The 144,179-nt window shown below is 41.7% G+C and overlaps 3 protein-coding genes across 8 annotated transcripts; 2 read left to right on the top strand and 1 right to left on the bottom strand.

Annotated features, from left to right (window-relative positions):
- Nucleotides 1-53,464: 53,464 nt before the first annotated feature.
- On the bottom strand, nt 53,465-86,058 carry BTG4 (BTG anti-proliferation factor 4). The gene is made up of 5 exons (XM_007172996.2): nt 85,918-86,058; nt 69,862-70,060; nt 69,264-69,401; nt 55,075-55,273; nt 53,465-53,647 (listed from the first exon to the last, which is right to left on the bottom strand). Exons 2-5 carry the CDS (start codon nt 70,032-70,034, stop codon nt 53,465-53,467), a joined length of 693 nt encoding a protein of 230 aa, XP_007173058.1. The 5' UTR covers nt 70,035-70,060; nt 85,918-86,058.
- HOATZ (HOATZ cilia and flagella associated protein) lies at nt 85,832-113,822 on the top strand. Of its 4 annotated transcripts, XM_057553348.1 has the most exons (7): nt 85,832-86,086; nt 86,590-86,628; nt 87,114-87,184; nt 107,877-107,936; nt 108,538-108,590; nt 109,702-109,810; nt 110,783-110,963. In XM_057553348.1, exons 1-6 carry the CDS (start codon nt 85,861-85,863, stop codon nt 109,769-109,771), a joined length of 519 nt encoding a protein of 172 aa, XP_057409331.1. In that variant the 5' UTR covers nt 85,832-85,860; the 3' UTR covers nt 109,772-109,810; nt 110,783-110,963. The 4 variants fall into 4 exon arrangements, with proteins under 4 accessions (XP_057409331.1, XP_007173039.1, XP_007173038.1 ...); XM_007172977.2 differs by lacking the exons at nt 109,702-109,810; nt 110,783-110,963 and adding an exon at nt 113,747-113,822; XM_007172976.2 differs by lacking the exon at nt 109,702-109,810.
- Nucleotides 113,823-115,602: 1,780 nt separating this feature from the next.
- LAYN (layilin) lies at nt 115,603-138,222 on the top strand. Of its 3 annotated transcripts, none has more exons than XM_028164191.2 (7): nt 115,603-115,894; nt 118,837-119,134; nt 126,817-126,974; nt 132,706-132,738; nt 133,359-133,442; nt 135,693-135,795; nt 137,599-138,222. In XM_028164191.2, the coding sequence occupies exons 1-7, from the start codon at nt 115,810-115,812 to the stop codon at nt 137,960-137,962; spliced, it is 1,125 nt and encodes a 374-aa protein (XP_028019992.2). In that variant the 5' UTR covers nt 115,603-115,809; the 3' UTR covers nt 137,963-138,222. The 3 variants fall into 3 exon arrangements, with proteins under 3 accessions (XP_028019992.2, XP_057409364.1, XP_007173036.2); XM_007172974.2 differs by lacking the exon at nt 115,603-115,894 and adding an exon at nt 121,031-121,258 and having other exon boundaries at nt 118,999-119,134; XM_057553381.1 differs by lacking the exons at nt 115,603-115,894; nt 126,817-126,974 and adding an exon at nt 116,169-116,541.
- The last annotated feature ends 5,957 nt before the right edge of the window (nt 138,223-144,179 follow it).

Below are 144,179 nucleotides of genomic sequence, written 5' to 3'. Positions count from 1 at the left end.
ATGGAGGTTCCTTTAAAAACTAAAAATAGAGCTACCATATGATCCAGCAATCCCCACTCTTGGACGTATATCCAGAAAAAATGAAAACTCTAATTCAAAAAGATACATGCACTCCAATGTTCATAGCAGCACTACTTATAATAGCCAAGACATGGAAACAACCTGAGTGCCAATCAACAGACAATTGGCTTAAGAAGATGTGGTATACAAATACAGTGGAATATTAGCCATAAAAAAGAATGAAATAATGTCATCTGCAGCAACATGAATGGACCTAGAGAATATCATAGTAAGTGAAGTAAGTCAGATAGAGAAAGACAAATATTATATGATATTACTTATATGTAGCATCTAAAAAATAATACAAATGAATATATATACAAACAGAAATAGACTCATAGACACAGAAAACAAAATTATGGTTACCAAAGGGAAAGGGAGAGGGGAGAGGCAAATTAGGAGTATGGAATTAACAGATACAAGCTACTCTACATGAAATAGATAAGCAACAAGGATTTACTGCATAGCACAAGGAACTATATTCACTATCTTGTAATAAACTATAATGGAAAATACTCTGAAAAAATATATATATACATATACAAATATACATGTATGTGTATATATATATAACTGAATCACATGGCTGTATACCTAAAACAAACACAATATTGTAAATCAACTACACTTCAACTCAAAACAATGTGATATGTATATTAGAGTATAGAAATATTGAAATAATGATGGAATATTATTTGGTCATGAGAAAAAAAGGAAATCCTGCCATTTGTGACATGAATCAACCTAGAGGACACTAAACTAAGTGAAATAAGCAAGATAGAGAAAGACAAATACTGCATGATCTCATCTGCATGTGGAATCTAAAAACAGTCAAACTCACAGAAGCAGAGAGTATTGTGGTGATTACAAGGGGCAGGGAGGTGGGGGAAATGGGGAGATATTGGTCAAAGGGTACAAAGTTTCAGTTATGTAGGATGAATGAGTCTAGAGCGGTCCCCAACCTTTTTGGCACCAGGGACCGGTTTCATGGAAGACCATTTTTCCACGGACTGGGGTGGGGGGGGGGGATGGTTTCGGGATGATTCAAGCACATTGATTTATTATGGTCTCTGGGCAGTCAAATCTCTCTGCTAATGATACTCTGTATTTGCAACCTCTCCCCCTCGCTCGCATCACCACCTGAGCTCCACCTCAGACCATCAGACATTAGATTCTCATAAGGAGCGTGCAACCTAGATCCCTCGCATGCGCAGTTCACAGTAGGATTGGAGCTTCTATGAGAATCTAATGCCACCGCTGATCTAACAGGAGGCGGAACTCAGGTGGTAATGCAAGCGATGGGGAGCAGCTGTAAATACAGATGAAGCTTCGCTTGCCGCTCACCTCCTGCTGTGCAGCCGAGTTCCTAACAGGCCACAGGCTGGTACCTGTCTGTGGCCCGGGGGTTGGGGACCCCTGTCTACAGAGCTAATTCACAGCATGATGACTATAGTTAACGAAACTGTACTGAATACTGGAGACAAGCTAAGAGAGTAGATTTCAAGTGCCCTTATCACACAGGCAAAAAAAAAAAAAGGGTAACTAGGTCAGGAAATGACATGTTAATTAGCTTAACTGTAGTAATCATTGCACTATATATATGTGTATCGAATCATGTTGTACACCTTAATTATATATAATTTTTATTTTTAAAATATATAAATAAAAGAGAAAAATAAAATTAAAATTTTAAGTAAAAAAAGATCCCCAGATGATTGGTAGGAACAGTAAAGTTTTAAGAGCAACATAAAACATTACACAGATGTTAATCTTAATTTCCACCAAGATAATTAAGGTATTGATGCTAATTTACACACACACACACATGTGCGGGCACACACACACACACACACACACACACACACCCTCCCTTGCAACTGCATTTCTTCCACTTTCACCATCCCCACCTCCCAACACACACACATACACACACACACACACACACACACACACACACACACCATTTCCTGTGAGCTCACAGTGCCACCTTCTGGAAAGACAAGGGCAGGAGGACTGTGTCATTCAGTGAGAACAAAGCAGATGACAGAGGGATGTGCTGGGCAGGGGGGCACTCACAGGCCTAGGGGACCCTGGAGAGAAGTGGCTTTGCTGGAAGATGTCAACCTGCTCTGTTCAGTATGGTAACCACTAGTCGTCACGTGGATCTACTGAGCACTTGAACTATGGCCAGTCCAAATTGAGGTGTGCTGTAAGCGTAAAATGGATCTCAAAGACTTAGTACAAAATATATATATATAACATATTATTAGTTTTTATATTGATTACATGTTGAAGTAATAGTTTTGACACATTAGGTTAAATCAAATATATTATTAAGATTCATTTCACTTGTTATTTTTTACTCTTATAATGTGGCTACCAGAAAACTATAGATTACATATGTGACTCTCATTGTATTTCTATGGGACAGCACTGATGTAAGCTATATTGTTTCAGAATACATGTTCCTAGGAATCTTAATTTCTTCCCCCTTAAATGTGTCTGTAAAGGAGCCTTTGCTTCTGCACCCCAGTAACTCTCCTTCCAGCCCCAGCTCCACAAGCAGCATCCAACAATCCCTTGGAGTTTGCAGCACATTCTGTTAGGTACCAGCAGCCCCAGAAGAGAGCCTGGTACACAGTAAGAGCACAATAAATATCTGTGGAATGAATAATAAATAAGAGAGCAAGTAAGGTGCTCTACAGCACAGGGACACCTTGTCCTGGAGAGTAAATCTTTTTTTAGAAGCAGCCAAGTCATAAGTCATTCAGTGGAAAATCTGATGAATTATATCAGATACATGATTTACTATTTTCAAAACCAAGGCCTGATTACAAAGCCATGCAATAAGTTCTCTTAAGGCTCTCCCAACCCAGCACTATTCAAACTTGAGATCAGAGGTCTTATTTACAAATTTAAGTTATAAGGACAAGCTGGGTGGCCTCAAGGTCCCTGAGCTTCAGTTCCTTAACCCTCGAAGCCACATCTCATCTTAGCACTGACTTCCGTTAGCACTTTATGGCTTTCCAAGTGCTTCCTCGCCTGTTAGCTTGACTGATTTTCACAACTGCAATGAAGAAAGCCAAGTAGTATTATTTATTACCACTTTTTTTTACAAGTGATAAGTCAACTGACTATCTGATTTCCAAAGGTAATTAACAAGGCCAGGACAGGCCCTGTCTCTCCACCACATGCTATGCTTTATCCATTGCATCTCCTGGTTATTCCAAGGGGCTCACCTGCTGCTTTATAGTTTTCAGGTATTTCATGTATGCATATTCTTTAAGAGCATTTGACTGGTTGCATGAATTTGTTCAAACTTTCCACCTTTCTGACCTCAGTCTTCTCATCTGTAAATTGGGAGGATAGAACTTAATGATCTGTAAGGTCCTTTGTAATGCTAAAATAGTGTGAGTCTCTGAAACTTGGCTGAACGTGCCCCAAAGGCAGAAGCCTTGTTTCATTTTCTTGTCACATCTCCTGCAGGATTTTGCACATGGGGAGTGCTTAAACGAGGTTGACTAGCTTTGCCTTGCAAAAGGAGGGAGCTGGAATGTTCCTCCATCACAGAGCCCAGTTCTACACACACATACACACACACACACACACACATGCTGCTCTAGGAAGGAAAAGTGTATGGAGAGAGGAAAGAGAGGGTGGCAATATTTAAGTTGTCTGGGCCAAAACCTCCCAGAGGACCTGTATCTCAGATTTCATTTCATGAAATATTCAGTGAGTGCTTCCCACAGCTCCTGTGAGTGGCAGAGGCTGGCCTTCCGGGACATTTCCTTCTACGTACCGATCCTGGGCCCGGGTCTCTCTGTGCATCCCCCATCCTGGTGTTACTCTGTTACTGTGTCTTTGCCTTTTGCTCCCCTCTCTCTCCACCTGTGTCCCCAGAGTTCTTTCTCAGTGTCTGTCCTCCCCCACCTCATGTCTTCCTCTCTCCCTGACACTGTCGCCCCTGCCCAGAAGGTGAAGATTCTCCCCTTTAGGAGCACCCCAGGGACATGGGCCTGTGTACTTCTCTTTTGCTTTGCCCTCCAGAGCGCCATGTGCCTGAGCAGGGAGAATACTCAGGACTGTGGGGACCGGACGCCTTGTGCAGAAGAGCCAGACGGACCAGGGTGCCCAGAGGGTAGGGGCTGGGGCTGCATTTGGGCCAGAGGAGTTGGGGGTAAAGTTGAGGAGTGGGGAAAGAAAAACAGCTCTGAGGGATGCTGGCTTTGGGAGACACCTGGGTTGGGTCGGGGGTCAGAAGACCCTTAGTGGGGGAAGAGAGCAGTTGGGGGTCCACCTGGGGCTCCCGGGGGAATTACAAGGGGCCCCACAGCCCTGGAAGCTTAGTCTCGGCCTTAATTCTTGTTTGCCTATCACTCCACAGGTGGGCTCTGTCCTGACTCACCGCCTGCGCCCTGTCCCCCTGGAACTTTCTTCTCCGGAGTGAGACCCCACAATGCCTCCTCCTGCCACCTCTGCCCTCAGGGATTCTTCAACTCCTGGCCTGGCCAGGATGCCTGTTTCCCCTGTGGCTCAGAGGCCACCCAGCCGGAGGAGGGCAAGGACACATGCATATGCCCGGGACCTGGCCGAGTGTTCCAGGTATGTCCTCTGGCGGGAGGGACCCAGGGACAGGCTGCATTTCCAGGACTGTTTTGTTCTTGAGGCAAGTTCAGCTCAGGTGTAACCTGACCAGGGTTAGTTCAGGTTTCCAAGTGACTTGGGGACAGGGTTGCCAGGTAAAAGACAGGGTGCCCAGTTAAACTTGAATTTCGCATAAATTATGGATACGTTTTTAATATGTCTCAAATATTTTGTTTATTTATTTATTTATTTTTGGCTGTGTCGGGACTTGGTTGCTGCACGCGGGCTTTCTCTAGTTGCGGCGAGCAGGGGCTGCTCTTTGTTGTGGTGCGCGGGCTTCTCATTGCGGTGGCTTCTCTTGTTCCGGAGCACGGGCTCTAGGTGCACGGGCTTCAGTAGTTGTGGCACGTGGGGTCAGTAGCTGTGGCTCGCGGGCTGTAGAACACAGGCTCTGTAGTTGTGACGCACACGCTTAGTTGCTCCGCGGCATGTGGGATCTTCCCGGACAAGGGATTGAACCCGTGTCCCCTGCATCGGCAGGCAGATTCTTAACCACTATACCACCAGGGAAGTCCCTGTCTCAAATATTGTATGGGACATACTTACACTCAAAAAATATTCACTGTTTATCTGAAATTCAAGTTTAACTGAGCGCTCCATATTTTTATTTGCTAAATCTGACAACTCTACTTGGAGGATAGGGCAGACTTAATATTGTTCTTCACCATGACCACTCCCAAAATGCACCCAAGTCCAAGCCCTTCCAACTCAAACTTGTCCTATAAGCCAGCAAATATGCATCTGAATTCTTCCTTTCCTGAATTTCCCACGTCTTTTTGACAGAAAAGATAGCACCATCTGGACCCTAAGCAGCACGTGCCAGTAACGTCCCCTCTGAGCTGACTCTCCTCTGCCCTGGTGATCCCTTACTTCCCCTCCCCTGCTCTTATCCTCTGGTCCATCTCACACAGGGTCACAGCCAAAGGGTCCTGTGTGTTCACAGCAATCAAGTACTACCAGCCAACCTGAAATTGCTTTCTCTCCCCACCTAACCCGCAGCCCAGTGACGGGCAGTGCCCCTGCCTCCAGGGCTACCGAGATCTTGGACAGCCAAGGGGCTGTGTCCAACGGGAATACAAGAGCTGCAAGGACGGGGCCACCTGGAACCAAGAGGGGGTCTGTTTGACCAAGGATCAATGGAATGACCACTGTGCCCACGAGGTACACCCATATAGTGTACCTCCTGCACTCCTGGCCCTCTGCTCACCTGTTCACCTGCCCAACCTCCTAGGCACTGGAAGCTCATTCCACTAGCCCCCCTTTGGAAACATGGAGACCTGCGCTCTACACTCTGAAGCTGGGGAGATTTGGGGGCAACCTCCCCCAGGGAGGTGTCCCCAAGCAGTGTGGGTCTCCATGCAGGTGTGTGCCACACCAGAGGATGCACGTGGCTATGACCCAGGCCTGGGGCTCTGTCTGTGCTGGGGACAGCACTCAAGTGAGATGTGTGGTCCCCTGTGCCCAAAGAGACAGAGACACGTCCTGCAGCTCAGCTGTCTCGAGGGCATCACGCAGATTTCCATCACCGAAGACACCGGAAGCCAGGTACGACGCCCCAGGTCCAACCCGTGCCGAGCCGGGCCCACGGCAGAGCCATAGACCCAGGCCCTGCAGCCCCTGCCTCCTTTCTAAGAGGTAAGGTGCGTGACACGTTCATGCACGGGGTCTGCAGCCCTGCACACTGACCCACATCCCTGGCCCAACCTCTGGTGCCAGAGAAAAGATACTATTGTTGATTTAATCTCATCCTATAAAACTTCTTGAAAAAGTCATGGTGTACGTTAAAGAGGGGAAAGTGTCATGGAAATCTTCCCACATGAGCAAGGGACAATATTCAAAGTCATGACTCCAGGTTGCCCCTGCCACTCCCAGGGCTCTCAGACCTATTCCCATGATGGCTTCCCCTCCAACCTCATCAGGACACTCAGACAGGGCTTGAGAAAGCACCTGTGCTCTCCCTACCTCCCTGCCAGGGGAGGGTGTTACTCACTGTGTCTTAAGAGAAGAGCTGACACTGGACCTCCCTGTTCCCAGGAATTCTACCTTCTGGACAGGCCTTCCTCACCCCGTGCTGTGGGCCACCCCTGTCACTTGGACCAAAGGCAGAATTCTGTCCCTCTGTATGTGGTCAGCGTGGATGGTAAGAGAGCGGGACAGAAGGAGGCCCCAGGGAGGCCTGTGGCCCAGGTCCACACATGGGCAAGTCTTGTCCTTACCACGGCACACACGTGGCCCCTGTACACGGAAGCTGGGGGGCGATGGGCAACTCCTCTCCGGAAAGGGGTCCCCAAGAAATGCATGTGAATCCCGACATCCCTCCCACAGTTTTTTAGAAAGTTGAATCCTGCCAAGTGCAAGTCGGGAACGGACAGCTTCTGCTGTATCCACACACTAGGACCAACTTTCTCCCCAGCCCTGCAGGCTCAGGGAGATGCCCGTCTTGTTCTAGGGATTGGCTTCCTGGGCCTGAGCAGACCAGGCTGTGATCTCCTGCGCTCCCTCGGCCTGCCCCTCAGGGATCCCAGGCGCCCAGGCCAGGATGCAGGTGAGCATTGCGGCTGACACCTGTTGCCTCTCCTCCCCCTCCTCCAACCTCCCCAGATCCTGGCACGAATCCACCTGAAGAGTGGCTGCCTTTCCTCATGTTCTGAATCTTGCCCAGGAAAGTCCAGGGAAGCATATCTGAGCTCTCCTTCAACGCTGAGCCTCAACTCCACGCACCTTGGGAATCTGTCGCTCCCAGAGCCGAGCATACGAAACCCCACAGTCTGCCTCCAAACCAACGATACACTGGCCTTCCTGGTGACCCGTGAGCATTACCCCGAGTATGACCTGTGAGTGTCAGAGGGCACGTTCCTGCCACCACCGGAAATGTTCCTCGTGCCTACAGCCAAGAGACAACACGCCCCTTCCTTCCTCCACCCCAGGGGCCACTTCTACAACACACAGGGGGAGTTTGACTGGGGGCGCTCCCGGGCCCTGGCTGAGGAGTCCCAGCTCCAAGACCAAAGCCCTCACCTCTTTCTGCAGCAGTTTCAGCAGCCTGGGGTCTATGTCTTTCGCCTGAACAGCAACTGGCATCGGAAGATGGTTTGTCTGTGATGGCTTGCCTTTTTTAAGACATTATCCCACCATTTCCCCTCTCTTTAAAAAATACTGCCTCATAACCACCCCAGACAGCTCTCCAGGAGAGGAGGTGCCCCGAATGACCCTATCAGAGTCTCAGGGTCCCACAGTCCTAACAGATAATTCTGGGGATGCCAAGGTTCACTCCAAAGCAGCCCAACCTGTGATGTGTAAGGAAGGGATGCTTGTGAGGATGAAAATACAATGCATCTCGAAGGATATAGAATGTCTAGCCATCGCTCACAGCCCTCCACTTCGTCTCCCCCTGCCCACCCCTCTTTCATCCTGAAGGGACATAGCCCGAGCCAATCTATGCAGGCTTTCATCTACATGACCTGTGCATGATGCCACCACTGCTCCGGGTACACTGTCTTGGTCACACACAGGATTTAGTGTCTCAACCTGTCAGTCCAGTTTCCAAGAGATTGTGCTGACCTAGTCCCATAACGTGCAGGCAGCTCTCTGGATAGCTATCTGATACAGATTCATTTCCCAGGGATCCAGGTATGCGCAAAGATCCGGACTATTTGGTTAGTGTCAACAGGCCTGGTTTCCCACTCTGTCCCCTGGCCAGGCTCTGGCGGACAGTGGGACCAAGGCTGAACAGGTTTCTTTCTACCCAGTACGTCCGCACCCTCCCGCCAGGGGGCCAGTGCTTTGGGGAAGGGCCCTTTGTCCCCACAACTCCCAGGTATCTCATCCAAACTGGCATCGCCAAGATCCCCAGGCCCCTGAAGAGGTCCGACTGGCCAGGAGTCCTGGGGGAGATTGTCCTGCTCCTGGGGCTCTGCCTGCTTCTGTTGGTGAGTAAAGCTGGACACGTGACATCTTAACCACTGTGCCAGACCACCTCCCAAATGCCGTGGAAATGGGTCTTCCAGGGCCCGTCTGCACTAGGCATTATCCTAGTTGCTAAGATGTCAAAGTGACAAAGGTGCAGCCTCAGGCCTCCAGCAGTCAAAGTTTAGCAGGGAGAATATAGACAAGGAGACAAATAAATGCCAGCGAGTGTTGTGGAGCTCTGGTGAGAGTGTGCTGGGGGCCCCAGTTGCACAAAGAAGGGGGATGACTGTTCTTCCTGGGTGGTAAAGACAGACCTTCCTGAGGAGGTGATCCCTGAAAGAGGCTTGAAATATGACACGAGCAAAAATTCAGTCCCTGTACTGACAAAGGGGTTAGTGAGTTGAGGGTGGGAGGAAAATGCGCTTAGGAGGAGAGGTGGGGAGTGTTATGAGCCAAGGCACAGAGGCATGAAACAATGTTCACCTGCTCAGGGAGCCAAACCTGGTCCCTGTGACTGCAGCTTCAGGTGCAAGGGCAGGGATGAGGCTGGAACCAGGGGAGAGAACAAAGTGTGGATGGTCTCATGGACCCTGCTAAGAAGTTTGGACTTTATCCTCTAGGCAGTGGGGATCAATTAAGAATTTTGAGCAAGGGAGAAAACCTGGTAAGACTTTTATGTTTGCTCTAGCAATAAGGTGAAAGACAGAGATGGATTAGAAAGGAGAAAGTTACAGAGAGAGAAGCTGTTAGAATGGTCCAAAGAAGCAAAGATGAGGTCCTCCCTGACCACACTGAGCGGGGAATCCTCCTCCTCCGAGTGTCCTCAGAAGGGATGCTTCTCCCTCAGTTTCCCTTTCCTTCACATCACCCCTGATGTACCCTGTAGATTCAGTGTCACAGACTGAGCTGGGCCCGGAAGGCTGCTCCCCAGCCCACCTTCAGGAAGCATCAGCAGGGCTACAACTTGGATGTCTACACTTCCCCAAGAGCCAGGATAACGTCAGTGAGGAAAGGCCGACCACACCAAGACTCTGATGTCCCCGGGGTTGACAGAGGTCATGGTGAGTGACAGGCTTGGGCTGGAATCCCAGAGGTGCCCCCAAATCCAACTGGCCAACTCCTGCTTCCTTTGTTCATTGTTTCATTCCTCTCCACTCATTCATTCATTGCTCAGTAAATGTTTATTGAGTAGCCACTGTATGCCAGACACTGCCAGCTTCTAGGAGTACAGAGTGTCGGACGGGACAGAGACATCTAAATACAAACTTTCGTAATGAAATGTACAATAACCACGTACAAAGTGGCCAAGTTAGGAAATGACCAGTACTTCTAAAGGAGGCATTACGTGTCATGCTGAGGCGTTTCCCCTTCTACTCTTGCTACTCCAAGTATGGGCCTCAGAGAGCAGCAGTTCATTCTTCTCAAACTTCAAGGTGATTGGGAATTACCTGGGGATCTCCTGCTGCAATAGGTCTGGAATGGGGCCTGGAATTCTGCATTTCTAACAAGTTCTTCAGCAAAGCGAATGCTGCTCATCCAAAGACCACACTTTTGGTAGTAAGACTGTGAGGATCTGAGGAGGAAGGTACATTGAGAATCTGTAGGGAAGCTCGTACTTACGTTTCATTTCAGGGGGGTAACCCTGCTTCCCATCCGCCCGTAGGTGGGAGCTGGGGAGCCGGGGAGCAGGTAGACCTGGAGGGCTTTGACACAGAACACTTCTTCAGGGTCCTGCTCAGGCAGTCTCTGTCAGTGACGACCAAACTCAGCCAGACCAAGGAGGAGGTGAGTGGAGAAGCTGGGCCAGCAAGCGAATTTGTCTCTGGGAGCGTTAGTGATGGGACAGAGGGCCTAAAGAAATCCTCAGTGTATCCATAACGAACCAGAAAAAAAAAAAAAAATCATTCGGGGGAAGGGAAATTGAAGATTTCAGATTAAACTTAGGGCTGATTTTATGAGCCCTCAGGCTTCAGATCTCTGGTAGGGAATCTATCCAGACCACCTCTGGAGTCTCGTAAGATCCCCACTCCTGATCTGGGTAGCCCATCTAGGTGAGAAAAGGCAGGCCAGTAGGTGACAGATATTGGGAGCAAAAGGAGCACACTGGAAGTCCAAGTTTCTAAGCTGGGCCAGGGGTGCCCTAGGGGGAAGGTGTCTTGCCCTACGGCTGGGCTGGTCTTCGCCGGTTTCTTCCAGGGTTAAGGTCACTTTGTCCTCTGGAGTCCCTCCACAAACTGGCAGCAGAGGGCGCTGCGACCACAGCCGTGAAAGCTGCTGGGGCCTCTTGGAGCAAACTCTGCCCTCTCTCGCAGCTCAAACTCCTCTGCCTCAAGCTTGGGAGTGAAGCCCGGTCTCTCCAGCAGCTGTGGGGTGCTCAGCACCGCATCCCAGCTTCCAGTGGCCAGCTTCCAGAGAGCCCCCTGAGGGAGCAGCAACAGGTTGGGCTGTTTTCACGCTTCCCATCTGGTCCCTGTGCCCACATGCAACTCTGCCCCTTCACTGAGGCCGGCACCTCCTCAGCCCCTGTTCCATCTCCCAGGCCCCAGGTGTCTTAGCCCCACATCCTCCGCTCCTTTGCCACTGCCGCCACGCCCACCCTCAGGGCTCTGCGGTGCCCAGGGGGAGCGGGGTGTCCAGTCCCCGAGGCTGCTGTCTCTGGCGGCTATGGCCCTGCAGGTAAGCAGGCAGGGTGGTCTCTGACCCCAGGCTGCGGAGGCAGCTGCCAGGGCGGCGGAGGAGGAGGCCAGGCGGAGGGGGCACCTGGCAGGCGAGTATGCAGCAAGCCTCCGTCACCAACTGACGCTCCTTCGCCAAGACCTCCGTGCAAGGCAGGAGCACTGGGGCTTCTTCTGCTCCGCGCTGATGGCAGCTCAGAGGCTGCGGAAGGCGTATTCAGGCTCCAGGCCCACGAAGTCCTCCCAGGCTGGGCGGAACCCAGAAAGGTGTGTACCTGGTGAATCTGAGTCAGGCTGAGTGAGATCTGGACTAGGGAGGAGCCGTGTGGCTTCTTGGGGTCCCGGGACGGGCCACAACAAAGTGTCCTTCTTCTATCCCTAGTTTCCCCTCCCTCTGATGGGTCCTCCCTCATCCTCCTGCAGGGAAGTCCCCCAGCTGGACGCTGTGCTGGGCCGCCTGTCACAGGCCGTGCTGCAGGAGGGACACCGCCTGAAGGCCTGGGGCGTCCTGGGCACCGGCACTGGGGCGGAGCTGCTGCGGCCAGGTGAGCCCTGCTCGCCGCCTTCAGACAGGGTCCCCCCCGCCCCGCCGGAAACCTGGCCCTGTTTTCAGGCGGAAGGAAGGGAGGAGGAAGGGTAAGCCAAGTGGAAACCCCCAAGGTTGGGAGGGGCTTCCTGTGCAGCGTCCTGGGCAAAGGTCTGTGTTACAGAAGAGGGAGCCTCCAAAATGGGAACAGCAGAGGAGGAAACAAAAATACCACCACAAAGTATAGCTTTACATAAGGTAGCACTTCCTGAGAGCAAAAGCCTGATTGATGAATGCAAAAGGCCAGGTGCGGAAAATGCAGGACTTAGCTGGAAAGGAAGAGAGAGAGAAGGATCCTGCAATATGATGATGTCAGGGTCACATCCCGAATGTGGAGTCCTGCCCTGGACTCGGCACGAACACAAGATCCCCTTCCCGCGGGGAGCACCTGCTGCACCCCCGTACCAGGGTGTGGGTTGGGTAGGGTTCTCACCAACTCTTTCCAGTCACCAGCCAAGGGAGCCCCTAACCTGCCAGATGGCCTCAGACCCAGGGCTGAGCAGGAGTTTGCTTTTCTGCAGCCTCAGCAAGCCCTTCAGGGGACGCCGAAGACATCAGTGTGGATCCTGTCACCAAGTTAAGGGTCCCTGGCCCCAACTGTGTGATGCTGCCAGCCAGTGGCCGCACAGGGCCCATACCCCCTGGCTACTTCATCCACCCAGACACTGGACGGGTGCTGCCCGAGGCTGGAAATCTGGGTTATGATCTGCAGGCAGCTACCCTGGTGCCCACCACTGACTCCAGTTCTGGTGAGACTCTGCCCGCTACCTGGCCCCAACCCAGCACAGAGCCCACTGGGGCCCCCTGGAATGAACTCCCCAGGGGCACAGCATAGGAGGCAGGGCTGTCTCCTTGGACAGTGGGGCTGGGTGAGCAGCAGAGCGGTGAATGCCTTCTCCCCCCGCTTCCTCACTTTCACATTCTTGCTGAGGAGGCGCCATGCTGGAGAGAGCTGCCAGGTGAAGGAAAGCGGTGCTCTCTGCCCCTGCCCTGCAGGGCACGGCAGCGGGTGTCAACACCTCCCTCTCTCCCTGTCCAGGTGGCGTCCGAACCTCAGAAGCTGCCATCCTCCCCTATGTGCCCTACCCGACATGTCCCGCCACACACTCCCCTCCAGCCTCCTGCCTGCCTGTCCTGCAGTCAAGAAGGACATCACAGCTGGGGGCTCTCATGACGGACCCCACCACTGGCATCGAAGTGCCCGTGCTGGCTGTGACTCTGCACCCACAAACGAGGCAGTGGCTCACTCTTGGAGGGACGTACTGCAATCCCCTCACCAAGACCTTGGCCCCTCTGGAGTTGGGGGGCCCCATGGAAGATCCAGTCACAGGAGGCATCTCGCCAATCCTGGGAGTCGGATTGGATGAAAACACAGGTCTCCTGGCAGCCCTCGGTGCTATCCTTCTGCCTCTCCTCCCTACCTGGCCTGGCTTCCCAATCCTCTCCTCTCAGCCCCCCAGACCCTCCACGTTCTGGTCCGGTCTGCAAACTCCACCCCAAGCGCGTATTTCCACCCTACATCCTCCCTCTCCCTCCGACCCCCACCTTTCCTCTCCTTCCCAGTTCCCCTCACCCTTTGCCATCTTTGGTGTCCCCCAGGGGCGGAGAGAACAGAGTTGCTTCTGCAGCAAAAACATAGGGATGTTTTTCCACCAAGAAGGCCATTCCCTCCTCCTGCCCCCAGCATGTACTACACGCGCCCCCGCCCTCTCCCTCACCCCGTCCCCTGCCCTGCCCCTGCAACCTCCACGCGTGCCCTGTCACTCACTCTGTCCTGGGCCCTGGCTCTCACGTGCCTCCTCCGCCTACATCCCTTCCCCTCTGCTTCCAGGGCAGGTGCTTGCACTGGGAGGACTGCGGGACACCTCGGGGACCCTCATGCTGCCTGGTGACAGCTTTGTGGAGCCACTGAGCAGGAAGCCAGTCTGGCTCCAGGGAGCTTCCCGACAGGAGGGCCAGACTGTGCCCCATACCGGAGGGTCACAGGCCCTGCTGGATGCCAATGTGCTGGTGGCCCAGAGGCGAGTGATTGCGGTGCTCCGGAGGTCCCAGGAGAGGCCAGGGCGGCACGTACAGGGGCTTCTGGAGACTGCCATCAAGGACATGAGACAGGCGCTGGCTTTGAGTCTGCACCACCTCCTGCAGCAGGCCCAGAGACTGCAGAGACAGCGGGAGGCAGCAGAGAGCATGGAGGCCGACGGCGGCAGGATAGGTACGTGTTGACCTGGGCCAAAGGCTCCCGGGCCCTGAAATCCCAGGCCCAGAATGACCTGGTGCTTCAGTGCCCCTCAGCCAGTAAACCCAGGGACAAGACTACAGTCCCACTGGCCAGGCACACATGTGACCAAAGGAAGAGAGAAGGATTTCGATGACTTCATGCCCCAAGCTCATGAATGGCTTGGCTTTTAATCTCTGTCTTTTAATCTCTTGCCAATTCCACTGGGTCTTACACTTGATGGTTGTAAAGTGTATATTCTCATGTAACTTCATAGGATCCCCAAGCACCATAACATGTTATGACACCCATTTTACATTGCAGGATCTGAAGTCAAGGGAGCTAAGAGACTTGACCACCAGGGTCCCATAGCTAGTTAGCTGCACAGCCAGGCATAAAGCCTGAGTCTCCTGGGTCCTCAGTCCTCTTGTCACTTTCATTCCTGCAGCAGCCTTCGGCTTTCCATTAGTAAACTCAGGAAAGGAGCCCACCCAACTCCTCTACCACCCCACAGCACTAACTAACACAAGGAACGGCAGGGAAAGGAAGTAGGAGTGGCATCTTCCTGGAGCTTATCTCACTCACTCTTTCTAGAACTTTCTATCCAGGGTGTGTACAAAAAAGAACCAGGGTTTGGGATCAGAACTGACTTGAGTTTGAAGACCTGCCCCACTGTTTATTACCTCTTTGACCTTGGGCAACTTACTAAACCTCGCTCTGCCTCTGTTATAGCATCCTTAAAATGAGGATTAAAATAGTATATACTTCAGAGATTTAGTTGTAGGACCAAATAAAATATAATTTATATGGAGTTCTGAGCTCAGACTCTGGCACATGTAGGTGCTCAAGAATGTTTGTCCCCTTCTTTTCCACCTTTTCAGCCTAGCCTAGAAATTGTTCTCAGCTTCCCAAAACCCCTGCTGCCACTCAATCCTTCCTTTATGAATTCAAAATGCTAAGCTGGGCCCCAAAGGAAACAAATGCAGTCTTTGCAGGGAAGCCTCTCTGATCGGAGATGTAGCCCTTTGAGCCTGGAAAGCCCCTCAGTGTGGCACTCAGCCCTCACCTCCTCCTCCCTGTGCCCCCTCCCCCTTGTGTTAGGGATGATGTGCTATCCTGGGACAGCGCTGTGGGTCCCGGTCCTATACGGGATGGAGATTCCAGACCCTGAGGGCTCGGGGCTCATGGTACCCATCCTGGGCATGGAGATTGATGGGAATTCCAGTGATGCCACGCCCCTGGCAGGTTCAATGGAAGATGCCAACAGCAAAGGTAGGAGAGAACTTGGAGCCTCCTAAAGCCCTGGGGGATCAGGAATGTAACTGAAAACCCTGTAAAGCTCCAGAGGGGTGCCCCCCGTCCACTCACTCATGAGCCAAAGAGTGGGGTCATTCTGACACTACCACTAGGGCTGCTGAGACCCAAAATAGAGGTGCTCAGTGATTCCAGAACACTGGTACCACAGATCACTTATCCCCTACTGAGAAAACTGGGTCCTTTCAAAGATGAGCTCTTCAGAAACTCCCCACTCACCCTCACCCTCAGGGTCTGCGGCTTCCAGGAAACCATCTAATCCTGCTCAGAGCCCCTCGAAGGGTGAGCAGATTTCTCAGGCTCCTTTAGCTCCCTCCCAGCCGTGTTTCCTTCTTCCCATGACTGCCCCTGCCTTCTTTCCCCATCACGGGTTCCTGAAGCCAGTGATGGGCTTGGCATCCCACAGGTCTGGTCCCAATTGCAATTGGGGCTCAAGCCATAGACCCCTTGACTGGAGAACCTGGTCCCGTCATTGGTGCTCAGATGGACCCTTCTGCCAGGGTGGTGGTGCCCGTTGTCCAGGTGCTGGAGACCTTACCTCGGGGAGTGAGAGACCCTGGTCTGGTATGTAGGAGGCGATGACTCTATTTCTTCATTCACTCAGCAACTACATATCAAAAACCTTCTGTGTCTCAGGCACTGTGTTTGGTGCTGAATGCAGAAAGCTAGACAGGGCCCCTCTCCTCAGGGCACTGAGCAGCTGTAGGTGCCAGCCATGATCATGGATTACAAGGGTGTTAAGGGAGCACAGAGTGGGGGGCATCTAAATCACAGGGTGAGAGTTCAAGGAATGCTTCCCTAAAGAGGCGACACTTGGGATGAAACCTGAGGAAGGAGTCAGAGAAAGGCCTCAGGGACCAGCAAGTGCAAAGGTGGCAGGTGTGAGATCACGAAGGTTCCAGGAGAATGAGGAAGGCAGAGGGGCAAAGGCAGCAGGTGAAGCCAATGAAGAAGGCAGGAAACGAATCATGAACAGCCTTGTGTGCTTGGCTGAGGCCAAGAAATGTAACTTATCATGAAAGCCATGGGGAGCCACTGAAGGATTCTAAGTAGACATGTGATATGATCAGATACGAATATTTTGGAGACTGTTAAATTTGGAAAATTTAGAACAATACAAAAAGAAAATAATTACTCCAAATCCTACTACATTTTTTTTTTTTTTTTTTTTTTAATTTTATAGCTACTTTATTTATTTATTTATTTATTTTTGGCTGTGTTGAGTCTTCGGTTCGTGCGAGGGCTTTCTCCAGTTACGGCAAGCGGGGGCCACTCTTCATCGCGGTGCAGGGACCGCTCTTCATCGCGGTGCGCGGGCCTCTCACCATCGCAGCCCCCCCCGTTGCGGGGCACAGGCTCCAGACACGCAGGCTCAGCAGTTGTGGCTCACGGGCCCAGCCGCTCCGCGGCACGTGGGATCCCCCCAGACCAGGGCTCGAACCCGTGTCCCCTGCATTAGCAGGCAGATTCTCAACCACTGCGCCACCAGGGAAGCCCCCTACTACATTTTTTAAAGTATCTAAATAAAGATGTAAGAGCTCCCTCCTCCCCATTCCTCTCACTCCATCTGCCATCAACAACTACCCCATTTTGCTCCTCTATCCAGACACTACTCACCTCTCCTCCAGTCTCTCCCTCCAAATGCAGCCACTATTAACAGGTTGGCACACCTCCTCCCAGACATTTTTATGCTTGAGTATGTGTATATATAATCAGCATTCTAGAAAGTTCCCTCTGGTAGCAGTGCAGACGATGGATGGGATCAGGGCCAGACTAGAGCATGAAGACCTGTCAAGAGGTCATGGCAGTAATTCAGCCTTTGGCAGGTTCTCCACTGAAATGAAAATGATTTAGGGTCCTCCCATGCATTCTCAGCCTAGTTGCAATTTCAGAAACAAAGATAGATATGTTATAAAGGATTCTTGTTAAAAGCTAAGAAATATAAATTCTAGCCCCCCCACCCCCCACTCACAGTTTCACAGATGAGTTTGAAGGAGCAATAAGAGGATCTGAGAACTATTTCCTGCTGCCATATGCCCATCTCCCCTGGCCTCCCAGGAAGAAGGTGGGCAGGGGGCAGGTGACCCTGGAGAGTTCAGGTGTTAGGAAGAGGGAGGGAGGGCCTGGGAGCTTGCAGAAGGTGCGTGGTGATTAGTTTTCCATCTACCATCAAGTCAGCTGGCTCACCAAGCTTAGTCACGGATGCCGGGGGTCGGGGAGGCCCATATCTTGAAAGGCTTTGGGGGTCTTCAGCCAGACCCCAGACTGTGAGGAGGAAAAGTGTCTGCGCCCTGAGCAAGCTGGACATTGCAGCTGGACGCCCTGGAGAAGGAGCTGAGAGCCCGGGAGCAGTACTGGCGCCACCAGGAACGTGAAGAGGCCCGGCTGGTGGAACACCTGGGTGCCCTGAGCCAGCAGCTACTCTCCACTCCCGGTGAAGACGTGGGGCAGCAGGTGAGGCCCAGAGGCCCCGCCTCATGGCCTCACCCACCCATCTGCCCAGACCGCAGAGGCGCCTCTTGGAAGTGGGGAGCCCTTTTCTCTCCCCAACCACAGGAATGGAGTCCATCTCAGGGCAGAAAAATCCCAGGATTTCCCAGCTCCGAGCCCAAACGAAGTGTCTCAGCAGGATGGAGGGGGAGGAGGAGCTGGCCCGCCCCGAGCTCCTGCCTTCCCCTCCACGACGCACCGCTCAGTGCTCCCCGTCCCGCCCCATAGCTGAGGGCTGCTGAGGAGGCCTGCGTGGCCCTGGAGTCCTGCTGCCTGCGGGAGGCCGAGAGGAGAGGCAACCAGAGCGGCCCGGAGCGGGGCCTACTCTCTCAAGGTGGGGAAGCAGCATCCCCGGGGCCCAGATTCCCAGAGCAGAAACCTCCTGGGAGTGGTGCCACCGATCCCAGGCGCCCAGCGGCGGTCCTCCTGCCCTCTCCACGTGCTCCTCTACCTCCCAGGTTTCCAGCCGGGCCCTGGCTCTGACCTGGCACGTTCCCCTGGCTCCAATAAACCATTGTGTCTTTCCTTCTCCTCCCTAACCCCAGAGGTGGCACTGCCATGTGGTCCTTTTCTCTGCCCCTTGCAGCAGACAGGGAGGAGTGGGTACAGGAGGCGCAGGTGACTCTGGGCATGCAGAAAGTCCTGCAGAGTTTAGGACAGGCAGCAGGAAAGCTCCAGCAAGCAGTTGGCCGGCTGAGGGGCCAGGAGGAGGAGACGTGGCTACAGCAGAGTAGGAATCAGAGCCCACAGGTCTGGAACCATCCCAGGAAGGTGAGGCTCAGAGGCTGCCAAGGGGACCCACGTGAGATAGCACATTTGCCCATGTCATCAGGTGTGGCTCTTCAGGACAGTCCAAGGATGGGTGGACTCAAGGAGCAGCTGGTAGTCTGGGAGGGGAGCAGGAAGAAAGAGAAAGAATCTCCATTCTACTTGGGGCATTTTATTTTATGTGTTCTAGGTGGTTCGGCATCTCTCCCATGAATTTCAGGAGGTGGTGAGAGCGAGACAGATCTTCCTGGATAGGGCCCTCGGTCAGTTGCAGTACCAACGGGAGCTGAGCCGCCTCCAACTCCTGCACACCCAGGTACTGACCTCCGGACTTGGCCAAGGGGATCTGTATGTCCAACGTTTGTTGGGGCCTTCAGAGAGAAGCTCCCAAAGCAGCCACGTGGGACATGTAGGAACCAAGCACAGGACTAGGTTCTGACTATTTCATCCTAGATTGTTGCCTCAGGAACCCCTGTGTGTTTGGAGAATTACCCTGGAGACAGATTTTATGGAACAATCATCACTTCTCCCAGGGACCAGGCTGCTGCCTGCCCGCTGTTGATCCCCTTCCTGAAGAGCCTCACTGCAGCGCTAGTGGGAGCTCAAGGCCATGGCTTAGGATTGGAGGATGGGCGGCCAGGCACAGGTAAGGCTGGTCACGGGTCCAATGTTCCCTTCTGCTGCTAATGCTGATATGTTCTGATAAGTTATAATATGATAATCAGAGCTTCAAGCTCCATAAGAGTGTGGCCATGGTAGCTTCTTTAGGAAGAACATAAAGAAACCCAACGTATCAGTTACACACTGCCGTGTAACAAACTACCCTAAAATTTTGTGGCTTAAAGCAACAAACATTTATTATCTCACAGTTTCTGTGGGTCAAGAATCTGGGTGCAGCTTAGCTGGGAGCCTCTGGCTCAGGGTGTCATACAGGCAACAACAAGGTATCATCAGGCCAGGGCTGCCGTCATCTCAAGGTTTGACTGCAGAGTCCAAGTTCACTCTTGTGAATATTGGCAGACCTCAAGTCCTCACTGGCTTTTGTCCAGAGACATCAATTCCTTGCCACATGGACTTCACAGGGCAACTCACAACACAGCAACTGGCTTCCTTCAGAGCAAGTGAGAGAGGGCCAAAAAAAAGGAAACTACAGGTTTTTTTGTATCCTCATCTCACTACTTTTGCCATATTCCATTCATTAGAAGCAAATCAGTAGATCCAACCCACACTCAAGGGGAGGGGATTACACAAGGGCATGGATACACATGGGGGATCACAGGGGCCATTGTAGAAGCCACATATCACACCTGTTGCTACGTCTAGCTCTTTTTGTCTTTGGCCACAGTCCTGTGTCCTTACTCCCAACAACTGCTTTCTTCTCCTCTGTTCAGATGCAGATAAAGTTGATGTCACGTGGACCTCACCACTCTTCTCCACCCTGAGAAAAGTAGATATCAGGTCCCAAGCTCACAAGGACGGAGCTGAACTGCAAGGACAGGTGCATCACAAACCAGGTAATTTCCTTCCGCTGGGAACTCCTGTTTAGAATTATCACGGCGCACCGAAAGTATTCAATGGTGTAACCCCTAGGTCTAGGAGTATCAGAACCCTGCCTTGCCAATCATCCCTTTCTCCCCACACATATCCTAAGATTCCCAAGGGATTTTTCCATATGAGGAATAACAAATAGAAATCAAAGTCCCACTGTAATAATAACTTGGCCAGTTCCCCCAAAGGGAATTCCTAAAGGCCCTCTATCCCCCCACTGAACATTGAATCTAAATCTTGGGATTTTACCCCATCCACATGTTACAAGGAGTTAATGGAAAAGTGGGATACATAGGGAGATAGACAGAGGAGACAGAGAAAGACGACCTTGCCCCAGAAAGAGACTCCAAATCACTTTACCAAAACCACCTCCTTGCAATTGGAAAAAGTGGCTGGCTTGAACTGAAGACTCGGTTCTGTTTCAACTCACCTACCTCCCAAGTGGGAGAGGATTAACAGGAAATGAATGTAGGCCTTTCAGGTGACCATGATGCAGGCCACTAGTAAGCACAGTTCCAGAAACATCTTTGAATTTGACCAGGGGTCAGCCAACTATTGCCCACAGGCCAACTCCAGCTTGCTATCTATCTTTTTATGGCCCACAAGCTTCGAATGGTTTTACATTTTTAAATGATTAGGAAAAAATGTCAAAAGAACAATAACATTTCTATGGAGTGCTTTACACTATATCATGTGCTATTCTAAATCTTTGGTTATGTTAGCTCATTAAATCTTTATGACAACGCAGCGAAGTAAGTATATTAGTCATTTTATAGATAAGGAAACTGAAGCTTCTGAATAGGTCAAGTAAGCAGTGAAAAATTATATTGCTATTGAGAAGTTCAGCTGGAATTCAGTCCCAGAGAGTCTCACCCTAGAGCCTGTGCTCTTAACCTGCTTCCCCATATGAAAAATTATCCAATACTGTAAAGGCAGTGCCGAAAGGGAGATGCAGGCAACATATTCTGCTGAGTTCCCAGGAGGGCAGATCACTGTATCAGAGAAGCAAGGGAAGGCTTTGTAAGGGAGTAAAGCCACACTTCTACCCTGATGATAGGGAACACTCAATCTGAACCCCAATTTTGTCTCTTGGCTGGAAAACCTAAAATATTTACTTTTTGACCCTTTACAGAAAAAGTTTGACCATTCTTAATATTAATTCTGTCTCCCCTTGGGGTAAACTAAGAAGAATATGGGCAGAGAGGTGGGCCCTCCTTTGAGAGTTCCCACCACTACTTCAATTTTCATTGTCTTATATTTGACTTTATAATGTTGAAAGCAATCTTGTATACATTGTCTTGTTTACACCTGGTAACCCAAATTCTGATTCTGTAAGACAGTGGAATTTTTTTTATAGATGAGAGAACTGATATTCAAAGTCGTTAAGTGACTTTCCCAGGGTCTTACAGAACCTGGACCAGAACTCAGGTCCTCTGACTGCTAGCTCAGCACGCTTTCCTGAGAATTTCCTGAGTGTTCACTGTGTGCCAGTCACTGTTCTGAGTACATTACATTTAATGCTCCAAACAACCCTATGAAATAGAAGGAAGTCTGTCGCCATCTTTTCTGGACCCTCATTCTGTGGTTCTGGAACCTCTGTTCCTAATGACTGGAACTCAGTTGCTTTTCCATGACGACTGGCAGGAGAGCCTGAGCCACAATGTATATACAGCACTGGAGGATGGATGGATGGATACAAATACACCTTTTCCTAAGCTGAACTGTATTGTTGTTGTTATTATTTTTATTAATATATCATTACTGTATGCAAAAGTCAGTGAAATCTTATTGTTTTCTCTTGATCTCTGCAGCCCCCAAAACCTCTTTGCAGGATCTCCCAAAACCTCAGATAACGCAGAAGGAAGGGCTGACAACTGTGCAATCCACAGACCTCTCTGCCAGGGAGTTTGTGGTTTACCAGCATGGCCTCTCCATCCTGCACCTCCTCATCCCACAGCTTCACGTGAGTCTGGCTCTGGTCGCTCTGTGGAGCGGTCATCCCTGGAGCCAAGAAGGTCAGGGTCACCAGGAAGGAGGCTTTGAGGTGGTGGATATTCCTTAGAATGAAGCACTCAGAACAGGGAACTTTCCAAGTCTCCCCTTTAAGGGGACGGATAGGAGTCATTTTACCAATCAAAAGTCTAATCTCTCAAATGACAGAATAATAAGTAGAATGAATTAGGTACTTTGTACATGACAGAAAATGTTCTATTAGTTTGCGTGAATTAACTCATGTAATCTTCACAAAAACCCTATGGCACTGATGCTATTTTTTTTCTCATTTTAAAATTGGGGGGGTGGGGACGGGGGAGATACAGAATGGTTGAGTAAACTTATCCAAGAACACACAACCAAAAGGGGAGAGCCAGGTTAGAATCCAGGCACCATGGCCTGAGAGCCCTCATGCCTGACTGCCACTTTACCTCTGTTTAGAAAAGTAGTAAATCAATGCTTGTAGTTAGCATAAATTTCAAACACTGAGTTAAATACTCCTTCCACTATCCTGTAGTCTATACTGAATCCACTTATCCTGTTACAATTTAAATTGATGTCTCAATGCATTTACTTCCCTTTCTTGGTTGGTGCTACATAACTGAGCTACATGAGAATTTTTTAGCAAAAGGGTGGGTTTTATTTTTGTTTTTGTTTGTTTTTTATTCTTTTCAGGCTCCAGAAATCACCCTGCAGATTGCTTCTGGTCTTCCTGCCATGGAAGCCTCAGACAATGCCTTCCAAGTTTCCTTCTTCTATCAGGTGCTTCAAATTCCCAGTCTCAGATGTGGGGTTTGTAGAATTCTAGGGTCTAGTAAAGAGAGACAGAAGCAAAAAGAACAGATGTAATAGAACATTTTTCTCTCTCAAGTCCTCACATATTTTATTCCCTCTAGGTAATAAGTCATTTAGCTAAGGCATAATAAAAGTCCCCATGTAAGAGCTTTCTCTAATTAGTGAAATGACTATGTCCTGGCTTGTGCCCAGAGAATCATAATGGCTTTGTGCCCATTAATGAATCTCTGTCCTTATCGAAGCAGGTGGTTCCAGACTGGTGTTTCCCGTAAGAGTCATGGTCCCAGCTCAGGAAATCCTGCACATTCAGCATCTTTCTACAGAGAGGGATCTAAATTGTTCCTGTCCTGGTAGTTCCTCAAATATGTAGACTGGCAGTGCCTTGGTGGAACTCTCAGCTGGTGTATATCGACCTTAAACACTATGACAGCAAACAATGATTGTGAGAGGGGAACTGCTAACCAATGTTAGAGGACTAGTAAATGGCTTATACTTGACTAGTAGGTTGTTAGGGGATTTAATAAAACCAAAAATTTCTCATATATGATATTCTCCAGGCATTAATTCACTTGATCCTCAGGGCAATCTATGAAGTAAGCAAGAATTTAATCCTTTCTTACTGATGGGGAAACAAACTCAGGATTCATTGAGTGCTACGTGCCAGGCACTTGGCCATATGCCTTACATGCATTATCTCATTTATAACTTACAGCACCCTAACCCCAAGGTAGGGGGTGTCGTTTCCATTTTATGAATTAGGAAATTGAGACCCAGGGAGGCCAAGCAACTTGCCGGAGATCACAGTGTGGCAAGAGTTGAAACTCAAGTCTGGGTGTATCTGACATCAAACTTTTTAAATCACTAGTCTATGCTGCCATCCACAGCTAATTCCAGAAACTGACCTCAGACAGTCTGATTCCAAATCATCTAAGGCTTTTCCATGCCAGCCTATTGCCTCTTAAGAGAATGAACAAGGAGTTATTTCAAACCAATTAGGCAAGACAGGAGATTTGAGAACTTGATTACAATAATGGCAAAAAAACAAAGAAAGCCTGAGAGCCCTGAGGAGGCAATGCTTCTCAAACTCTGGTCCTTGGATCTCCTGCATCAACCACCTGGGGAGTTTGGTAAAAATGGAAATGGTGAGCCCACAGAACCAGAAATTCTGGGATGGGCCCCCAAAATACAATCACTCCTAGGTGATTCTTATTCACACTAAAGTTTGAGAACCACTGAGTAAAGAAACAGTAATTGGAGGACATTGATAAAAAAACAGAGATATATGAATAATTTTTCTCTGAATTTCCAAGTTTGTTTTCTATAAGCTAGGGGTAGCAAAAAAATTGGGAGACAGATTTATTGGGAAAATGATTTATTCAGAGAGTTGAGCTAAAACGATAATTTTTCCCTTGACCTTTGAATCTTCCCTTCAGTAAATTTCCATTAAGCCCAGGGAGTCCATGAGTTTATGATTCCCAAAGTTGTTTTAGATCATATAAAACTAAAAAAAAGAAGGAGGCAGTAGAAATGTTCCCCGAGGCTGACCTCTCTGTGTTTGGGCATTTTCTCCACTCAGAGTGCTGAAAACACACTGTTTGTTAGGAGAGAGTGTTTGGCATCAGTGGGAAGTTTCGTTCTGCTGTTGACCCACTGCCTGGCCCACATCGCTGTCGATGACCTCCACCAGGACTCCAACCCCGCCTTCCTGAGGTCATTTTACAAGGTATTTATAACATGCACAGGCGTTTTGCTTCTCTTTCTCTGTGACTCACGCCCCATTCCCCAGGACAGTAAGTGCTATGAGCTTTGCAACATTTCAAATCTACTTAAGTCCCACTGGTGGCCTTTGGTTCCTACTGCCTGGCCAAGAAGATTTTCCCAATCAAATTTCCTGTGGCTCAAAATGGATTAAAGACCTAAGTGTAAGGGCAGACACTATCAAACTCTTAGAGGAAAACATAGGCAGAACACTCTATGACATACATCACAGCAAGATTCTTTTTGACCCAGCTCCCAGAGAAATGGAAATAAGAACACAAATAAACAAATGGGACCTAATGAAACTGAAAAGCTTTTGCACAGCAAAGGAAACCATAAACAAGACCAAAAGACAACCCTCAGAATGGGAGAAAATATTTGCAAATGAAGCAACTGACAAAGGATTAATCTCCAAGATTTACAAGCAGCTCATGCAGCTCAATAACAAAAAAACGAACAACCCAATCCAAAAATGGGCAGAAGATCTAAATAGACATTTCTCCAAAGAAGATATACAGATGGCCTACAGACACATGAAAGAATGCTCAACATCATTAATCATTAGAGAAATGCAAATCAAAACTACAATGAGATATCATCTCACACCGGTCAGAATGGCCATCATCAAAAAATCTAGAAACAATAAATGCTGGAGAGGGTGTGGAGGAAAGGGAACACTCTTGCACTGTTGGTGGGAATGTAAATTGATACAGCCACTATGGAGAACAGTATGGAGGTTCCTTAAAAAACTACAAATAGAACTACCATACGACCCAGCAATCCCACTACTGGGCATATACCCTGAGAAAACCATAGGTCAAAAAGAGTCATGTACCAAAATGTTCATTGCAGCTCTATTTACAATAGCCAGGACATGGAAGCAACCTAAATGTCCATCGACAGATGAATGGATAAAGAAGATGTGGCACATATCTACAATGGAATATTACTCAGCCATAAAAAGAAATGAAATGGAGGTATTTGTAATGAGGTGGATGGAGTTAGAGTCTGTCATACAGAGTGAAGTAAGTCAGAAAGAGAAAAACAAATACAGTATGCTAACACATATATATGGAATCTAAGGGAAAAAAAAAAAAAAAGGCCATGAAGAACCTAGTGGCAAGACGGGAATAAAGACACAGACCTACTAGAGAATGGACTTGAGGATATGGGGAGGGGGTGGGGTGAGATGTGACAGGGTAAGAGAGTGTCATGGACATATATACACTACCAAATGTAAAATAGATAGCTAGTGGGAAGCAGCTGCATAGCACAGGGAGATCAGCTCGGTGCTTTGTGACCACCTAGAGGGGTGGGATGGGGAGGGTGGGAGGGAGGGAGATGCAGGAGGGAAGAGAAATGGGAACATATTGTATAACAGATTCACTTTGTTATAAAGCAGATGCTAACACACTATTGTAAGGCAATTATACTTCAATAAAGATGTTTGAAAAAAAAAAAATTTCCTGTGGCAGCATATGACAGAATGCATGCACCACTCTAAGAATTCTGGAGAGAAGTGGTCTTCCTATGAGAACAGCATCGCAGCTTTCTGTGGATGTTTCATTGTCAACACTTGAGCCTCAGCAGAATTACAAATGATAAAAGTAACCCGTGGTGGGGGCAAGTAAAGATGATAAATCTCAAGCCCCATTTTTCTTTCAGCTATTACTTTAAAGCTTTAATAGCAGTTGCCTGGAAGCCGAACTGATCTGCCCACCTCACCTTTTCCTTGACCAGGGGTTGATGGCCTATTTCAGGGAAGCATTCTCTATCACTCTGCAATTGTCAGCAGTTTCCCAGGACAGTAAGCTTGGCCAAAGCTTAAGTGCTATTCTGCTGGGAGAGCAACCCATCTCTGAAAGAGGAAGAGATCTTCTCTCTAAACTCATTGAAAGGAAACATGAGTCTCACTTGCAGCCAGAGTCATCAGAGGAGGTAACTAGCTTTAACTTGTGTAGCACATGGTTTTAAAATTGACTCCTTCACAGAGTAAATGCCTCAGTGTATGACCTATTCAGATATTTCTGGCCTCCCTAGGTGGTACACTGCCTTGACACTCAGGCTGCTTCTCAAACCACGTATGACAATATTTCTTAAATCCTATATTCTGCAGGGCACACAGTGGGGACCTGGCTCGTGGGGATTGCAAACACGACTCCACAGTTAATTCATGTCCCACTAACATATTATCAATAAGTAAGCAGAATTCCATCTATAAAACTCACTGTGACTTAGAGATTAAATTCAGATGCCCAAGTGGTAGCCTATTTACCCAGACTTACTGTGTGCTGTTTTCTGTGCAAGCTTGACAATGGTATTCTTAATACTTATTAAGCACTTTTCGAAGGATATTATCTCAGCTTTTTAACTATTAAAATATAAAATTTAAATCTATGAACTTCCACTAAAAGACCATCTTCCACTAAAGGTCAATTCATTCTTGAGTTATAAACAAGAACATATTCTTTTTTCATTATGTATATAAGACCATAAATTTCAAGGTATATATATATATATATATATATATGTATGTCTCATTTGAGCCACGCAGCAATCCTGCAAAATAGGTACCATACATATTTTTACTCACATTTTGTATTTAAGGGGAAATTAAGCAATTTGCCCTAAACCATACAGCTATTTGTAGTGGTGGATCTGAGACTAGATTCTAGATCACCTGACACCTAAGGAAATATTCCATATACATCTCCCTGTAATCAAACCTCCATTAGCTACTAGGTCAGATTTATTTGTGGTTGTTGGAGGTGATGGTGATGTTGGTCAATTCTCTACCCTCACCTAACAGCAGCATTTGACAATATGATTCCTTTCTCCTCCTCCATCTACCTTCTTTACTTGGGTCCCAGGACACCGGCCTCCTCTGGTTTTCCCCCTGCCTCGATGACTGTTCTTTGTCAGTCTCCTTTGCTGGTCGCTCCTCTTCTCCCTGGCCTCTTAACGTTGGAGGGACAGGATTCAGTCCTGTCCTCGTCCCTTCTATATTCACTCCCCTCAGGGATCTCCTCTAGTGTTCTAGCTTTAAATCCCACCTATATGTCAACAACTCTCAAATTTTTATCTCCAGCCCTGACCCAACTCTCTAACTCAACTCATATATCCAACTGCTTACTAACCATCTCCACTGGGATGCCTAGTAAGTATCTCAGACTCAACATGCCCCAAACCAATCTTCTTTCCAAACCTGCTCCACTCGAAACCTTCCCCATCTCTGTTGATGGCAACTGTGTTCTTTTGATTTTTCAGGCCAAAGTCTTCTCTTCAGGCCAAACCTGTCTCTCTGTTACATACACCCCCAACAAATCCAAGATATTAAGTATATTATCATTTATCTTCCACACCCTCTACAGGATATTTTTCAGAAACTCTTCCTTCACAAACTCCACCTTCAAGTATATCCATAATCTGACCACTTCTCATCACCTGTGCTGCTACCAGCCTGGTGCAAGGCATCTCCTGCCTGGACTGCCATCAGACTTACTAACCGACCTCCCTGAGTCCAAGCTTGCCTCTCTACAGTCTATTCTCGGCATAGTCCTGATAGTCATCCTTTGAAAGTGAAAGTTGGGGCTGCTCAAAGTCCTGCTGTGGTCCCCATTTCACTAGGGTAAAAGCCAAAGAAGCCAAGTCCCCCTTGTGTCTCACCCCCTCACCTACTACTCTTCCCCTCATTCATTCAACTCCAACCACATTTCCCTCCTTGCAGTTCTTCAGACACACCAGGGACACTCCCCTCTTAAGGGTCCCCTCTGCCTGCAATGTTCCTTCCTCTAAGGCAGTAGCTCCCAACCAGGAACAATTTTATCCCTGGCTGGACATTTGGCAACGTCTGGAGACACTTTGGATTGTCTGACTCAGAGGAGGTGTGTGCTACTCTTAACTAGTGGGTAGAGGCCAGGGATGCTTCTAAACATCCTACAGTGCATTGGACAGCCCCACAACAAAAAAATCATCTATCCCCAAGCGTCACTAGTGCTCAGGTTGAGAAACCCTGGTCTAGGCCTGACTCCCTTGCCTCCTTCATGTCTTTGTTCAAGTGCCACCTTCTTAATGACTACCGTGACAACCCTGTCTTAATCTGCAACCCTCTTTACCCTGTTCATCAGCTTTTCCTTACTCTGCTCTACTTTTCTTTATCCTATATCATGTCCTAATGTACTACATAATTTACTTACATTTGGTTTTTGCTTTTCTTCCCGTGCTAGGATGTCAGCTCCATGAGGGCAGAGTTGTTTGCTTTGCTTTTTCTGCTATAGCCCATGTGCCACTCTAAGAACAGGCTTTTAGTATATTTACTGTGCTAATGAATAGATTTATATGGACCCTGATGCTATGCAGTAAAACATTTCAATCTACTGGAGCTAACTAGGAGGCAGATAATAGCAAACATTACACACTTGCCACGTGTCAGATGTTCTGCTGGGAGTTTTACATGCATTATCTCATTTAATCTTCCCCACGCCCTTATAGGGTAGATGTTACTTTTATTCCTAACTTACAGATGAGAAATCTTCTGAGGCTTAGAAGTATTAAAAACAACTTTTCCAAGACAGAGATAGTTGTGGAGCTGGGATGTTAGTATTCTGCCAACCACCATCTATGAAGAGGTCTCATTTTATTTTAATAACAGAACTGTATATATTACACTCAGGTACTGGTTAAGAAGATTCAAGAGTACTTAAAAGAAATGAGAGCCAAGATATTAAGTATATTATCATTTATCTTCCACACCCTCTACAGTATATTAGGAAAAACAAAGATCTTCTCCTTTTTACCAACATGGAACACTTCCTGAAAAGCATCCTCGCTGCAGAGCAACAAATCCCAAGAAAACCAAGAGATCAGCCTGGGGATGAAGATAAGGTAAGATGCCCATATGATCTACAGCATTGAGACTGTACTTTACTTTGCTATATACTTTGGAACTTTTTATTGCATGTTTAGGGCCATATTTATCATTGAGCATGTCAGCAGAACAAAGGATTGGAAATTAATGGCGTTATGAACAGGTAACATCATCATTCACTTATTAAAAACTTTACCAACAGATGGTGGATCTTAGATCTCAGAGTTAATCCCTCTGCCTTCAGGCAGGTCAGGTATTGCAGGAACTGAGACTCAGACTTGCCCCGGTTCACCCAGCTAGAAAAGGACAAACAGCAACTAGGTCCACTGCCTTCTCATTCAGGGTTTCTCCCACTGTACAGTAATGATACCTACTGCTGTTTTATAAAAGGTTGTTTTCAATCTTAAGCACTTAAAATGTTGTTATACTCTTAAAAACCAACAAATATTTTGGTTCCAAGTGAACGGAATTAATATTTTGTAATGTATAATTAGCAAAGAGAAAACCCCAAGCATCCTCATTTTTCTCATGCAGAGCACTGATCTGAACACGTTGAGATCAAGATCAGAAACAAGCACCCTAGAGACGTAACTGAAAACTGACTCCAGCCCTGGGCCCCCGTCCACTTTAAAGTTATCACCAGAGTCTGGGGTGAAAACTACTTTTAAAACTTTATTAAAATATAATACAACTTTTTAAAGTGCACATATCATAAATGTACACCTCTTGAACTAGCCAAATGAACATTCCCATGGAAGCATCCAGACCAAGATATAGAATGTTACCAGCTCCCCAGAAGCACCCCATGTCTCCCCTCCCAGTCACCTGAGAGTGGCCACTATCCTGACACCAAACATCATAAATTGTTTTTGCTTATTCATGAATTTTATATCAATAGAATCATAAACTATGAGTTACTTTATTGCTCAAATTTGTGAGATTTATCCATATTGTTGCAGGTAGTTATAGCTTGTTGATCCTCTTTGTTGTAAAGTATTCCGTTGTACAGATATATCACAATTTATTCACTCTATACTGATGCACAGGTGGGTATTTTCCAGCTTAGGGTTAATACAAATAGTTGTGTACCTTTTGATGACTATACCTAGTCAGGTATTTACTTAGGACTAGAACTTCTGGGTCTGAGGGTATGGATATGCTCAATGTTAGTATCTGCTATCAACCAGAGTCCCACCAGCCGTGGATCAGAGTTTTGTTTGTTCTCCATCTTTATCAGAACTAGCATTTTCCATCTTTTTTATTTTATCCATTCTTCTGGGTGTGTGGTTTTAATTTGCATTTTCCTAATGGCCAATGGAACTGAACATCTTTCATGTATTTATACAACATTTGAATGTCCTCTCGAGAGAGATGCCTATTCAAGCCTTTTGCCAATTTGTCATTGGATTGCCTATTTTTAATTGATTTGCAGGAATTCTTTATTCTGCAACTATTTTTCCTCATTCTGTGGATTGTCTTTTTTTTTTTTTTTTTTGGTATACTCACCATGATCCTGATTTTTTTTTTTTAATTTTATAGCTACTTTATTTATTTATTTCTTTATTTTTGGCTGTGTTGGGTCTTCAGTTCGTGCGAGGGCTTTCTCTAGTTACGGCAAGTGGGGGCCACTCTTCATCGCGGTGCGCGGGCCTCTCACTATCGCGGCCCCTCCCGTTGCGGGGCACAGGCTCCAGACGCGCAGGCTCAGTAGTTGTGGCTCACGGGCCCAGCTGCTCCGTGGCATGTGGGATCTTCCCAGACCAGGGCTCGAACCCGTGTCCCCTGCATTAGCAGGCAGATTCTCAACCACTGCGCCACCAGGGAAGCCCGGATTGTCTTTTTATAGAAATAACTGCATGTTTCTTTTTCTGTTTTATTTTTAGATCTAGAAAGAAAATGATGGCCTCATTTCAAGTCTGCATTATTGAAAGGTGTTAAATATATCAGTATAACATCCAATGAAGCTGATAAGAGAACATTCATATATAAATCACATAAATGTATATTATAATTTGGGGTAGATACATAACATAAAGGGCTAATTCTTGACACAAAAGAAAAACAAGCTGACATTTTCACTGTGGCTAAAAGATTAGACCACATATATTATTGTAATATTCATTTAAAGATATTGACTGAACCTCTTTATAAAAATGTAAAATTTGTATATATCATCATTTATCAGGCTAACTTATCTAAAATTGTTTGTTACCAAGTCACACAATAGGAGATGGATATATTTACAAAATATTTGGTGATCTGGAATGAGAATACATAAAATATAGGCCATGTGGCATATGCAAAATTCACGTTGGAGGCCCTGATTGATTGGAAAATTTCAAAGAGATAAGCAGTTACCTAAAACTGAAGCTTCAGGGTGGATTTGAATATTAATTAGGACAGATACAACCATCACGTGAATTCAGTGTAAGCCAAAATAAAATTTTTAATACAAACTCCAAACCTCAGATTACAATCCAAAGTCTGCAATTCAAGCTGTTTCTCACATGGATAAATTTCTTACTGTGTTTCAAGATAGCAGAAGGGTTCTTTTTTTAATATATAAACTGTTATTGAGTCTCCCAAGCAATGCAAGGAAAGCAGACGAGTTAAGAATTAAAACTCTAATTTAAACAAACATTATATGGATGGATAATGAATAATAGCTAATCATTTAATTCAGTGACCATCTCATAGTCAACATTTTTAGTCCTGCAGGTCTTTGTCCTAATTAAAACATGTTCAGATAATGGCTGAGGATTTAGCTTTAAATCCAACCAATCAAAATACTAACAGTAAATTACTTTAGAGAAAAATTAAAACACCGAGACAACATGACAAGAAGATTTACAATTAAGGTTTAACAAAGAGTTTTAAATCAAGCCCTAAGGAAGATCTGCTCAGAATCAACTCACTACATCTAACCCCTCCATTTCTCCAATTTTACACTGACATTGGGTTTTCATTTTTTTGTTGCTAGAGATTGGTCACTTAGTCATCTTAAACATTCATTCAGTTTAAATCATTAGATTAGCCATCAGGCAAAGCAAGTACAAAATTTGTCAGCCTTAAAGCTGTTTCATTAGTGGGAATTCCCTGGCAGTCCAGTGGTTAGGACTCTGTACTTCCACTGCCAGGGGCCTGGGTTCAACCCCTGGTTGAGGAACTAAGATCCCACAAGCCATGCAGAGCAGCCAAAAAAAATTTTTTTAATTTTTAAAAAACTGTTTCATTAGTTACTATCTCAGTTAAAATTACCTGCTGCCTTCATAGAATAGATACCAATAAAATGATAATTGCCCTTAATAATGGGCTATGTGGCAGCTGTTCTGTCTGTTCCATGAACTGGGAATTCTTAAATAAAGCATACCTCCGAAATCATTGCATAATAACTTCATAAGATTAAAGCCTTCTCCAATACTCTGAGAAGGTAAATCTTATTTTGATATGATAAATATTGAGTGTGTATCAAGAACATTATTTAACTATTCACATAAATTATGAAACGTATTTCCTAGAAAGCATAGTGAACATTAACTAAGCCAGACACACAAGACTATTTAGAATAGTTAGACTAAAAATCCAGATCCTCAGAGAGGTGGCAAAGAAAAAGTCGTGCAAAAACTAAAGTTTTTTTTTTATATTCCTCATTCTTTGCTGAACAAGACACCTAAACATGATTCTATTAACCTCTTGGCTGAATTCTTGGGCCCTCCATTTGATTCTATTAATACACTAACAACTACAGGCTTTTACTAAGTGCATGATTTTTAATGGAAATACCATAGATTATAAGGCAAAGATCATGTTCTTCTTCCTGCTGCATTATGCGTGTTTATTGCTAAATCAAATCAATAGTAAGTTTTTAAAGTTTTGAGACTCTAGTATCTTTAAGGAATTAGCTTGTGTGCACACACATATACATACATGCACAACTCACTGATCAAAAAGAAGAATCAGAAAACCTCAATAGATACAGAAGCCGTATTTTACCAACTACCAGCAATAAGAACGCTTTCCCAAAACTACAATGCTTAAAATAATTCTTCTTAAAACAATTTTTATTTCAAAAGTGGTACATAGACTTCTGCTTCCAGAAGGATGAATCAGACATACTTTTCCCTATTCCTCCCACTGAGAACAACTAAGCCTCTGGACATTACATACAAAAACAAACAAGAAGATTTTGAAATGCATAGAGAAGAAACTAGACCAGCTAGGGACCTCAGAACCCAAAGTAGGATATGGTGGTGAACTCCACAGAGTCCCTTTTTCCCTTAATATTCCAGACTTGGATATAAAGAAGCCAGTAATCCATAAATACCAACGAGCACAGACCAAAAAAGCCCCCCAAAAGCCTGCTCTCTCTAGCCAAAGGACTAAGAAAGGGGCAGCCTAGCAAGACAGAAAACTTTGAGACAATAACTGCTTTACTCTAGTCAAATATCAGAAAAAAGCTGCCTCCACCCATGCCAGCAAAGGTTGAGTGGGGAATCTAGACTTTCACCCTTGCCGGGCTGCAACAAGACACCACAACCTCCTTCGGGGGTGGTGTCAGAGAAAAGAACCAAGCAGAGAACTAGGAGTTTTTACCTTTCCATCCTCTCAGGGCAGTAACAAACCCCTCTACACCCCATGGTATCAGTGGAGACCACATGGAGAATCTACCAACATATGGCAGTAATGCGCTACCTTACCACCACCCCCCTGCTGTAGTAGCATCAGTGGAGGCCAAGTGGTGAGTCAGAACTTTTACCATTGCCCACTGGTAATTATACCACCCTCATTAAAGCATTCATGGGTACCACATGGGGAGGTGGAATTCCCATACCTGCCCAACAGTTATGAGAAACCCCTTCCCTGCATGTCAGTGGAGGCCAAGTGGGGAACCTGGACTTTTATCTCCCATCAGGCAGTAACAAGGCAGCATCCTCTCCCCTCCCGCCCAAAGTGGGTGGAATAGTGTCAAAGGAAATCAGCTAAAACAAAGTTTAAATAAGATCCCAAGCCTTATAATATCAAAAATATACAGGTTTCAGTCAGAGAACCAGAAAGATATAAAACTGAGTGGAAAAAAAGACAATAGATGCCAACACCAAAATGACAAAGATATTAGAATTATATTTCAAAGAGTTTAAAAGAACCATCATAAAAATACTTCAACAAGCAATTATGAACATGCTTGAAACAAATGAAAAAATGGAAGTCTCAGCAAGGAACTATAAATTCACAAAAAAGAAATCGAAGAAAAAGAAGAATCAAATGAAAAATTTAGAACTGAAAAATATAAAAACCAAAATAAAAAGCTCAGTGGATGGGCTCAACAGTAAAATGGAAAGAATAGAGGGAGGAAAAAAGTGAATTTTTAGATAGAACAATAGAAATTACCCAATATGAACAACAGAGAGAAAAAAAGACTGAACAAATGAATGTATCAGTGCCTCAGGGAACTATGGTACTATAATAAATGATCTGGCATTCAGGTCATCAAAGTCTCAGAAGGAGAAGAGAAAGATGGCAGGCTATAAAAGTACTCAAAGAAATAATGGCTGAAACTCCTCAAATTTGGAAAGAGACATAAACCTACAGATTCAAGGAGCTGAGTGAATATGAGACAAGATAAATCCAAATAAATCCACACCAAGATGCACCATAATTAGACTTCTGAAAACTAAAAGCAGAGGAAAATTTTGAAAGCAACCAGAGAAAAATGACACCTCACCTATAGAAGAAAAACATTTTTATGACAGCAGATTTCTCATTAGAAACCATAGAAGCCAGGAAGAAGTAGCACACTTTTCTAGTGCTGAAATAAAAGAATCATCAATCCAGAATTCTATATCTGGTGAACATATTCTTTAGAAATGAAGAGAAAAATCAATACATTCACAGATGAAGAAAAACTAACCCAGACTACCCTAAAAAAAGGCTAAAGGAAATTCTCTAAAAAGAAAAGAAACAAAAGAAAACACCTTGGAACACCAGGAAGGAAGAACACAGTAAGAAAAATAAGGATAAAAACAATATTTTTCTTTCCTTCTCCTTTGAGTTTTCCAAATTATGTTTGAAAGTTAAAGTAAAAATTACAATGCTGTCAGATGTGACTCTAAAATCTATGTAGAAAAAATATTTAATACAATTATAAATGGAGGAGGATAATGAGAAATGAAGGGGGTTCAGGTTTCTACACTTCATTTGAACTGATAAAATAACAATGGTAGATCATGACAAGTTATGTACTTATAATGCAATACCTAAAGCAACCACTAAACACACACACACAGAAAGGCAAGAAGACAAATGAAAAGCAGAGAGAACAAATGGAAAACAAAAATTAAATAGCAGACTTAAGAACTAACATATCTATAATTATAATAATGTAAATAGTCTAAATACACCAATTAAAAGACAGAAATTGGCAGAAAATATGACTCAACTATACAAACATCATCAACTATAAGCAGGTTCACAGCAGGTTGAAAGTAAAAAGATGGGAAAAGATATACCATGCATACATTAATCAAAAGAAAGCAGGAGTGGCTACATTAATATCAGATAAAGAATATCAGGGCAAAATAAATTACTAGAGACAGAAAGGAACATTATATAATGATAAAAATGTCAGTCTATCAAGAAGACACAGCAGTTCTAAATGTATAAAACAACTGAGCTGTACCATATAAAACAACAACAGAGTTGTACCATATGTAAAACAGAAACTGACAGAACTGAAAGGAGAAATAGACAAATTGCAATTATAATTGGAGACTCCAACATCCCCTCTCAACAATTTATAAGACATCTAGACAGAAAATCAGCAAGGATATAGAAGAACTCAACACTTAATCAATAGTACTACTTAACATTAGTGGAACATTCCCCCAAACAACAGTAGAATAAATTATTTTCAAGGGCCCAGTGAAGATTTATCAAGATAAACCACATCCTGGAGTATAGGACAAATCTCAACTAATTTAAAAGAATTAAAAACATACGAAGCATATTCTCTAACCAGAATATAATCAAATTAGAAACCAGTAACAGAAAAATAACAGGTAAATCTCCAAATACTTAGAAACTAAACAACATACTTCTAAATAATCCAAGGATCAAAGAAGTTGTCTCAAGGAAAAATTTTAAAATACATTGAACTGGATGACAATGAAAAGTCAACATATAAAAGCTTGTGGGAACAGCTGAGCAGTGTTGAGAGGGAAATTTATAGCCCTGAGTACCTATATTAGAAAAGAGGAAAAGTCTCGAATCAAAAATCTAAGGTTGGGGAAATCCTTCAAGATGGAGGAGGAGTAAGATGTGGAGATCACCTTCCTCCCCACAAATACATCAAAAATACATCTACATGTGCAACAGCTTCTACAGAACACCTACTGAACGCTGGCAGAAGGCCTCAGACTTCCAGAAAGGCAAGAAAATCTCCACATAACTGGGTAGGGCAAAAGAAAAAAGAAAAATGAGACAAAGGAATAGGGATGGGACCTGCACCTCTGCGAGGGAGCTGTGAAGGAGGAAAAATTTATGCACACTAGGAAGCCCTCTCACTCGCAGGGGTGGAGGGGGGAGCTTCGGAGACTCAGAGAAGAGCACAGCAACAGGGGTGCGGAGGGCAAAGCGGAGAGAATCCCGCACAGAGGAGCGGCGCCGACCAGCACTCACCAGCCTGAGAGGCTTGTCTGCTCGCCTTCTGGGGCGGGTGGGGGCTGGGAGCTGAGGCTCAGGCCTTGGAGCTCAGACCCCAGGGAGAGGACTGGGGTTGGCTGTGTGAAGACAGCCTGAGGAGGCCAGTGCACCACAGCTAGCCAGGAGGGGGTCCAGGAAGAAGCCTGGGCCTGCCAGAGAGGCAAGAGGCCATTGCTGCAGGGTGCGCGAGGAGAGGGGTGGGCCCAACATAGGCCCTTCTTGCTCCGTGCGCTCACAAATGGCGGGGCACCGCCTACAAGCTCCAGGGGCGGGCGCAAGCCACAGCTGTTATCTTGGACACCAGAGGCGGGCAAGATGGCTACCGCTGCCACCGCGGGTCCTGTGAGCAAGTGCAGGTCCCTGCCCACACCTTCCCGGGAGCCTGTGCAGCCCACCACTGCCGAGGGTCCCACGGCAGCCTGAAGCATGCCATGCGCTCTTCTGGGGCCAGCTTCTCCAGGAGAGCGCACAGTGCACCGCAGGCTGTTGCAACTTCCTGCCGCCTTCTGCCGCTGCAGGCACACCCTGCACATCCCAACTGTGACTGCCTTATCCCTCCCTCCCCCTGGCCTGAGTGAGCAAGTGAGCACTAATCAGCCACTGCATTCGCCCCTCTTGCCTGGGCGGGGAGCAGACGCCTGAGGGTGGCCCACATGCAGAGGCGGGGCCAAAACCAAAGCTGAACTCCAGGGGCAGTGGGACCAGAGAAGAGGAAGGGATCTCTCCCTGCAGCCACGGGAGCAGCAGATTACGTCCCTGCGAATGGTTGGTGAACCCTGCATCTGTGGAATATCTGAATTAACGAGTGTTCCCACAATTGAGGCTATGGACTTTGGCGGCAACTGTGGACTTTGGGAGCAAGTACACGCAGGAGTAAGGCCAGATCAGACAGAGTCTGAGCTGGCCACAGAGTGCCCACAGCAGGTCCAGAGGCCTACCTAGAAGTATTGGAGGACTTCCTAGGAAGGCAGGGATTGGCTGTGGCTCACTGTGGGGGCAGGGACACTGACAGCTGAGGCCACAGGAAAATATTATTATTATTACTGTTGCTTTTTTTGTTTTGTTTTGTTGTTGTTCTTTTTTATTATTCTTTTAATTTTATTTTTTATTTACTTTTTCATTTCTTTTTTATGCTTTTATTATTTTTTTTACTTGTTTTTTTTTTATTGGAGTATGATTGCTTTACAATGTTGTGTTAGTTTCTACTGTACAATAAACTGAATCAACTATATGTATACCTATATCCCCTTCCTCTTGGACCTCCCTCCCACCCCACCCATTCCACTCATCTACGTCATCACAGAGCACCAAGCTCAGCTTCCTGTGCTTTATAGCATGTTCCCTCAAGCTATCTATTTTACGCATGGTACTGTATATATGTCAATCCTAATCTCCCAATTGGTCCCACCCTCCCCTTCCCCCCATGTGTCCACATGTCCATTCTCTACACCTATGTCTCTATTCCTGCCCTGCAAAAAGGTTCATCTATACCATTTTTCTAGATTCCACATATATGCGTTAGTATACAATATTTGTTTTTCTCTTTCTGGCTTATTTCACTCTGTATAACAGACTCCACGTCCATCCACATGTCTACAAATGACCCAGTTTTGTTCCTTTTTATGGCGGAGTAATATTCCATTGTATATATGTACCACAATCTTCTTTATCCATTCATCTATCATTGGACATTTACATTATTTCCATTTCCTGGCTATTGTAAATAGTGCTGCAATGAATATTGGGGTACATGTGTCCTTCTGAATTATGGTTTTCTCAGGGTATATGCCCAGTAGTGGGATTGCTGGGTCGTATGGTAGTTCTATTTTTTGTTTTTTAAGGAACCTCCATACTGTTCTCCATAGTGGCTGTATCAATTTACATTCCCACCAGCAGTGCACAAGGGTTCCATTTTCTCCACACCCTCTGCAGCATTTATTGTTTGTAGATTTTTTGATGATGGCCATTCTGACTGGTGTGAGGTGATACCTCATTGTAGTTTTGATTTGCATTTCTCTGATAATTAGTGATGTTGAGCATCTTTCCATGTGCCACTTGGCCACCTGTATGTCTCCTTTGGTGAAATGTCTATTTAGGTCTTCCAACCATTTTTTAATTGGGTTGTTTGTTTTTTTGATATTGAGCTCCATGAGCTGTTTGTATATTTTAGAGATTAATCCTTTGTCTGTTGCTTCATTTGCAAATTTTCTCCCATTCTGAGGGTTGTCTTTTCATCTTGTTTATAGTTTTCTTTGCTGTGCAAAAGCCTTTGCTTCATTAGATTCCATTTGTTTATTTTTGTTTTTATTTTCATTACTCTTGGAGGTGGGTCAAAAAAGATCTTGCCGTGGTTGATGGCAAGAGTGTTTTTCCTATGTTTTCCTCTAAGAGTTTTATAGTGTTCAGTATTACATTTAGGTCTTTAATCCATTTTGAGTTTATTTTTGTGTATGGCATTAGGGAGTGTTCTAATATCATTCTTTAACATGTAGCTGTCCAGTTTTAACAACACCACTTATTGAAGAGGCTGTCTTTTCTCCATTATATGTTCTTGCCTGCTTGGTCATAAATTAGGTGGCCATATGTGTGTGGGTTTATCTCTGGGCTTTGTATCCTGTTCCACTGATCTATGTTTCTGTTTTTGTGCCAGTACCATACTGTCTTTTTTCTTTTTTTAATTTATTTATTTTGGGCTGCATTGGGTCTTTGTTGCTGTGCACAGGCTTTCTCTAGTTGTGGCAAGTGGAGGCTACTCTTCGCTGCGGTGCGCAGGCTTCTCATTGTGGTGGCTTCTCTTGTTGCGGAGCATGGGCTCTAAGCACACGGGCTTCAGTAGTTCTGGCACGCAGGCTCAGTAGTTGTGGCTCACAGGCTTAGTTGCTCTGTAGCATGTAGGATCTTCCTGGACCAGGGCTCGAACCCATGTCGCCTGCATTGGCAGGCAGATTCTTAACCACTGTGCCACCAGGGAAGCCCCCATACTGTCTTGATTACTGTAGCCTTGTAGTATAGTCTGAAGACAAGGGAGCCTGATTCCTCCAGCTCCGTTTTTCTTTGTCAAGATTGCTTTGGCTATTCGGGGTCTTTTGTGTGTCCATACAAAAGAAAAATTGTAAAATTTTTTGTTCTAATTCTGTGAAGAACGCCATTAGTAATTTGGTAGGGATTGCACTGAATCTGTAGACTGCTTTGGGTAGTATAGTCATTTTCACAATGTTGATTCTTCCAACTCAAGAACGTGGTATATTTCTCCCTTTGTTGTTTATGTCATCTTTGATTTCTTTCATCAGTGTTTTATAGTTTTCTGAGTACGGGTCTTTTGCATCCTTAGATAGGTTTATTCCTAGGTATTTTATTCTTTTTGTTGCTATGGTAAATGGGATTGTATCCTTAATTTCTGCTTCTGAATTATCTTAGCTTTTGCTTGTCTGTAAAGGTTTTAAATATGGCAGTGTGTACATGTCGATCCCAAACTGCCTAACTATCCCTTCCCCCACCCTTCCCCCCAGTAACCATAAGTTCGTTCTCTAAGTCCATGAGTCTGTTTCTGTTTTGTAAATAAGTTCATTTGTATCATTTCTTTTTAGATTCTGCATATAAGGGATATCATACAATATTCCTCTTTCTCTGTCTGACTTACTTTACTCAGTATGACAATCTCTAGGTCCATCCACATGTCTACAAATGACCCAATTTTGTTCCTTTTATCGCTGAGTAATATTCCATTGTATATATGTACCACATCTTCTTTATCCATTCCTCTGTTGATGGACATTTAGATTGTTTCCATGTCTTTGCTATCATAAACAATGCTACAATGAACATTGGGGTGCGTGTATCCTTTCAGACCATGTTTTCCTCCAGATATATACCCAGGAGTGGGATTGCAGGGTCATATGGTAGCTCTATTTTTAGTTTTTTAAGGAACCTCCATACTGTTCTCCATAGGGGCTGTACCAATTTACATTCCCACCAACAGTGTAAGAGGGGTCCCTTCTCTCCACACTCTTTCCAACATTTATTGTTTGTGGATTTTTTGATGATTTTTTTGACTGATGTGAGGTGATAGCTCATTGTAGTTTTGATTTGCATTTCTCTAATAGTTAGTGATGGTGAACATCTTTTCACGTGCCTCTTGGCCATCTGTGTGTCTTCTTTGGAGAAATGTCTATTCATGTCTTCTGCCCATTTTTTGATTGGGTTGTTTGTTTTGATGATATTAAGCCTCATGAGCTGTTTGTAAATTTTAGAGACTAATCCCTTGTCAGTGACATCATTTGCAAATATTTTCTCCCAATCTGTGGGTTATTTTTTTGTTTTGTTTATGGTTTCCTTTGTTGTGCAAAAGGTTTTGAGTTTAATTAGGTCTCATTTGTTTATTTTTGTTTTTATTTCCATTATTCTGGGAGATGGATTAAAAAAGATACTTCTGCAATTTATGTCACAGAGTGTTCTGCCTATGTTTTCCTCTAAGAGTTTTATAGTGTCTGGTCTCACATTTAGGTCTTTAATCCATTTTGAGATTATTTTTGTATATGGTGTTAAAGAATGATCTAATTTCATTTTTTACATGTAGCTGTCCAGTTTTCCCAGCACAATTTGTTGAAGACACTGGCTTCCCACCATTGTGTAGTCTTGCCTCCTTTGTCATAGATTAATTGACCATAGATATATGGGTTTATTTCTGAGTTTTCTATCTTGTTCCATTGATCTATATTTCTATTTTTGTGCCAGTACCATAATGTTTTGATGACTATAGCTTTGTAGTATAGTCTGAAGTCAGGAAGCCTGATTCTTCCAGCTCCGTTATTCTTTCTCAAGATTGCTTTGGTTATTCAGAGACTTTTGTGTCTCCATACAAATTTTAAGATTTTTTTTGTTCTAGTTCTTTGAAAAATGCCATTGGTAATTTGATAGGGATTGCATTGAATCTGTAGATTGCTTTGGGTAGTATAGTCATTTTCACAATATTGATTCTTCCAATCCACGAACATGGTATATCTTTCCATCTGTTTGTGTCTTCTTCGATTTCTTTCATCAGCATCTTATAGTTTCTAGAGTACAGGTTTGTGTCTCCTTAGGTAGGTTTATTCCTAGGTAATTTTTTTTTTGATGCGATGGTAAATGGGATTGTTTCTTGAATTTCTCTTTCTGATCTTTCATTGTTTTTATATAGGAATGCAAGAGATTTCTGTGCATTAATTTTGTATCCTTCAACTTTACCAAATTCATTGATGAGCTCTAGTAGTTTTCTGGTGGCATCTTTAGGATTTTCTATATATAGTATCATGTCATCTGCAAACAGTGACAGTTCAACTTCTTTTCCAACTTGGATTCCTTTTATCTCTTTTTCTTCTCTGATTGCTGTAGCTAGGACTTCCAAAACTATGTTGAATAAAAGTGGCGAGAGTGGACATCCTTTTCTTGTTCCTGATCTTAGAGGAAATGTTTTCAGCTTTTCACCATTGAGTATTTTAGCTATAGGTTTGTCAATAAGGCCTTTATTGTGTTGAGGTAGGTTCCCTCTATGACCACTTTCTGGAGAATTTTTATCATAAATGGGTGCTGAATTTTGTCAAAAGCTTTTTCTGCATCTACTGAGATGATCGTATGGTTTTTACTCTTCATTTGTTGATGTGGTATATCACACTGACTGATTTGCAGATATTAAAGAATCTTTGCACCCCTGGGATATATCCCACTTGATCATGGTGTATGATCCTTTTAATGTATGGTTGGATTCAGATTGCTACTATTTTTTGAGGATTTTTGTATCTATGTTCATCAGTGATATTGGCCTGTATTTTTGTGTGTGTGTGTGGTATCTTTGTCTGGTTTTGGTATCAGGGTGATGGTGGCTTCATAGAATGAGTTTGGGAGTGTTCCTTCCTCTGCAGTTTTTTGGAATGGTTTCAGAAGGATAGGTGTTAGCTCTTCTCTAAATGTTTGATAGAATTTGCCTGTGAAGCCATCAGGTCCTGGACTTTTTGTTTGTTAGGAATTTTTTAATCACAGTTTCAATTTCAGTGCTTGTGATAAGTCTGTTTATATTTTCTATTTCTTCCTGGTTCAGTCTCGGGAGACTGTACTTTTCTAAGCATTTGTCCATTTCTTCCAGGTTGTCCATTTTATTGGCATACAGTTGCTTATAGTAGTCTCTTATGATCCTTTGTATTTCTGTGATGTCACTTGTGATTTCTCCTTTTCATTTCTAATTTTATTGACTTCCATCCTCTTCCTTTTTCTCTTCATGAGTCTGACTAAAGGTTTATCAATTTTGTTTAGCTTTTCAAAGAACGAGCTTTTAGTTTCATTGATCTTTGCTATTGTTTTCTTTGTTTCTATTTCATTTATTTCTACTCTGATCTTTATGATTTCTTTCCTTCTACTAAAGTTGGGTTTTGTTTGTTCTTCTTTCTCTAGTTCCTTTAGGGGTAAGGTTAGATTGTTTATTTGAGATTTTTCTTGTTTCTTGAGGTAGGATTGTATTGGTATAAACTTCTCTCTTAGAACTGCTTTTGCTGCGTCCCATGGGTTTTGGGTCATCGTGTTTTTGTTGTCATTTCTCTCTAGGTATTTTTTGATTTCCTCTTTGGTTTCTTCAGAGTTCTCTTGTTTACTTAGTAGTTCACTGTTTACCCTCCATGTATTTGTGGTTTTTACAGTTTTTTTTTCCTGTAATTGATTTTTAATCTCATACGTAGTGGTCAGAAAAGAAGTTTGATACGATTTCAATTTTCTTCCATTTGGCAAGGCTTGACTTGTGACCCAAGATGTGATCTATCCTGGAGAATGTTCATGTGTACTTAGGAAGAAAGCATATTCTGCCACTTTCAAGTGGAATGTCCTATAAATATCAATTAAATCTATCTGGTCTATGTGTCATTTAAAGCTGTGTTTCCTTATTAATTTTCTGTTTGGATGATCTGTCCATTGGTGTAAGTGAGGTTTTAAAGTCCCCTACTCTCATTGTGTTACTGTCGATTTCCTCTTTTATAGCTGTTAGCATTTGCATTATGTATTGAGTTGCTCCTCTGTTGGATGCACATATATTTATAATTGTTATATCTTCTTCTTGGATTGATCCCTTGATCATTCTGTAGTGTCTTTCCTCATTTCTTGTAACAGTCTTTATTTTAAAGTCTATTTTATCTGATATGAGTATTTCTACTCCAGCTTTCTTTTGATTTCCATTTGCATGGAATATCTTTTTCCATCCCTTCACTTTCAGTCTGTATGTGTCCCTAGGTCTGAGGTGGGTCTCTTATAGACAGCATATATACGGGTCTTGTTTTTGAATCCACTCAGTCAATGTCTTTTGTCTGGCACATTTAATCCATTTACATTTAAGGTAATTATTGATAAGTGTATGCCTATTGCCATTTTTTAATTGTTTTGGGTTTGTTTTGGTAGGGCTTTTTTTCTTCCCTTCCTCTTTTGTTCTCTTCTCTTGTGGTTTGATGACCATCTTTAGTGTTGTGTTTGGGTTGCTTTTTCTTTTTCGTGTGTGTATCTACTGTACTTTGGGGGTTTGCTGTTCCAATGTGGTTTTGATATAGCAGTCTATATATGTGCAAGGGTTTTTTGTGTATGTTTTTTTTTTAAGTTGTTAGTCTCTTTCCCACCTAGAGGGGTTCCTTTAACATTTGTTGCAAAGCTGGTCTGGTGGTGCTGAATTCTCTTAGCTTTTGCTTGTGTGTAAAGCTTTTGGTTTCTCTGTCAAATCTGAATGAGAGTGTTGCTGGGTAGAGTATTCTTGGTTGTAGGTTCTTCCCTTTCATCACTTTAAATATATTGTGCCACTCCCTTCTGTCTTGCAGGGTTTCTGCTGAGAGATCAGCTGATAATCTTATGGGAGTTCCCTTGTATGTTATTTGTCATTTTTCCCTCGTTGCTTTTAATATTTTTTCTTTGTCTTTAATTTTTGTCAATTTGATTACTATGTGTCTCAGTGTTTTCCTCCTTGGGTTTATCCTGTCTGGGACTCTCTTCACATCCTGGACTTGTATATTGACTACTTTTAATCACAGCAAAAAATACATAGTTCCTTATATTTTCCCCTTATATAGTTCCTTATATTTTTCATGTTGCTTCAGGGCAACATGAGAAGCTCTAAAGAATTTTACAGGGCTGTAACGCTCACGGATGGCTCCATCTGTGCCAAGTTCTAGAACAGTGATGGAATTGATTTCTTCTTGAGTACAATTTGGAAGAATTCATTTTAATGGCTCTCTCTAGTACTATGTTGCATAGAATTGTGAGACAATCTCTGCACCCAAATAAGAACATTGTGATTTATTAGCACATCCATCATGGGGTACAGGAGTAGTAATACATGTGCTACAGATTTACCATCTGTTTTCTGGAAGAAGTTCTTTCAAGCCAACCTCACAAATTTCAAGAAGCACTTTTTGTTAATAAAACCCTCTGTGCAAAAGTTCTTAGAAACCCATTCTTCTGTCACAGTCAAGTATTACATTATATTTTAGATATAGTAACTTTTATACACTTCTCTTTCATTTTTCAGTCCAACAAATTTGAGATGTGAATAAAACGTACAGAGAAAATCATTAATTGAAATCGAAAGTAACATCATTATGGAATATATAAGGTAAAAACAAGAAAGACTAAACAGGACCGAGAATCAAACTGGCAGTAGGAAAGCTTAAACTACTCATGGTTTAAAAAAGGAGAAAGATATGAAAGCAATCAAATAATAGTTATGACAAAGAAAATTTTCCAACATAAAGAGACTTGGTATCCCCTAAATTGACAAGGAACGCATTCAAATATAATATTACATAAGATAGCTTTAGAAAAATTAAATCTTCAGATCAGAAGGAGGCACAATGTTTCAGGAAAAGAATGATACAGAATGACTGAGACATAGACTTAAAGTATAAAGAAAGAATTTTTCAGACTGTCAGGCAAAGGGAGTCACCTAAAAATGTAAACATACATGTTTCTGTGAGTGTCAGAAAGCTGGGAAAATGAAACTGGTCTCAGGTTTCTCTACAGCAATGTACAATGCCAGAAACATTAGATTAGAGTGATGGCTATGAAGCTATAAGTGAAAGAAAACATGACCTAAGATTTTAATACTCAAACAAGTTGTTCTTCAAGTATAAAAGAATAAAGAGCCTCAAGCACAAATGAACTCACAGGATAGAACACCTATGAGCTATTTGTGAAAAGGCTGCTTAACAATAAAATCCACCTAATCAAAGGTGAATCAAGGTGCGGGAGCTCAGCATCGAGGGGCCAGCCTAGCTGGGGCCCGTGGCCTTGCGTCTTCTGGCTGTGACGCCGGTCCTGCTCAGGCTGCAGGGCTGTAGCCGCTAGGCTGTGGGCACCCAAGGGGCCAGGAGATGAGCCGTGGCCCCCAGGCAGGTGTGGGCATCGTGTCCGCAGTGAGTGTCCGCAAGGCCATGCTCAGGCCACGATCACTCAGTGAAGCTGCACCGTGACAGCACGGCCAACATCTTCTCATGCTGTGAGGACCAGTGCAGGCTGCAGTACTCGGTTCCTCTGCCTACCGTGCATGCTTCCCTGCGGGAGAGCCTGCTGGACTTCAACACCCACCACCTCCAAGGGGTGGACTGGGTGCTTCTCCTGAGCACCGTCCACCCCTGATCTGTATCCAGACCTTCTTACAGCCATGGCTTGGTGAGACAGAGCAGACAGCAGAAGCAAGAAGAACTACAATGCTGCAGCCTGTGGAACAAAAACCACATGCACAGAAAGAGAGACAAAATGAAAAGGCAGAGGGCTATGTACCAGATGAAGGAACAAGATAAAACCCCAGAAAAACAACTCAATTAAGTGGAGATAGGCAACCTTCCAGAAAAAGAATTCAGAACAATGATAGTGAAGATGATCCAGGACCTCGGAAAAACAATGGAGGCAAAGATCAAGAAGATGCAAGAAATATTTAACAAAGACCTAGAAGAATTAAAGAACAAACAGAGATGAACAATACAATAACTGAAATGACAACTACACTAGAAGGAATCAATAACAGAATAACTGAGGCAGAGGAACGGATAAATGACCTGGAAGACAGAATGGTGGAATTCACTGCTGCAGAACAGAATAAAGAAAAAAGAATGAAAAGAAATGAAGACAGCCTAAAAGACTTCTGGGACAACATTAAACACAACAACATTCACATTATAGGGGTCCCAGAAGGAGAAGAGAGAGAGAAAAACCAGAGAAAATATTTGAAGAGATTATAGTTGAAAATATCCCTAACATGGGAAAGTAAAGAGCCACCCAAGTCCAGGAAGCACAGAGAGTCCCACACAAGATAAACCCAAGGAGAAACATGCCAAGACACATAGTAATCAAATTGGCAAAAATTAAAGACAAAGAAAAATTATCGAAATCAGCAAGGGAAAAAGGACAAATAACAAACAAGGGAACTCCCATAAGGTTAACAGCTGATTTCTCAGCAGAAACTCTACAAGCCAGAAGGGAGTGGCATGATACACTTAAAGTGATGAAAGGGAGGAACCTACAACCAAGATTACTCTATCCAGCAAGGATCTCATTCAGATTCGATGGAGAAATCAAAAGCTTTACAGACAAGCAAAAGCTAAGAGAATTCAGCACCACCAAACCAACTCTACAACAAATGCTAAAGGAACTTCTCTAAGTGGGAAACACAAGAGAAGAAAAGGAACTACAAAAACAAACACAAGACAATTAAGAAAATGGTCATAGGAACATACATATCGATAATTACCTTAAACTTGAATGGATTAAATGCTCCAACCAAAAGAAACAGGCTTGCTGAATGGGTACAAAAACAAGACCCATATATATGTTGTCTACAAGAGACCCACATCAGACCTAGGGACACATAGAGACTGAAAGTGAGGGGATGGAAAAAGATATTCCATGCAAATGGAAATCAAAAGAAAGCTAAGTAGCAATACTCATATCAGATAAAATAGACTTTAAAATAAAGAATGTTACAACAGACAAGGAAGGACACTACATAATGATCAAGGGATCAATCCAAGAAGAAGATATAACAATTATAAATATATATGCACCCAACATAGGAGCACCTCAATACATAAGGCAACTGCTAACAGCTCTAAAAGAGGAAATCGACAGTAACACAATAACAGTGGGGGACTTTAACACCTCACTTACACCAATGGACAGATCATCCAAACAGAAAATTAATAAGGAAACACAAGCTTTAAATGACACAATAGACCAGATAGATTTAATTGATATTTATAGGACATTCCATCCAAAAACAGCAGATTACACTTTCTTCTCAAGTGCGCACAGAACATTCTCCAGGATAGATCACATCCTGGGTCACAAATCAAGCCTCAGTATATTTAAGAAAATTGAAATCATATCAAGCATCTTTTCTGATCACAACGCTATGAGATTAGAAATCAATTACAGGGAAAAAAGCATAAAACACACACACACGGAGGCTAAACACTACGTTACTAAATAGCCAAGAGATCACTGAAGAAATCAAAGATGAAATCAAAAAATACCTAGAGACAAATGACAGTGAAAACACGATAATCCAAAACCTATGGGATGCAGTAAAAGCAATTCTAAGAGGGAAGTTTATAGCAATACAATTCTACCTCAAGAAACAACAAACATCTCAAATACACAATCTAACGATACACCTAAAGGAACTAAGAAAAGGAGAAACTAAGGAAAGAAGAACAAAATACCTAAAGTTAGTAGAAGGAAAGAAATCATAAATATCAGAGCAGAAAAAAACGAAAAAGAGACAAAGAAAACAATAGCAAAGATCAATAAAACTAAAAGCTGGTTCTTTGAGAAGATAAACAAGATTGATAAACCATTAACCAGACTCATCAAGAAAAAGAGGGAGAGGACTCAAATCAATAAAATTAGAAATGAAATAGGAGAAGTTACAACAGACACTGCAGAAATACAAAGCATCCTAAGAGACTACTACAAGCAACTCTATGCCAATAAAATGGACAACCTGGAAGAAATGGACAAATTCTTACAAAGGTATAACCTTCCAAGACTGAACCAGGAAGAAATAGAAAATATGAACACACCAATCACAAGTAATGAAATTGAAACTGTGATTAAAATCTTCCAACAAACATAAGTCCAGGACCAGATGGCTTTACAGGTGAATTCTACCAAACATTTACAGAAGAGCTAACACCCATCCTTCTGACACTCTTCCAAAAAATTGCAGAGGAAGGAACACTCCCAAACTCATTCTGTGAGGCCACCATCACCCTGATACCAAAACCAGACAAAGATACTACAAAAAAAGAAAGTTACAGACCAATATCACTGATGAATATAGATGCAAAAATCCTCAACAAAATACTAGCAAACAGAATCCAACAACACATTAAAAGGATCATACACAATGATCAAGTGGGATTTATCCCAGGGATGCAAGGATTCTTCAATATATGCAAATCAATCAATGTGATACACCATATTAACAAATTGAAGAATAAAAACCATATGATCATCTCAATAGAGGCAGAAAAAGCTTTTGACAAAATTCAACACCCATTAATGATAAATACTCTCCATAAAGTGGGCATAGAGGGAACCTACCTCAACATAATAAAAGCCATATATGACAAACCCACAGCAAACATCATTCTCAATGGTGAAAAACTGAAAGCTTTTCCTCTAAGATCAGGAAGAAGACAAGGATGTCCACTCTCACCACTATTATTCAACTTAGTTTTGGAAGTCCTAGCCACGGCAATCAGAGAAGAAAAAGAAATAAAAGGAATACAAATTGGAAAAGAAGTAAAACAGTCACTGTTTGCAGATGACATGATACTATACATAGAGAATCCTAAAGATGCCACCAGAAAACTACTAGAGCTAATCAATGAATTTGGTGAAGCTGAAGGATACAAAATTAATGCACAGAAATCTCTTGCATTCCTATACACTAATGATGAAAAATCTGAAAGAGAAATTAAGGAAACACTCCTATTTACCATTGCAACAAAAAGAATAAAATACCTAGGAATAAACCTACCTAGGGAGACAAAAGAACTGTATGCCGAAAACTATGACACTGATGAAAGAAATTAAAGATGATACCAACAGATAGAGAGATATACCATGTTCTTGGATTGATAGAATCAATATTGTGAAAATGACTATACTACCCAAAGCAATCTACAGATTCAATGCAATCTCTATCAAATTACCAATGGCATATTTTACAGAACTAGAACAAAAAAATCTTAAAATTTGTATGGAGACACAAAAGACCCCGAATAGCCAAAGCAGTCTTGAGGGAAAAAAACGGAGCTGGAGGAACCACACTCCCTGACTTCAGACTATACTAGAAAGATACAGTAATCAAGACAATATGGTACTGGCACAAAAACAGAAACATAGATCAATGGAACAAGATAGAAAGCCCAGAGATAAACCCACACACCTCTGGTCAACTAATCTATGACAAAGGAGGCAAGGATATGCAATGGAGAAAAGACAGTCTCTTCAATAAGTGGTGCTGGGAAAACTGGACAGCTACATGTAAAAAATGAAATTAGAACACCCCTTAACACCATATACAAAAATAAACTCAAAATGGATTCGAGACATAAGTGTAAGACTGGACACTATAAAACTCTTAGAGGAAAACATAGGAAGAACACTCTTTGACATAAATCACAGCAAGATCTTTTTTGATCCATCTCCTAGAGTAATGGAAATAAAAACAAAAATACACAAATGGGACCTAATGAAACTTCAAAGCTTTTGCACAGCAAAGGAAACTACAAACAAGACAAAAAGACAACCCTCAGAATGGGAGAAAATATTTGCAAATGAATCAACAGACAAAGGATTAATCTCCAAAATATATAAACAGCTCATGCAGCTCAATATTAAAGAAACAAACACCCAATCCAAAAATGGGCAGAAGACCTAAATAGACATTTCTCCAAAGAAGACATACAGATGGCCAAGAAGCACATGAAAAGCTGCTCAACATCACTAATTATTAGAGAAATGCAAATCAAAACTACAATGAGGTATCACCTCACACCAGTTATAATGGGCATCATCAGAAAATCTACAAACAACAAATGTTGGCGAGGGTGTGGAGAAAAGGGAACCCTCTTGCACTGTTGGTGGGAATGTAAATGATACAACCACTATGGAAAACAGTATGGAGATTCCATAAAAAACTAAAAATAGAATTACCATATGGCCCAGCAATCCCACTACTGGGCATATACCAAGAGAAAACCATAATTCAAAAAGACACATGCACCCCAATGTTCATTGCAGCACTATTTACAATAGCCAGGTCATGGAAGCAACCTAAATGCCCATCAACAGATGAATGGATAAAGAAGATGTGGTACATATATACAATAGAATATTACTCAGCCATTAAAAGGAACAAAATTGAGTCATTTGTTGAGACGTGGATGGATCTAGAGACTGTCATACAGACTGAAGTAAGTCAGAAAGAGAAAAACAAATATCGTATATTAATGCATATATGTGGAACCTAGAAAAATGGTACAGATGAACCAGTTTGCAGGGCAGAAATTGAGACACAGATGTAGAGAGCAAACATATGGACACCACGGGGGGACAGTGGTTGGGGGTGGTGGGGGGTGGTGGGGGGGGTGATGAATTGGGAGATTGGGATTGACATATATACACTGATGTGTATAAAATTGATGACTAATAAGAACCTCCTGTATAAAAAAATGAATAAAATAAAATTTAAAAAAAAGAAACGTGAATCAAAATAGATTTCACATATAGAAAATATTGATGAGCATTCATTGAATCAGTTGAAATATAGAACTAAGCAAAAACAAGTATTAAGAATAATTATTTCAGGAGAGAACTTAAATGTTAAACCTTGACATTAAAAACGTTGCATATTTGAAAGTTACCAAAAGAGTAAAAACAGTTCTCATTCCCCCCCAAAAAAAGTAACTATTTATGCTGACAGACGTTAACTAGACTTATTGTTGTAATCATTTCACAATGTATACAAATATTAGATCATGCTGTGCACCTGAAACTAATGTTATATGTCAATTATACCTCATTTTGTAAAGTGACATGGAAAATAAGTGCAAAGAGAAAAATGAAGAATGTTAATTTCTGCAGCTTTCATAGTAACAAATAAGCAATACTGTACTTTTTTTTAAGTTTTAAAGACTGTTCTGGCCTCCTAGTGTTCCTTTTTTTAAACCATAAAAGAAATATTTCAAAAAATAAAATACTCTGTGGTAGAAAATCTTATGACTATTTCAATAACTTTCAGTTTCACTTTAGGTTTTTTTTTCTAAGGTCAAGTAAAATTAAATCTAAATATCTATCAAGTAGCTCCCGTAGTATGGTTTTCTTATTAAATTGTCTATATGTCAATTCTTAGATTTGTATGTATATAAAGGATCACTGGAAAGATGGTCACCATTTAATGTTAATAATAGTAATTTCTGGTTGGATGGGAGGGATTTTTATTTCCTTGGTACTATGCTTTTTTCTGCTTCACTTGAATTCTTCATAATGAGATATATCATCCACAAAATGTCATAATTAAGGCTATTATGAGGTTTAGAAATAAGCCAAATTTTTTAAGGGAATGATGTCTTAAAAAGTGGTTTTCAAACAAGCGCTTACTGACCTTATAAAATAGAACAGTAATGGCAGGTAATAAAGTAGAACCTGAATACTATGAGGATCACTCTTCCCTAAATGAAGGTCTACTTTTTTTTTTTTTTTAATGGCTAATGAAAAACAAGAACTTTTAAAACTTTCTTGCAACAAACTCAACTAAGAAGGTATTAAAAACACAGCACGTTTATTTAAACTGTTACTCTTCATAATGCATTGAATCTTATCACAGGTCAATATCTTCATTCTATTACCTTATTGGGTACATTCATTAGTGTTATATAAACCTTCATATAAAATTAAAGAATTAAAAGTACAGCTAAGAACACAGTCATGATCTGCATGAGAGGATTCACCATGCACTCTAGTCCCTAATGTGGTTATTTTTTCTGTTTCCTGGGCCTCTTGAGCTTAGACTTGTTTTCATTTCAGAGAAAATAAAGTGGCTCTGCTGAGCTCTACCCCGCGAGGGCCCAGCCGCCGCTGCACTATCGGTGTGTGTTGACCCAGTGGTACCTGTCCACTCGGTGCCCAGCAGCAGGCCTGTGACCCTTAGGGATCTTATGCAATGCATGATAAACATTTCCTAGGAGGCCCATTCGGCCATCACCCATATTCTTTTTGCGGGGGTTATGGAACCAAGATTGAAAGGGCTGTTTCAAGTTTTCAACCTGGGGAGAAAAAAAGAAGAAAAAGGGAGCATGATGATTTTCTGTAAACTAATAAGCCACTTCTAAGGATTAAATATAAACCCATAACTCACAGGTTCAACCTTTCAAAAGCATAGGAAATACAAATGAATAGAAATCAAAGTAGATCATTATCTTTGGAAAGCTGAGTTGCATTGGAGAGTATGAAGTAAGTCACTTCATATCTTTTAACAAAATTCTTTAGTCCAACCAAGAATTTTAAAAACAAAAAATTTAAAAATTTATTCAAATTAGTATATATTCCTGTGTTCTCTCCTACCTGATCCCCACCTCGCTCAACCCAAAACTATCTAATCACAATCTCTGGGGTTGAGGTCTAGAAACACCCATCTTAAACATCTCAGATGACCAATATAAATGTTTTGCAGACCACACTTTCAAAGGACATTGTTCTAAAAGAATATAGCTGACTACAGATCTGATCCTTAGATTAAGAAGATCTCTCTAAGCATAAAAATAGAATTAAGGGCAAACATTTTACTACATAATTTTAAACTTTACATATAGAACTAAATATGAACTACATATATAGTTTAGAAAACTAAACAAGCTAGGGGAAAAAAGTTTGCCAGTAATATGACAAGGGGTTAAAATATTTCTAACCTTTGAAAAGCCTTTAATAACACAGTAGGACCTCAAATGATAAATGGGTGAAGGAGAAAAAATTCATAAGAGAGTAAGTACCTACAACATTTAGGTACATGGAGTTTTTGTTTTACTGTTTAATTTAATTAATAAAAATGATATTTTTCAATGAGAATACCCAATTTTAGGGAAAATGATAAACACTTTCACATAGAGCTGGTAAGACTACAAACAAAGACATCTTTCTAGAAGGTACTTTGTCCTGTGGTAAGAACTCATAAAATATCCATACCCAATGACCCAGTAATTACATGTCTGAGAATCAGATCTCTAGAAATAACTTAGAATTCTGACATCTCTGTAAAAATTAGTTTTTTTTTTTTCTTTTGTTTTTTTTTTTAGTTTTTTTAATATCACAACAATGTGAAAACAACCTAGATGTCTTCCAATAATACATTAGCTAAATAAATTATAAGGGAAGCAAATGATTTAAAATGTAAAATATTTAAATTGCCTTAACGTGTCAATACATAAGTGATTAAGAAAACAAATTTACATACATACAAATGGTCAGAGATTCTCCCTAAATCAGTGAGCACTCAGCCAAGTAGAGGGTATAAAGAGAGAGAAGGAAGAAAAAAAGACAGAAAAGGTTTTGCCAGAATATTATTATTGTGATTTTAATCTTTATAATCTTTCCATGTTTTCCAATTATTTGTTTCTTTGCTTTTACAGTGAGCATACTCTTTTTAGAATTAGAGTAGGAAAAAAAATGTACAGAGAAGAAATGGAGAACACTTTACCTGATAAATACTCTTTGGATTGCTGACTTTAGGAATTATCTGAGGTTCTTTGTTACAACTTTCTTCATCAGAGGAAGTGCCAGAGGAGTAGTCTAACGTGGCTCTATTAACAGCATCACTGATTTGTTGGGATAATTCCCATTCCTCCCATCTGTCTTTGAAAGAAGCAATTGTAAATGGATGATTTTTCTCACCATACCTAAGTAGGAAAGGAAAATAAAGCATTCATTAGGGATTCAAATTCTCACAGGTTTTATCTCTAATCTTTTCTGGAAACAACTCAGTAATTTACAAGAAGAGTTACTTTAAAAAAAAGAAAACAAATTCTGAGAGCTTGGCCAAGATAGTGGAGTAGGAAGACACTGAGCCTACCTCCTCTCATGGGCACACCAAGATTACAACTATTTAGAGAGCAAGTATTGATGAGAGACCGGAATCTAGCAGAAAAGATCTTCTACAACTAAAGTTATAGAGAAGGAACCACAATGAGACCGGTAAGAGGGGCAGAGTCATGGTATAGGTCAGACCCATACCCCTGGGTGGGCAACACACAAGTGGGGGGCTAATTACAGTTGTAGAGGTTCTCTCGAAGAAGCAATGGGTCTGAGCCCCACATGGAGCTTTCCAGACCAGGGATCCTGTACCAGGAAGATAAGCCCCCAGAATGCTTGGCTTTGAAGGCCAGTGGGGCTGACTTTAGGAAAGTCAGAGGGCTGTGGGAAATAGAGATGCCACTCGTAAAGGGCCCACACAAAATCTCCAGGACCCAGGGCAGAAGCAGTAATTTGAAAGAAGCCTGGGTCAGACCCACCAGCTGATCTTGGAGAGCCTCCTGGAGAGGCAGGGGGCAACTTGAGCTCATCCTGGGGACACAGACACTGGCAGCAACCATTTTGGGGAGCTTGTTCTACCACGTGGACATTCGTGCTGGCAAGCGCCATTTTGAAATCCTCCCTCTAGCTTATTAGCACCAGGACCCAGACCCGCCCATCAGCACATCAGCCCATCAGCACCAGTGCTGAGATGCCTCAGGCCAAGCAACTAGCCAGGTGGGAAAACAGCCCCACCTACTAGCAGGCACATGGCCTTAAGACCCCCTGAACCCACAGCTGCCCCAGGAAGCAGCACTGTCCAACAGAGGGCCCAGGGCCTGACCCCACACACTAGTGCACCAGCACTAGCCCCAGGACCCACAGGGCCCTGCAGGCAGAGACCCCAGGACCCAGCTCTGCCTACCAGTGGGAAGTAATCGGCCCTAGGATGCCCTGGACCCTGTCCCCACCACCAATGAGCCAGCACTAGCCTAGGGAGGAACCTCACCTACCAGTGGACATCCTCAAGACCCCTGGGCCCTGGCCTCACCCACAAGTGGGCAGGCACCAGCCCCAGGACCACCATAACCCCACAGCCTGCCATGGCAAGACCCAGCCCACCCACCAGCAGGCTAACATAAGCGCCAAGATCACCTAGGCCCAGGCCCCATCTACCAACAGGCCAACACTAGCTCTGAGACACCTTGGGTCCCTCAGCCAGCCATTCAGGGGTCCAGCCCCACCTACCAGCAAGCCAAAACAACCTTTGGGACACCCCAGACCCTGTAGCCAGCTATGTCAGGGAGCTGCCCCACCCCCCAGCAGGCCTACACCAGCTAACTCTAGGACCCAAAGGCCCTGCAGCCAGAAATCTCAGGACTCAGCCCTAGTGAGCCAGTGAGCCAACACTAGCCCCAGCACCCTCTCAACCACAGTCTGACCCCCTGGCAGGCCAACACCAGCTCCAGGAAACCATGAACCCCCTCAGCCAGCCACATTGGGATCCAGCCCCATTCACCAATGGGCCAGCACCAACTCTGAGACACTCCAGAATGCACAACCAGTTGTATCAGGAACCAACCCTGCCCACCAGCAGGCTGACAGTAGAACTGGAAACCTCAGCCCCACAACCACCAAGGCCAGAACCCAGCTCTGCCCATCAGTGAGCCAGCACTAGCCCCAGGACCCCCTTCCCCATGGTTCCGCAGTCAGCTGCCTCATGACCCAACCCCACAACCAGCAGCTGGCAGCCTCCATACAAGGCAGGGCCTGGCAACCAATCAGATCAGGGACCAGCCCCACCTACTAGACCACCAACAGTAGTCAGTCCACCACAACATAAGGACCCACACAGCCCACATAGGGGGCACCCCTAGAGCATATAGCTCTGGTGACCGGAGGGGAGTGCACTGCTGGGATGCACAGGATGTCTCCTACAAAAGGCTACTTCTCCAAAGCCAGGAAATGTTATCAACCAACCAGATACATAGAAATAAAAACAAATTAGGCAAAATGAGGAAACAGAGGAACATGTTCCAAATGAAGGAAGAGGATAAAACCCCAGAAGAAGAATTAAGTGGAGAAAGGCAATCTACCCAATAAAGAGTTGAAGGTAATGATCATAAAGATGAACAAAGAACTTGGGAGAAGAATGGAGGGAAATAGTGAGAAGTTAAACAAAGAGTTAGAAGATAGAGAAGAACAAAGCAGAACTGGAGATTACAGTAAATGAAGTGAAAATACACGAGAAGGAATCAACAGTAGATTAGATGATACAGAGGAACAGATCAGTGAGCTGGAAGACAGAGTAATAGAAGTCACTGAAGCTGAAACAGAAAAAAAGAATAAAAAGAAATTAGAATATTTTAAGAGATCTCTGGAACACCACCAAGCATGCTAACATTCACATTATAGGGATCCTAGAAGGAGAAGAGAAAAAGGGTCAGAGAATATATTTGAAGACATAATAGCTGAAAACTTCCCTACCTGGCAGAGGAAAGAGATATCCAGGTCCAGGAAACACAGAGAGCCTCAAACAGGATCAACCCAAGGAGGACCACAGCAAGATACATTGTAATTAAAATGGCAAAAATTAAAGATAAAGAAAAGATATTAAAAGCCAGGGAAAAGCAACAAGTTGCATATAAGGGGACTCCCCATAAAGCTATCAGCTGACTTTTCAGCAGAAACTCTGCAGGTCAGAAGGGTGTGTTGCAGTATATTTAAAGTGATGAAATGAAAAACCTATAGCCAAGAATATTCTACTTGGCAAGGCTTACCCTCAGATTTGAAAGAGAGATCAAAAGTTTTACAGATAAGCAAAAGCTAAAAGAGTCCAGCATCACCAAAGCAGCTTTACAAGAAATGTTAAAAGGGGCTTTGCTAAGCAAAAAAGAAAAACCACAACTAGAAACATGAAAATTATGAAAGGTAAGCTCATTGGTAAAGGCAAAATATACAATAAAGGCAGTAAGATCAACCACATACAAAGCTAATAGGAAGGTTAAAAGACAAAAGTAGTAAAATTGCCTAGATCTGCAATAAGTAGTTAAGGGATACACAAAACAATTAGATGGAAACTATGATGTCAAAAAACAGTAATCATGAGGGGGGAGGAGTAAAAATGCAGGGTTGTTAAAATGCATTTGAAATTAAGAGATCAGCAACTTAAATAATCACATATGTAGATTGCTATATATAAACCTCATGGTAACCAAAAATTAAAATCCATAATAGATACACAAAAAACAGAAAGAAATTTGAACATAACACTAAAGATAGTCATCAAATAACAAGGGAAGAGAGAAAAGAAGAAAGGAACAAAATAACTACAAAAACAACACCAAAACAATTAATAAACTGGCTATAAGTACATATCAATCAATAATTACGTTAAATGTAACTGGAATAAACGTTCTAATCAAAAGACATAGAGTGAGTGAAGATACAAAAACAATACTCATATATTTGCTGTCTACAAGAAACTCACTTCATATCTAAAGACACACATACACTGAAAGTGAGAGGACAGAAAAAGGTATACCATGGAAATAAGAAATGAAAAGAAAGCCAGGGTAGCAATACTTACACCAGACAAAGTAGACTCTAAGACAAAGTAGACTTTAAAACAAAAACTGTAACAAGAAACAAAGAAGGACATTACATAATGATCAAGGGATCAATCCAAGAAGAAGGTATAACAGTTGTAAATATATATGTACCCAACATAGGAGCACCTAAATATGTAAAGTTAATATTAACAGAGATAAAGGGACAACTTAACAGTAACACAATAATAGTAGGGGACTTTAACTCCCCACTTATATCAATGGACAGATCATCCAGACAGAAAATCAGGAAGGAAACACTAGCCTTAAATGACACAGTAGACCAAATGGACCTAACAGATATCTACAGGGCATTCCATCCAAAAGCAGCAGAATACACATTCTTTTCAAGTGTACATGGAACATTCTCCAGGACAAATCACATGCTAGGCCACAAATCAATTCTCAGTACATTTAAGTAGACTAAAATCATATTGAGCATCTTTTCTGACCACAATGCTGCAAAACTAGAAATCACTATAAGAAAACTGTAAAAAAAAACCCCACAAACATGTAAAGGCTAAACAATATAAACTAAACAACCAATGGATCATTGAAGAAATCAAAGAGCAAATCGAAAAATACCTGGAGACAAATGAAAACAAAAACACAATGATCCAAAAATCTATGGGATGCAGCAAAAGTAGTTCTAAGAGGGAAGTTTATAGTGATACAAGCCTACCTTGGGAAACAAAAGTCTCAAACAGACTAACCTTACACCTAAAGAAACTAGAAGAAGACAAATAAAGTCCAAAGTTGGTAGAAGGAAAGAAATTATAAATATCAGAGCAGAAATGAAATAGAGACAAAAAACAAACAAACCAAAAAAGATCAATGTAACTAAGAGGTGGTTCTTGAAAAGATAAACAAAATTGATAAACCTTTAGCCAGACTCATCAAGAGAAAAAGAGAGGGCCCAAATCAATAAAATCAGAAATAAAAAAGAAGTTACAAACAAAAAAAAATCACAAGATATTACTATGAATAACCATATGCAAATAAAATGGACAACCTAGAAGAAATGGACAAATTCCTAGAACTGTACAATCTCCCAAGACTGAACCAGGCTGAAATAGAAAACATGAACAGACCAATTATCAGTAAAGAAATTGAATTAATAATGGAAAAAAAAAAAAACTCCCAACAAACAAAATTCCAGGACCAGACAGCTTTACAGGTGAGTTCTAGCAAACATTCAGAGAAGAGTGAACACCTATCCTCCTCAAACTCTTCCAAAAAATTGCAAAGGAACACTTCCAAACTCATTCTATGAGGCCACAACACCCTGATACCAAAACCAGACAAAGATATCACAGAAAAAAATTACAGGTCAGTATCGTTGATGAACATAGATGCAAAAATCCTCAACAAAATATTAGCGAATCAAATCCAACAATACATTAAAAGGATCATACACCATGTCAAGTGGGATTTATCCCAGGAATGCAAGGATGGTTCAATAACTGCAAATCAATGCAATACATCACATTAACAAGTTGAAAAAAAGATCCTATTATCATCTCAATAGATGCACAAAAATCTTTTGACACTATTCAACATTCATTTATAATAAAAACTCTCCACAAAGTGGGTATAGAGAGAACATCTCTCAACATAACAAAGGCCATATATGGTAAGTCCACAGCTAACATCATACTCATGATAAAAAGCTGACAGCATTTCCTCTAAGATCAGAACAAGACAAAGATACCGACTCTCACCTCTTTTATTCAACATAGTATTCAAAACTCTAGACACAGCAATCCGACAAGAAAAGAAAAAGAAAAAGAAAAGGAATCCAAATTGGAAAGGAAGAAGTAAAACTGTCACTGTTTGGAGGTGACATGATAGTATACATAGAAAATCCTAAAGACACCACCAGAAAACAATTTGGTAAAATTGCAGAATACAAAATTAGTATACAGAAATTTGTTGCAGAAATCTGTTACATTTCTACACACTAACAATGAACTATCAGAAAGAAATTAAGAAAACAATCTCATTTACCATCACATCAAAAAGAATAAAATACCTAAGAATAAATCTAACTAAGGAGGTAAAAAGACCTGTACTCAGAAATTTATAAAACACTGATGAAAGAAACTGAAGACAAAAAGAGATGGAAAGACATACCATGTTCATGGATTGGAAGAATTAATATTGTTAAAATAACCATACTACCCAAGGCAATCTACAGATTCAGTGCTATCCCTATCAAAATACTAATGGCATTTTTCACAGAACTATAGCAAATAATTCTAAGATTTGTATGAAAACACAAAAGACCACAAATAGCCAAAGCAATCTTGAGAAAGAACAGAGCTGGAGGTATCAAGCTCCCGCACTTCAGCCTATACTACAAAACTCTGGTAATCAAAACAGTATGATACTGGCACAAAAATAGACACATATATCAGTGGAAGAGATAGAGAGCCCAGAAATAAACCCATGCACCTATGGTTAATTAATCTATAACAGAGAGGCAAGAATATACAATGGGGAAAAGACATTCTCTTCAATAAGTGGTGCTGGGACAACAGGGCAGCTACAAGTAGAGAAAGAAATTAGAACAGTTTCTTACACCATATAAAGAATAAACTCAAAATGGATTAAAGACCTATATGTTAGACTGCAAATGATATAAACTCCTAGAGGAAAACATAGGCAGAACCCTGATATAAATTGTAGTAATTTTTTTTTTTTGGATCTGTCTCCTAAGGCAAAGAAAACAAAAACGAAAATAAACAAATGGGACCTAATGAAACTTCAAAGCTTTTGCACAACAAAGGAAACCATCAAGAAAGCAAAAAGATAACCTACTGAATGGAAGAAAATATTTACAAGTAACATAACTGACAAGGGATTAATATCCACAATATATAGACGGCTCATACAACTCAACATGAAAAAAAAAACAACAAACAAACAACCCAGTCAAAAAATGGACAGATCGGATTGGTTCAAGATGGCGGAGTAGAAGGACGTGCTCTCACTCCCTCTTGCGAGAGCACCGGAATCACAACTAACTGCTGAACAATCATCAAAAGGAAGACACTGGAACTCACCAAAAAAGATACCCCACATCCAAAGACAAAGGAGGAGCCACAATGATATGGTAGAAGGGGCGCAATCACAATAAAATTAAATCCCATAACTACTGGGTGGGTGACTCACAAACTGAAGAACACTTATACTACAGAATTCCACCTACTAGAGTGAAGGCTGTGAGCCTAACGTCAGGCTTCCCAACCTGGGCGTCCAGCAACGGGAGGAGGAATTCCTAGAGAATCAGATTTTGAAGGCTAGCGGGATTTCATTGCAGGACTTCGACAGGACTGGGGGAAACAGAGACTTCACTCTTGGAGGGCACACAGAAAGTAGTGTGTGCATCGGGACCCAGGAGAAGGAGCAGTGACCCCATAGGAGACTGAACAAGACCTACCTGCTAGTGTTGGAGGGTCTCCTGCAGAGGCGGGGGGTGGCTGTGTCTCACTGTGAGGACAAGGACATTGGCAGCAGAAGTTCTAGGAATTACTCCTTGTTGTGAGCCCTCCCAGAGTCTTCCATTAGCCTCACCAAAGAGCCCAGGTAGGCTCCAGTGCTGAGTCACCTCAGGCCAAACACCCAACAGGGAGGAAACCCAGCCCCACCCATCAGCAGACAAGCAGATTAAAGTTTTACTGAGCTCTGCCCACCAGAGCAACAGCCAGCTCTACCCACCACCAGTCCCTCCCATCAGGAAACTTGCACAAGCCTCTTAGATAGCCTCATCCACCAGAGGGCAGACAGCAGAAGCAAGAAGAACTACAATCCTGCAGCCTGTGGAACAAAAACCACATTCACAGAAAGATAGACAAGATGAAAAGCCAGAGGGCTATGTACCAGATGAAGGAACAAGATAAAACCCCAGAAAAACAACTCAATGAAGTGGAGATAGGCAACATTCCAGAAAAAGAATTCAGAATAATGATAGTGAAGATGATCCAGGACCTTGGGAAAAGAGTGGAGGCAAAGATTGAGAAGATGCAAGAAATGTTTAACAAAGACCTAGAAGAATTAAAGAACACACACACACAGAGGACCAATACAATAAGTGAAAAGAAAAATACACTAGAAGGAATCAATAGGAGAATAACTGAGGCAGAAGAACAGATAAGTGACCTGGAAGACAGAATGGTGAAATTCACTGCTGCAGAACAAAATAAAGAAAAAAGAATGAAAAGAAATGAAGACAGACTAAGAGACCTCTGGGACAACATTAAACACAAAACATTTGCATTATAGGGATCCCAGAAGGAGAAGAGACAGAGAGAAAGGATCCTAGAAAATATTTGAAGAGATTATAGTCGAAAACTTCCCTAACATGGGAAAGGAAATAGCCACCCAAGTCCAGGAAGCGCAGAGACTCCCATACAGGATAAACCCAAGGAGAAACACACTGAGATACAACATAACCAAATTGGCAAAAATTAAAGACAAAGAAAAATTATTGAAAGCAGCAAGGGAAAAAGGACAAATAACATACAAGGGAACTCCCATAAAGTTAACAGCTGATTTCTCAGCAGAAACCCTGCAAGACAGAAGGGAGTGGCACAATATATTTAAAGTGATGAAAGGGAAGAACCTACAACCAAGATTACTCTACCCAGCAAAGATCTCATTCAGATTTGATGGAGAAATCAAAAGCTTTACAGACAAGCAAAAGCTAAGAGAATTCAGCACAACCAAACCAACTCTACAACAAATGCTAAAGGAACTTCTCTAAGTGGGAAACACAAGAGAAGAAAAGGAACTACAAAAACAAACACAAAACAATTAAGAAAATGGTCATAGGAACATACATATCGATAATTACCTTAAATGTGAATGGATTAAATGCTCCAACCAAAAGAAACAGGACCACTGAATGGATACAAAAACAAGACCCATATATATGCTGTCTACAAGAGACCCACTTCAGACCTAGGGACACATAGAGACTGAAAGTAAGGGGATGGAAAAAGATATTCCATGCAAATGGAAATCAAAAGAAAGCTGGAGTAGCTATACTCATATCAGATAAAATAGACTTTAAAATAAAGAATGTTACAAGAGACAAGGAAGGACACTACAAATGATCAAGGGATCAATCCAAAAAGAGGATATAGTAATTATAAATATATGTTCACCCAACATAGGAGCACCTCAATACATAAGGCAACTGCTAACAGCTCTAAAAGAGGAAATCGACAGTAACACAATAACAGTGGGGGACTTTAACACCTCACTTACACCAACGGACAGATCATCCAAACAGAAAATTAATAAGGAAACACAAGCTTTAAAAGACACAATAGACCAGATAGATTTAATTGATATTTATAGGACATTCCATCCAAAAAACAGCAGATTACACTTTCTTCTCAAGTGTACATGGAACATTCTCCAGGATAGATCACATCTTGGGTCACAGATCAAGCCTCAGTATATTTAAGAAAATTGAAATCATATCAAGCATCTTTTCTGATCACAACGCTATGAGATTAGAAATCAATTACAGGGAAAAAACATAAAACACACACACACAGAGGCTAAACACTACGTTACTAAATAGCCAAGAGATCACTGAAGAAATCAAAGATGAAATAAAAGACTACCTAGAGACAAATGACAGTGAAAACACGATAATCCAAAACCTATGGGATGCAGTAAAAGCAATTCTAAGAGGGAAGTTTATAGCAATACAATTCTACCTCAAGAAACAACAAACATCTCAAATACACAATCTAACGATACACCTAAAGGAACTAAGAAAAGGAGAAACTAAGGAAAGAAGAACAAAATACCTAAAGTTAGTTGAAGGAAAGAAATCATAAATATCAGAGCAGAAAAAAACAAAAAAGAGACAAAGAAAACAATAGCAAAGATCAATAAAACTAAAAGCTGTTTCTTTGAGAAGACATAAAAGATTGATAAACCATTAGCCAGACTCATCAAGAAAAAGAGGGAGAGGACTCAAATCAATAAAATTAGAAATGAAATAGGAGAAGTTACAACAGACACCGCAGAAATACAAAGCATCCTAAGAGACTACTACAAGCAACTCTATGCCAATAAAATGGACAACCTGGAAGAAATGGACAAATTCTTACAAAGGTATAACCATCCAAGACTGAACCAGGAAGAAATAGAAAATATGAACACACCAATCACAAGTAATGAAATTGAAACTGTGATTAAAAATCTCCCAACAAACAAAAGTACACGACCAGATGGCTTTACAGGTGAATTCTATCAAACATTTACAGAAGAGTTAACACCCATCCTTCTCAAACTCTTCCAAAAATTGCAGAGGAAGGAACACTCCCAAACTCATTCTGTGAGGCCACCATCACCCTGATACCAAAACCAGACAGGGATACTACAAAAAAAGAAAGTTACAGACTAATATCACTGATGAATATAGCTGCAAAAATCCTCAACAAAATACTAGCAAACAGAATCCAACAACACATTAAAAGGATCATACACCATGATTAAGTGGGATTTATCCCAGGGATGCAAGGATTCTTCAATATATGCAAATCAATCAATGTGATACACCATATTAACAAACTGAAGAAGAAAAACCATATGATCATCTCTATAGATGCAGAAAAGGCTTTTGACAAAATTCAACACCCATTTATGATAAAATCTATCCAGAAAGTGGGCATAGAGGGAACCTACCTCAACATAATAAAAGCCATATATGACAAACCCACAGCAAACATCATTCTCAATGGTGAAAAACTGAAAGCATTTCTTCTAAAATCAGGAACAAGACAAGGATGTCCACTCTCACCACTATTATTCAATATAAAGTCCTAGCCACGGCAATCAGAGAAGAAAAAGAAATAAAAGGAATACAAATTGGAAAAGAAGTAAAACTGTCACTGTTTGCAGATGACATAATACTATACATAGAGAATCCTAAAGATGCCACCAGAAAACTACTAGAGCTAATCAATGAATTTGGTGAAGTTGAAGGATACAAAATTAATGCACAGAAATCTCTTGCATTCCTATACACTAATGATGAAAAATCTGAAAGAGAAATTAAGGAAACACTCCTATGTACCATTGCAACAAAAAGAATAAAATACCTAGGAATAAACCTACCTAGGGAGACAAAAGACCTGTATGCAGAAAACTATGACACTGATGAAAGAAATTAAAGATGATACTAACAGATGGAGAGATATACCATGTTCTTGGATTGGAAGAATCAATATTGTGGAAATGACTATACTACCCAAAGCAATCTACAGATTCAATGCAATCCCTATCAAATTACCAATGACATTTTTTATAGAACCAGAACAAAAAAATCTTAAAATTTGTATGGAGACACAAAAGACCCCGAATAGCCAAAGCAGTCTTGAGGGAAAAAAACGGAGCTGGAGGAATCAGACTCCCTGACTTCAGACTATACTAGAAGTTACAGTAATCAAGACAATATGGTACTGGCACAAAAACAGAAACATAGATCAATGGAACAGGATAGAAAGCCCAGAGATAAACCCACGCACTTATGGTCAACTAATATATGACAAAGGAGGCAAGGATATACAATGCAGAAAAGACAGACTTTTCAATAAGTGGTGCTGGGAAAACTGGACAGCTACATGTAAAAGAATGAAATTAGAACAGTCCCTAACACCAAACACAAAAATAAACTCAAGATGGATTAGAGACCTAAATGTAAGATGGGATACTATAAAACTCTTAGAGGAAAACATAGGAAGAACACTCTTTGACATAAATCACAGCAAGATCTTTTTTGATCCACCTCCTAGAGTAATGGAAATAAAAACAAAAATAAACAAATGGGACCTAATGAAACTTCAAAGCTTTTGCACAGCAAAGGAAACCACAAACAAGGCGAAAAGACAGCCCTCAGAATGGGAGAAAATATTTGCAAACGAATCAATGGACAAAGGATTAATCTCCAAAATATATAAACAGCTCATGCAGCTCAATATTAAAGAAACAAACAACCCAATCCAAAAATGGGCAGAAGACCTAAATAGACATTTCTCCAAAGAAGACATACAGATGGCCAAGAAGCACATGAAAAGCTGCTCAACATCACTAATCATTAGAGAAATGCAAATCAAAACTACAATGAGGTGTCATCTCACACTGGTCAGAATGGCCATCATCAGAAAATCTACAAACTACAAATGCTGGAAAGGGTGTGGAGAAAAGGGAACCCTCTTGCACTGTGGGTGGGAATGTAAATTGATACAGTCACTATGGAGAACAGTATAGAGGTTCCTTAAAAAACTAAAAATAGAATTACCAAATGACCCAGCAATCCCACTACTGGGCATATACCCAGAGAAAACCATAATTCAAAATGACACATGCACCCCAATATTCATTGCAGCACTATTTACAATAACCAGGACATGGAAGCAACCTATATGTCCATCAACATATGAATGGATAAAGAAGTCGTGGTACATATATACAGTGAAATATTACTCAGCCATAAAAAGGAACGAAATTGAGTCATTTGCAGAGACGTGGATGGATCTAGAGACTGTCATACAGAGTGAAGTAAGTCAGAAAGAGAAAAACAAATATCGTATATTAACGCATATATGTGGAACCTAGAAAAATGGTACAGATGAACCAGTTTGCAGGGCAGAAAGTGAGACACAGATGTAGAGAACAAACATACGGACACCAAGGGGGGAAAGTGGTGGGGGGGGGGGTGGTGGTGTGATGAATTGGGAGATTGGGATTGACATATATACACTAATAAGTATAAAATGGGTAACTAATAAGAACCTGCTGTACAAAAAAATAAATTAAATAAAATTCAAAAAACAATGTGCAGAAAACCTGAATAGACATTTTTCCAAAGAAATGGACATACAAATGGCTAACAGGCACATAAAGAGATGCTTAACATCTTACATTATTAGAGAAATGCAAATCAAAACAATGAGACATCACCTCACACCTGTCAGAATGGCTATCATCAAAATGTCTACAAATAACAAATGTTGGCAAGAACATGGAGAAAATGGAACCCTTGTACACTATCGGTGGGAATGTAAATTGGTGCAGCCACTATGGAAAACAGTATGGAGGTTCCTCAAACTAAAAGTAGGATTACCATATGATCCAGCAATATATATCCTGGGTATATATCCAGAAAAAAAACACTCCTGGGTACATATCCAGAAAATTCAAAACATTGCATGCACCCCAATATTCAGAGCAGCACTATTTACAATAGCCAAGACATGGTAGCAACCCAAGTGTCCATCAACAGATGAATGGATAAAGAAGATGTGGCATATATATATACAACTGAGTACTACTCAGCCATAGAAAAGAATGAAATTCTGCCATTTGCAGCAACATGAATGGACCTAGAGAATATTATGCTTAGTGAACTAAGTCAGACAGAGAAAGTCAAATACTGTATGATATCATTTATATGTGGGATCCAAAAAATAAAACATATGTATATAGCAAAACAGAAACAGACTCAGCAGACATAGAGAACAAACTAGTGGTTACCAGCAGGGCAAAGGGAAGTGGGGAGGGGAAAGATAGGGGTAGGTACAAACTACTATGTATAAAATAAATAAGCTACAAGGATACAGTACTGCACAGGGAATATAGCCAATGTTTTATAATAAATTTAAATGGGGTATAATCTGTAAAAACTTTGAATTACTATGTTGTATATCTGAAACTAATATAATTTTGTAAATCAACTATACTTCAATTTAAAAAAAAACAAATTGAAATGGTTTGACAGCAAAGCACATTGAGAGACATTATGACCTTCAGCTACTAATATTGTCATAATTGGCAGGGGTCAAGGAGTCTATAAAAGCTTTCTAGGAATTAACTAAGATAAAGTCAGACTACTTTCTTTTGATTCAACTGATGGACTGAATTGCTGATGGTAAATAACTCCTCTTCCCCCTTGATACTGCCTATAATACTTGGACATTATAATCTACAGTTGGCAATATGATGCAGTGATTAAAGTCAAATTTCAAATACTATGCAAAAATCTTTGTGCTTCCCACTCCATCCACCCTAATTGGGAAGTCTGTTTTGTCTGATATAGTTTGCATCTAGTCTTAGTCACCCTGTGCCCTCCCTGCTAATCCAGGGCTTTGGAGTATCACCTTTCACAAAGGTGCATAGAGCTGACTAAATATCCTAAGGTTTCCAAGGGTCACAGAGCACACAAACTAACTCCAATGAGATTACTCACCTACAGCACACTTCAAAGGGATCTACCCATATGGTCATCTCCTTTGGAAGTCCCAGGTGAGAAAAATCCACATTACTTTCAGCACAAGCCCTTTCTAGAATAGGATCTTTATTCTGATTATTGTTTATCCTGATACACCTTTAAAAACAAGGAAAGGGAAACAAAGACGTGGTGACAGGTACTTTAGCTGGAGAATCATGTTGTAGGCAAGAAACTCCAATACACACAGCTCCCACCTCACTCTCATCTTTCCTCAACTCCTCGGCAACCCTCCAGTTTTACAGCAAGAGTAAAATACCGACTTTTTACACAGCAACTCAGAACATGGATTCCATTACTAAGTCACACCAAAGGTTCACTGTATAGCCTTCAGGGTAAACACAAGTTAGAAATTGTTTAATCCACCTCACATAAAGAGGTTTGCCCTATAGTTTTTGACTTGTACTGTCATCTATCACATCTCCTTTTTTCAAGTCCAAGTTCAAACAAATAAATTTGAGCCCATAAAATTTTAATTACTTAAAGGTTGCCAACAAAATTATTGCAGGTGGTCACTGCTGACTTATTACTTCCCTTTGCCATGCATATCAACTCTCACCTGAAGGCTTGCCCTTTAGAAGGGTGATCAGCGTGCCAGTGACTTTTGTATGTTTCAAACAAGATCATCATCAACTTTTCTGCAAAGTCTTCTATCTGTTGTTTACTCAATTTATCATGGTTTTTTGCTAATCTTGTGACAAAGAAGACTGTTGTTGCTATTTCATCTCTCATGATTCAAGAAGAGTCGACGAGTAGGTCTGCAGCCATTAAAAGGAGGCAAGAAGAAATAAAACAGAAACAAGGGTCTAACTTATTATCAACATGTAATTGCCATTTGGAAACTTTATATACCTTAAATTTAAAACAGAAGTCACTTGTTAGTCCTTAATGAACTAAAAAAAAGCACATCAATACTATCAATCAACAAAACAGCCAAGAACACCAATTCCTCAACTAACCTTTAATGATTTTCAAATCATTTGAATGATTTTCAAAGAAAAAAAATCTTTTAAATACTGTGATACACTTAAACAAATGAATCACTCTGCAAATTAAATGCTTTTAAAAGTCTGGACATGGGACAGTAAATTACACCACGTACCAGTGTTGAAAACCTATTTACAGAGAGCAAAAACATTTCAGGATACAGTAGTTCCTAAAATGCGGCTCTCAGGTTGCACACTTTAAGTAAAAGTTAAGATTAATCAAATATATATTAAACTTGCCAGCAAAAGCTCTTTAGCCCAACAGAAAGTGGGCCAGAGTTAGAAGACACTCTCACCACACTTGTTTTGTCAGTTTTAGGCTGCAGTTTATATAAACCTGGGCCCCAAAACCTGATAGGTGTTAGCCTTACACAGGTGCTGTCCTTTAGGATAATTGACAGCTTTTTCCAGGTCCCCATCAGATTGCTCCTTGGCATATGCAGAGTGCGTTCCTTACTTAAAGTGTTTAAAGATCTTCAAACTGGATTTCTATCTTCTATCTTGCTCTTAAAGTCTTATCTTTTATGACACTGATTAAGAATCAACCCTTCTCCTTCCATATCCTAAGAGCCTACATTCCAATATTTTTGTCTCTCATAACCATCAACATATTAAAGAAGTTTGTCTTGGATCTATTCTGAAACTAAAGACAACTCTCTTTGAATAGTCATTATATCGACTACACACATTTTTCACTAAAATGCTTATTTGTAAAATAAATGAACAAGGCCTCAAAGTTTATCTAGTCTCACTAGCTCTCACAGCGTAGGTCGCTGATCACCTGATTTGGACCCACTGAGCTGCTTGTTAAAAATGCAGATTCCAGGACCTTATCCCAGATCCACTGAATCAATACTTCTGAAGGCAAACCTGGAAATCATTATTTAACAAGTTCCCTCTGGTGATTCTTATGCTTACTAAATTTAAGAACCACTACACCTGGCATATGTCTTTAACACCCATCATAAGTGGTCATTCAGGTTCTCTGTCACTGAAAAAGAATTCATTCTCTTACAAGGAAGCCCATTTCTTTTCTAAAAAGTTCCAAATGCCAGGAGGTCCTTCCTCCCCTTGAGAAACTACATCCAACTCTTTGATTCTCTATATTTGCAGCCTAATTTTTTCCCTCTGGAACCATACAGATTGTATCTAATCCTCCACCACATGAAGACGCTTCAAATACTAGCTATTGAGACTCCTCTTTGGGGGCAGTAGCTAACTATTCTTAGCTTTTCGACAGTTCTTCCCATAAACATGTTACTCAGACATTTCGCCATGCTCAGCGCTCACATCTGGATGAGTTTCAGGTGCATCAGTAATCTTCTTTCAAAGTGTAAAGCCCAGAAGCCCAATGTTCCAGGTGTGCTCTGCCATGACAGAATAGAATGGGACTGTTAACCTCCCTTGCTCTGAATACTGTATTTCTAGAATACAGCCTCAGGTGGCATTCGCCTTGGTGGTAGTGGCATCATACCTCTGCTTCACGCTGAACTAGCACTTAGTCTTTTTCGCTAATGCTACTGTTTTGTCACATCTTTCCTTCCTGCACAACATAATGCTTAAGAATATGGGCTTTGAGAAGACCTGAATAGACATTTTTCCAAAGAGGGAACGCAGATGGCCAACAGGCACATGAGAAGATACTCAGCATCACTAATCATCAGGGAAATGCAAACCAAAACCACAATGAGATATCACCTCACACCTGTCAGAATGGCTATCATCAAAAAGAACACAGGTAACAAATGTTGGTGAGGATATAGAGAAAAGGCAATCCTTGTACACTGTTGGTGGGAATGTAAATTGGTGCAGCCACTGTGGAAAATTGTATGGACGTTCCTCAAAAAACTAAAAATAGAACTACCATATGACCCAGCAATTCCACTCCTTCTGGGTATACACCAAAAAATACCAAAAACATTAATTTGAAAAGAAAACATGCACCCCAGTGTTCATAGCAGCATTATTTACAATTGCCAAGATATGGAAGTAACCTACGTGTCCATCAGCAGATGAATGGATAAAGAAGATGTGGCATACACACACACACACACACACACACACACACACACACACACACAATGGAATACTACTCAGCCATAAAAAAGAACAAAATTTTGCCATTTGCAGCAACATGGATAGACTTGGAGGGCATTATGCTAAGTGAAACAAATCAGAGAAAGTCAAATACTGTCTGATATCACTTATATGTGGAATCTAAAAAAATACAAAAACTAGTGAATATAAACAAAAAAAGAAGCAGACTCACAGATACAGAGAACAAACTAGTGATTATCAGTGAGGTGGGGGGAAGGGGCAATATAGGGGTTTGAGGAGTGGGGGGCACAAACTATTGGGTGTAAAATACAGACAATACTTTGTAACAACTGTAAGTGGAAAGTAACCTTTAAAAATGTATAAAAATTTTTTAAATTTTTTAAAAATAAATTAAACATTTTTTAAATATATGGGCTTTGGAGTCAGACAGGACTACGTATAAATGGCAACTTTACAACTCACTATCCATGTAACCTTGGGCAACTTGCTTAACTTCTTGAACTTTCATTTGCCTGTCTGTGAAATTGGGAGGGATGACCTCATAGGGTTGTTAGCGAGCTACAATCAATAATGTTTTGTATTAAAGCACCTAGTGGAGGGTATGTAGCAGTTGTTACAGGAAGGCAGTACAGCAGAGTAGTAAACAAATCAGCTATAAGATCAAGCGTCATGGGATTGACTCCCAGTCCTCTAGCTTACTAGAAACTTGGAGAGGTTTCTCAACTGCTCTAATCTTCAAAATATCATCTGTAAAAAGGTGGATAAGACGTGTACTTAAGGTCTTGGAATCAGACTGCCAGATTTGGATCCTAACTGAATTTACTGGATATACTAAGTACTCAAAAGTACCTTTCTTATTAATATACGTTAGTTTATATTTATCATTTTATTATGTCTTTTCTAATGCTTTTGTGGATTAAATGGAGTAAAAGATAACTACATATTCAGCTGTACCTGTCATATGTCATTGTGTTAAATTTAGACCATTAGGGAATTGAGATTATTTGTCACTCTGATTTTGTCATCCACTAAATTCTCTATCTTTTTGGCTACATGTTATCTGTAAATTTGACAAGAATATGTCCTACTACAAGTAATAAATAAACAAGCTGAATAGTATTAAGATCAAGAAGAGTGATTTGACAGAATCCTAGGAGATCCCGCTTCAAAATGGTGTTCCTTCACTAGTCATTTTCACTTCAACCAATTAATTCTATCGTAAAATGAATTTCACTCAAAACTTCAAAATGAATGGAAAGTAAAATTAATTTTAGGATCTACTATGCTTATATTTTACTAGCAAGACAAAAATTATATCTAGTGACAACTACACAAAGAAAAGAAATATTTCAAGTGATTCTAGAACACATTGGAATATATTCTAGAGAAAACTATGAAGATATGTTTTTAAAATGTCATTCTGTACCATGTTTACAGTAATATTAGTATTACAATTTGAAGCTATATATAGATATATACATATATAAAGAGAGAATAGAATAGGGTAATATACATATTTACTTCCATGTTGTCATGTACTAAGATTTTCAATGTAAGGAAAAAAGAATAAAAGTACAAACTCAAAGAAATTAAGTAAAAATCCTATAATGTTAAATTTGAAATGGCAATATTAATATGAACTTGTGATTTTTTTAACATACTAAAATATGTATTTTAGTTCTGTCCACTAAAAAGGCCTAGAATCAATAAATAATGCTAACACTCATTTTGTGGTCTCTAATTACAATTTCGCACTTTAAAAAAAAATTCTTGGAGAAATGGTCGATTCCAGTTCTCATTCAGGTAATATATTAGGTGAGCCTACAATGTATTACACCAGAAAGCAAGAAAGCTATAAAAAACCAATGGGTCATGTCAAAAGATACAAAAGCCTACATGAAGAGCTCCCATTGGCCAACGATAAGTCATTCCCCTCTTCAGCGTCAATACAATCATCCCCCAACTACTGGAACTATCAGATGATGATGGCTCAAAGCTCTATCTCTCATTGGGAATTACTCTCAGAAACTACCTCATGGTATAGTTATCCCTTGCCCAAGGGGTGGCCCGCAACCATTGACTGTCTAGTGTAGGGGTACAAAAGCCTGGCCCCCAAGTTCAATTTGCAACAACTCTGAAGGGCCATCCCATCTCCAGAGCTCCCCATAAGATAGGCAGAGGCCTCTACTACAACCAAATCACTGGTCCACCTCTCCCTCTGCCCGATCCTATCTTTCTCACTCCCTTATGCGTGTATTTCTCAAGAAAACTCCCCAATAAACTTTCTGCATGCAACTCCCCATCTCAGAGGCTGTTCCTAAGGAGCCTAGTCTAAGACAGTTTGTAACAGGAATGTGTAAGGAAGCAGAGTCTAAAATGGGATTTGGGAAGTGGATTACGCACCTGCTGGCTGAAATAAAAACCTCATGGCTGGTGGTACTAGAATATGGATATAGATGGCTCCTGGCATGCCGGAGTGCTGTGATTGTTACAAACTTCATCAGTGATGAACTGAGATGGAACACATATTAGGAGGTGCACTGGCTAGTGTAATATCTTTGATGATTAAGATGCATGAGAAATGGTAATATAAGGACCGTAGAAACAGATGGGTGAGCACCTTCATGTCTAGTAATGGCACGATTTAATAAGGCTAGTTCAATTCAATTCAGTAAGTATTTAAGTGTCTACTATAAGTGCAGAACACATAAGATAATGGTGAGACTAGGACCTTAATGCCCTTTTACTTCAACAGTATCTTACTTATTTCAGCTTCCCATGATATATTTCTCATTCTCCTCACTCAGTGGCAGGAGTTCCCAAACTGCTGTACTTGGAACCACCTTAATATCTTTTTTAAATGCCTGGCTCCTACCCCCTGGACATTCTGATTTAATTGGGATGGAGTGCAACATGGGCATCAGGATTTTTTAAAGATCTCCAAGTGATTCTAATGAGCAGCAAAGGTGGAATATCGTTAAGATAGATATCTCCTAGCTATCAAGGAGATTTTAATTTTATTTTACACTTTTGATTGCTTAGTAATGCCTTAAGCTTAAGAAAAATTGTTATGACAAATTTGCATCATTTATTCTCATCTTTTCTAGACTTTGCTGAGATAACTTTTCCAAAGATTTTTTTTTTAACTTATGTTAGCGGTGACAAAATTGAAAATCAGGACAACTACTTGTATATTGCTGAAATAAAATCTGCTTCAGAACCAAAGGCAACATATGTTATTAGCACATACTCAAATATTTCCTTTTCAAATGGTTTGTGTTTGCATTTACAACATTAAAATGGTGTTTAATAATTCTTTCACTATTTCACCTTCCCGATGACATGCCATTCTATTGCACTCTGAGTTGGTGAAACACATTAGTTGATGAGGCTTTGAACCCTTTCCTAGCATTATTTTCTGCAGCAGGTCCAGACAGGCCTTGGAAATTGTGAATAGAACAGTAGAATAACAGTGTACTTAGACTTCAGGAAAGAACAATCAAACAGAAACTATACGTCATGCAAGACTTCCTTCAGTTACTTGTTTATAATGATCTTAAACACCTTATTAAAATCATCTCCTAAACATTAATGACAATTATACCTTCTGTTATAATTAACATTTACTCAGTGTATTCGGTGACTATCTACTACATATTAGACACTACTACGTGCTGTGGGCTTAAAAAAATTTTCAACTTTCCTTTCAAGAGGTTTATGATCTAGAGAAAGAGCTCAGATACGTACACAAGACCATTTGGATACAGAGCTTGAGAAATGGGATACTCCAACATTACCTCAAGTTTCAAGCATTAGTAACCAAGACAATAATGTTATCATTGAAATAACTGAGCTCAGCAGAAGAACCCGTATAAAGAGAACAATGGTTGGTTCAGATTGAGGTCTACTGGGTTTTTTATGGCAATTTAATACCCATATAGTAATGTCCACTGAAAGGAAACTAGAATTTAGCAGATGGTTCAGCCTGGGCGAGCCTAATCCAACTTCATATTTAAGTAGAACAGAAAATGGGTGTTGAGTTTTAAAGACAAAAAAATCAGCTCTCCCACTGTTTTTAAGTAATGTCCAGAATTCCCACTATCAGACATTTATTCCCTGATTAAGACATTGTCTCTCCAGGATTTCCTTTTGGAAAATGTCAGATGGGTTATCCATAGTAGAACAAAAGAATTGTGTTCTGGCTGGAGAGGTTTGGAAGAGTAGAGAAAGCCTGGGGGAGGCACCACACAAAATGGGGGATACATGAGATTTCTGGTCACTCAGAATGAGGATGAAGAACAACAGGAAACAGAGCATCACAGACATACTTTACCTTCTCATTAAGCCTGAAACAGAGATTCAAATGGTTTAAAACATGAAAATAACCAAAATGACCTTGTAGAAGTAGCAGTTTCCAGAATCACATTTCTTCATTTTAACATGAGGGAATTCAACTTGATCACTAAGGTATCTTCAAGCCTCAAGGTTCTCCAATAAAGATTTACCTTGAAAATTTGACACTACATTTGTCTTCTTAATTTTAGCTAACCTTCAGCTATAAAATGAAACTATTTATGATAGAAGTTTTCAAATAGGCAAGATAATTTTAAAATATCATCTAAATTGAACATTAAATTGACTGGACTTTTGATGTCATAGCCAGCCTTAAAAATCAGACCTATTTGATTTCATTAGCTTCCCTTCCTTAAATTGCAAATTACATCCACCCGTTTGCAAATGCACATCATTGCTAGTGAGGGGGAAAAGATAGCTGTTTTAGCAAAAATCCCACTTCTGACAGAAAGTATATATTTTTTGATAACAGCAACTAAGCAGCATCATTTTATAAAGCAATGAACTAGTCTAAAACCCACACATGAATTCATTCCCATTATATTCAAAACACATACAAAGGAAGTCACATTAATTGTTGAAACAAAATTGCATATGCCAAAATATTACCTAATAAAATTCTGTAGTCATGTAATATTAATTTGAACCCAAAAGAAATTAAGTTTAGAGCTGCCTAATCTACTAAGTGAAACTCATTTACTGATAAACCAAATGAATCAAACTATATAATGCTTCTTTTTGATGAGGTTACCTACAAGTGTTTTATTTACCACAAGCCTTTTTCCTACTTTATTTGTATTTTCCATGTGCATTATTGAGCACACACAATGGTTAAGTGGCATTGTCCTAGAGGGCACAAAAATGTATGTATCATGCATCAAGTTGGAAACAAAGTTAGCCCACTAAAAATAATTCAGGGTGTAAGAAAATGTATATACAACATTCTGTGCTAATATAATAAATGCGTGTTATATATACCTAATAGTATATATAGTATAATAGTATACTATAGTATACTATATATAATATATATAATATACTATTATATATATAGTATACTAATATACTAATATATTATATACTAATTTAATATATTAGTATACTAATACTATTAGTATACTAATATACTAATATATTATATACTAATTAATATATAATTATATACTAATTATATACTATAATATACTAATATATACATATATATATAGTATACTAATATACTATTATATATATAATAGTATACTATAGTATACTATAGTACACTATAACAGTTATTCTACTGTTCTATTCACAATTTCCAAGGCCTGCCTGGACCTGTTGCAGTATAGTATTAGAATACTATAGTATTCTAATAGTATAATAAAATGCTGATTTCAAAATGCAATTTAGGTATTAAATAATAATATTATCTTACTAATGGAAGACATAAATTGTAGAGTGAATATATTAAGTGCAAAGAGAAAAGGGAAATATCAAAATGAACTAAGGTCACCAAGGAAGATTTTACCCAGGAAGTAGGATTTTAAACAAGCAGTAGATGAGCTAAGAGGGGAAGGACAATATGAACCTTACTAAATGTAAGCATGATGAAATCCTTGAGATATATTCTATGTTTGTAGAGGAAATAAAGGTAACAAATGAGAGTTATGTAATTATTAAAAACTAAAGAATATAAATTCTGCCTAGAAAAAAGACTTAAGTACCAAACGGGGAGATTAGAAACAAAAACAAGAATAAGTAGTCATAGAGTGATGCTTAAGAGAATCACACTTTAAAGTATTTTCGTTCCTGTAAACGAATTAACAAGATAGTCAATTTCCTCCTTTTGGTTTCATAGAGTTCTTAAGGAGAGTAGACTTTCTTCAACTGTGTACTCAGTCTACTTGTTGGCCATACTGAATCCCTAGAGTTGTCGAATTATCTCTATAAACCTTGAAAATCTACCTGAGATTTTTCAGAGAGGCGACAGAGGTTAATCAGTGGTGAGAAGCAGCCAGGAAAGTTAACCTGTTTAGTAATAGCCTAGAGAAGTTCATTGCCCCTCGACTGTCTCACTGAATCAAGCCCTAAAGCAAACCTTCGGAGGAGCCAGTGCGGTCATCCTCTGCCCTCTGGCTAATTCCACTGACCAAACTTTACGATGTGGTGGTGCGGAGGCAGCAGTTTCCCTTGAATTCATACGTGTCTATGACCCTGTTTAAAACAACTTGGATTCCGTGAGTCCTCTCTTCTGCTTCTCCTTGTGGATTAACCCTTCTCAAGGTTTACTTCCGTCTGCCAGCCCCTAAATAGGAAATGGATGCTCTCAAAGTTGGTCCTGAGCGTTCCGCTTTCCTTGTTCTATTCTCTATTCAAGAAAAATACATTGCTGATAATCACCTACTCTGTCCTGAGTGAATCACAGCACGTGCTAGAGGCTCAACGAAAAATAAGAAAATGTACCTCTCTTGGAGATCTCATTTATCTTTGTAACTTCAACTATTACAACTATTACAGCTTCAGAAAACTATTAAAACTCTCCTTTCAGTTCTGGTCTCTTTCCAGAGTTCCAGCTCCAAATATCTAACTCCACCACAATGTCCTTCCATTACCTAAACACACCTAAACCTAAATACATCATAATTCTCCTCTCACTATATTTGCCTGCCAACATCTCTACTTGTCACTGAAACCTGGAGGTTAATCTTGTTCTCTTCTTCACTCTAACCAGTCACCAGGTCCTGTGAAGTTCCCTTCACAAAGTCTCTTTCATTCAGACCATACTTTCTGCGTGACTCCATACTGGGCTATTAAAATAATCTCCTAAATGGCCTCTAAGCCTCCTCTGTCTCTCCCTCTTCTAACCTATGCCACTCTATTAATCTCCATAAAACAACATGTCATATGAGTCACAGCCCCTCAGACAGAAGAATGAGATTAAAATTCCCTGGCCTAACACCTAAAGTGCTCCAGGATCTATCTCCTACTTACTTGACTCTCTAATCTTATTTCCCCAGTGGGGACACATTCATTGCTCTCCTATTAGCCACGTGTATTACAATGTCCATGAATTTGCTTGTGTTTTTTCTTCATAAGTTGCTCCTGCTACCAAGAGCACCCTCTCTATCTTTTCCCTTTATCTATGTCCTACTTTTCCTTCCAGAGCTGGCTCGAGCCCACAGTTTCCACATAACCTTCTCTGTGTCCCAATCCTTGGTGTTTTCCTTTTTTCTTTTTCCTAAATGTTGGCAATAATGAAGCTCACATTAGTATTCAGGAGTCTTGAAGCACCTATTAATCTAACCATCTTGGTACTTAAAATAATTATATAAGTATATAAATAATATACAACTTATATTGATATAGTAATAAAATTAATATACTCTAACTATCTTAATTATCTATGTATAGAAATTGTCTTCCTCTTTAACTAGACCATAGATCCCTAGACTATGTTCTCTAAAGATGACAAATATGCAATAACTTTGCTCCTGCTGCTAGGTCATAACTAAGTGCTCAAGCAACTCTAATTATAAAGCTTATTTTTCAGATTGTTCCTGATTTACAAAAAGATAAATTAATTTAACATTTTCATATGGAAAGCAACAGTATTGATTAATCAATAAGTAGAAACGAAGCTAATTAAGTATCTGGTGCACTCTTACTAATGAGAGTACAATGAAATGGAATCAGAAGTAAAATTAGAAAAATTGCTGGCAGCTCATTTTAGCTTGAAAGAAAATCTCCTCTCATAATTAAACAGATTTGTTGATTTTTAGTTCTTCAAAGGCACCAAGTTGACCTCAATCTAGTCTTGCTTCAACAAATAAATTAGTTCCTATTTATAGTATCATGAATGTTAATAAGGTAATCTGACATTAATTGATCTACATAAAAATCAAAACATGGTTTTATATTTCCTAAGAAAAAATATACACTTGAAAAACAGGTTTAAAAAGAAGCTTCTAAACTCCAATAATTTCTCCTCAGTCTGATTCTTCACTTCTTCCTCCCTGACAAAAGCTGTGGAAGTTAGAAAATGTTCAGGGGGTATGTTTGTGTGTGCTGTTAGCAGAGAATAAGTTGTCTCCACCTTTTGTAATTCCCAACTCGCATCACTCTAGTTCTTTTTAGGAGTGATAAATTTAGCCAATATAAATTTGCCAAAGCTAAAGCAGAACATATTTGTTTTCTACATTCTTCTTGGTTTCCTCCTAACAACCAATCTCACCTCCTTCCCTTAGTGCACCTTCCCCATCTTCCTAATCACCAAATGCCCAGAAATTAAATACAACAGTAAACAAGTCCCCTGAAAGGTACCTTCCTGGTGTTGTCTAAAACAAATGCACTCTTCTGTTTGGGCATTTAAAACACCACAAGCATTCTTACTTAGATTAAATCATGGGTCTCCCTGGTCTCCAGGCATGTCTAGACATGAACCATAAAGGGAATGAGATCCTTGGAGTTTCTCTAGTAACTGCAGGCCAAATCAACAGCAACCCTAAGAACAAGCATTCTTTTTTTTTTTAAACAGAATTAGGCCACACACATTTCATCTCGTTATTTTAATTTTTTAGTTGTGCTACCTACAAAATAAACTGCATTTTAAAAATCTTATTTCAGTAGGCATCGCATATTGATGACTTTTATATAAGTTTTCTTTATTTTTTATCACCTTTGAAGATAAGTTTTAAAAATCTAAATTTCAAGGCATCTACTGCAACCATTGCCTTGGATGGCAGCAATTCAGCTCAGGTAAGACATGTAAGACGCAACTAATAATCATAAAACATCAATCAAAAAAGAGGTATTAAATACTGTATTGGGTAAAAATGACTAACAATTTGAAAGAACAGAATTGCTTTTGTAACTATGTCCTAACCAAGGCTTGTAAGTCTGCATATTGTTAATGGAATGGAGGCTATTTTGCTCCTGATTTTATTTATATATGTATATTTAACTAGAAAATACAAAATTGGTTCTCAGTTATCTCTAGAGAGCTCAGAGGTTAATTAGCTCTGATTACAGCATGTTGCCTGATATGGCTTCGTATATTATACATGTTAAAGGCATGTGAGGGGTTTACATAATGTATTCAACAACATTGTGCCTCTCCCAATGATACAATGAATACAAATTACAGTTAGCTGTAAATGACCTGCCTTTTGCAATTTAACTTTACAAGTTAATTTTTACAATTAACGTTTTCTGTACTGTACATTTTATACTTCACTTTGGTTTCTTACTCTTCTCTTTGGTGTACACAGAAGAAATGATTCATTTAACAAACAATGGGCTGTCTTTCATATTCAAAGATAATGCTAAAACTCACTCAAATTCATCCTTGAGAAGTTCTTCTGGTGTTTTAACAGTGTGAGCTTAGAATATGTGTTGAATGATCTAGATCACCTGGGCCTATCCACGTTGAGTGGCGTCTATGAGACCACTTGCTGGGTTTAGGGAACCAATCTATAACTGGGGAGTTTTACTTTGTGGGCAATAATTTAGAACTAAGGTTTTGGGGTCAACAACAAGTAATCCATCCTGGGTGCATGAAGACCAAAGGGCAGTCAGGGGGCTACTTCCAATTGAGTTCTACAAATTGGGTAATCAGAGAATATTCTTTATTCTCTCCTGATTCATGCACTGAAGGAAACAAGGGGAAAGAGTAACTAAAGGAAAGAATTATTAGTAGACGTCTCCCAGAAATCCTAATTATCCTCTTTGCCCAATCTACTCCAAATGCACACATAAACACACCTACATCATCCAATGTGGAATTGTGAGAATAAGAAAATGTAACCGGTCACAAGACATTGTTTCTCTCTCCTCCACAGCCCTCACCCTGAATGTCCAAATTTAGTCTTGCTTCAAGGACCTACTCTAGTGCCACCTCCTCCATGAAACTTCCCTGACCAATTACAGTTCTCCTACATGCCCCACCCTGCCCCCTTTATTTCTACCCACCTTAGTAATTTACTATATACTGTCTTGAATGGCAAATAATGTACGTTCACCTTGTGTTACCATCCAGATTGTACATAGGGAGGGTGGAATGAATGACCTTAGGTCCTGAACATATAGCAGGTATTTAAATAATTATATGCTGGAAGTAGGACTCATTTTTGCCTAAAGCTGGCCTACAGAGTACAAAACTGTGGCCTTGATCTCAAGTGGTCCAAACTCTGATCTAACTAATGAGCTGGCTGTCTCACTCTTTTACTAGAAGATACAGATCCCACCCTATTGCATGGCCCTCCGAGAGTGTAAGAGAGAACCCACGGGGAACACAAGGGTACAGATGGGACCTCAAAGGCTGTCCTCCTGCACTTCACAGGCTACCCAGGCCAACCGCCCATTAGAAAATTCTAGCCTACAATTTGGTACTCAGCAAGGTGTTTTCCCTGACGCGGATGGGTTTGAAAACTGGGAGGGCCTGTGGGACTTCTTGGAGAGGGGGGAGGGGAGGAGCTCAGGGAACTTCTCAAGACCAGTGTCTGCCTCCGGGGCCTCTTCCCCACAGGGGCCCGCCCTCCGCCCCTTCTCGCTGCTTCCTCCCCTCCCCCATGCAGCCCCTCCCCCATCCCACCCCGTCTCGCGCCCGCCCCGCCCCTTCCACCCGCGGGGTTCCAAGGGCGGTTAGCCCGCCACGGCCACGGTTACTCGGCCACTCGGAGCGGCGGGGCGCACGGGGTTGAGAGAGCCGGCTCTAGAGTTGGGCCCAGAACTGAAGAGAAGTTTTCTGGGGCTGGCCGGACCCGGGTGAGGGAGGTGGGAGCCGGCCCGAGAAAACGAAGGGGCGGGGAAGGGAAGGGAACCTGAGCGGGAGGGCCATGGGAGGTGCGGGAGACGGCGGCAGGGAAGGCGGGGCGCAGGGATTCGGTGGCCCCGGTGAAGCCAGCTGGCTGGGCGCTCCCGGGAGTCACCTGGGCCTGGGGGGCCCGAACCTGGGGGTGCAGGTCCCCGCTGGAGCGCCGCCCGCTGGCAGTGCCAAGGGTGCGCGGCGAGTCCGGCGGGGGCCAGCGCAGCCAGCGGGCCGGGCGAGAGTGCCCGGGAGCCTTCGGAGGCGTCCTCCGAGGACCCGCGTCCTGGGCCTCGCGCCTAGGCACTGTCGGGCGTCGCCCCCGGTGAAATGCGGGGTCGCGGCGGGCCCGATCCCGCGGCCCGCCCGCTCGGGGATACCGCGTCGGCGCTGCGAACCGTCCGGGAGCTGCAGCGCGCGGGCGCCCGGTGCTCGGTTTGTAGGCAGTGTAATTAGCTGATTGTACTCTGATGCTTACAATCACTAATTCCACTGCCATCAAAACAAGACACAGCATCACCCGCCGCCCCGCCAGGAGGAAGACGCCACCCTCGGCGGCAAACCGCCGACCCCAAGCATTTGAGAAGAGCCCGCTGAGCTTCGAGATTTGATGCGTCAGCGTTTAGCGCTGCTGACGGAGCACGTTGTCAACATGCTAGTAACCCCTGCAGACTCCTGCGAGCTGCTGCTTCTAGATATGGTTAAACTGTTAGCAACCTCTAGGAGTAAAAGTAAGATTGTACAATACCATGTAAGCAAAGCGAAATCCGTGATGTTGAATGGCTTTAAGACATTTAAACTGCTGGGTGGGGCCCCCTATGTAACGCTTAATGCTGTTTGTTGTGATTCATTGTGCCTATTTTTCATTATTTAGTAGGGTATTCACCAACCCCCCAGGTAAAGTGAGCTACAACTGAAACAATGATTTGCCTGTCGCAACGTATGGGGCACCAACCTGAGACGCAGTTTATGATGAAAGCCTTTTTTTTTTCTGTGAGTCTAGTTACTAGGCAGTGTAGTTAGCTGATTGCTAATAGTACCAATCACTAACCACACGGCCAGGTAAAAAGATTTGGGAATTCATCTAAATGAGCTGCCTGTGCATATCAGTGTTCTGGGGGTTGGGGGGGATTTGGGGGATTGGAATTTGCTAACAGTACCCATTGCCTATTTTTCAATAGGTCAGCCAAGAAAGATATCAACATTTTGGCTGCTAAATATACAACATATGTAATATATGTATATCTTTATATACAATTTTTCAATATTGCTTCAGGCTCTGAACCAAAAAATTTTCGGATATGTTGGGGAATAGTTTTCTCCTTAGCTGACTGTCATTGTATAGATTTGTAATTATCAATTTTTGAGCTATCTTTCTGTGAGACTGTATTAATATCTTGAAAGTATAAAGTGCCATAGGTCACTATGGAAACCATAAGGCCATAAGGAAACTAAATTGTGATTATTACCAATGTGTCCATTTCCTTTCCTAAATTGGTTTTATGATGTCCATTTCAATTCCTGCCACAGTAATTACAACTTTCCTATCGCTGAAACGGTTAAATTGTTCCTAGATTAACCAGATCTCCCGGGAAAGCTATGCACATACACTTATTAATATTTTTATAAGAATTCATTAACCAAAATTTTTATAGTGTTTTTCATGAAGGGACTGGGTCCACTCATCCGATATATTTACAACTGTTGCAGTCTAAGCAGCTTTTAGTGGGACTGATGTTACAATCTAAATCGACCTTCTTTCCGTAAGATTGGTCTTAAAGGATGCAGGGGAGAAAGTGTATCAAACATTATATACAGAGGTGCCTATCAGCCCAGTTCACACCTCTAGCTTCCATAGGCTAGATTGTTAGCTGCCTTATTGAATTCACCAACCACTGCAGGCCCAGAACTTCCCCATAGAGGGTGCTGAGCTACAGCAATCTGGTGTGGAAAGGGGATTGGGACGGTGGAGCTAAGGGAAGCTTTATTTAGATATAGTTGGGGGGAAAGGAAGCTGGTCGCGGGGTGGGGGGAGGGGCGGGGGGTGGAGGTGGTGGGTTGGAGGCTAACTCAGAATAAAAGAGAGCTGAAGTGCTCCCCCACTGACTCCAACAGGACAAGACGCCCCAAAGTTGATGTTTTGACTCTCCTATCTCGACACGAAGGCTTGGACTTGTCCCGAAGTCTGCGATCACTGCAGAAGTGGGATTCAGGTGGCGCACAAGCGCGCGCGCTAGACCCCAGCTTCTATCGAGGAAACTAAGGGCTTCCGGCCGTGGTTGTGGCCAACTTAGCGGGTTTCCGGTGGAGGGGGGGCGGGCGGGCGGGGGGGGGGTCTGGGAGAAGGGCAAGGGAGCTTGGAGAAGCGTCCTGAGTTGCCATGGAAACGAGGCCCAGCAACGGTCTTAGCAGCCGAAGGGAGTCGTGTGACACTCACCCGCAGGGATTACTGGTGTTCACCGGCTCTTCGGATCACGATGCCAACTTGGCCAAGCAGTTCTGGATCGGGGCGTCAATGTATCCCCCTAACGAATCTCAGTTGGTGCTGTCCAGAGGTAGCAGTCAGCGTCTGCCGGTGGCGCGGCCCTCGAGGAGCAGTGCACTTGGTGAGTAGCTGCCTCCTGTCAGCGATTTCTGCCTCCTCCCTAACCACGGGGCAGACACCAGAGCCCCTCCCAGGAGAAACTGCCGAACCTAATTCTAAAATAAGAATCTTTCATTCAGATGTCTAAAACCCTGAAAAAACAGTTCTAAAATCTTCCCAGCAATCCTTCCACCCCAAAATGATCAGTGGTATCTTTGTTACATCTAAAAGTCCATCTGAAAATATCCTTTGGTTATGACATCTATTTGCCTAAACGGTGTAGAATAATCTCGGCAAATGTTATATGTTGGCTGAAAGGATATGAAGGATGGTTTTTCACATAATAGAGTTCAAAAGTGAAAGCCCTAGAGAAGGTTGAAGGCAGAGTCAACATTAGGAACCAAGTTCCCTGACCTGTAAGGCCTAAGATGGGAAACTATTATGCAATTTTTACAGGTATAAAAAAATTAAATACCTTTAATGCTATGGTTTTTCTAATGACTACTTCCCTTTTGTATTTTTTAGAGAAAAGTTACTTCCAGCCTTTTTTCCTTGAGAAAAGCAGTAAGTACCAAGTTTTACGCCTTTCAATATCCTGATTCCTAGACTCTTAAAAAAAAAAAATAGGTAATAAGTGTAAAGATACAACTTCTTCCTTTGGCATAACTTTCTGAATTGCATACCAAGACCCTGCCTCAGGGACCACCCCATTTATCCAGAGGAAAATGCCTAAATTCCTATAACACATTGAATAGGAATGTAGAAATTGTAATCTATGATACTGCAAGTAAGTTCTGTTTAGAGACCTTTTCTTGTCTCTGGACTTGGGCTACTCCTCTTCTAAAGAGATTAGAGGTTCCCTGCAGCCAGAGCTGATTAATTCAGTCTCCAGTTATTTATGAATCTGGTTCATAAAGTTTCAAGACAGTACGTATTTGTGTTTACCTTCCTACTTTATGTATTACCTTTTAAACTTTAATTTTTTATCAACATTATTGTAAAATCATGATAAAATTATTTCAGATTGTATTTGATTCTATTTTCTTTAGAGAGAAGAGATGTCACTGCTGAAACCCTAAAGATTCAGGAATCTGAGGAGAAAAAAAAGTATCTCCAAAAGGTAGGCCAATATTTCAGAAAGTCATCTGATTTGCATTAAAATTTCATTATTATTTTCTAAATCATCCCAATTATTCTTTTTTTAACATATGTATATAAAAATTTTCTGCTTCTAGTATATCAGCTTGAGCAATAGGAAGACCTTTATTAGAATTTTAATTTAAGATTAAGAAATTCTATTAAACTTTGGCTATTCTCAGTCTCTGCAAAAGCCCAAGGATGTGTAAGAACAGTGAAATCAGAGGGAAGTGGGGAAAGACGGATTCACACACTTTCCACCCAATAAGGCCCCAAACCATATACAGTGTTGTAAGAACAGAAATATTGTAAGAACAGGAAAAACTGAATAGAATTGACTATCTTAATAGGTCAAAATTAAGTGATCAGAGGAATGAGTCCGTCATCTAGAACCATTTTGCCTAAAGGCTGCAATTAAACACATTGGTGTTGTCAAATCAACTGAACATGTCTCTTCTTGGCAACATCCCTTGTTTGCTTTTCTTTTGCAGACACAGCCTCTAACTCAATAATTAGTACCGTGATTTATAGAAACATTTTATTTGGTTAATGGATAAATTCCATTCCTCTAACTGTTCCTGTACTTTAAAAGCAGATAGAGGATTCGTCTGGCCTAATGTCTTTAATCAACAGATGTATTGGCAAAGTCCAAAAGACTTATCGGGAATTCTACATAAATTACACAACAATGCATTTGAGTTTGCTGATCACATTAGTTTCCTTTGTGGACTCTTGGTGATTCCTCCAAACAAATTAAGTGATTAGAAATAGTCAGCATTTTATTCTCTCTTGAGGATATTAGATAATGTATATTTATACCAGGACTTAATAGTGGGAAGGGAACCTAATTTTCAGTGAAGCAAAGATCATTAAAAGTTGACTTCTTCAGCGTGTTTTAATTTCATTTTTGGAAGGGATTAGAAATAAAAGATTAAAGACAAACTATTATCAACTTCTTTCATCTTTTGTCAAACAATTAAGACAATATGATGAGTTACAAGTAGATGTTCTGCTAATGGTAGTCTTAGAACTGATTTCCTTGCCTCAGGTTCTTCTATTATTAATTACTTAATTAATTCCCAGATATCTATTGAGATCCTGCCATGTGCCAAGTACTGTACTAGATGCTGGGAATACAAAGACAAGATGTGTTCCCTGATCTCAAGGAGTTTATAATCTGGTGGGGGAGAATGCCAATTAAAGGCAGGAATTATGATACATTTTCATGATAGATGTATGCACTTAATACTATGGGAACACATTGAAGGACATCAAAGTCAAGCTTAAGGAATCAAGAAATCTTCCCAAAGGAACTGAGCTTCAAAGAATGTATAGAGTTGACCAAACAAAGAATATCCTCCATGCTGCACTAGTTATCTCCCTAAAACCCAAATCCTATTATGCTGCTTTCTTACTGTATTAGTCTGCTAGGGCTGCCATAACAAAATACCACAGACCACGTGGCTTAAATAACAGAATTTTATTCTCTCACAGTTCTGGAGGCTGGAAGTCTGAGATCAAGGTGCCTCCAGAGTTGGTTTCTGATGAAGCCTCCTTTCCGGGCTTCTAGATGGCCACCTTCTCACTGTGTCCTCACATGGCAGAGGGAGAAAGCTGTAGTGTCTCTTCCCCATCTTGTAAGGACACCAGTCTTATTGTATTAGGGCCCCTAATGACCTCATTTAACTTTACCTCCCTAAAGGATCTGTTTCCAAATAGAGTTACACGGAGGGTTAGGGCTTCAACATAGGAATTGCAGGAGTGGGGGTGGAAATGACACAATTCAGTCCATACACCTACTTTTGTTTTTTTTCCCCTGGCTCTCCATTTCTGCAGGATGGAGACCAGACTCTCCAGCATGGTATTCAAGTTCTTTTCCAGTCTGACTATAACCTGACTGGCTTCTACCACTCTCCTGCCTCCTTCCCCTATACCCCACCCTACCCCCAATGCAGCCTACTCTGTACAGTTGGTTCTCACCACTAGGCTTGGGGACACTGTGTACCCCTCCCCATATGTGCTACCGAAGTGGTAAATGGGTAAAATATATTTTTTCTAAACCTAAACATGCACATTATACTGTGATATCTGCCAAATTGTACATTAAGTCAAGTGGGTCCTGCAATGCGGTATAAAGAAGATTCTATGATGTTGAGAGTACAAGATAAGAGGCCTAACCAAGCAGCAAGCCAGCAGGATAGAAAGAGAATATTACTGAAATTGTGCCTTGCGAGTATATAGGAGAGCTGAATCAGTTTGGTACGATACAGTTCTAGTCAAACAATGCCATGGTGAAAAAAGCAAGAGAATTGTGTAATAACTGAAGGCTCTTACAGATATCCTCAGATACTGTTGTGATGTGGTACTCATAACACCCAATTTAGTGAGTGTCTACCATGTGCTATATATATTAAACTAAACACTGTACATGCATCAACTCATACTCTCCTTAAAATAGCCTCATGAGGATTATTCCCATTTAATCAAACAAGGCTTAAATGATTTTCCAAAGTTCCCACAACTGGTAAGTGGCCGAGCCTAGATTCAAAGCCTGTCTCCTAACTCCAAAGCCTGTGAGACTCATTGTGTTGTAATGATTGCTGGCCAGGGCATTGTTCAGCTATGCTGCCAAATATTCTAAAATTCAAAACTGTGGTATGAATACAAGTGTGAGAAACAGTGACTATACGCTGTTTCTTCAACCTACAATGCACTTTCGTGTCTCTACCTGAAATGCTCTCCCCCATTTACCTTCAAGGCCCAGCTCAAATGCAACTTCTCTGTGAAGCTTTCCCAGAGGTGACTTAGAGACAACAGAATGAATAGCTCCCTTCTCTGTGCTCTCAGACCAAGTCACGATCTGTGTTATAGGTAATTGTGTTATAGGTATGTTTCTGTCCTTCCTGCTAAATTCCAGGCACCACAGGGTTTGGAAGTCTGACTCGGCCACTTACTGTATGAGTGACCTTGAGCAGCCTATTTAACCCCTGTGGGCTCAGCTTCCTCAGGTAGAGAAGGAGGAATGATAAAAATATTCCCCTCATCGAGTTGGTATAAGATATGTAAAGCGCCGGGCCATTGTTTTCTCTCAACAAATGTTAACTCTCTTTTCCTCCATGAGGGCAGAGGTCATTTCTTATTTACTTAACTCTCGTGCTTTTCCGGCTATTGAAACTCAGTAAATATCGATATTTGTTGACTGAATAAATAAATTCATAACTGAATTAATCAGTGAACATACGCTGTATACAGTGATAACACCATTTTGGTTAGCCTTTTGTACATATACACATCTGGCAAATTTTTTTAGGCTGACAATTTTTGCAAGAATATGCCCCAAAGCTAGTCTGTTTGCAAGTCTGCTTTAGGACCAATTTAGCATATCCCCTCGCATCTCGGTTTTGCTTTTACCTCGTGGGTCTATATATGATGGGAGGAAATGTGACTCCCTGTAATCACTAAAACATAGAATCTATTTTTGGATACTGCTGTTTTTCTAAGTCTGTAGTGCTCTCTCTGCATTGCTGCCACCACCATTCTAGAATTCTTACCTTAATGGCACAACATAAATGGGGAGGTGGGAGGTTCTAGGTAACTAATAAAACATTTACAATGATCTATTCAATTGGAGAATCTTCTACATATTTTGAACATATACATTTGTATAAGTAAATGCCTGGTATAATTTTCATTATAAAAAGGAAAAAAATATTTCCCATCAAGTCTCTTAAAGGTTTTTTCTTCCACTTTCTCCTTAAAATTAATGAAAATCTAAAAATTTATCTCTGTCTCTCCTAAAACTACTTTTATAGCTTTTTCTCCCCAACTGATATTGATTTTTCAGTTGCTAAACTTTTAAAACTTTAATGTTATCCTCCATTTTGGAATATTTTCCAGGTATACCTTATAAATGCTTTTGGTTAGTGGACAAAATGCTATTAATCACAAGTACTATTTCTGCAATGGATATCCATGGCAGAAAATCAAGAACAATTTGAGTCTGTCAAGATTAAATGGCTTACTCTGTCCATAAAGGAAACCGTATAGCACTCAACTGGACCATTATTCTTCCTTTGAGAGTTCTAAAGTAGTTTGAAAACATTATAAGAAATGAATGTCAGCTAATTCTTTGAAATCATAAAATTAATTTGCTTTTTAGTTTTGCCACCTTTAAGAAAGCTCTTTAGCTGATTATCTCTTTATGAAAAGAATTATAAATAATTCATTTGCTGGGAGGAGGAAGAAAAGATCAGAGCAGTACTTTAAGGCATGTATATAGATGACGTATTTAGAAATGTCCATCTGGAATCAGAGTTTTAACGTGAGTGAATATAAACTAAAGGTTTTCACAAGGAAAATATGCAATCTGCAGAACAACAATAAATATATACTCTTTATTGGGAATGGGGTTTTAATCTGTTCAGTCACACAACCTTTACAACCAATACTGACCATAGTGTAAGTCTTCCTCAAAAGTCAATTTGCTATATGGTGCTTCAGTGAACCAGAAACAAATCATGCTATGATGAGAACATTCTTAGAAAAAGAGTCTAAGAAATTTCACAAAGGTGTATTTTTAGACACCGAATCATGAAGTGGAAAACTTTAACATTATCCTCCATTATCTTACACTTTCAAAGGGATACTCAGAATCATTATAAGTCAATTTTGTAGAGTCAAACCAAAGACACAATAAACTTCCTCAGTGTCATTGCTCAGGATGCTCAGATAAAAGAAAATCCTCTTTGTTGTCAAATTGCCCAGGAATGGCTTCCCAGACAAACCAAATTTTTCTCAGTCACAGTGTTATCTGGCTTTGTTTTAATTTTGCTTTCCTGCCCTCATGTAATAATAACAAAGTTCCTTTTCTTCCATAAAATAAATACCATTAGGAAGTGGTGGATTTCTCCTTCACCAACAAAAGATACTTATTTAAATTCTTGTTGTTCCTAATTTGTCAAAGAATTTAAGAGGCAGAATCATAAAAACAGACTGGGCATTCACAGTAACAAGCAAATATTTTGGTAGTAAATGATAATTAAAAGATTGCATAAATATGAATCACTCTTTTTTTTTTTTTTTTTGAAATTCACGTTCTTTTATTTATTTATTTATGACTGTGTTGGGTCTTCGTTTCTGTGCGAGGGCTTTCTCCAGTTGCGGCGAGTGGGGACCACTCTTCATCGCGGTGCGCGGGCCTCTCACTGTCGCGGCCTCTCTTGTTGCGGAGCACAGGCTCCAGACGCGCAGGCTCAGTAATTGTGGCTTACGGGCCCAGTTGCTCCGTGGCATGTGGGATCTTCCCAGACCGGGGCTCGAACCCGTGTCCCCTGCATTGGCAGGCAGATTCTCAACCACTGCGCCACCAGGGAAGCCCCCTGAATCACTCTTTTAAACCCTCTATTGTACCACTTTGTTTTCAAACGTTATTCAATCTGGGGAAACATTTTCAGTTGACAGATGAGGGTCCCCTCTTAATCTTCTTTAGCAACATCTACGAAAAGATACTTGGGGTAAGAAATGAGATTTGAGATCAAATAGCTGAATTCATTGCCCCAGGCAGACCCAGCCCCAGAGTTGGATAGGGTCATGCCCCAAATGCATCGCATCCTCTTTTTTCCAAAGATCTGTATACTTTCTCTTCTGTATACATTCACCCTAAGAACAAAATAAAAGCATTTTAAGCCCTGCGGTACAATTAGGCAAGGACCCATACTATCTATCTCCTGATAAAACATGATTAAATGAAACTACTGAACACAGAATTAAGCAAAAAAGGATGGTGTATTTTTTTTTTTTTTTAAATGCATGTTGCCTGCCCTGGAAAATCAGCTTTTTTTTTTTTTTTTTAAGGATTTTCTTATTTATTTATTTATTTATTTTTATTTTTGGCTGTGTTGGGTCTTCGGTTCGTGCGAGGGCTTTCTCCAGTTGCGGCAAGCGGGGGCCACTCTTCATCGCGGTGCGGGGACCGCTCTTCATCGCGGTGCGCGGGCCTTTCTCTATCGCGGCCCCTCCCGTCGCGGGGCACAGGCTCCAGACGCGCAGGCTCAGCAATTGTGGCTCACGGGCCCAGCTGCTCCGCGGCATGTGGGATCTTCCCAGACCAGGGCTCGAACCCGTGTCCCCTGCATTAGCAGGCAGATTCTCAACCACTGCGCCACCAGGGAAGCCCAGGATGGTGTATTTTTTAAAATAAAGGCAGAACTATCAATTTGATTCCAGCTACATGAAGCCTTATTGTTCAAATTTTTAAACACCTTATAAGCAGTAGGGTGAATCAAATAGAATTTATTGAAGAACTGGGTAATTCTGTGGATCAGGTAACTCAGAAAATACAACATACCTGAAATCAAATCCATAATCTGCCTTTTCCCTTTGCCTCTATCAACGGCAAGATGAAAAGATATATAGGTAAGCTATATTGGAGCCAGATAAGAAAATTTAAAATTTTCTGTATCTATATTTACTTCACCATTTAATCACTTTCTATGCTAAGGTATTTTAGTCACAATAGGTGTGGTCAAGCATACCCTCAGAGCCTGAGGTGATACAGCCGTTTGTCTATTTGGTTCCTGAGATTTTGCAGTTCCCCAAGCCACTGTGTTGGAAATATAGTCAATCCTCATTATTCACAATTCCATATATGCAAATTAACTTACTAGCAACAGTTTATTTGTAACCCCAAAATCAATACCTGTAGCAATTTCATGGTCATTGGAGGACATTCACAGAGCAGAGAAAAATTTGATTTGCCCAACACACATGTTCCTAGCTGAGGCTGAACAAGGCAATGTTCTGCCTTCTTGTTTCAGCTCATACTGTGAACAGGTTTCCTTTTTGCAGTTTATTAAGTGCCACGTTTTTTGCTTTTTTTTTTTTTTTTTTTTTTTTGATGATTTCACTGTTTTAAATAGCCTCCAAGTGCTGAAGTACTGTCTCGTGTTCTTACGTGCAAGAAGGTTGTGATATGCCTTATGGAGAAAATACATGCATTAGATAAGCTTTATTCAGACATGAGTTATAAGTGCTGTTGGCTATGAGTTCAATGTAGATGAATCAACAAGGTATTTTAAATAAGGTGTCTATAAAGAGAAATATACATAAAACAAGGCTATATATTGATCCATTGGTGAAATGTTGTGATCAAAGACAGGCAGGAACCTAGGAGACATGATCACCTCAGTGACATTGAGTCTACAGTTTCTTCCACTTGGAAATGCTTTTCTCCCGTTTCTCCCTTTAGCTAATGCCTACTTGTATTTAAAAACAATTCAAAAATAGTCACATTCAAGTCTTTCCTCACCCTTATATATTCCCCAGGCTGATAACAAATGCCCCTTCTTTTGTGCTTCCCTAGTACCCTGTGCATTCCCCAGTCGTAATCACTGACATATCGTACTGTAGTGTAGTTGAGGTATGTACTGTGGTGTAGTTGAGGTATTTCTCCTGCAGGCTCTAAATTTCTTAAGGAAAAGGATCATGACTTCTTCGACTTTATAATCACAGGACCTGACAAATATCAGATGATCTCCTAACCTACCAAATAAATGCTTATGAGTGAATAAATAGATGATGTAACTTGTCTGGACCAGAATCCTGCATGATAGTCCAGTTCCTTGAGCTGGATGGCATATGAGGTACTCATTAATAGGAGGACGGTCCAAAATAGGATTCACCAAGACTCAGAGGCCTCACAGACTCAGAGGGAATGAACAGACATGTAGTCACTTGTGAAAAGGATGTGCAAGCAACAGACAAGAGTGGAAATACAGTCTGTAGGCCACAGAAGAAAGCCACAGTCAATGAGCATTATCAGTTCTCTGAAGGAAGCGATACCAGGAAAAGGCAATAAATGGAAATTTAAGATCATGGTGCCAAGGTTCAACAGCATATAAAAGAAATCTTGACGTGGGAATTAGAATTCAGCATCAGGAGTAGAAAATAAGTCAAGGCCACTCTCCCAGAGTGTCGGGGATGCTAGACAAAGAAACAAGACATGGACTTGAACACATGGGACAAGACAATATTCTATATAGTAGAACTTTGGTACAGAGATAGGCTTGGTTTTAAAATTAAAAAAAAAAAAAATTCCTAGAAGCATGTACCTTTCCTCCAAACTCCAATCACATTCCTAAACATTTGTGTCATTCCCTACTGCCATACCCAGAAAACTACTTTAGAGCCATCAATATATGAGACAATTCACCTAACCATAGTAATTTTTTCTTGGCCAAGCCAAAAGATACTGTTCAAAAATCAATTTACCAATAATTGATTCTATTGTTGAGATAAACTCTGTTAAATGACTATTTAAGGAAGAAAAAGGCATATTTTCATTGTAACACTAATTCGGTAATTTATTTGAAAAAACTTAGAAGTTATTTAAGATATTTTATCTGAACTTTGAAACTTTTATTTTAAAGGATAAATTTTTAGAGCACTGAATAAGTAAAAACAGAAAGAAAAAAGATAGTTCTTAATTGTGGTTATAAAGTTTTATATATTACCTTTGCATTCTCTGGGGTTTATGGCCACAAATGTTCCCAATAGATATAATGTAGATGTTGGAGTAGGTATAGACATTAGTCTCTATGTGTGAAGTTGAATTGGACATTGTATGGGTCTCAATGCATACAGGTGAGGGCCCTGCACTGAAGTGTAGGGTCACAAGGCCAAACTGAACTTTACAGAATGTTTGCCCAAAGCAGTTGAAAAGTTTGTAGCCTTAAAAAATGAAGAGATGTAGGCAAGGAAAGGACCAAAGCTGAAGAGGCAATGTCAAGCTCAGGCAAGAAGAGCCAAGCAAAGACATCAACAGTAGGATAAGACCCTAAGCCAAAAGTTAGGAGAATCTGATTTGGGAAAATTGTGCAAGATTCACTCAACAAATATTTATTGAGTGAACATTAAAATTCAAATCTCACTTATTGCTTTTTTAAAGAATAAGTGCCTTTTAAAGCAACATTAAAGCAGTTTTTCACTTTGCTGTACACCTGGCATTGTGCTGGGCACTGGAGAACAATGATGAACAACAACAAAAAACAAGATACAAACTCTGTCCTTATCTGAAACTTGCAATTTAATTAAGGAGAGAGATATTTATGAAGAATTTTACATGATATTAGAGGAACATTTAATAGGGCAGTATTGATCCAATCAAAAGAGTCAGGGAGAATTTCTGCAAAGATTAAGCTGAGATTCAAAGGAAGAGTGGGCATTAATTAGGCCAGAAGGAGGGGTGGAGGGAGCATTACGAGAGCATTCCGGACAGTAGAAACAGCATAGCGCGTGTCCGAAGCTGAATGGCCAGTGTGGTGATGGGAAGGTTAGGCCATAGTACATAAACAATAAGAAACCATTGAAGGGTTTTAAGCTGGGGGATGATAATATCAGATTTGTTTGAAAAAATTCAAGAGAATGAATTAAAAGTGGCTGGAGCAGAAGTAGGGAAACCAGAGTGAAGGCCATTGCAATCATCCAGTTGGGAGGTGATGGTAGTTTGGATTAGGAAAAAGTAGATAGATTTAAGAGATATTTAGGAAGTAAAATAAGTAGGACTTCAGTTGTGTATTGGATATGGATGGTGAGTCATAGCAAGGTATCAAAGATAACTCATAGTTTTCTGGCTTGCACAACAGGATGGATGGTGCCCTTCTCTGAAACAAGGAACGTTAAATAAAGGTCAGGTGTTGGGGGTTTTGGGGGAAGTGGGAAGGGGTTAGAAGTTCAGTTTTAGACTCATGGAGTGTGAGGTGCCTTTGAGATAAGCAATGATAAGCCTATTCGAGCTGTCAAATAGGCCTGTGGGCTAAATATATGGGCTAGAGAAGTATGGGCCAGAGATGAGATAGAGTCATCTGGATGGAGAATCCCCCACCCTCTCCTCCTTACAACCTAATGGGCAGGACAGGAGAGACATACCTGAAAGATGAGGTCAGTCCCATTCACCCATTCATCATATCTGTGTAACCATCAACATGATGAAAACATTAAAGACTCAGCAGTTACTTGTTTGCTAAGGCCAAGTCTTGGTAATTATTGTAGACCGAATCATCAATAGTATATAATTCAATCATACATAGAAGTATCTTTAGTATATCTATACTTTATTGAATTTAAAGATGTAATAATTCATTTTATGCTCATATTGTTCTCAACATTAAAAGTCAAATCTCACTTATTGCTTTTTTTAAAAAATAAGTGCCTTTTAAAGCAACATTAAAGTAGTTTTTCACTTTGCTCTACACCTAAAACTAACACAACATTGTAAATCAACTATACTCCAATAAAAATTTTAAAAAATTAAAAACAAGCTGGGGAAATTTAAAAAATAAATAAGTAAAGCAGTTTTTAAAAATCATTTATGCTTATACTTTCATGCATTTGTTTTGTGTGACTTTTAAAATAAGAGCTATGCGGGACTTCCCTGGTGGTCCAGTGGTTAAGAATACACCTTCCAATGCAGGGGACGCGGGTTCCATCCCTGGTCAGAGAACTAAGATCCCACATGCCACGGGGCAACTAAGCCTGTGTGCCACAACTACAGAGCCCACGCACTGTGGAGCCCACACGCCACAGCTACAGAGTTCATGCACCGCAACTACTGAGCCTGCACGCTCTGGAGCCCGTGCGCCATGACTGGAGACAAGCCGGCGTGCCACAATGAAGACCCGACGCAGCCAAACATAAATAAATAAATAAATAAATATTAAAAAAGAGTATTAAAAAAATAAGAGCTATGCTCTTCAGGTAATTACTATTGGTTTTCCATTAAAATATATGTAACAGAATTAAGAAAAAATATGTAACAGAACCAAGAAAATACACATTTTTTTCTTCAAAACAGATAAATTCATATTTTATCAAAACCTACATTTAAGAAAAATTGTTGACTCCCTTTTATGTAATGACTGATATGTTTCTCTCATTTTAGTAAGCCACTATTTTTCAAATGAAAATTATATATGCCCAAGCTGGGAATTGAGCCAGGATCAGGCAGTTTTCAGGAGGTATGAAAATGTGCTTAGACAAGCATTTTTTTCTGCAAGTCAGCATTCTTCCTCCCTCCGATTAATAATCCTCTAACATCTTCCATCCACTCCCATAGATGACTGCCTTTAGATCTACCTTCTAAATATCAGAATTGAGCTGGAGAAAGCCTTTTCGCTAATTAGTCAGGCTTTTTTTTTTTTTTTGGCTTTTAATTTATTTATTTATTTATTTACTTATGGGTGTGTTGGGTCTTCGTTTCTGTGCAAGGGCTTTCTCTAGTTGCGGCGAGCGGGGGCCACTCTTCGTCGCGGTGCGCGGGCCTCTCACTGTCGCGGCCTCTCTTGTTGCAGAGCACAGGCTCCAGACGCGCAGGCTCAGTAGTTGTGGCTCACGGGCCCAGTTGCTCCGCGGCATGTGGGATCCTCCCAGACCAGGGCTCGAACCCGTGTCCCCTGCGTTGGCAGGCAGATTCTCAACCACTGCGCCACCAGGGAAGCCCAGTCAGGCTATCTTTTAAAGTACATGGTAGATCATTTGCGGGCCAACAGTTCTGTATCTTATTATTAGAGTAGATATAAATTTACTATATGGAAGTTGTAGAATCTACATAGCAGATTTCAATTAATAGACACGGAATGGTAGTAAATTCATAGAGTAAATTCACAGTTGAAGCATTCTGCTTTCAAAATCAACAGGCCAAGAGGCACATACTGCCTTTCGGAATCAAGCCCAAATGTGAGACATAGTTTTACCTTAAGCCAATAGTAATGCTAACCTTCCTCAACTGCATTTTGTAACAGAACAGGAATAGAAGCTACTGAAGATTAAGACTGTGTAGAATAAGAACTAAGACTCCCTTGTGATTCCATCGGGCATTTAACTTGCAATTATTGGCATAGAGATAAAAATTAGATTCTGGAGCCTCAAGAAAAACATCAGGTAATGTTCTCTAATTTCTGTAAAACCACAGAACCTTGGTTCTGCTTAGGTAATATTCTAAAATTGGAATGTACTGTAATTCTCATTTTATACTTAACTTGTAATCAAAAGTCATCATAAATATTTAGCGTACATTAAATAAGATCTTAGAAAGTTCATCAGTTTATAGGTACCACTATAGTTTAACTATTCTTTACCCTTTAACCACTTTTTGCAAAGTGCTACATGATCCCATAAAATAAGTAAATTAACTTTGATCAAGCAGACTTCACTCTGGATTAGCTCCCCCTGCTGTGTGTTCCCATAGCACACATTTTCCACTAGAATATAAATTTTTCTGTGAGAGCAGAGACTGTCTTCTTCACCATGGTTAATCCTAATTAATTCTTCATTTCCAGAATCAAGATTGAATAAAGAAACCATTCTGTTACTGTGTGTGTATGTGTGTGTAAGTGTGCCACAATCTCTAGTATGTGTTTTAAGTAGTGTAGCAAAAGAAGCATGGAGTCAAACAGAACTGAGAATGAGTTTGAATCCTTGGCTCTGCCAGTTACTAGTTACCTAATTAATGTTAAGTGACCCTGAGAAAAGTTGTTAATTTTTATGTTGGTTGAGTTCCTTCTATTTGTAAAGAGACAATAATATCATCTACCTCAGGATTAAAGGAATTACACAAAGCCTGACATCCAGCAGGTACCCAATGAAAGTTTGTTTTTAACTTCTCTGCTTTCCCTCTTTTTTTAACCCATAATTGAAAAATAAAATTTTAGGAAGTACAAAATAAGCTTTAGTATTAAATGAAATGGTTTGACCAAAGTGGTAAATCTCAAAGGATGATGAGTAGATTATGAAAGACATGGTCACCCAGGTATCGACATCCTGATTAAAAGACACAATCAAGATTGGCTTGCTCATACTGTAAAGAGACTCTCACATATTTTTCTTAACCCTATCTTCATCACCTGCAAAAAGAAAAATTACCACTGAAGATATATTTTGAAATTTCAACTATGGAGCAAAATGTGTAGGCAGTTAATTTAACCACTGCAGTTAAATAAAATATAATTAAATTTTATCATAATGCCTCTCTCTACAAATATAGATTAAGAGGTAAATGTCATGATAATTCTGCAGGTCTGGATCAGTGGTTCTCAATTAGAACCCTGTCAAAAATCAAGGGAGAAAAGAATATTACTATATTCCACTATATAGACACCCTTTGCAACAGTTCTTGGAAACCTAGAAAAAGACGCTGGTATAGAAGCTAACTTAGAAGCCAAGGTTATTAGAAGTGGTGGATAGTACAGCAAGTAGACCCAATTCAATCCAAGGCAAGCCCAACCCATGAGCTAAATATTGACTAAAATTAGTTGAAATGAAAAATATGGCGCTAATCTGCATAAGTACTGTAGGTTTGGTTTGTTTGTTTATTTTGTTTTCGTGTTTGAATAAATAGGGGTTTTTTTCCCTTGCAATAGTTGGTAAGTTACTAGGAAATCGTCCATTTCATCTACATTTTCAAATTTATTCGTGTAAAGGATTCATAGTGTTTTTAATCATCTTCGTACTCTCTGCTGAGCTCTAGTTATTACCCCTTTTCATTTCTAATCATTTGCATCCTTTTTTCTTAAGTAATTATATCAAAGGATTATCTATTTTAACAGTCTTTTCAAAAAACCGACATTTGTTTTTATTATCCTCTGTCATTATTTTTGTTTCCTATGTTATCAGTTCTTGATTTTTATTACTTCTCCCTTCAATTCTGGGTTCTTATTTTCATTCTAACTTCCTTCCCTTCTCACTTTGTTTCTTAATTTTCCACTTTATCTCTTTTCTAATATAAGTATTTATAGTTATAACTAGCCCTCAAAGTACTATTTTAGCTGCAACTCACAAGCTATATAATGTTTTCATTATTATTCCACTTTAAGTATTTTTAAATTTCTATTTTGATTTATAATTTGTCCCATGAAGTATTTAGAAGTATGCTTTTTAATTACCAAATCTATGAAGTCTTCTTATCTCTTTTTTTTTTTTAAAGATTTATTGATTGATTGATTGATTGATTGATTGCTATGTTGGGTCTTCGTCTCTGTGCTAGGGCTTTCCCCAGTCGCGGCAAGTGGGGGCCACTCCTCATCGCGGTGCGCGGGCCTCTCACCGTCGCGGCCTCTCTTGTTGCGGAGCACAGGCTCCAGACGCGCAGGCTCAGTAGTTGTGGCCCACGGGCCCAGCCGCTCCACGGCATGCGGGATCCTCCCAGACCAGGGCTCGAACCCGCGTCCCCTGAATTAGCAGGCAGAATCCCAACCACTGCGCCACCAGGGAAGCCCCTTCTTATCTCTTTTTTATTTCTAACTTATTAATATTGAGGTCAGAAATATAGTTCCTATCTTCTACTAAATCAAGTATAAACAAAGCTGTCTTTATGTCAAGGTCCTCAGCATGATGCCATTCAGCTATCCTACCCTATATACCTCTATTCCCCAAAACAAACATCTTGTCCCAGTCAAGCCAGACTTATCACCATCTTTCAGCAACTTTAAGTTTGTTCCTGCCTCTACATCTCCATTTATTTTTAATTGGATGAACTGCTCTCTTCTTTTCATCACTGAGCATGCTTTTTGTGTCATGATCATTAAGCTGCTCCCCTAGCTGCCTTTCTCCCTTTGATGTATTATCTTTAAATCCTTAGATTATTTATTTTGGAGGTCCTTTAGGGTTCTTCTAAAATTTTTACATGTTTTAAAATCTTAAACTTATATTAAGATTTTAGATTCAGCAATGAATTTGTGTAAATATTTTTCTTTATGTGCTTTTTTTCACATGTTTTAATGTTTGTGTCATGAGCATGTATTGCATTGATAGTCAATGGAAAGAATAAATATTCTTTAAATTTCTATTTGAGTTAATGTATTTCCCCCGGTGCTTCCTAGTCTATTTTCTTCAAGTTTTTTTCCTTTTCCAACCATCTGCTCCTCTCACTAGAGAATAGTAATATTTTTGAGAACTAACTACACAGCATATATACTCTAAGTCCTTTGCTCATATTCTTATTTAATCATCAGAACAGCTTTGTCTGAGAAGCTTTATAATTACCCCTATTACCGATGAGGAAGCTGAAGCAGAAACATGTAAGTGACTTTTTCAAGGTCACACAGCTAAAATATAGTAAAGACAGTTTGAACCTGGGTCCATCTGACAATGGAGCCAATGTGCTTAACTACTATACCACACTGGTTTCAAGAGTTTCTAGATTCTCTAGGTATCGGGATGGTTGCCAGGTAACTAAGCAAAGAGCTTATTGAATTGGAACCAGTTCAATACTCTTCTAAGATATTCTTAAGATTAAATTCAGTAATTAATGTCCTATACTGTGGTGGTCAAGAGAAAATTTCTTTTGGTAATGTAGATAGGTAATCAGATAAATAAACACTACCATGTGCTATCTTTGATGAATGTTTCAGTCAAAAATTTTTAATCAGGGGCTTCCCTGGTTGGCACAGTGGTTGAGAATCTGCCTGCCGGTGCAGGGGACACGGGTTCGAGCCCTGGTCTGGGAAGATCCCACATGCCACGGAGCGGCTGGGCCCGTGAGCCACAACTACTGAGCCTGCGCGTCTGGAGCCTGTGCTCCGCAACAAGAGAGGCTGCGACAGTGAGGGGCACGCGCACTGTGATGAGGAGTGGCCCCCGCTCGCCGCAACTAGAGAAAGCCCTCGCACAGAAACGAAGACCCAACACAGCCAAAATTAATAAATAAATAAATAAATAAATAAATTTTTTTAATCATAATACAAGGAAGAAATGCATTTTTCATATGAGAACCAGGTCTTGAGAAGAAAGGACCTTTCTTTTACAGTCTAGTGCTTATTAAGAGTTTTTTTATAACTGAAATTTAACTGAGGAAAAAGTTTATAATACACTGGAGAATTTGTAGAGGAATTTCTACTGCATAAAGGGCAAGTAATATCTTAGATATCCCTCCTTGTTTCTCCTTTCTTCCTTCCAACTCTATTCACTAACTCACCTGTAGGTAAGAGGTTGAATCATCGAAAATCCTCCATGCCTGTACACAGAAGGTGGGTAATCCATCCTTTCCTCCTTTTTCCCACTCTTTCACATTTTGAAAGCATTGAAAAAATTTTTTTCTATAATAATAATAGCTACCATTTATTGAATATCCACCATATGCCATGCATTGTTAAGCAATGTTTGTATTATCTCCAATTTTCACAACCTTCCTTATAGATGAGAAATCAATACTCAGAGAAGTGGTTCTTTGATTTACCCAAGGTCACAAACCTCTAGCCAATGGGATAGTGATTACATTGGAAGGAGGAAAGGAGGAACCAGGAGGAATAGTTAAGATATTACTTGCCATTAATCACACAGCAGAATTGGGATTCAGACCAAAATGTATTTGACTCCACTAATCTATGTTGCCACCCAAATTGTTTGGCTCTGAAAAGCCAAAAACAGAGAACTCAGCAGCTTAATCCTTGAAGTGGCACTAAAATTCCATTAACCTTCTATGAGATATTAAATGTATAAATGATCATATCCTAACTTACTAAAATCACTTTTTATTCTGTAATTTATTTTTTCGGGAGTAGGATATAACTATAAGTAATATAACTAAAATGTATTATATAAGAAAATATCCAGCATTAAAATATTATAAATATATTATTATACATAAGTCTTGGGGATATAATATACAACATTATGACTATAATAAAAAATACTGTACTGGTATATTTGAAAGTTGCTAAGAGAGTAGATCCTAAAAGTTTTCATCAAAAGCAAAAAAAAAAAATTTGTAATTATATAAGATGATGGATGGTAACTAAACTCAAGTACTAGTCATTTCACAATATATATGTATGTCAAGTCATTATGCTGTACCCCTTGAACTTACACAGTGTTGTATGTCAGTTATATCACAACAAAAACTGAAAAAAAGAATTATAAGTATAAATTCTGACCCCCTTATGCTATTATTTTAAGAACTAATAAATGATTTAAATGTCTTATAAATTCCATTAATGAACACAACCGAAACACCATGGTTAGAAATGAGAATTCTTTTGTCATTATGAAATTAACAAGTAAATTATTTATCCCTACTAATAAGGTAAATTGTAAGAATTTTCTCTTACCACTGAATGTATTTAGTTATCCTGGCAGAGATTTCTTAGAATAGTTGGCACTGTTTTTGTTCTGATGACACAGTTGCCTTCAGTAGTTTTGTTATGCAGTCCCAGGAAACATGTCCAGGAAGCAGAAATCAAATCATATTTGAAAACTTTGTTTCTGGTGCGTTATATTATATTACAAAACTGATTAAGTTTTGTAATATAATATAATCCATTATAATAAAAAAGCACCTGAAATCAAAATTTAAATGAATGATTTTTTTACCCTACTATTATTTAGAGTCTTATAACTAAATATTTGTTCATTTATATTAGAAGCATTATGACAATATAACTTGCCTGTGACTACCCAATAGTTACACAGAAAATAATCATATAGTTTTGTTCATAGGGGATTTTAAGAACTAAACTTACTTACTGTTTAATTTCACTTTCTAAAACTTTTTTTTTTTTGCTTAGACTAATGATTGTGCATTAGACAGTGTAATGGGTTCATTCATATATCATGACAAATCAATTCAACAAAAATTCATTGAGTATCATTTACAAGGCACTGTTAAGCTCTAAGGAAGGATAAAAGGATGAGTAACACTGAAAGAGACATGGTAGCAACTATGAGATAAAGCAGGGAAAGTAAGATCAATACTGTAATAAGGGTATAAAGTGCTGTGTAATCACAGTATGGGAGCATTTAATTCCCACTGAGTACATGTGTAATGGAAAGTTGGAAAAGAAACTAACATTGATTATCTACACTGAAAATATCCCAGGTCTTTTTCTATAGACATTATTTTATTCAATCCATAGCAAATTGACAGGTATTTTTAAATTAGCTTGGTTTTTCAGAAACAGACTCACAGAAAACAAACTTAAGCTTACCAAAGGGGAAAGGTGCGGGGTAGGGATAAGTTGGGAGTTTGGGAATGACATATACACACTACTATACTTTAAAAATAGATAACCAACAAGGACCTATTTTATAGCACAGGGAACTCTGCTCAATATTCTGTAATAACCTAAATGGGAAAAAAATTTGAAAAAGAATAGATACATGTATATGTATAACTGGAAAAAAAATAAGCTTAGTTTTTAAAAGACCCTGAATTTTTTTTTCTTTCAGTATCTGTGATACATGATGCCTTAAATTCAAGTAGAAAGAAGAAATCTTGTCCCAAAATAAATAAAATTAAAACTCTGTAGGCTCTTAAAAGGCAAGATTAATATGATTAATTAATTAATCATTAATATGATTAATTAACTTGAACGGAATGAAGCAAAGCCAAAGCAGCAGTGTACTCTGCTGGTTGCTCGTGCACCAGCACGGCTCCTCCCCGCACGTCTTGGTGGAGCGTGCCTGAGCTTTGCAGCTTCTCTTGCAGCCATCAGGACTAAAGACTCATCCTCCCTCCAACCCTCCCTATCCCACCCCTCTAGGTGGTCACAAAGCACCGAGCTGATCTCCCTGTGCTATGCGGCTGCTTCCCACTAGCTATCTATTTTACGTTTGGTAGTGTATAGGGAGGGAGATGCAAGAGGGAAGAGATATGGGAACATATGTATATGTATAACTGATTCACTTTGTTATAAAGCAGAAACTAACACACCATTGTAAAGCAATTATACTCCAATAAAGATGTTAAAAAAAATGAAGCCTAATGGAGAAACTTTCTATTAGAATTAAGAAGAGATGGTATGAAACAGACAAAAGAAATAAACATTTAGTGATCTCTAAAAAAAAAAAAAAAGACTCATCCTGAGGAATTACTTAGTAATATGCAGCCTCCAGGGCTTTGCACACCCTGTTTCCTCTGCCTCGAAAGCTTTCTTCCCCATCCCATCTGTACTGTTATCTGGTGACTACGCTTTCAGGCCTAATCTTAGACATCACCTCCACTGGGATATCTTCCCTGAATTTCCCCCACAGATACATACACACCTTCATCTGAATTCAGGGTCCCTCCTCAGTTCTCTAATTTCATCCTCTTCTAACCCCATTGTAGTATATGTGAGGTGAGACTCTTGTCTTTTTCTCCACAAGTCTGCCATCACCTGGCAGGCAGGAATGGTATTTTGTTCAGCCCCTAGCACAGTAATGTTACATCATAGGCGCTCATTACAGATTGAAATGTGTGACACCAAAAAAAGAGATATGTTGGAAGTCCTAACCCCCAGTACCATGAAAAGTGACCTCATTTGGAAATAGAATCATTGTGGATAAAATTAGTTAAGAAGTTAATACTAGAGTAGGGTGGGCCCCTAATTCAATATGACTGGTGTCCTCATAGGACAGCCAGGTGAAGACAGGGAGAAAGCAACATGCCACCGAAAGCAGAGATTAGAGCTACCCAGCTGCAAGCCAGAGAAAGCCCCAGATTGCCAGCAAATGACCAGAAGCTAGGAAGAGGCAAGGAAGGATGCCCTTACAGGTTTCAGAGGGCGCATGGCCCTGCCGACACCTTGTTTTGGAGTTCTAGCCTCCAGAACCGTGTGACAATAAATATCTGTTGTTTTAAGCGTCTAGATTTTGATACTTTGTTACTGCAGCCCTAGGAAAATAATGCAGTGCTCAATAAATTTGAATGGATGGACGCATGACAGAATTTTTACCTAGATATGACAAATCTATGTCCATTCTCAGTTGTATCTTCCTGCTAGCCTTGAACTAAGCAGAGCTTCTTTCATTTTATTTGGCCATTTGAACCCACAAGTTTGATTTGTCAGATTCTCAGATTTCTTTCTCCTCTTGTTCTCAAACAGTCCAGATGCAATTTTCTGCCTGTCTATCTCCAATACTGAACATAACTGTATTCTATGAAAAAAATTTTGTACCCATATTTGCCTCTTTGTATACAGTCTATATCTTGATAAATCTTTGTGCCTGCACTAAATTAGTGGGGGGTTTTTGTTTTGTTTATTTTATACTCTTAAGAAAACTAACCTGAGGATGTGCATGTCGCAATATCTAAGACAGAGGAGCAATGGAGTGTGAGATTCTGTTCTGTATGTAAGCTACTTAGAAGAGCCCTCTTGCCATGGATGTACGTGGTGGCATGCTGTTTGAGCTGGCTGATTTTGTGTCTTGCTACCATTTAGTGGCAATTTAGTGCGGTGGCCAATAGCTTGGGCTTTGTTTTCAAGTAGAGCTGGTATCAAATCCAGTTCTGCCACGTAAAACCTTGAGTAAGATATTTAACCTTAGTATTCTGTACATTCCTCATATGTAAAATGGGATGATAGTGATGTCAAAATTCTGAGTTATTATAAGAAAATAATGATATAACGTATCAAGTTCTTAGTATGGTTCATGTAGTAGAGTCAATAAAAGTTATTATTATATGGGCAAGAAAAATTCTCTCCATTTAGAATCAAAATCAAATTATTTTGTAAAGCAGCATCCTCTGGAATAAAAACTGAATTGTGTTATAAATGAAAAGTATAAATCTATCATGGAAAAACTTTTTAATTCTGCCCCAAAATACAAGAAGGAAAATGGAAAAAATCCTACCCCCCCCAATAGACACATAGCTTTATTATTGAGTCAAAAGACTCATCCGCTCTTTTTTTTTTTTTTCCTTTAAACAGGCTAAAAAGAGAGATGATATTATCCAACTCTTAAGAAAACAAAGAGAAGAAAGGATCTCGGTGAGACTGATAGTGAGGCATTCAGATAAGCCTCAGGGCGGGGCAGGGTGGGTGTGAACTATGGCAAATGCTGAGAGGTTTTATAGCTTTACTGCTTAAATCTAGGTGCCCATGGTCCAGAGCTTTTTATATGCTGGAGGGGGCAAGGCATAGACATCAGATAATCTGACAATCCTTGATAAACCAAAGATATCTCCACAATGTGCAACTCTGCTGGCACAGAAATGGTGCTCTTGTCTCTGGGCTTATTGTCACATGTTGTAAAGCCGTAGGATATTAACATGGGCTACTTCATTGCTAGTATTTGTTTTACAATGATTGATCTTGCTTAGATCCTACAAAAACAAATGCTAAATGAAGAGGAAAAAACAATAAAAGCAATAGCACCCCATACACTTCTGGATGTACAAACGCACTCTCCTGAATGAACCCCAAATGCCCTAATCTGGACCATTTCTAACCCCACAGTCTCCAAATTTAAGAAGCTAGTCATTATAAACTCTGTGATAATTTTACCTCAGATTTTTTTCAAGTAAGTAAATTTCAGTCAATGCAAGAACTAAAAATTTTCCTTTTTTATTTTTATTTTGTTTTGTTTTAGAAAGAACTGGTTTCCCTTCCTTATAAACCAAAAGCCAAAGTACACAAAGCAAAGTAAGTTTACTTCTGTCAAAGAAGTGCTTCTTTTTTTTTTTTAATCAGTTTGCTCCCTACCTTCAAATCTTCTAAAAACCCACCCACTGTTTTAGAGATTTCTTGCCTTGAGAAAACTTTCTTCTGCTCATCTACATTAAAGCCTGTGCCCACTTACATGTCTGTGCAACATGCAATTATAAACTGGTGCAAACAGGAGAGTAGATCAACCTCGAGTCTGTACACATTCTCTTCCCCTCCTTTCTCATCCTGGGTGATTGTATTCACCTGCCATCACTCCCCTTCAGCACCCTTATCCCCTACCCACACCTAGCCCTGCCATCTTTGGCAGATCAGCAGGTCTTCTAGATTATCGACTCTGATACCACCAAAGGCATACCTAAGCTTGCTAAATCTAAGTTCATGTAGCAAGGGCTGTAGCTTCACAGTGATGGGTTAATAGCCTTATCCGCAGAATAATGTTAGAGCAGCACCAGGCACATGGTCCCGAAGAGTTTAAAGGAAACCGGCTATCACTGGTTAATCACGAAAGAATCCCTAATAAAAAATGTAAATGTCTTCATTTTTGTATTCTGATTGAAACCCAATGTGGCTAACTCGACATTAATTTGACAGATATTTATTTGCATACTACATTCAGGGAAAAACAAACAGTAATAGAATTTTTATTCTTATCTCATTGGTATTGAGGCCAACTTCCTTGAATGTTATCAGATGTTATTAATGAAAAATTAATGTCTATGCTGATTTTTAAAACTTCTAAAAAAATGGAAAGATCACTTAATCACCTGGCTATATTGTCTCCACAATGTTCAACAACTTAATTTCTTGCTTTTCAGCTAGATGATTTGACTTAGCTTCTAAAGGTGAAGCAGAACTAGTCCAGTCAAAAGTTCACTTATCTGATTCAAATAATGAAGATTGCTACTTGAATTGTATCAACAGATCTGTCTGGGTACCTTAGATTTCTGTGCATATTTTTATAGGAATGATCAGAACAGTCCTGTTACTACCCATGTAGACTCACCTAAGAGTAAAACATTATTTCACAACTTGAACAGATCATTCCCTTAATGATTTAAGCGCTTACCTAATTCCTTTTGTACACCAGGTTGGCCTCCCTCCTCTGTCCTGAAGCCTTGAATTCCATTCCATTTCGCTGTGACATCTTCTTCCCCTGAGCTTCTTACACAGCTACTGTCTGCACCATTCTTTTGGCAGTTAGTCATGCACTACTTTGTGCCCATATTTTATAATTATTCAACTCTTATTATCTCTTAAGTTGTTATTTAACTTTTCACATATTTTTTACTCGTCTATGACTATATTGTAAGTTCCATGAGAAACTGGGTCACCCAAAGTGCCTAGCACACTGCCTCCATGTAGGAATTCAGAAAATATTTGTAACCCCCCTCCAAAATTTTTTTTTTGGCCATGCCAAGTGGCTTCCAGGATCTTAGTTCCCCAACAGGGATTGAACCTGGGCCCGATGGCGAAAGCGCCAAGTCCTAACCACTGGAGAACCAGGGAGTTCCCTGTAACAAAAAATTTTAGCTAAAAAATGTCATGTAGTTCAGCAGTAGCTAATTTAGAAAGTGGTGTTTCTATACTGTACATTAATTTGTAAACATTTTTTAATTTGTGAAATATCTTAAACACGATTTTATTTTAATTTTGCCCTCTTTTTCCTCCCTCCATCCTTTCCTGTCTACCCAAACCTTCCTCACATATACAGATACGCCCTTACCATCACCCCTTCATCAGATCTTAGGATACTCCAGGTCCCCTTCTGTCAGAAAGAAAGAACTAGAAAGTGTGTACATAGTAATGTTTCAGTGGCACTATGTTTTTTTATCCAATATTTGCATTGTAAAAGAGGGCTGACAAGAAGGAACAATGGGTCATCCAAAGAAATCAATCACCAATGATGAAATTCAGAAGTTTGACTCAGGTGAGCACAATACATTTAAGTTTAGGAAGTCTGCTCCCGTGTCCTTCAAGTCACACTTCACAGTGCAATGACCACTCCTCCCACACAGAAGTTTACACTTGATTGCAAAATCTAAGGCATAGTTAGAATGCAAGACAGTAAATCTTTACTGGAGAAACTTTCAAAAGTTTTTTTCATGCCATGTTGTGTTCACAACTACAGAGTTCTGTGTATTGGAACTGATTCATGTTACTGCCAACAGGAAAGTGATTTCAGAGTCAGATAAAGAAGACCAAGAAGAAGTCAAAGCCTTGGACTAATTTGATTGACACATGGGAGAGGATGGCTCACTTAGATCTTCACTTTTGAAACAACCTGCTCTTACATCAGGATCATTGGAATCAGTTAAATTAGACAAAGAAATAAAAGTTAAATATGCAACACTTCTAGGAATTTTACCAGTTATTGAATACTTGTGTCTATTTTACTTAGTGAATATCACTGTATTTGGTACCACACAGTAATTGTCTCTCTCATCTTATACATTCACAAACTCCTATTTATCTTGTTTTCATTTGAAGGGTATTTCCAAAATTGCTATATTTTATCTATGTTATGAATATCAGATAAACAAGAAACGGGCTTTATGTGCTTCAACTTGTAGACCACCAGTAAAAACAATTAATAAGGAAATAGAGATGAAAGGTCAGTCCTGAAAACTTTAAAGTCTTCTTGCAGTAAAAAAAAAAAAAAATCCGTTTCCCAAAATTTGGTTTATTCAGTTTCTGGAACATGTCTGAAGTCAGAAGTGAATTGCTTCTAGTTCTATGAATAGCTGGCTCAACATTCCTTTGTCTTTTTTTTTTTTTTTTTTAAACAGCAGGTTCTTATTAGTCATCAGTTTTATGCACATCAGTGTATACATGTCAATCCCAATCGCCCAATTCATCACACCACCACCACCACCCCCCGCCGCTTTCCCCCCTTGGTGTCCATACGTTTGTTCTCTACATCTGTGTCTCACTTTCTGCCCTGCAAACCGGTTCATCTGTACCATTTTTCTAGGTTCCACATATATGCATTAATATACGATATTTGTTTTTCTCTTTCTGACTTACTTCACTCTGTATGACAGTCTCTAGATCCATCCACGTCTCTACAAATGACCCAATTTCGTTCCATTTTATGGCTCAGTAGTATTCCATTGTATATATGTACCACATCTTCTTTATCCATTCATCTGTCGATGGGCATTTAGGTTGCTTCCATGACCTGGCTATTGTAAATAGTGCTGCAATGAATATTGGGGTGCATGTGTCTTTTTGAATTATGGTTTTCTCTGGGTATATGCCCAGTAGTGGGATTGCTGGGTCATATGGTAGTTCTATTTTTAGTTTTTTAAGGAACCTCCATACTGTTCTCCATAGTGGCTGTATCAATTTACATTCCCACCCACAGTGCAAGAGGGTTCCCTTTTCTCCACACCCTCTCCAGCATTTGTTGTTTGCAGATTTTCTGATGATGCCCATTCTAACTGGTGTGAGGTGATACCTCATTGTAGGTTTCTTTGTTTGTTTGTTTGTTTTTAATATTTATTTATTTATTTATTTTTGGCTGTGTTGGGTCTTCGTTTCTGTGCGAGGGCTTTCTCTAGTTGTGGCGAGCGGGGGCCATTCTTCATCGCGGTGCGCGGGCCTCTCACTGTCGCGGCCTCTCTTGTTGCGGAGCACAAGCTCCAGACGCGCAGGCTCAGTAGTTGTGGCTCACAGGCCTAGTTGCTCCGCAGCATGTGGGATCCCCCCAGACCAGGGCTCAAACCCGTGTCCCCTGCATTGGCAGGCAGATTCTCAACCACTGCACCACAAGGGAAGCCCCTCACTGTAGTTTTGATTTGCATTTCTCTAATAATTAGTGATGTTGAGCAGCTTTTCATGTGCTTCTTGGCCATCTGTATGTTTTCTTTGGAGAAATGTCTATTTAGGTCTTCTGCCCATTTTTGGATTGGGTTGTTTGTTTTTTTAATATTGAGCTGCATGAGCTGTTTATATATTTTGGAGATTAATCCTTTGTCCATTGATTCGTTTGCAAATATTTTCTCCCATTCTGAGGGCTGTCTTTTTGTCTTGTTTATGGTTTCCTTTGCTGTGCAAAAGCTTTGAAGTTTCATTAGGTCCCATTTGTTTATTTTTGTTTTTATTTCCATTGCTCTAGGAGGAGGATCAAAAAAGATCTTGCGGTTCAACATTCCTTTGTCTTATACACATGGATATAATCCCAGTGCCAATCTCGCTCACTTTCAAAGATCATTCCCTTTGGTATATATTGGAAAAGAGAAGGTTAAGACTTTGTCCCTTCTGCATTGTCCAACTGGCAGACCTACTCAGGGTTGTACACGCAGCTCCAGGGCTCCAGCTCTATTTAGGACCACCGTGCACTTCACTCCTGGCCTCCACCTGCAAGTCCTGGATGTAACCTCCGTACGATGCAGCTCCCATTCACAGTGCCAGCAGCGGAGCCAGTGACCCACTGGTCAGAACTTAATCATTAGGGACACACCAAACTGCAAGGGAGGCTGGGAAATAGTCTTTAATGGGGGTGGACACGGGGACATCTGCCTAGTTAGAATTCAAGGACTCTATCACTAAAAGAAATGTTTCTGCCACAATACTATTTGGGGAAAAAATGTTTTGAACAGAAGGAAGGTAATCAGGCTTAGAGAAGGGAAATTTAGAAAGTTACAAAATTAGTAATCTCATCTCAGCATTATCAAGAATAAAAGTTACCCTGTCAGGGTGATGTTTTTCACTGCCAGACAGATAGCTCTCTCGTGAAGACGGACATAGCAGGCTATCAAAGCCTAAACTTTCAAACCATATAGCTAACTCCCTTTGTTCTGATTGCATGCTCACTGAGAAATCTTCTTTCGCCCAGAGGGAGAGTATGTGCTCAACAGGCCAAGGCAAACATCAGTTTACCTGATGATTCTATTTCTCAACAGGTAAATATATTAGTCTCTTAGACTGGGTTTGAGCTTGTCAAACTAAGGATTGGACCCTGGACCAAGACAATTTTACCAAGAAAAATTCTATGTTATGAGCCTTCTCAGCAACCAGTGTTCCCCCAATGACACCTCTCTGCATTACCAAGTGTAATGGTCAGGTATTGCTGCAACAGTACTGAATAACAAAGTGATCTAAAACATTTATTATTGCTCACATATCTGTAGGTCAACGGAGGATTTGACTGATCTAAGTATGGCCAGATAGCTCCGCTTCAGGCTGCAGGGCAGGTCTGCTTCTCGCTACATGTCTGTTGATTGACAGAGGCAGCTCTTCCCCACGTATCTTCTTCGGGATGTACCTGGACCAGTGGGATATCTGAGCTATGTTCCTCTCAGCGAGTGGCAGAGAAGCAAGAGAACAACAAAAACACGTGAGGCCATTACCAGTCTAGGCTCAGAAACTTCTGGCTCATTCTGTTGGCCAAACAAGTCACACGGTCAAACACAAGGACAATGGATGGGGAAATATACTCTGCCCCTTTAGTAAGAAGAACTTCAAAGTCACACAGTAAAGGGTGTGGTTACAGGGTGGGGTGAAGATTTGGGGTCACTGTTGTAATCTGCATTAGGTTAACTGCATACCTTAACCAAGTCTATCTGGACCAAGTGCCAGGGTGTCAGAGGGAGAACTCAGGGCACAATTTAATTATTTGGGCCAAGGTAACAGCTTCTCTAAGTTATAGCAGATGTTATAATTTTGGAAATAAATCCTTTGCAATTGACATTAAGTGCTCAGCTATCTGCACACTTACATATCTAGTTGCCTTATCAAACCTGCACAAGTTAAGGTAACTTTTATTGTTGCCAAGAGTTAATTGATTTAGGCAAAGAAACTTGCATCTGATGCCAACTCAGGTGCTTCTATTCACCATATCGGCTCTCTCTTTGGTTGTTTTGATAATCAGGAATTTCTAAAAAGAATGTATTTTGGATGTGAAATGTTCTAATTCAGACATAAAGACGGGCTGTAAATGAACCTGCCATAAACGTCAGCCCTCTTCCTGCCAATGCTGCTGCTTTCTGCAGTAGCAGAGCTTCCCAGTATTACCAGCTGATACTGAAACAGATCCCCAGCCTGTGATCAGTCAGGCCTGTTTGTCTAAAATTGCAGTGGCTCAATCTGAGACCAAAACTCAGAAGTCAGTGGCCCAGACGGGGCTTTTGCCATGCTTCACAAGAGCATGGTACAGGGGAAAAGGCAAATCAGACCCACCTTCCAGCACTTAGTACTTTAGTTTTTGGACAGGAGGCTCACTTTATTATTTGAATATATTTGAAAACATTTTGTTTACAACAAGAAGTAAATGTAAAACACGACTATTGTGGGAGTTTAGAAAAAGGAGCACACATTGAGGGCTAGGTTGGTGAGGAAAGCTTTTCCAAAGGAAATGAGGTCACTCTTTCCTGGGGGAAAAGTGAGGGGGTCATCTCCTTTCTACCACAAGGCTGAACAATCACCTACACCCATGTGCCCTGCAAAAAGTACTATTATTTCCTTGCTGGGCTCAAGGACACCCTTTGGCTTCTGGGAAGTCCACTCTCCTCTCGCCCAGAACTCCAACTTAGCCTCCTCTGGACGCTATCCACGCTGTCCCAAAATTTGCCTGGCCAGTGGTCACCCTGCCTACTTGAGCATCTGTTCTCTTCATCCGCCATTCCTTTCTCAGGTGTAGCCCTGAGTGCCTGGACGGCGGCCTACCGAGCCCTGGAAGGTCTCAGAGTTTGCCTCTCCCAACTGCGGAGCCTAGGACGCTGGGAAATTGGCTGTGCTTCTGAGGAGTGGGGGCAAGATGCGGTCCTGTTTTTAGCCACAGTTTGGTCTTCATCGGATTTCGGAGAAGCCAGTCTTGGATTTCCTCGTCCCCGCGCCCTGGGCAAACGCAGGATTTCCGTGGGAAGCGCCAATTGGGGTGGGGAGCTGACTCCCCCCCCCCCCCCCGTGCTCGCTCCCCTCGGGCGGGCGGGGCGTCTGGCGCCGAGCGCGCTGGAGGAGGCCCTGGCGGGGGCGGGTCAGCCGGTGGGGCTGCCCTCCCCGCAGTGACGTCCCAGAGGGCGGAGGGGCGACGGACTGGCTCCGCGCCCATCCCGCCTCCTCCGGGCGCCGGGTCCGTCGGTCCTCTGGAGATGCTGCTGCCGCCCGCCGTTGAAGTTGCGGAGCACGCCGCTGCCGTTCTTCCCGCTCCACCGCCGTAGGGCCCCGGCGTCCGAAGGCGCACCCGAGCCGGGCCATGCAGCCGGGAGCGGCGCCGCAGGCCGTGCTGGTGGCCGTGCTGCTGGCGGGGCTCCGGGGCGCGACGGGTCGCCTGCTAAGCGGTGAGTGCGCGCGCGCTGGGGCGGGGGCTGGTTCCGGGCAGCTGGGCTGCAGCACCCACTGCACCCCACCTAAGGCTGACCGTCCTCACGGCCACGGTGCCTCTTATCTGGCCCTCCGCGGAGTGGGTGGAGGGGTGGCGCCCCTGCCCCACCAGTGGACTTAGCCCTGCGGCGCCCCCTACTTGTAGAGGAGCAATCGCCCGGCTGCTGAGCCTAGCGCCGGTTCCCTGCGTGTCCTGGCCCGCTCGAAGTCCGTTCCCCGCCCAGGGCTGCCAGAATACCGAGAGACGAAGGCTAGATGGGGCAGTGAGCAAACTGCCCCAGTAGGCGCCCCCTCGGCCCGCTCCACTGAGAGCGGCGCCGTGGTCCCCAGGACCCCCACGCAGGGCTTGTCCTCCTGTCCCGGGAGACGGTGCGTACAGTAGGGATTCTGGATCGGCTGTGCCGTGGGAACCGCAGCCCGTTACTCCTGGTCTCTTCTGGGGGGAGAGGATGGCAGGATCCAGCGCCTGGAATAAGAGCGCTTAGAGATCGGGAAAGAAGCCTAGTTAGCGCGGGGCAAGCCCCGCCTGACTCAGGGGAATGACTCTCTCTGCTTCCTTCCTCCTGTCGTGTCACTGCAGCCTCGGACTTGGACCTCAGAGGAGGTACAGTGCTCTGGCTCCTTGCCTCTTCCATTTGTTCTGCATGTCGAGGCGGGGGCGGTGCGGGGAGGGCGGCGGCGGAGGGGATGTCCGTTCCCCTTTCTCAGGTTTCCTTGGCAGGCAACAGATTGGCCAAGAGGGATGGAGGACAATGAAAACCTCCGCTCCGTTATCGGTGCTTCCGAAGCTGATTGAAGGGATCTAAAGTTGGTTTCAGGCTGGGGTGGGGTGCAGGGTGGCAAAATGGGAGGGTAACCGAATTCAGCTGTTTGGGTGACGGCTGCACGGGCTCTGTCCTCCGTGGCCGCCCTTCCCCTTCCTGCAAATGAGAGGAGAGAAACACTTCCTGAAGGCAGGGGGACCAGCTGCACCCTGGGCCTTCTTCCAGCTCTGGCTCCCTCTGGCACTCACTGGCTGACTTGGGATGTGTGGCCAGGCTGGGCCATACAGGAAACTCATTTAAGGTGTTATGTTTTCCCTTGATAATCCAACGATGGAAAAGTGGGGACTGCCAGTAAATTCAACTCCACCTTGGGGGTGCCTGGGGCTCATTTGCTTTTCCTCTGCTGCCTCATTTGGAGCCACCTTTAAGGACTCATAAAGCTGAGCTGGCCCAGCCTTCTCCCCAGGGAGCATCCCAGCCCTGGCCTCTCTGGCCAGTGGTCCCTAGTCTCTCTGGAACACCTCCTTAGTGAGAATGTCCCGCTTCTGAGGCCTCCTAATTTGCTGATGGAGCAGTCCCGTTAGAGTTTCCCTATTCAGCAATAGGAGAAAAGTGACAGAGAAAGGGAGAAGACGCAAAACTTTTACAATTTGTTTATTGAAAATTTCTTTACAAAAGCGATGAAAGAAGAAACTGAAAATAAGAATTCACAGGAGCTTTCCAGATTATCTGTATGTGCTCTGTTCCCATTTAAGCACTGAAAATGCAGTTAACTGCCTGTGGCCTTTCGCTCTGTATTCTGGACAATTTGGGGAATAACTAATGCTATCTGGCTCTGTGCACAGTTGCAAAACAAATTAGGAAAATGAGAACTATGAGAGCTGGGAAGAGGTTCCCAAACCAAAATCCTCTACTTCTAGCTCTGTGGCAATAATTCATACCCACAGCCCACAGACTGGCTCTTCATTGCAAGGGATTCCCCTTGTTGAAATCTGGTTTTCACTGTACATCTGGATCCAGAAACATGCTGTGTGTTCCTGTGGGTTAGGAAGCGGCAAGTGTTTCTGTATTCCCGGCACCTAGCACAGCGCCAGGCACGAGCGCACATGCGATACATACTGACTTAACGAAGGAGCAATGAGGCTAATGTTTTGGGTGCAGCACGGCTTTAGGCACCCAGACACAAGCCAGGGTGGTGCGTACTGGTGAACGATTTTTTATCCGTCCTCAGTAGAATCCCATCCATTTGTCCTTGATCGTCTTCAGCCCTTCAGGTGTCAGTCAGATGAGACATATTACATGGGCTCCCAGTGCAACCTGAGCCTGGGGTGGCGTGGGGAGCAGAGTTCAGTGGTTATGGCTGTGACTTTGTAATTAGATCTGGGTTCTGACTCAACTCATGCTACTGATAGCTTATGTGGCCTTAGCCGGACTAATTTCTCTGAGCCTCAGTTTTCTCATCTGTAAAATGGGGCATAAACAATATCTACAACAGTGGATTACTATGAGTGTTCAATGAGATAAGGTGTGTATGTAAATGCAAAAGCCCTTAGCATAGTACATGACACATCGTAAGAGTTCACTGAATCTTAGCTGTTGACTTTAGGCAAGACCAGTAGCAGAAAACCCCATGGATCTGATGCTTTTATCTTCTGCTTATACCATAGACTGGGTGAATGTTCAGTCCTGCTACTGACACATACGCAGAGGGTTCCAGGGTAGAGGAGCCCACGCCTGACTTCAGAACGCCTCTCTTACCTGAAGGAACCCCCAAACAGAGATAACTCACTTTAAGCCACACCGTCTCCTGAGACTCCCTAATGGCATGAAAGTGTTATTTGTTTGCCTTTAAGTGAAACAATAAATCTTCATCTACCTCTCTTTTAAAGATTAATTTTAAATGTCTGCTTTTCAATAATCTGTAATGGAACAAACAAAACATGGAGTCTTAGTCACTGTATCTCCATGCTGGAAGGGGTATTAATTTGCTCTGAGAGCTTAATGACACTACAACAAACCACTGTTGAGTAATCAGAACTCCTGCTGAGGGACAGCTTCATTCAGATGCCTCCAGGCATCCCTGCTCTGGTATATGTCGGGGGCACTAACATAGGGAGGCTTCTTTTTTTCTCTAGGTCAGCCAGTCTGCCGGGGAGGAACACAGAAGCCTTGCTATGAAGTCATTTACTTCCATGATGCTTCTCGAAGACTGAACTTCGAGGAGGCCAGAGCAGCCTGCAGGAGAGCTGGGGGCCAGCTAGTCAGCATCGAGTCTGAAGATGAACAGAGACTGATACAAAAGTTCATTGAAAACCTCCTGGCTTCTGATGGTGATTTCTGGATTGGGCTTAGGAGGCGTGAAGAGAAACAAAGCAATGGCACAGCCTGCCAGGACCTTTATGCCTGGATCGATGGCAGCCCAGCAACATTTAGGTAAGTGTGTGGAACTCACAGCAGCTAACTCACTTGATGTAGCTCCAGAAAGAGGCAGGCTGGATCCACGGTGCCAGTCAGTGGGGAAGAGAAGGCCCAGCCAGGCAGAGCCCTGAGGGGATAGCAGTACTGGCAGAGCCACTGACCAAAGCAGTGGGGCGAAGGTGGTAAATCAGCCTTAACCTAGGCCCAGAGAGCTCTGTCCAGGAGGGTGGCCCAGAAGCATTGCTTCAGTGGCACACAATGCTTGAAGTCAGTGGTTCTGGCTACCTGGTCTTTTGGACTAGAACCCCAGTGAGAGATTTTTTGTAAATTTTTATTGGAGTGTAGTTGATTTACAATGTTGTGTTAGTTTCGGGTGTACAGCAAAGTGAATCAGTTATACATACACATATATCCACGCTTTTTTAGATTCTTTTCCCATATAGGCCATTACAGAGTATTGAGTAGAGTTCCCTGTGCTATACAGTAGGTCTTTATCAGTTATTTATTTTATATATACTAGTGTGTATATGTCAACCCCAATCTCCCAATTTATCCCTCCCCCTGCCCCCTTACACCCCGGTAACCATAAGTTTGTTTTCTACATCTGTGACTCTATTTCTGTTTTGTAAATAAGTTCATTTGTACCCTTTTTTTAGATTCCACATATAAACAATACCATATATTTGTCTTTCTCTGTCTGACTTATTTCACTCAGTATGACAATCTCTAGGTCCATCCATGTTGCTGCAAATGGCATTATTTTGTTCTTTTTAATGGCTGAGTAATATTCCAGTGTATATATGTACCACATCTTTTATCCCTTCCTCTGTTGACGGACATTTAGGTTGCTGCCATGTCTTGGCTATTGTAAATAGTACTGCAGTGAACATTGGGGTGCATGTGTCTTTTTGAATTATGGTTTTCTCTGGGTGTATGCCCAGGAGTGGGATTGCTGACCCAGTGAGAGATTGAAGGCCTGTGAGGCTGAAGGGCTCCAGACTGCAGGAAATTATGATGACAGGCAAGAAATTAGAGCCAAGATCTAATTCTCTGTATTGACCAAGAGGGGACTTAAGGAAGCCTGCAGTTTGTGGGGCCCTTCTAAACCCACAGCACTGGACTCACTTCACACACCTGCCCCCCAAAACCATGGCATTGCCATCGTCCCTCCTTAAGAAAAGCAGTGACGTGGAAGAACGTCAAAAAATATCAAAATTAAAAGGCAGACATAAGACTGGAAAAATGTTGTAAGAAATTTAACAGTTATGATCTTTTTACAATAAAGAGTTTGTATAAGTCAAAAAGTACTAAAAGTTTATATAAGTCAGTAAAACCCCAAAAGATAAAGGGGCAAAAGACCTGAGCAAACAGTTCACAAAATAGAAAATCTAACTGGTAAACAGTAATATGGGGAAAACATTTAAACTCATTTTCAATCAAAAGAATGAAGATTAGACTATATCTTTTTTACCTATTCCATTCAAGACAGCGTGAAGTTCACCCATTATGCTGTTCAGATCCACACCTTCATCTAAGTTCCAGGAGTCGTTCCTCCAAGATTCTCGTGGGCCTCTCTCCTGGGAGAAACTTTAGAAAGGAAGCTTAGGAGGAACTACACTCCCCACCACTGCAGCTGGTCCCAGCGCCACAACTGATATTTATTGACCCCCCTCCTCCTCTGTCCAGTCTAGATTCCCCTCACCCTCTGTTCGGGGAACCTCAATGGCTCTCTTACCTTGTGGCAGGACCCAGACCCTCATCCCTGAAGAGTGTGAGGCCTAGTCAACTTGCACTGCTTAGGCTGGAGTGATTTCACTTTTCTATTTACCATCAAAATTGGGCACATGAGTACCAACAGGTACCCAAGTAGATAACCTGGGTGTCAAACATATCTCTCCCTGCCTGTAACAGCTGAGATACCTTCGCCTCATGATTAGGGTCCTGCAAAGAGAATGACTCCTCTTCTTGCCTGCTGGTCCCTGGACACAAGAATCCCCGGATGTCCAAGTGGCAGCCATTGTTCATAGTTCAATAACACTCTTGCTGTATCTTCTGGTGGAAGGATTCCCCCAGAAGATACCAGGACCTCTAAACCCACAGAGCTCACCATTGCAGAGACAAGAAACACAAATTCCCCAAGTAAGTACTACCAGCGAAGGTAAGCAGGGCTACTCCTCCTTTCATAAGCTATGGCTTTACGAAATGTATTTCCTAAAGAATAAGACCTGAAAGTCAAAATTACTTCTTTATCCATGGGCTGCAGAATGGATGTTGTGGTACCAGGCATGAAAACGACACTAATCTCCTTGTACATCTCCATCAGAGCTCTTGGGTGACCAGATGCATTGTCAAGGAGCAGTAATATTTGGAAAGGAAGCTTTTCTCTGACAGTAAGTCTCAACAGTGGCTTAAAATGTTCAGTAAATCATATTGTAAACAGTTGTGCAGTCATCCAGGCTTTGGTTTTCCATTTATAGAGCAAAGGCAGAGTAGATTTAGCATAATTCTTAAGGGTCCTAGGATTTTTGGAAGGATCAACGAGAACTGGCTTCAACTTAAAGTCACCAGCTGCATTAGTTTCTAACACAAGAGTCATCCCGCTCTTTGAAGCTTTGAAGCCAAGCATTGACTTCTCCTCTCTAGCTACGGAAGTCCTAGGTGGTATCTTCCATTATAAGGCTGTTTCGTCTACACTGAAAATCTGTTGTTTAGTTTAGCCACCTTCATGAATTATCTTAGCTAGATCTTCTGGATAACTTGCTTCAGCTTCTACATCAGCATTTACTGCTTCACCTTGCATTTTTCTGTTACAGAGAGGCCTTTTTTCCTTAACCTCATGAACCAACCTCTGTTAGCTTCAAACTTTTCTTCTACATCCCTTGGCTCCCAGACCCCAGAATACTCTTGGATGACAAAGGATGATACAAAGGTCAATGATTCAAAATGTGCACTGCATCTTGGAGGGTGATGCCTTATCCTCACAGAGTATTGCCTCTAAGCTAGTGCTTCAGCTGTGTGTTCAACAAGTTCATCCATCACTCTGTCAAACTGGCAGCTTCAGGATGGGTGAATATGTGATGTGACTAGTAAATCCCCTGCCTACTCCCACATCTCCTTTGCTATAAACTAGGTTTTTTGGTCTGATGAGATCTTATTTGGAATTCTGTGCTGGTAGATCAAAGACTGTGTAAGCATTTGGATAGTGACGCTAAGGCCTTGAGGCAAGAAAGGCAAACCCCTACCCAGATTATATGTCTATAACTATCAACATGAATCATTGCCCCTTTCAGGATGGAAGGAGTCCAATGTAGTCAACTTGCTACCAAATTCTAGGCTGGTCTCTGTTCCCAGCAGATTGGATGTTGGGCAGTAGCTAGATCAGCCTTGGTGAGTGGGAACGGCTACTGTTGAGCCCACGCATGGCCTCCATCCCTGCCACCATGGCTACCCTAGTATGTATCTGTTATACCAGCACTGGGGCAGCTGATAACAGGCTGGCTGACATCGACTGGCTAAGTCATTTTGTCTCCCTGGTTGTTTAGTGCCTCTTCCATGCTAGAGGCTTTTCGGTGGGCTTTAACATATGACAGATTTTCATACTTTACACCTACTCCCATATGTCTATTCACATCACTCTATCCAAGAGCTCCTTGTCCCCAGTCTTCCACCCTTTATCCTTTTAGACTCCTAATCAACTGGCCAAGCTCTTTGCCTTTACCCCTGAGTTTTTATATAGTCTAATCTCTAATAACTTCTCTTTCTATACTAAGTGGTTAACTAGGTATATCAACTAAGCTATGGCCATTGGGAGGATGTTTCCCTATCACTTGATCTTTCAGAACCACCTCTGAGTGGGACTGTAGTACAGCTGCTGCCCATTTGGAGTTGTACCCCCGTGTTTGGCTGACCTATCCATGAACCAAGCTTAGGCTGCCTTTATCAGCTAGTCGTAAGGGATTCCTTTATGCAGCTATAGGTGTAAGCTGAGGGACAGGCTCTGGTACAACAGTGGTAGATGTCATGGCAGTCTGCTCTACCTGTTCATACAGTGCCATCTGGTCCTAAATATACCTCTTGCATCTTGTAATGAGTTGATTCCAGGCCTGCCTAATCTTTTGACTGGGTATGTCTGACAGTGTCTCTCTTACATTGAGCAAGTTGGATTGCATGTTCTCTTGGTGCTCCTTGCCTAGTAGCAAGCCAGGAGTTGCTTTGCAAAAGGTGATTTTTTTCTCATCTATAGATGATATGTCCTTGCTGTAGAATCTTAAGGGTTTGCACTGTGATTCTCTCATTGGAGCTTGTACAGATTCTATATGGCATTATTTTTCTCACCACTGATACCTCTAATAATAGGGTCTGATGGATCATATGGCCCAAGTGGGAAGTCTGCTTACATCACAGCCTAGAACTACTTCAGTCCTTTTCTACTCTGGACCCCACTCAGAGACACCTGTCTTTCATGTCAACTGGTATATAGGCCAGAGCAGTATTCCCAGGTGTGAAATATGCCACCTCTAGAACCCAAAGAGACCTACCTCATGCTATGCTTCCTTCTTAAAATTATTGCAAGACGCTTCAAATTATCGTGAGATGAAATAATTTGACCTTTAATTTGAAAGGGGTGTTCTGGCATTCTCTAGATCACTAGACACCTACACAGTTTCATGAAGTAGCAGGCCCCTGAATCTTCATAGCGTTTACCTACAACCCTTGGAGCACTTGAGTCTTACTAAGGCCTCCAGTCCTTGCTCATCTGGTTCAATTAGCATGATGTCAGCAATATGGTGGACCAGTGTGATTTTTTGCAAGATATCCAGGCAGTCTCTCTTCACATCATATTATGACAGAGGGTAGGAAAATTAGTATAGTCCTGAGGAAAGACCATAAATGTATACTGATGTCCATTCCAAATAAATGCAGACTGTTTTCTGATTCTCTTTCTGATACAGGTGAAAAAGAATGTACTCACCAAATCTGCATATTAGGTACCCAAGGACATGTTAAGCAGCTCTAGCAAAGATACCGCAAATGGCATAGTAGGTGCAATTGAGACTTCTACTTGGTTGAATTTGTGCTACTCCAGTGTCATCCTTCAGGATCTGTCTGGTTTTTGCAGGAGCCAGACTAGTGAATTATATAGAGATATGACAGGGAATACCATCCTTGCATTCTCTAGGTCTTTAGGAGTGGCACTACTTTCTGTCATCTTTGCCTGGATAAGATAATTGTTTTCTATTTACTATCTTGGAGAGGATAGGGAAGAATGCAGTTTCAGAGGCTTCCACCTGACCTTCTCCACTATTATAGCTCTTACCCCATAAGTTTTCAATTCATATATTTTAGGACTGGGGAATGACCACTGGATGGGTCCACTGTGAGCTGGTCCTGATGTCAGAGAGAAAGCAGTGAGTGGTCCTGAAGAGAGATCTTAGTCATCTGCCCAGGATTTGAACCTGGGTAGCCTGGATGAAAACCAGGAATCCTAGCCGCTAGTCCTCCAGGGATTAGAGGCTAGAAGCAAAATTCCCCTAGCTCTTACCCCCACTGGAAAATGCATTTCTCAAGGAGGCAAAAACTATAAAAGCAGGTACAAAGTTTATTATTAGAGACACAGCATAACATGTGGCAGAGCACACAGAGAAGCAGTTTGTTTATTTAAGACAGAAGCAAGGCAGAAATACACACCCAGAGAGAAAGGGTTCGGGCATCCTCTCTAATGAGGATGAGTGCGGTAAAGAGGTGATTTAAATCACTAATATAGGACAGTCCTTCTGGATCTTTGTTTGCCTTTGGCCAATTATCTTCTTCTTTCACACCTGACCAGTCCTAGGACCCTCCCTAATACGCATGTGCAACTTTTTGCTAAGATGGATTCCACCACAGAGGCCTGTGGGGATATGTCCACACTTATTATGGGGTGGCGCCCCCTCCCGTTTTGACCCTCAAGGAGCCTTTCTGTGCATGTGCAGACAAAGAAGTTTTCCTTGACCTCGGGAGTGGTCATCTTATCTCTTTATTCCTGCAGAGCTCAGCTTCTGCCACTAGCTTTGTCCTTGGAGTGTCTGGGTGAGAACAAAGCTTCAATTTTATTCCACTTGACAAACACCAGCTGTCCAGCCCAGGGGCCCATCTATCTCCTACTTCAGTCCTGGGCCAGAACTCCATTTAATACTTGGCCTCAATATGCTCCCACTCAAAAGGGTAGTCTTAATGACACTTCAAGTCTTTGGGTATCAGTGTTAACTTGCACCCTGTGTCCAGCAGTCTTTGTAATATTTGGGTATTCCTCTTTCCCCAGTGTATGGTTACTTGAGTAAATGGCCATAGGTCCCTTTGGGAGAATAGAGGAAATCACCATGTGCACCTACTGTGGTGTTGCAGAGTCCTTCCTCCTTCTAGCAGTGAGTTCCAAGCCTGAAAGCTGGCTCAAGTCCAGAAACTAGATGCCAGGCATAATATTCCAACCATTCCATCATCTGTGAAATAAAATAACCTAAAGCCATAGGGCCAGTGGGGAGGAGAACAGACAAGCAGGAGGTCTACCAACAGGGTTGGAAAATTGCCTGGAGGTGACTAATCCTCCTGGACTAAATTGCCTGGAGGTGAAAATTGCCTGGAGGTGCAGAGCCCAGCCCCAGTCAGGATCTCCAGCTCTCCAGGCAGTGTCCAAGCAGCCTCGCAATCTCAGCTATCATCCAGGCAAATTCAACCCAGTGGATTCAGCAGAGGATTTTCCTTTCAGTGAACTGCAGCACAAGACTCAAGCAGAGCCATATGAGGGTGCTACACAGAGAGCTGTCTCCTAAGGAGGGGCTCTGACACGAGCTAGGCAGAGCAGCAGGGCTCATCTAAATAGCCTGAGCATCAGGGCAGATCTGGGCCCCCGAAGGAAACTGCTTAGGTGAGTAACCAGGCGAACTACAAAGCCCAGCCCTGAGTCAGCACATGGGGTGGGTGCTCGCAGCATTTAAACTATCGATGGAATCTCAGACTTTAACCTGGCACCCACATATCCAACTGGGTGGCAGCATCATTTAATTTCAAGTACCATTGGGGCTGCTAGTGCACCCCGCCCAGGAGCTAGGGAGACAAAGACAAGAAATCAGGCGTCAGAGGCTGACAGAAGGGCTCATCAGCCTGATGAAGTAGAAACAACTTAAAACCTGAAGAAGACTACTTGGGCCTCCTGCTTTTGCCCCCACCCCATCTCTTGCTTTGAAGCCTCTCCATGTTGGAAAGTCTTGCTCAGATGCTTGAATTTTCTATCCGTTCCTCAGAGCTAGGAAGGCAGCTATGGCTGTTGAAAAGCATGGGGAGATGGAAACAGGGCAAGCTCTGGATGAGATAAGCCATGCCTCTCTCAGTGCATCTGATTTCTAAAAAAAGAGAAACAAAACCCAGTTAGCCAAAAGCAAAAAAGAAATAAGATCATCCAGACTGGCCCTGCTGGCTGCTTTTTCTCATAATTCCTTTGCAGACCTTATATGGTAATATATTCCTCCCTGCAAAGGCAAATGTCAGATGATTGATTGTGATGTCCGTATTAGAAAGCGTGGTTCTACTTACTGGAAGCACTTCAGTTCCTCCCTGTCTCTTAAGCTCCTGGCTCAGTGGAACTTGATAGGAAAACAAAGGCTTTGAAGTCTTGTGGTATCCTTCTCCAGTTGCCTCCACTGTTGACCCTTTTCCTACAGGAACTGGTATGTGGATGAGCCTTCGTGCGGCAGCGAGGTCTGCGTGGTCATGTACCATCAGCCATCAGCACCCGCCGGAATCGGGGGCCCCTACATGTTCCAGTGGAACGACGACCGATGCACCATGAAGAACAATTTCATCTGCAAATATTCCGCTGGTAATGAATCCTCTCCCAAGTTATATGGCTGAATTCTCAACCTCCTCTCTCATTTCATAAGCAGCTGCTGGTTCCAAGAATTTGTCACGTGGTCTCTGAGAAAGCTTGTTGCAAATGCCAGCAGTGTTAAACATTGGGAGTTCTTGTGAAGGGAGATGTAGTGACACTTCCTCACTGAGGAGTAATTCTAGCACAGGAGAGGGGTGTTAGATGCTAAGAGAAAGGATGAAGAAATGAAAGGGTCTAATTTATGTATGATAAGGCAAGAATTATGAGAACTTCAAGAAACAAAAAGCCCTCCAAGTGGACAGTTATAATTCTTATTCTTTCCGGATATGAGGTTGTATGCTGTAGGAGCTTGGAATACAGTAAGTCCCTACATACGAACCTTCAAGCTGCAAACTTTCAAAGATGCCAACCTACGTTTGCATGTCCAGTCCCGTAAGTTAGTTCACGTGTCTGGCGTACATTGTCACATGCGCGCATCCTCTACAAGTGCTTGTGCTTTCGTGTACTTTACTGTACAGTACTGTATAGAGTATAGTGGTACAGTATCTTTATTTCAAGCCCAGGATGTCCTGAGGCAAGTGTAAAAGCAATGGTGATGTAGCTGGTACTGTACTGTACTGTAAGATTTAAAATGTACTGTACTGTAAGATTTAAAATGTTTTCGTTACATTTTCTGTTTGTTTTTTATGTATTATTTGTCTGAAAAGTATTATAAGCCTATTACAGTACAGTACTATATAGCCGATTGTGTTAGTTGGGTACCTAGGCTAACGTCGTTGGACTTACAAATGTGCTCTCCGAACAGAACTCGTTCGTATGTAGTGGACTTACTGTAAAGAAGAAATATGAAAGGAAGCTGGCCATTGTTCCTGCAAGTCTTCTACCAGCCATGTGACATTATTTTCTGGGGCTTGAAGGAAACAGAATAATGACCAGAGGAGGTAGATGATAAAATATATCAATTTTACTGACACTGGGCAGATAGAAGTCAATTTGATTAGCAGGCTTAAACTCCTTAGGGCACCCTCTAAATGCACGCCTTGCAAATTTAATTGGCGTTTGCTTCTAAATCTGTGAAGGGTTTTGAATTGGCTACAAGCCTGTAGTCTCACTGTGCTGAGGTTTCCCAAACTCCTCCATTATGTTGGACTTCGATCTAAACGTGAAGTGATTTTTGATCTGTTACTGAAGTTTCTCACCTCCCTGAAGCCAACTGCTTGACCCCAATTCTGCATCCTTTCCTGACACAAGTAGAATGACTTGTTAGTTACATCTATTGAGGGACTAAACAATCCTGTCATTTTTAAATTGTCGGAATTTGACTGTGCTTTTGCTGCTAAAGTTGTTTTTCCTCCCTCTTCACCCCTTCGGATAAATTCTCTCCAAAGACCTGGCCTTCCCCACCATACAGAGTTGTCTCAGGCAGGGAGGTTGCAAGGACTGAGGCTGGCTTAGCAGGGCACATTTTTAGAGCAATTAAAGCAAGGCACTTGTTACAAACTGGCTGCCCCATCACTTTTGTTCCTTATATCCTATTATCTCCATGATTTAAAATGTTGTACTTCTTAAATATTTTTTGAAATGTGAGATTTTGACATTTGTTTCCATAGCCTTTTATTTTTGGACTTTGAACCTAGTTAGGTTTTTTTTTTAATCATAATCTTTATTAATTTTGCTACTGCCTGATTTAGACTGAGTCCTGGCAGGAAAAAGATGGCCCACTCAAAGGGTTTAATGAGAAGAGTAAAGTAAAATGATATTTGCCAACGTGTGGGCACAGAGCATGAGATGGTGAAGTGCCCAGGATTTAGCTACAATGGGAAGTTGTTACTACCCCTAGGTTTCAAGGAGCAAGGGGAGGGACTCCAGAGAAAGCTTGGAGTCATGGAAGAGGAGCCACCCAACAGGAGCTGTAACCAGAGAACACAGCTACTGTCAAACCACAGTGACGTGGGAAGGGGGCCTGGGGAATAACTACCAGGACCCCTCTCTTCTCCTACCCTCTAATCTCCTGCTTCTGCCTCCTACTGGTTAAGTCTAATCAAGAACCAAAGGACAGACTTCCCTGGTGGCGCAGTGGTTAAGAATCCACCTGCCAGTGCAGGGGACATGGGTTTGAGAAGGTCCGGGAAGGTCTTTCCTGGTCCGGGAAGATCCCACATGCTGCGGAGCAACTAAGCCCGCATGCCGCAACTACTGAGCCCGCGTGCTGCAACTACTGAAGCCTGCATACCTAGAGCCCATACTCCGCAACAAGAGAAGCCACCGCAGTGAGAAGCCCACGCACTGCAATGAAGAATAGCCCCCGCTATCCCACTCTCTGCAACTAGAGAAAGCCCGCGCGCAGCAGCGAAGACCCAACACAGCCAAAAAAAAAAAAAAAAAAGAGCCAAAGGACAAGGGAGCCACAAGACACAGTCCATAGACGTCAGCCTCCCAGGACACAGAGAAGGACCAGGAATAGATCCAGCAGAGAGAAGTGGGCACACGGAGAAAGACTAACACATTGCCTTTACGTGGCCCCCCTCCTCAAGATAAGTTCACACACCTCAGCACGCCATAAAAAATTGGCTTGATCAGACCCTTGCCTGTCTCCAGCCCCAGTTCTTACCACTCTTATTCCTCCCCCATCCCATTCCCCTCTGCCCTCTGTGAAGTTCCCCAAGAGCTCTTAACTGCTGTTTCCAGTGCTTGGAACACCCTTCCCTCTTTCCCGGTCAGCTCATTCTCAGCCTTCAGGTTCAGGTTAAACATCACCTTCTCTCATCACAACCCAGTGCAGTAGGTGATCCTTGATGATAATGATGATGATGATAATGGTGATTTTCTATAAGGGGCGTTATTAGGACAATCTGCAGAATTTGAATAAGATCTGTAGATTGGTTAATACTATATATATCAATGTTGATTTCTTGGTTTTGATAATTGTACTATGGTTATGTTAGAGTATTGCCCCCCCCCCATCTTAAATACACACTGAAGTATTTAGGGAGTAAAGGGTAACTATGGCCACAACTTATTCTCAGGAAAAAAGTTATGGATGTGTCTGTATGTGAATATATATATGTGTATGTGTGTGTGTGTATAGATTTAGATATAGACTTGTAGATATAAATATATAAGATATATATAAAGAGAGAGACAGAGAATAATTATATAAATGAAATGTGATAAAATGATAACATTTTGGTGAAGGATACATGGGAATTCTTTGTACTAATCTTGCAAATTTCCATAAATCTGAAATTATTTCCAAATAAGTTTTAAAAAGTCACTTCCGGGGCTTCCCTGGTGGCGCAGTGGTTGAGAGTCTGCCTGCTAATGCAGGGGGCACGGGTTCGAGCCCTGGCCTGGGAAGATCCCACATGCCGCGGAGCGGCTGGGCCCGTGAGCCACAACTGCTGAGCCTGCGCGTCTGGAGCCTGTGCTCCGCAACGAGAGAGGCCCGCGCATCGCGATGAAGAGTGGCCCCCGCTTGCCACAACTGGAGAGAGCCCTCGCACAGAAACGAAGACCCAACACAGCCAAAATCAATCAATCAATCAATCAATCAAACATACACATCTGATTCAAGATCCTCATTAAAAAAAAAAAAAAAAAAAAAAAGTCACTTCCTCTGGGAAGCATCCAGGGCCCCTCAAAACTAGCTTAAGTGTTCCTCCTATGAGGATCATAACACCTCACACACACAGTACTTTAACTGCCTGTTTACAGGTTTGTCCCCTTCACTATATGGTTGGCATGAGGTCTGGAAATATACATGTTTGACCAGTTAATCCCTGCACTTGACGGGCTAGGGGAAGGTCACCCAGTATGGTTGCAACAGGATAGCACAACATCCCATTATACCAGAGGGCAAGGGACAGGTTGAAAGATAGCATCTAAAACTAGATTTGACAACATGACCACATAGAGTAGGTGGCATGCTAGCCAGATCTGATCACTTGATTCCTCCTGGGGTGTGCTAAAGGCATAGACGCATTCAGTGGAAATCAGAGACAAATCATCTGAGGCCATGTGTCACAGACCATTGCAGCAATTGATGGAAGTGCTGCGTTAATTTGCCATGTTCACTGCAGTTTTGCCCAGTGGATTGAACTATGGAGGGACAAGAAAATGACTATATCGTGTAATGTCTTTGAATATATGATGTATTGCAATATATCACAAAATTAATGTGTTAATATTCTCCTGTACTTCCATATTTTATTGCCACCCTGTAGAATATAAGTTCCTTAGAGGGCTGGGACTACTTTTCACTTGCTATTGTATCTCTAATACCTAGCACAGAGTTTGTCTCCTTGTGATTTTAATTTTTCATTTGAATTTTTTAAATTAAAATCCCAGTTCAGCTACTTATTAGCTGTGAGATTTGAGCAAGGTGTTTAATCTCCCTGTACCTGAGTCTCCTTGTGTGCAAATTCAGAACAGCACTTACCTCACAAGGCTATTATCAGGATAAATTGTGTTTGTTTTTAATAAAACATTTAGAGCATGATGCTGTTTCTATCATATAGCAGACATTTTTAATAAATAAATGGATTTGCATCATCTCTACACACACGCACAAACACACACACGATTAAAAGTTTCCTTTCTGAATAAAACTTCAGAATAGCTTTGACATCCTGGCCTTAGGACTGTGAATTCTAAAATTTTGACCTTATGGACCCTGACGCTATGATCCCAGAGCATCTGATCAGCATAGAGTCACCGCCAGGACAAAAGGCTGACACACTTTCAGCCAAAAATAAAAACATTGATGTAGGTTGTCTGTGCAGCCTGACTCTCCTGAGGTTCTTAGAAATATTTTAAATGATCTTTTTTTTTTTTTTTTTTTTTAATGAGGATCTTGAATCAGATGCGTATGTTTGATTGATTGATTGATTGATTGATTTTGGCTGTGTTGGGTCTTCGTTTCTGTGCGAGGGCTTTCTCCAGTTGTGGCAAGCGGGGGCCACTCTTCATCGCGATGCGCGGGCCTCTCTCGTTGCGGAGCACAGGCTCCAGACGCGCAGGCTCAGCAGTTGTGGCTCACGGGCCCAGCCGCTCTGCGGCATGTGGGATCTTCCCAGGCCAGGGCTCGAACCCGTGTCCCCTGCATTAGCAGGCAGATTCTCAACCACTGCGCCACCAGGGAAGCCCCTTAGAAATATTTTAAATGACTCGTGTTCTAGATCACCAGGCTCTGCCTTGGGGCTGGCCGTGGTCTACTTAGTCCCGGGCCACTTCCACTGCTTGGAGATCAGTGTTTGTTGCTCTAAAATATCCCAAATAGGAATTGATCAAATGTCTTGGATTGCTTTACAACAGTTCAGGCCTGGGTGTAGCCAGGGAGGAGTGGGGATTATTGTTGAAAGCAAATTAGCCATACGTTCCTAAGAGTTAAAGCTGCATGATGGTACATAGAGGTTCATTATACCGATCTTTCCACTTTTGCGTATATTTGGAAATTCTCATATTTAAAACTTTCAGTTTTAAAACTAAAAAGTTTACTTTTTAAAAAAGAAAAAAGTGCCCAAGTAAAGCTGGGGAAAGGCTAGTCTTTGTGCAGAAGAGATTCTTTGGACTTACTAACCCGGTTTCTAGTGTCTGATAATACTAAATGAAATTTGTTGGACAACTGAATGAACAGATAAATGGATGCCATGCTCTGGCCAACTTCATTCAGATGGCATGGAAATTTACTTATTACTCTCATTCTTGTTTCTTTCTGCTATAGAGAAACCAACAGCTCCTTCTACAAGGCCTGGAGGTAAGACTGTCAATTGAGATTTGAGTTAATTTGGGCTGTTTCACAGGTTTAGAAGCTTTTCATAGGTTTAGAACCACATGTTCTTTAAACCAGATTATTCAGCAGAAAGACCACTGGTGTTACCCCTGACCCTTTGGACAGGTATATGCCACACCGGACATGACCAGTAGTTCATTAATCTCACTAGCGTTGTCTTTCTCTCAAATATCTGAAAAGTAATAGTTGCAAGTTCAGTTTGGGATGTTACTTGTCATTACTGACAATATGAAAGGAATAATCCAATCTAATGACCCAAGAAGCAAGTCAAACTGATAATTTATGGTCCTAGAAGTGAGTCATTGGCCCTTCCCTTGGCACTTCAGTACTTTATGGGCCTTGATGTCAGCTGCCTGCTGGTTGTGTCCGTACATGACTCTTGGCAGCAAGTCTCACCAGAAAGATAAAGACAAGTAAACCTCTAGGTCAGCAAATTCAATTCTTTACTTCCCTGTGTTTATAAACGGCACTGGTCACAATGCTGGTGCTTTTTGGCATCCCGCTCTAAAGCTGGTAGGACCTCAAAGAATATCTGGATTTTGATGCCTTTCTCCAAGTTCTCAAGTGCATGTGTCTCTCTCCAGGTGAAGGAACAGAGCCAGCAATGCCCATACTTCCAGAAGACACAGAGAAAGAAGATGCCACAGAAACACTGAAAGAAAGCAAAGGTATGTACAGAACTCTCCCAGAGAAAAATAGATAATAGGACTCTCTTGATCACGAATTCCCCATGATTATATACCCTACTTGGTTCTCTCCCACAGCTACTTAAAAATGGAACCAGACTTTGTGACTTTGTAAAAACTGCATTATACGTTAGATTTTGTCAGTGAAATACACAAATGGAGCTATCCTAAGACAATTGGGGCGATTAGACAAGACAGGAGGTTAGAAAGAAATCTGCATGAAGACAGATGAGGCTTGAGAACCTCCCAGAAGTTGTTTGGGGGGAGGGGAACTAGAGAATGGATGTAGAGAAATAAGAGCAGAAAGACCCAGAAAGATTATTATTTCTTTACGAGACAAATAGAAGAAATGGACATAAAAGATAAAAGAAAATGGAGTGATAAATTAGAGTGCTAATGGACTTTCAACCTCAACTCTCACCTTCAGTTTCAAGAGGCAGATCAGGGCTGGTTACTAGACTTATCATGGTGATCATTTCATAATGTATGCAAATGTCAAATCAATATAGAATATATCTGAAACTAACATAATATTATATGTCAACTATATTTCAATTAAGACAAAAAAGAGAAAGATCTGAGTTTTTGTCACTGGGCAATTTTTTAAAAAACACTTAATTTTTCAGTTTAGTTATTTGCATAATAGAAGTAATAACATTTTTCTCACCTACCTGAGAGCATTTCTGTGTCCATAAAATGAAGCAGGATATTGCAGTACTGCAATTCAGTTGTGACACTAGCCACCCCATGTTAGCACAGACCCTACAGGTTAAGGGCTCAGTCCCCAGCAAGACTGCCCTCACTTCAGATATCAGCCACAAGTTCAGGGGTCCCCAGGCCACCCACACTTCTAATCAACTGGCTACAATTCCAGGGAGTGCCCATGACCCCATCATGTTCAATCATTCACTAGAACAACTTACAGAACTCAGGAAAACACCATACCTATGACTATGTTTTATTATAAAGGATACAAATCTAGGAGCAGCCAAATGAAACACATACAGTAAGGTCTGGGAGGGTCTCAAATGGGGACTCTCTGTGTCCTCTCCCTGTGGAATCAGGATGCCTAATCACCTTCCTGGCAAATCAACATGTTCACCAGCCAGAAGGCTCCACTGCGCTTTGGTGTGCAGAGATTTTATTAAGGTCTCATTACGCAGCACAGTTGATTTGATCATTGGCTGTGTAACTGAACTCACCCCCTAGGCCCCACCAGCCCCCATCCTGAGACATCTCTGTCAGTATAAACTCTGATCTGGTCTGAAGGGCTCATGGATAAGGAAGTTACTCCTATTTCTGAGAAATTCCAAAGATTTAGAGCTTCCCGCCCAGGTACCAGGGACAAAGCCCAGTCAAATTCTTTATTATACAACAGATGTAATGTGTGAAAATGCTTTTTAAAAAATCCAAAGTGCTGTGCAGCGGTGGGTGGCATTTTTATTGCTCATTGTTACTACGGTGGTATTTAAAGTAGGTTTTGTTTTGAGGTTTCTTTTTGGTGGTTGTCGGGTTTGTAGCCTCACAGAAAAACAAAGCCACAGCCTCTGGATGGTTGGGAATCTTAACCAGTAGGAGTAGGAAAGGGATCAGTCCCCAATCATTGATTCCTCCCAAAGCCCCTTGAGGGAAAATTCTCTGGTTCTAAGACTTAAGTCTTAGGAAAGGTAAGACTGGTAGATCTCTAAGTGCCCTCCACAGTCACTGCTCATGGGCCCAACCGGATCCAGTTAGCATCAGAAACATCGGTAAGGCTCTACAGTCTGATTCATGTGTTACACGTGACCTTCTCATTCCTGGCAATAACACCGAGACTTCTGGCTTGTTTCTTTTTACCTCCCTCTCCCCGATCCCACCTTGGAAACTACTGTTTCTGTCCTTAGAGTCAAAGACATCAGCACCCCCAAGCAGCCTCAGCTTTGTTAACAAAGAGGAAGAACGAGAAAAGAGATAATCTCTTTCGTCTGAAAAAAATGTTTAATTAACAAAACTGCCCATCTTATATTTTGCAAGAGACCCCAAAATGTAAACTTCTTTTCTCTCTATTACTTCAGATAATAGGACAGGTAGAAAAGCCTCATTTATTGAAACTGGAAGACTTTGCTCTCTGGGTAACTATTTCCTTCCACAATGCGCTCCTTGGAATGCTCTGTGTTGATTACGCTTTTTTAAGCCTGTTTTGAAGCACACAGAAACACCACTAATGCTGATAATGTGTGCTTTTCTTTTCAGAAGCTGCCTTGAATCTTGCCTACATCCTAACCCCCAGCATCCCCCTTCTCCTCTTCCTTGTGGTCACCACAGGTGTATGTTGGGTTTGGATCTGTAGAAGGAGGCAAGTAAAACCTTCATCATGTAAACCTTTGTGTTTTCTGAACTCTTCAAGATTTGGACTTCATTAAAAGCCGTGGCAGCTCCACGAGAATCACTCCTACAGATTTGAGAGTAAATTTTCTGATGGGCTCAGGGCACTCAGAAGTACTAAGCATTGTGCTTAGCTGTGATTAAGAGAGTGATCTTACATTCTTTAATTTTTGTGTGTGTGGAAGGTTTTAAACGACTTGAGGGGTGAGACCGTGTTATTCATCTGTGCATCCACACATCACTCAGCAAAGTGCTCTCATGCATGTATGCTCTCACTCCAGGAATGCTTGTTGGGTGAGTGAAGGAATGGATAGTGAGCCCTCTGAAAACGACTGTTCCAAAGCCTGGCAAACCACTGACGCTAAACCACTTAATTCAAAATGAAATAGCCAAATCCTTTTAATTGAATTCACAAGTGTAGATTGCTACAAAATAGCTGCACTAAGTAGCCTAAAGCACCTCTGTTACTGGATCATGTACCACCATTTTTGAGGTAACCAGAGGTCTTCTCAGCTACCTTTTTATCCCCCATCATCATGGTCTACATAGAAGAAGGAAAGCAAAGGTACGGTTTAAGACTTGACTCCCTTTGATGACCAATTTAAGATAAACTAGTAAGATTCCAATGTAGACCCTACTTCATTTAATAATAACTTCCTTATAGGATTATTAGAAGAATTAAAGCAGTGAATATATACAGAATGAGTATATAGTAAACACTCAAAAATGTTATCTCTTCCTGTGATCATTTTCATTAGTTAATTCCTTTTAACCTAAAAGTAGAATTCAGTTCAAAAACTTGCAAATATATTTTCTAACTGCTTAGTCTGTGGTTGGGTCTTGATTTCCCTCCCTTATCTATCTATTTAGCACCTCACCACAATGTGAGATTGTGACTTTGAAGCTGGAGTCTATCTCGGGGTTTTAACCATTTTTGTGCCACAGACCCCTGTAGCAGTCTGGTGAAGCCTACGGAGCCCTTCCCAGAACAATATTTTTAAATGCATAAAATAAATTACACTGGATTACGAGGGAAGGAATAATGCTGTTATATAGTTTAGCAAAATACTTACAAAAATGAATGTGAAACAGTAATACACGTGCTCCTTTATTAATGCTTCTTTATTTAGTGGTGAGTATAAGTATCACAATACTGAAGTAGAGATGAGCATAAAATATTTTAAGGCATCTTAAGTAATAACTGTGATGTGATATGAAAATATCTACGATTTCTGTTGGTGAGCAAGTCAAGATATTACTACTGGGAATTCCCTGGCAGTCCAGTGGTTAGGACTCCGTGCTTTCACTGCCGAGGGCCAGGTTCGATCCCTGGTGGGGGAACTAAGATCCCACAAGCCGAGTGGTGCAGCCAAAAAGAAAAACACAGAAACAAAAACAAAAACAAAAAAAGCTATTACTACTCAGGTTAACTGCCCACATTCAAAACTGAAGGACAAGCTCAATTTCACTTAGAGATGGATTTTTTTTAAATGTGGTATTTTCCCCCATGCAATTCTATCCATGGACCCTCTGGAGGCTCTGGGGATCCCAGAATCATCACCTCCGTTCTGTGCTCTGGCAGCAGTGAGTGATAGATACATAACAACACTTTCCTCTTTTATTCGCACCCCACCCAAAACCTTGACCTGTAGGTTGAGGCAGGTGAGAAGCGCAGCATAGTGACTGCCCAGAATGACTCCCTCCTGCCTGCACAGGGGCACAGGGATGTTCTCAGTCCCCTTGTCCGCTGAGCCCTGGTTCTCTTTACTCCTAGGAAACGGGGGCAGCCAGGCCCCAGCACGAAGGAGCAGCGCCCCGCCTGGCCCGCTCCTCAGCCGGGGAACAGTCCGGACCTGGAGGTTTACAACGTCATACGAAAGCAGAGCGAAGCTGATCTAGCCGAGACCCGGCCGGACCTGAAGAACATCTCATTCCGAGCGCGCTCGGGAGAGGCCACTCCCGACACCATGTCTTGTGACTATGACAATGTGGCCATGAACCCATCCGAAAGCGGGTTCTTGACGCTGGTGAGCATGGAGAGTGGCTTCGTGAACAACGACGTTTATGAATTCTCCCCAGACCGAGTGGGAAGGAGCAAGGAGGCCGAGTGGGTGGAAAATGAAATATATGGTTATTAGGATGCACGATCGAACCCTGAACTGACAAGAATGGGAAAGAAGAGAGAAGCAAAAGTCTATTTTCTATAAGGAAATCACTCAGAAGGTCTGTGAAAGTGCTCAGATCAGGTCCTGGGGGCAAGCATGAGAGCCCCTGTTGGACCCGCACTTCGGGCTATATCCCTTATCCCAGTCCCTCACCTGGCTGGAACTTCTGAGAAAGCACCTTGTCCGGCGTCTGGCACATAATAGAAAATAAACAACTGATTGTTACAACTGACTTTCAAGGGACAGTGCTTTCACTGGGTGGGTGGCGGGGGGTTAGCTGCCGTGGAGCTTGGGAAACCAGCCTCTAGGTTCTGTTTCTCCTGTTCTGTACAGCTGCAAGCATCACCACAAAGAGACAGAAAGTACAGAATCTTTTCAAAGCCCGCCTGTGCCAGCCTCGAGCTGGGCTGCGCATCAGCAATTCTTATATCTATTTTTTTCGAAGAATCAAATCAAATAAAAAGCAGGAAACAGAATGTTAGTCAGTCTGTGTCTACAGCCCTTCCTCTGCATGTGGCCTCTGGGGACCTTTTTTTTTTTTTCCTGACATCCAAACGTGGAAATATCTATCTTGGAAACACTTTAGAAACTGAAAATGAAGGTTGAATCTAGGCTTCTCGGCTTATTTGTGTTCCCAGCCCTGTTACTGCACGTTGTTCTGTTTGTGTGTTTGTTTTACTGCAGCGTCAACATAGCATTAGTAATAATGCTAGTGACTTTACCTTTTTGTTTTCGGGATCTGACTATTTCAAAAACTTTTGGACTCAAATGCTGAGAAAAGTCACCTAACGTCAGTCATTTACCAGATGAAGTTCTGAAGGTCATTGTTTAAATCACCAACAACATCCCTCTATCAGCTTAATAATCTTATTATTTTAACCATTCCTCATATGTCTTGTTTTCAAATAGTCTGTAACTTTGCCTGACACATGGAGCCCCAATCTAGACAGAGTAAGCTCGTCTGGCTCGGAGCAGTATCAAATGTAGTGGATTCTAGTCAGTGCCAATTACCTGCCTTACCGAGGCAGGGCGCAGAGTGGATAACAAAAACATTATTTATGCCTGCTTCAGGGAAGTGTGTTCTGTGCCATTAACAATATTTCAAGCAAAAGGAGTGACCATATAGTCTGAAGGACTGATCATTGTCCAAAACACTGAGGTTCCCATTTTGCATCAGACTTCCTGGCTCTGTGATCTGTGCCTTTATCCGCCCCTGTTTCCCTACGCTCTGGCCCCTACTAGGCTGCAAGCTCCATGAAGGTAGGGATCCAATCTGCCCTGCCAGCCGTGTACCTCCTGCACCCAAGACAGTGCCTTGCGTAGAGTAAACCATCAATACTCGTTGGATGGATGAACAGTTCCTCTTTCAGAGTGATGTAAAATCACCTACATATTTCAGCTTGAAAGTCTGTAGGACCCGGGCTTCCCTGGTGGTGCAGTGGTTGAGAATCCGCCTGCCAATGCAGGGGACATGGGTTCGAGCCCTGGTCTGGGAAGATCCCACATGCCGTGGAGCAAGTGGGCCCATGAGCCACAACTGCTGAGCCTGCACGTCTGGAGCCTGTGCTCCGCAACAAGAGAGGCCGCGATAGTGAGAGGCCCGCGCACCGCAATGAAGAGTGGCCCCCACTTGCCACAACTAGAGAAAGCCCTCGAACAGAAACGAAGACCCAACATAGCCAAAAATTAATTAATTAATTAATTAATTAATTTTTTAAAAAAATTTTTAAAAAAAGTTTGTAGGACCCGATTTTCACACTCCACCTGGATGGGGGGAGGATATTGAGTTATTTTAGTTTGAAAAGCACTCCTACTGCCTGGGAAGAAGGAAGCATTAGTAACAAGGAAACAGAAGCTAGTTAACGACTTAATTATGTCACTAAAACTTAAAATGAGGACCCATTCTTAAGGCTATAATCAGAGCTAACTCTCTGCATCTTCCTTTTGTCATTAGTGTCTTGTCTCCGCTGGGACCCACAGATCTCTTATTCTGTGTTTGCACACAGCCAGTCTTACCCTGTGTTTAAATTATTCAATTTCTTTTTTCCTCCTCAGATTTCTTAGCTTGAATTTAGCCAACTCCATTTCTATCTCTGATAATTACACTTCACCAGTTTAACAAGCAGTTGTTAAATGTGAAGTATTATGTTCAAACTGAACATTGAGCTTACCCGTCCTGGTATCGTTTGAAAATTTAGTTAACCTCATTCATCATTTAAAACCATAGTTTCCAGCTTTTTTTTTTTCACTGTGACACACAATAGATGAAATGAATGTATCAGATAATTCCTTGGATCTATCCATTTAAAAATAATTTCTTGAATACCTACTATGTGCCTGCCACACACTGTGCCAGATGTGGCACCCAGCCGGATGTCAGGCTAAGGCTTAGACGAGTGGGGTTGTAGGTTATGTACATTTCCCAACGCGGTAGTTATAAAGCTCTGTTTTTTCCTCCTGTTATACATTCATTCATTCATTCAAAAAGTTTTCACATTCATACTTTGTGTCAGGAAATACGCTAAGCGCTAGGCATATAATGGTAAATAAGACAGACACAGGCTCCCTCCATGGAGCTTACATTCTAGTAGGGAATGAAGCCACATTAGAACACAAGTGAGTGAAAGAGAATTTGCTGTAATCCGTTTTTGGTTTTTTTTTAAATTGTGTGCAGCTCTTTCTAGTCTCCCTTCCCTTTCCCTTCCCTTCCCTTCTTTCCTGTTCTTTAACCCTTCAGTCCTGAAGCCATTAGGTAAGTCAGAGGAAGGTAGCGTCCATGTCCGGGGACATGGGGGGACTTGGTGGCTTAGATCAGAGTGTCATGACGGAGCAGGATGAGGAAGATGTCCGTGCAGAGCAGAAGTCTGGTTCGGGTGTGGCCCACATGAGTAAGGAGGCCATCCACACCGGCCGTGGGGCAGCAGCTACGATGGGAGATGGACTGCACAGGGGCGTTGATGAAATAAGTAAGCATGCTAAGGATAAGAAGTGCCAGGCTTCTTGCCGTCAGAGAAGGGAGTTGCAGATATGAAAAAAGAGAAAACTGGAGTGGGCTCTGCGGTATTAGATTGAAATTAGAAATATCAGTGTGATCTCATGGTTTTCAATATACCGTGTATATATATACATATATCCTCTAGCTGACACTCAGATCTTGTCCTCTAAATAACATTCCCCAGTAAAATAAACCAGGGCTCCTTTTTTTTTTTTTTTTTTTATTCAATACTCCAGTTCCTTCACGGTTTTGTTTTTTCATTTTGTTTGTTTTTTGTTTTCTTTGTTTTTATTCAAGGGCTCCTTTTTTAATTGAAGTATAGCTGATTTACAAAAGGGTTCCTTGAAAAAATTGCTGATTCCATGGCCAGAGTAGGGAAAATACTAGATTAGCTTGGAAAATTTTTTTTGCAGGAAAGCAAGGAAGTATCCAAGAATGATGGGTATGTGTCAGTAGATCACAGGAGCCAGCTTACAGTGGGCAGCATTGGCCAAATGTGGGATAATTTCAGCATCAAAATAAATAATTATAGTGATAGATTATAAACCATTGGATAAACAGGAAACCTTACTGATATAAAATAATAAATTAATAACCTAATAGTGGATTGCAAACTGTAGAAAGAGTTACCAGATGAAGGCCTAGGAAATAACATGCCCAGAGATGGAAAAGCAACAAAGCCAATTCTGTACACCCCCTCTTTTTTTTTCCTTTAAAGAATAGTAATTGCTAACTAAAGTTATTTTTGAATCCTGAGTTTGAACAGCAGAATGGAATAATGTCTATACTGAGTCACCAGAGCAAGGGCATCAGGAAAAACCAGTTTTTCAGAATAGAATAAGACCAGGTAGGGCTTTCCTGGCGGTCCAGTGGTTAAGACACCATGCTTCCACTGCAGGGGGTGTGAGTTCGATCCCCGGTCGGGGAACTAAGATCCCACGGGTGGCACGGCTAAAAAAAAAGACCAGGTATAGGTTTCAAAAATACAAAGCTGTTAAATATGTATTATCACAGAATAGACACTGAAGAGTTTTCTATCAATATAATGAGTTACATATTTTAACTAGCAAAATTTAGAGCCCATCAAGGGCTCAAAATTTGTGCTATTCCTTTCTTATTTTTTCTCTTATGGTTTGTGTTTGGTGCAAAGCAATATCAAGCAGAATCCATACTTGTTTGGCTGAACTGTTGTAATTAGAGGAAAATGCAAGTGAACATTTCTTGGAAGGCAACTTTTACTAGGAAGTTAGAAGCTGCTTTAATTGTTTCCACCACCAGGTGGCAGTGTTAGGGTACCATAGAAATTTTACTTACTACTGTACTGATGTTTATTGGTTTCTGACAAGTAACTTTCTGCAACTATAAGGGAAAGGGAAGTAAAAATGATATAAGGAGAAATAAGACAGTACAATGAAGTAGTTAGAATCCTGGGTTCTAGAAGCAGAGTGTTCTAAATTTAGGTTCTAAATCCTGCTTCTGCCACTTACTGGCTGTGCAATCTTGAACAAACTACTAAATTACTTAAGCCTCATTTTCCTCATCTTTAAAATGAGGGTAACATTACCTACCTAAAAGTGTTGTGAGAATAAAATCACGAATATATTCAAAGCATTGACACGTTAATGTGTTGAATTGCGTCCGCCAAAATTCATATGTTGAAGTCCTTATCTCCAGTACATCAAACTGTGACCCTCTCTGGAGATAGGGTCATTGCAGACATAATTAGTTCACATGCATGAAGTTATTCAGGTGGACTCTAATCCAATACGGTCAGTGTCTTCTTAAAAAGGGAAAACTTGGACACAGACACTCACAGAGGGAGAACATCATGTGAAGATGAAGGCAGACTTGGGGTGATGATTCTACAAGCCAAGGACCACCAGAGATGGCCAGCAGCCACCAGAAGCTAGGGGAGAGGCATGGAACAGATTCTGCCTCAGAACCCTTGGAAGAAACCAACCCTACCAACACCTTGATCTCAGACTTCCAGCCTCCAGAACTGTGAGACAATACTTTTCTGTTGTTTAAGCCTCCCAGTCTGTGGTACTTTGTTACAGCAGCCCTGGGAAACAAACAGCACGTGAAAAGTACTAATTCATATTAGCTGTTATTAGCCCTGAGCACTTTTAATATAACTGTACCAAGGCAACAAAACCATTTCTACTGTAAATTAAAGTGCATTTTCCAGCTGTCATGGATTTATATCACACACACACACACACACACACACCCAAATCATGACATTCTATGGAGCAAGAGAGAGCAAAACTCCCAACACAGGGAGGGAGATTTCACTGAAACAGGAGGACACCTGCTAACAATGAGAATTATAAGGTCTTCATTCTCTGAGGAAGCTCACACAGAGGCCACGTGACTCCCCGAGAGGGGGTAGGATTTGGAGTCCTGTGGTTTTGAGCCTCCCAGCCACACCCTACAAAAGTGTTAGTTCTTCTTACCAGAGGGGACCTCCTGCTGGTTGGAGAGTTGAATTTAATAACTGTAGCATCACTCTTTATCTCAGGGCATGAATTTCAGTCATTTTCCTTTGACCCTAGAAAAGCTGGGAAAGGAAAGGGGGCAAAGAAGCTTGGTGGTAGTTTTTTTTTTTTTTTCTCTACCAAGATCTAGAATCTCTAACAGCCAATTTTATTAAAGACTGAGATCAGGGCTTCCCTGGTGGCGCAGTGGTTGAGAATCTGCCTGCTAATGCAGGGGACACAGGTTCGAGCCCTGGTCTGGGAAGATCCCACATGCCGCGGAGCAACTAGGCCCGTGAGCCACAATTACTGAGCCTGCGCGTCTGGAGCCTGTGCTCCGCAACAAGAGAGGCCGCGACAGTGAGAGGCCCGCGCACCGCGATGAAGAGTGGCCCACGCTCGCCGCAACTAGAGAAAGCCCTCACACAGAAACGAAAACCCAACACAGCCAAATAAATAAATAAATAATAATTAAAGGTGCTAATAATTTTTTTTAAAAATGGTAAATTTAAGACTGAGATCAGTTAGGTAGTATTAAGGCTGAGGAACTCTGCCCCTAAGCCCCACTCCCAATCCTATGTCACACATGTCCTCAACATTTCACCCTGAGCCTTACCCCACGGACAATGAATATAAGAGTCTTGAATAAATTGATCTGGAATAGGCAGCACTGCAAGTTGCCATACTTGGCAGATAACTCACCCCAAATCAACCCTTC

This window comes from Balaenoptera acutorostrata, chromosome 9 (genome assembly GCF_949987535.1).
Source record: "Balaenoptera acutorostrata chromosome 9, mBalAcu1.1, whole genome shotgun sequence".
NCBI lineage: Eukaryota > Metazoa > Chordata > Mammalia > Artiodactyla > Balaenopteridae > Balaenoptera > Balaenoptera acutorostrata.
Note: the sequence above shows the minus strand (reverse complement) of the source record. Positions and strands in the feature narration are given on the sequence as shown.

Coding starts and splice junctions, on each gene's coding strand:
- HOATZ (XM_057553348.1), top strand. CDS start 85,861: ATGGAAACGAGGCCCAGCAACGGTCTTAGCAGCCGAAGGGAGTCGTGT. Junction 86,087..86,589: donor CTCGAGGAGCAGTGCACTTG/GTGAGTAGCTGC, acceptor TGTATTTTTTAG/AGAAAAGTTACTTCCAGCCT. Junction 87,185..107,876: donor AAAAAAAGTATCTCCAAAAG/GTAGGCCAATAT, acceptor TCCTTTAAACAG/GCTAAAAAGAGAGATGATAT.
- LAYN (XM_028164191.2), top strand. CDS start 115,810: ATGCAGCCGGGAGCGGCGCCGCAGGCCGTGCTGGTGGCCGTGCTGCTG. Junction 132,739..133,358: donor TCCTTCTACAAGGCCTGGAG/GTAAGACTGTCA, acceptor GTCTCTCTCCAG/GTGAAGGAACAGAGCCAGCA. Junction 133,443..135,692: donor AACACTGAAAGAAAGCAAAG/GTATGTACAGAA, acceptor TTTTCTTTTCAG/AAGCTGCCTTGAATCTTGCC.
- BTG4 (XM_007172996.2), bottom strand. CDS start 70,034: ATGAGAGATGAAATAGCAACAACAGTCTTCTTTGTCACAAGATTAGCA. Junction 69,402..69,861: donor TCTAAAGGGCAAGCCTTCAG/GTGAGAGTTGAT, acceptor TTGTTTTTAAAG/GTGTATCAGGATAAACAATA. Junction 53,648..55,074: donor ATCCAAAGAGTATTTATCAG/GTAAAGTGTTCT, acceptor TTTTCTCCCCAG/GTTGAAAACTTGAAACAGCC.